Source organism: Scyliorhinus torazame, chromosome 11 (assembly GCF_047496885.1).
Source record: "Scyliorhinus torazame isolate Kashiwa2021f chromosome 11, sScyTor2.1, whole genome shotgun sequence".
Classification (NCBI taxonomy): Eukaryota; Metazoa; Chordata; class Chondrichthyes; order Carcharhiniformes; family Scyliorhinidae; genus Scyliorhinus; species Scyliorhinus torazame.
This window is the reverse complement of record NC_092717.1, coordinates 71,775,640-71,919,818: the sequence shown is the minus strand read 5'-3', so window position 1 is coordinate 71,919,818 and position 144,179 is coordinate 71,775,640. Positions and strand designations below refer to the sequence as shown.

The following is a 144,179-nucleotide window of genomic DNA, read 5'->3' as shown; positions in this document are numbered from 1 at the left end:
CACTGACCATCCCAATCACTGTCCCTCCCAATCACTGATCCTCCCAATCACTGACTTTCCCAATCACTGACCATCCCAATCGCTGTCCCACCATTCAGTGACCCTCCCAATCACTGACCCTCCCAATCGCTGTCCCTCCCAATCACTGACCCTCCCAATCACTGACCCTCCAATCACTGACCCTCCCAATCACTGACCTTCCCAATCACTGACTTTCCCAATCACTGACCATCCCAATCACTGACCATCGTAATCACTGACCATCCCAATCACTGACCCTCCCAATCACAGGCCCCCCCAATCGCTGACCCTCCCAATCACTGACCCTCCCTATCACTGACCCTCCCAATCACTGACTTTACCAAGCACTGACCATACCAAACGCTGTCCCACCCAATAACTGACCCTCCCAATCACTGACCCACCAAATGACAGACCCTCCCAATCGCTGACCCTCCAAATCACTGCCCCTTCCAATCACTGACCTTGCCAATCACTGACTTTCCCAATCACTGACCTTCCCAATCACTGACTTTCCTAATCACTGACCATCCTAATCACTGACCATCCCAATCACTGACCATCCCAATCACTGACCCTCCCAATAACAGACCCTCCCAAATGCTGACCCTCACAATCACTGCCCCTCCCAATCACTAATTCTCCCAATCACTGACCCTCCCAATCACTGACCTTCCCGATCACTGACCTTCCCAATCACTGACCTTCCCACTCCCTGACCCTCCCAATCATTCACCTTCCCAATCACTGGCTTTCCCAATCACTGACCATCCGATTCACTGTCCCTCCCAATCACTGACTTTCCCAATCACTGACCTTCCCAATCACTGACTCTCCCGGTCACTGTCCCTCCCAATCACTGACTTTCCCAATCACCAGCCCTCCCATTCACTGACCTTCCTAATCACTGACTCTCCCAATCACTGACCCTTCCAATCACTGACATTCCCAATCACAGACTTTCCCAATCACGGACTTTCCCAATCACTGACCCTTCCAATCACTGGCCCTCCCAATCACTGACCCTCCCAATCACTGACCCTTCCAATCACTGACCCATCCAATCACTGACTTTCCCAATCACTGACCTTCCCAATCACTGACTCTCCCGATCACTGTCCCTCCCAATCACTGACTTTCCCAATCACCAACCCTCCCAATCACTGACCTTCCCAATCACTGACTTTCCCAATCACTGACCTTCCCAATCACTGACTCTCCCAATCACTGACTTTCCCAATCACTGACCTTCCCAATCACTGACTCTCCTGATCACTGTCCCTCCCACTCACTGACTTTTCCAACCACTGACTCTCCCAATCACTGACCCTCCCAATCGCTGACTTTCCCAATCACTGACCATCCCAATCGCTGACCCACCATTCACTGACTCTCCCAAACACCGACCCTCCCAATCGCTGTCCCCCCCAATAACTGACCCTCCCAATCACTGACCCTCCCAATCACAGACCTTCCCAATCGCTGACCCTCCCAATCACTGCTCCTCCCAATCGCTGTCCCACCCAATTACTGACCCTCCCAAACACTGACCCTCCCATCACAGACCCTGCCAATCACTGCTCCTCCCAATCGCTGACCCACCCAAACACTGACCCTGCCAATCACTGACATTCCCAATCACTGACCATCCCAATCACTGACCCCCCCATCCTCCCGATCACTGGCACAGCCCCCATTCTCCTGATTACTGACACCCCCATCCTCCCGACCACCGACCCCCTCCTTCCTCCTGATTACTGATCCCCCCAATGCTCCCCTATCACTGACCCCCCCAAACCTCCTAATCTCATCCCCCCATCCTCCAGATCACTGACCCCCACCCCTCACCCTCCCAATCACTGACCTTCCCAATCACTGACTCTCCCAATCTCTGACCTTCCCAATCACTATCCCAATCACTGACTCTCCCAATTACTGACCCTCCCAATCGCTGACCTACCTAATCCCTGACCCTCCCGATTTTAGACCCACCTCATCACTTATGCCCCCAATCACTGACTCTCCGCATCTCTGACACTCCCGGTCACACCCTCCCGCTCACTGACCCTCCTTGACCTCTGACTGCCCTATCTTCCCAATTGCTTCTCTGCAGCATTACCATTCATCGAGGGGAGCCCTTTCCCAGTTTGGTGCACCGTATCAAAGGACATCATCATGCCCCTGGCGTTCCATGCCACTTGCTGCAAGGCACTCCATTTGGACATTTGCCAAGCAAAAAGGCAAGATGCTCAAGAGACCTTGATGTTCAGCATGTTTCCGTCTCTCCTGCATCATTCCTGACTCCCCATTAATATCAAAGCATTGGTTTCAGTTCTCCTGCCTGTCAGTTAAGCTGCTAGTGCCTGATTTCTACTCTGTTCCAACCAGCCAGCTCAGTTAATTTTGGAAGGTCTAATGCAGGTAGGGAATATGCATTTTGGAAGGTCTATTGCAGGTAGGGAATATGCATTTTGGAAGGTCTAATGCAGGTCGGAAATATGCATTTTGGAAGGTCTAATACAGGTAGGGAATATGCATTTTGGAAGGTCTAATGTAGGTAGGGAATATGAATTTTGGAAGGTCTAATGCAGGTAGGAAATATGCATTTTGGAAGGTCTAATGCAGGTAGGAAATATGCATTTTGGAAGGTCTAATACAGGTAGGGAATATGCATTTTGGAAGGTCTAATGCAGGTAGGGAATATACAGTGAATGGTAGTGTAGCCACCTGGGTTGGCCACTTCCCGACTTAAAATGCAGATCCGCAAAGAATGCAGGGAAATTCAGCCAAGCCAGGAAAAACTGGCAAGTGCAAAGTCTCCTGTGTATTAGAACTTGCAGAAACCCAGACAGCGCTGGAACTCACAGCCATCCGCATACTAATGAGCGATCCCCGGGAACAATTGAAACATGAAAGGTGAATAAGGCCAAGCCAGACTCCTCGGCGCCAGCAGGAGCCAAGACAAAGGAAGGCCAACGGACACTCAGGGACCACCCAGCGATCAGGGAACGGCTCCAGTATTGGAGAAATCGATCTAAGTGATCGGAACGTAGTCCAATCACTTGGAACCAGATACGGGGTCCGCCCCGAACGGCGCGAAGCCCCTGGGGACTATAAAATAGAGTCCCCAAGTTCAATTCGGTCTTCTTGGCAGGGTCACTCAGCAGCATGAAACAACTCTTGATAGTGACCTGCCTAGATGCCGCAGAAACCAAGTAAGTCTCCAGTCAACACACACTACGAGATAGGCGCTCCTAACTACCAGTCCATATCAGCTTTGAATCCTGCAGACTTCGAATCGAAGGAAAGGCCATTTGTCCCCTGACCTGGTGGGCCAGTCCCAAAGCTAAGTATAGGCCTTTTAGTGATAGAGATAGTCTAGTTAGTAGAGTTTTATGCATGAGTAGTGATTGACTGTGTATAATAAATGTGTTTTGATTTGAATCTTACTAATTGGTGTGTCGAGTTATTGATCAGTTCTTGAACTTGAACCTCGTGGCGGTATCATAAAGATACCTGGCGACTCGAGAGCAAAGGTTATAGAAACAGAGCAAATTAAGTAAAGACGCAACGAGCAACAAATTAAGAGCCAACCAAAGTTAGCAACATTTACTGGCGACATCCTGACGGGACCCGACTTAGAAGTGGCCTAACCACTCCGGGAGAACCCACAATTTGAATTGAGAATCCAATTGGGAACAGAATAACCACAAGTGTTCAAGCAGTTCTGGTCAATCCTCATAATTCGGAAGCATGTTAATGCATGCGTAACCAACAGGGCTATAAGGTAAAACTGATAGATTTGTGTTGCGATAAACTGTCGGGAGTTTGTATTCCGGAAAATAGCGAACGCCGTACCCGTGTTTACAGCACCGCCTTAGTACCCCTCGTTCCAAATTTTTAAAGAAAGCATTCAGAAATGAGAAATTGGCAATGAAGGCAATGGAACGCCTTATGAACCCCCAGGAATTCGAGGTCACAGTGACCAGCAGCAGAGTAGGACAGTGTCCTGTTTGGGAAGAAGAGATCAGAAAACATCTCAAAGGGAAAGGATGGCCCCTTTGGAGTGAATTCTGTGATAATGAGGAAACAGGACCCGGGAGTATAGGACATACTTGGTGGGAGAACCTGTCAGAGATCCATAAGAAAAGCTTAGGGAAAGCTCGCAAGCTGATGGCAATCATGTCCTGTTTGGCACAATTGCAAGGCACAGAGGAGGTCGTTCGGAATCTCCGCAAAGAGATAGAAGAGAGACATCAAATGAGCAAGGTCGATGTCAGTGAGATCGAGAGGGAGAATATAGATTTAAGAAGGAAGTTGGCAGCAAAGGACGGAGAGGTGGATGATGCCAAGAGTGCACACCAGTCTTGTCTAGCGCATCTGAGCAGCTTCCAAACTCAATACGGTAAGGCCTATCAGGACACGCAACGTGCAGTCCTGGAAAGAGAAGAGACAGAGAAACAGGTAGAGGCATTGCAAAGGCAGTGCAGCGATCTAAAGGCAGCATTAAGAGCACTCCATGCTGCCACCACGGAGCACAGACAAAGCTCATTAGATCATGCGAAATGCAGCAAGCAGATTGCGGAACTGCAGTCTTTGCTTTCAGTGCAAAATGGGTTTCAGAGCACCTTTAGATGAGGAAGACGAAATTTAAAAAACCGCGCAGAGATATGTACAGGGAACATGTGTGCAAGGAAAGCCCCAAAAGAGAAAAGCACCCCAACCCCCCACAAAGCAGATAGATCAGGCACCCATGAATCCAGTAACTACCCACCGCACAGTCACATCGGAAGGAGATGTGGAATTCCTTTACACCACCCCCTTAACCGTGACCCAATTACAGGACACGTGCGAAAAGATTCTCCCCGTTCCTCCCCACCTCAGACCCCCACCACTTCTTTGCTAGAGTGAAGCAGCAGGCGACCATGTACGGCCTGGATGAGCGTGAGCAAGTGAAGCTCACAGTTTTGTGCATAGACCCTCCGGTTGTAGCAGCCCTTCCCGACCCACAGAATGTAGGAGGAGGCATCCTTGCAGAGCTGCACACGGCGATCCTAGATGCGATCGGCTATAACAGAGGTGACCCAGTAGAAGGCCTGAATAAGTGCAGGCAGAAGACAACCGAACACCCCACAGCGTTTGCTGGACGCCTGTGGATTCATTTTACAGCCGTTTTTGGCAACTTAGACCGTGCCCATTTGTCCCCAGACAACATGGCCAAATGGACCCGTACCCTTATCTCCCATGCCACAGAGGCAGGCCAAAAAGTTTGTACCAATTATGACCCCTCGGAAGAAGCGCACAACGAAAAATGGGTTTTAAAAAGGTTGTCCCACCCCTGGGAGCAATCTGTCCAAAACAAACCCGCAATTAGGAAACCCGATGAACAGCAGGCAGAGGCGGATATCCAAGCAGTTAAAACGCACCAGAACCGCGCATGGGTGAACGAAGGCATGAACAGCCCCCCACAGAAACCACAGGATTGTTGCAACTGTGGACAATTAGGTCACTTTGCACGAGAGTGCAATGCCCCACGAAAGCCACAGAGAACCCAGCAGGCAGCCACTCTAAATAGTAACATGACAAAGCCAATACATAGTGTAAGCACCTTTTCAGACCAGACAGACCTGAACGGAACAGAGGGTGGTGGCTGATGGGAAATGTTCAGAATGGAGTTCAGTTACAAGTGGCGTACCACAAGGATCTGTTCTGGGGCCGTTGCTGTTTGTCATTTTTATCAATGACCTAGAGGAAGGCGGAGAAGGGTGGGTGAGTAAATTTGCAGACGACACTAAAGTCGATGGTGTTGTCGACAGTGTGGAAGGATGTAGCAGGTTACAGAGGGACATAGATAAGCTGCAGAGCTGGGCTGAGAGGTGGCAAATGGAGTTTAATGTAGAGAAGTGTGAGGTGATTCACTTTGGAAGGAATAACAGGAATGCGGAATATTTGGCTAATGGTAAAGTTCTTGGAAGTGTGGATGAGCAGAGGGATCTAGGTGTCCAGGTACATAGATCCCTGAAAGTTGCCACCCAGGTTGATAGGGTTGTGAAGAAGGCCTATGGAGTGTTGGCCTTTATTGGTAGAGGGATTGAGTTCCGGAGTCAGGAGGTGATGTTGCAGATGTACAAAACTCTGGTACGGCCGCATTTGGAGTATTGCGTACAGTTCTGGTCACCGCATTATAGGAAGGACGTGAAGGCTTTGGAGTGGGTGCAGAGGAGATTTAATAGGATGTTGCCTGGTATGGAGGGAAAATCTTATGAGGAAAGGCTGATGGACTTGAGGTTGTTTTCGTTGGAGAGAAGAAGGTTAAGAGGAGACTTAATAGAGGCATACAAAATGATCAGGGGGTTAGATAGGGTGGACAGTGAGAGCCTTCACCCGCGGATGGAAGTGGCTGGCACGAGGGGACATAGCTTTAAACTGAGGGGTAATAGATATAGGACAGAGGTCAGAGGTAGGTTCTTTACGCAAAGAGTGGTGAGGCCGTGGAATGCCCTACCTGCAACAGTAGTGAACTCTCCAACATTGAGGGCATTTAAAAGTTTATTGGATAAGCATATGGATGATAATGGCATAGTGTAGGTTAGATGGCTTTTGTTTCAGTGCAACATCGTGGGCCGAAAGGCCTGTACTGCGCTGTATCATTCTATGTTCTATGTTCTATGACTGTAGGAGTATGAATGGTGTAGGAGGGAGGGCTTCAGGTATTTGGATAATTGGAGCGCATTCTGGGGAAGGTGGGACCTGTACAAGCAGGACGGGTTGCATCTTAACCAGAGGGGCACCAATATCCTGGGAGGGAGGTTTTCTAGTACTCTTCGGGAGGGTTTAAACTAATTTGGCTGGGGAATGGGAACCGGATTTGTAGTCCAGCAACTAAGGTAGCCGATATTCAGGACGCCAAAGCGTGTAATGAGGCAGTGGGGAAGGGAACACTGACAAAGGAGAGTACTTGCAGGCACGGAAAGGGGTTGAAGTGTGTATACTTCAACACAAGAAGCATCAGGAATAAGGTGGGTGAACCTAAGGCATGGATCGGTACTTGGGACTACGATGTGGTGGCCATCACGGAAACTTGGATAGAAGAGGGGTAGAAATGGTTGTTGGAGGTCCCTGGTTATAGATGTTTCAATAAGATTAGGGAGGGTGGTAAAAGAGGTGGCGGGGTGGCATTATTAATTAGAGATAGTATAACAGCTGCAGAAAGGCAGTTCGAGGAGTATCAGCCTACTGAGGTAGTATGGGTTGAAGTCAGAAATAGGAAAGGAGCAGTCACCTTGTTAGGAGTTTTCTATAGGCCCCCCAATAGTAGCAGAGATGTGGAGGAACAGATTGGGAAACAGATTTTGGAAAGGTGCAGAAGTCATAGGGTAGTAGTCATGGGCGACTTTAACTTCCCAAATATTGAGTGGAAACTCTTTAGATCAAATAGTTTGGATGGGATGGTGTTTGTGCAGTGTGTCCAGGAAGCTTTTCTAACGCAGTATGTAGATTGTCCGACCAGAGGAGGGGCAATATTGGATTTAGTACTGGGTAATGAGCCAGGGCAAGTGATAGATTTGTTAGTGGGGGAGCATTTTGGAGATAGTGACCACAATTCTGTGACTTTCACTTTAGTAATGGAAAGGGATAGGTACGTGCAACAGGGCAAGGTTTACAATTGGGGGAAGGGTAAATACGATGTTGTCAGACACGAATTGAAGTGCATAAGTTGGGAACATAGGCTGGCAGGGAAGGGCACAAGTGAAATGTGGAACTTGTTCAAGGAACAGGTGCTACGTGTCCTTGATATGTATGTCCCTGTCAGGCAGGGAAGAGATGGTCGAGTGAGGGAACCATGGTTGACAAGAGAGGTTGATTGTCTTGTTAAGAGGAAAAAGGTGACTTATGTAAGGCTGAGGAAACAAGGTTCAGACAGGGCATTGGAGGGATACAAGATAGCCAGGAGGGAACTGAAGAAAGGGATTAGGAGAGCTAAGAGAGGGCATGAACAATCTTTGGCGGGTAGGATCAAGGAAAACCCCAAGGCCTTTTACACATATGTGAGAAATATGAGAATGACTAGAGCGAGGGTAGGTCCGATCAAGGACAGTAGCGGGAGATTGTGTATTGAGTCTGAAGAGATAGGAGAGGTCTTGAACGAGTACTTTTCTTCTGTATTTACAAATGAGAGGGGCGATATTGTTGGAGAGGACAGTGTGAAACAGATTGGTAAGCTCGAGGAAATACTTGTTAGGAAGGAAGATGTGTTCGGCATTTTGAAAAACTTGAGGATAGATAAGTCCCCCGGGCCTGACGGGATATATCCAAGGATTCTATGGGAAGCAAGAGATGAAATTGCAGAGCCGTTGGCAATGATCTTTTCGTCCTCACTGTCAACAGGGGTGGTACCAGGGGATTGGAGAGTGGCGAATGTCGTGCCCCTGTTCAAAAAAGGGACTAGGGATAACCCTGGGAATTACAGGCCAGTTAGTCTTACTTCAGTGGTAGGCAAAGTAATGGAAAGGGTACTGAAGGATAGGATTTCTGAGCATCTGGAAAGACACTGCTTGATTAGGGATAGTCAGCACGGATTTGTGAGGGGTAGGTCTTGCCTTACAAATCTTATTGAATTCTTTGAGGAGGTGACCAAGCATGTGGATGAAGGTAAAGCAGTGGATGTAGTGTACATGGATTTTAGTAAGGCATTTGATAAAGTTCCCCATGGTAGGCTTATGCAGAAAGTAAGGAGGCATGGGATAGTGGGAAATTTGGCCAGTTGGATAACGAACTGGCTAACCGATAGAAGTCAGAGAGTGGTGGTGGATGGCAAATATTCAGCCTGGATCCCAGTTACCAGTGGCGTACCGCAGGGATCAGTTCTGGGTCCTCTGCTGTTTGTGATTTTCATTAATGACTTGGATGAGGGAGTTGAAGGGTGGGTCAGTAAATTTGCAGACGATACGAAGATTGGTGGAGTTGTGGATAGTAAGGAGGGCTGTTGTCGGCTGCAAAGAGACATAGATAGGATGCAGAGCTGGGCTGAGAAGTGGCAGATGGAGTTTAACCCTGAAAAGTGTGAGGTTGTCCATTTTGGAAGGACAAATATGAATGCGGAATACAGGGTTAACGGTAGAGTTCTTGGCAATGTGGAGGAGCAGAGAGATCTTGGGGTCTATGTTCATACATCTTTGAAAGTTGCCACTCAAGTGGATGGAGCTGTGAAGAAGGCCTATGGTGTGCTCGCGTTCATTAACAGAGGGATTGAATTTAAGAGCCGTGAGGTGATGATGCAGCTGTACAAAACTTTGGTAAGGCCACATTTGGAGTACTGTGTACAGTTCTGGTCGCCTAATTTTAGGAAGGATGTGGAAGCTTTGGAAAAGGTGCAAAGAAGATTTACCAGGATGTTGCCTGGAATGGAGAGTCGGTCTTACGAGGAAAGGTTGAGGGTGCTAGGCCTTTTCTCATTAGAACGGAGAAGGATGAGGGGCGACTTGATAGAGGTTTATAAGATGATCAGGGGAATAGATAGAGTAGACAGTCAGAGACTTTTTCCCCGGGTGGAACAAACCATTACAAGAGGACATAAATTTAAGGTGAAAGGTGGAAGATATACGAGGGATATCAGAGGTAGGTTCTTTACCCAGATAATAGTGGGGGCATGGAATGCACTGCCTGTGGAAGTAGTTGAGTCGGAAACATTAGGGACCTTCAAGCAGCTATTGGATAGGTACATGGATTACGGTAAAATGATATAGTGTAGATTTATTTGTTCTTAAGGGCAGCACGGTAGCATTGTGGATAGCACAATTGCTTCACAGCTCCAGGGTCCCAGGTTCGATTCCGGCTTGGGTCACTGTCTGTGCGGAGTCTGCACGTCCTCCCCGTGTCTGCGTGGGTTTCCACCGGGTGCTCCGGTTTCCTCCCACAATCCAAAGATGTGCGGGTTAGGTGAATTGGCCAATGATAAATTGCCCTTAATGTCCAAATTGCCCTTGGTGTTGGGTGGAGGTGTTGAGTTTGGGTAGGGTGCTCTTTCCAAGAGCCGGTGCAGAGAATGGCCTCCTTCTGCACTGTAAATTCAATGATAATCTATGATTAATCTAGGACAAAGGTTCGGCACAACATCGTGGGCCGAAGGGCCTGTTCTGTGCTGTATTTTCTATGTATTTTCTATGACTGACGTTGTTCGGGCTCCCCCAGTTGGGTCTGCTTTGGATATCCCTTTGGGATAGGTCCGGCCGACCAGTAATTGCAGCGGTAATACGGGGACCGCCCATCAAATTTCTCTGGGACACAGGAGGGTCCCGCACCACAATAAATTCCTCCACCATGTTCCAAAAAGACACGTGGCCCAATACAGCCACAATCACCCTCAGCGGCTTCACAGGCCACTCGCAACAGGGACACATCACAGCCCCTGTACCCATTCAAATTGGCAACATTACAACAAAACACCCCATAGTTTTGGTCGATCTGGACCACACAGCAGAACACATTTTGTGCATTGATTTCATGAACTCCCACAACCTTTCATTTGACCCAGTAAATCAATGTGTCTGGAAAATGACAAAGTCAGCAAGAGCCCCCGCAACGCTCACAGTAGGTGAGTATGCTAATAAGATTAGCGCAGTCAGCAATTTTTGGTTTGACCCGACCACGATTCGTGCAGAGAAATAGGTTAGGGCAGTTCTCCAAAAGAACAGGACCGCATTTGCAAGTCATAAACATGACTGCGACAGAATGGCTGGTTCGGTTCAAATAATAGGACTTGACCCTAGACCCCAGAAGCAATACGGATTTCCCCAAGAGGCAGAGTGAGAAATCTCAAAGGTTATTGACAGCTTATTAGAACAAGGCGTACTTAGATCAGTAGCCTCCACTAATAATGCCCCGATTTGGCCAGTGAGAAAGCCCGATGGATCATGGCGACTGACCATCGATTACCGGGAACTCAACAAAGTCACCCCCGCAGCAGCCCCCACGGTAGCCACAAGTCCCGAGACCATGCTCAAACAGGGACTCAACTCACAATATTTTAGTTTTGGACATCAGTAACGGATTCTGGTCCACTCCATTGGCAAAAGTGTGCCAGTATGAATTTGCCTTCACTTTTAAAGGTCAGCAGTACACATGGACATGCCTTCCACAAGGATTCCACAACTCCCCCTCCATTTTCCACCGACAGCTGGCAAATGGTTTATCGAACTTTTCTCGCCCCGAATGCCTGGTCCAGTATGTGGACGACCTATTACTGCAGACAGACACCAAGGCAGAGCACATCGAGCTTGTGGCCGAACTCCTGCAGCAGATTGGATGCAAAGTGAACCCCAAAAAGGCCCAACTTTTGGAAGACAAAGTGGTATATTTGGGAATGATTATCACGCATGGTAAACGTGAGATCAAGCATAAAATAATTGACTTGATTGTCAAATTGCCCCTTCCCCAGAATGTTTCAGCCCTCCGGTCGTTTTTAGGACTGGTTGGCTACTGCCGAAACCATATTGACGGTTTCGCCACCAAGGCAGCACCTCTCTGGGAACTCCTGGGAATGGCTTCCGCAGCACACGGATGCTGTAGATGTTTTAAAGCGCGCACTCATTGCAGCCCCCGCACTACAGGTTCCAGACCCGCTTTCCCCCTATGTTATAGAGATAGCTAGCACAGATCGCACCCTTTCAGCCGTGCTCCTCCAGGAACGGCACGAACAGTTAAGACCCGTGGCTTACGCCTCCAGAGTTTTAGATCCTGTGGAGCAGGGAAAGGCACTTGCTCGCAGTTTTCTGGGCAGTTCAATACTTCTCATACATCACCAGACTAAACCCCATCACAATCCTCACGGAGCACCCCCCCCCCACCCAACTTTTACTAGACGGACAACTTAAGGACGGTACAGTAAGCCAGATTAGAGCAGCCAGATGGACCCTTCTTTTGCAGGGATGGGACATCACTGTAAAAAGGACCAAGACCCAGCCGACAGCCTTCAGTACCCAGGCACCTCCCACGAATGTGAAATCATCTCACCGCACCACAACACAGGCACCTTTATCGCGAAAACACCCCCCAGAAAGATAGGTAGTTCACCCCAGAGCCCCCAGCACACAGACACGAGCGCACCTTTGAGAATATATGTGGATGGTTCTTCCACTGTATTAGACGGGAAGCGCATTACAGGATGCGGCATCTATGTTGAGGACGCACAGGGACGAGCCCTAGAAGAAATCTCCTTAAAACTACCAGGACACTTAGGCACGCAGACGGCAGAACTAGCAGCCATTACGTACATTGTTGATCACCCAGATTCCTTTAACAGCCCAGCAGACATATACTCGGACAGCCTCTATATCTGTAACAGCCTCACAGAATTCCTACCCCTGTGGAAAGCAAGAGGATTTGTTTCTGCAGTTGGAAAACCCTTCCCTTCAGCCCCATTGCTCCGGCACATTTTAGACAAAGCACAGGACAGGATATTTGGCATCGTTAAAGTTCGAAGTCACCACTGTTCCTCCCCACCTGGAAATGTAAAAGCCGACGCACTGGCTAAAACAGGTTCCAGGCATGGACATTTTTGGACACCCCCCGAAAGCGCCCCAGTGAATGCAGTTCAGGTCTCACAGACTAATATCGAGGATTTAATACAGGCCCAGAAGCAAGACAGTAATCTCAGGGAGATTTTAAAAGGAAGCTTTCCAGCCCCATACGAAAAGTTTAAAAATGCACTGACCACACATGATGGTGTGATCCTAAAAGACACCCTTTATGTGGTTCCAGAACAGGACAGGAATGAGCTTATTTGTTTGTTCCATGATAGTCATGGGCATCAGGGAATTGACCCCACTACAGTCCACCTCAGGCAACTCTGTTGGTGGTCGAATTTAAAGGATGACGTCACGCACTATGTTGAAAATTGCCTTATCTGTGCCCAAAACAATCCGGACAGATATGCAAAGAAAGCTCAGCTTAGCCTCACCCGAGCCGTTAATGGGCCCTGGACTAACCTCCAGATTGATTTTATAGGACCATTCCCCCCAGCAGGAATGGTCACAAGTATGTCTTAGTTGTGATAGACACATTTACGAAATGGGTAGAAGCATTCCCATCTAGAACTAACACGGCAAAGACTACCGCTAAGATTTTAAACCACCACATCTTTACAAGATGGGGACTTCCCCGCAGCATTGAATCCGACCAAGGTTCCCATTTTACGGGACGTGTCATGAAGAACGTCCTCACGATATTTGGCATTACCCAAAAATTCCACATCGCATACAACCCCCAGTCCAGTGGTATCGTGGAGCGAATGAATCGGACCCTAAAGGCAACCCTCAGAAAAATGGTCCAACAGAACACCACCACTTGGGATTCAGTCCTCCCTTTTGCACTAATGTTTTTACGTAACACTGTTTCGACATCCACAGGATACACCACACACACTCTCATGACCGGACGCCCCATGAAAGGCACAGAATTTTTATTAGGACTTGACTTGACCAGCCCCGAAGTGACGGCCCTCACACACGAGAACACAGTAAAACAATTAGTTGAAAATGTAAAAACGGCTCAGCTAGCAGCCGCAGTAAGATGAGGCACCAGGAAGAAACAGAGCAAGGCCTGTTTCGACAAGACAGTGCATGCGACTGAGTTTGAAGTAGGACAGCAGGTCATGCTCTCCATTTACAACCCCAGCACGTTCCTGTCACCAAAGTATTCTGGTCCGTACTCCGTTGCGGACAAAGTAAGCCCCTCCGTGTATAAAATTAAGTACCCCAACGGGAAGACCGCGTGGTTCCATATTAACCAGCTCAAGGCATATGGCTCGCAGTCTAACCCCACACACCACGTCATGCTCGACGCAGCAGACCACACCCTGCCCACAGCCAACGTATCCCCACCCTCCCCCAACACGTCCACCCCATCCATGGACTCAACCTCAACTCCACCCCCGAACTCTAGACTCCGCCCCGGAACGCCCACAGACAACAGCAGCAGCGACAGCGATTGTGACACAGGTATTAGCCACAGCACGCCTCCCTACTATCCCCATGCAACAGGCCCCACACCCAGCAAATCTGAACACGATTCGAGTGATCCCTTCCTGATCACATTCCTCAACTAACCTCACCAAAGACCACCGCCCTACAATGACGACCCCGACTCCGTCCCCACGGAATTAGACACCACTATTTGGCACCGTGACAATTCGTACAGGCTCGTCTGAAACGACGAGATGGACCCTAAGTCACACCATGCAGCTTTAGCAACCCTCATCCATTCATGAGTATGGCATCCGGGAGAAGAGGATGACATTGAGTCTGACTCCCAAAACGAGAACCCCTTTGCGACCCTGTTCGCAACTCATAACTGAGGTGTCCAGATGATGTTTTAAAAGGAACCGCTTGGGAGAAACGGTGTCCTTTTTGATGGAACCTGCAGCATGTTGTTCAATGTTTGTTCGTTAATGTTATCGTTAAGTGTTGTTTGTAAACTCGGAAGTTCCACGGCCACAAGCCATATTTGTCGGCAGAAACCTGTGAAAACTTGCAAGCACGCTTATCGGCAGAAACCGCTGAGAGCTTGCCAGACCCCCGTTCATAACTGCTCTTCTGGTTCGACGGTAGGGCCTTTACAGCAACCCCCTCACGATGACTACATTTTTGCCCGTTCTTGCCGGTTGCTCAGGCAGTGGAGAAACGGCATTGGTCTCCGCCCTGCCTGAGGACCCCCCTCTGGTCAACTACGCTCGGGTAGAGCACACACGGCATTGATCACCGTCCTACCCGGGGATTCCATCCAAATCTTACCCGCCGCGGCCCATACGCACCCCATTTTTGGATCATTATGTTCAGAATTCTTTTGTTTGGTTTTGGCAACCTATGGTTGCTTCCCTCTGCTATTTACATCCTCAAACACTAGGGTGGTAAATCACACAGGCTGTGAGACGGCTCGCAGTATGGCAGTATTTTCTTAGATGTCTAGTCCAAATTTTCGGTTTAAAAAAAAATGAGGGTGTCACACACGGTGACCAATTATAAAAGGAAATTGGCACTAAAAGACAGACATGCTAATGTACAAAGATATTAAACAAGATAGTAACAGAAACTATTCTTGATTTACAGAATTTTACAGAAGTTACGCGCGAATGCGAATCCCTTGACCCCAACCCCCCCCGGCAGTCAATGATTCACTTCCCCATAGCACCCAGAGCCCAGTGCCAAGTAACAACACACCATCATGGTGTGATACGTTTATAACATGGTACTCCCTTTCATACGTAATTGAATCCCTTCTAGTACTGGCGATATTCTGCAGCATCGTGCAGACAATCCGCATGAGGAAATGGCGAAGGAGAGCCTACCGCTCTCGCACCCCGGTATACAGGATAAGATCCCCTATTTTCGGTTATCACCAGGACCCCGAACCCCTTGATCTACAATAAAGAACATTCGTTCAGGCGTCATTTTGTGAATTAAGACAACTGAGAGAATGTAAACCTCTGTGCTTGACTGCCAAGCCAGAGAAACTTGTGTTGCTGCTATTTGTACATTTAAAGTGTTGTAGATTATTTTTGATTGTTTGAGTTTGGATAGTTTATTGAGGATAGTTAGAGGTACCGTTTTTTTATGTTGTAATGCATGTTCCTGTTGTGACATAGCGCCACTTAGAATTGTTCGTTAAACATTTTCATACATAGTTATGGTCAGTGTAGAGGCCATGGAAAGAGTGCTCGCTGGGTCAGGAAGTGAAGACAACGCAGTTATGTGATCCTTCACCCTTCGCGTTAGGGATCACAAGGAGGGTGTGTAGCCACCTGGGTTGGCCACTTCCCGACTTAAAATGGAGATCCGCAAAGAATGCAGGGAAATTCAGCCAAGCCAGGAAAAACTAGCAAGTGCAAAGTCTCCTGTGTATTAGAACTTGCAGAAACCCAGACAGCACTGAAACTCACAGCCATCTGCATATTAATGAGCGATCCCCGGGAACAATTGAAACATGAAAGGTGAATAAGGCCAAGCCAGACTCCTCGGCGCCAGCAGGAGCCAAGACAAAGGAAGGCCAACGGACACTCAGGGACCGCCCAGCGATCAGGGAACAGCTCCAGTATTGGAGAAATCGATCCAAGTGATCGGAACGTAGTCCAATCACTTGGAACCAGATACGGGGTCCGCCCCGAACGGCGGGAAGCCCCTGGGGACTATAGAGTCCCCAAGTTCAATTCGTCCTTCTTGGCAGGGTCACTCAGCAGCACAAAACAACCCTTGACAGTGACCTGCCTAGATGCCGCAGCAACCAAGTAAGTCTCCAGTCAACGCTCGCTACGAGATAGGCGCTCCTAGCTACCAGTCCATACCAGCTTTGAATCCTGCAGACTCAGAATCAAAGGAAAGGCCATTTGTTCCCCTGACCTGGTGGGCCAGTCCCAAAGCTCAGTATAGGCCTTTTAGTGATAGAGATAGTCTAGTAAGTAGAGTTTTATGCATGAGTAGTGATTGACTGTGTATAATAAATGTGTTCTGATTTGTATCTTACTAATTGGTGTGTCGAGTTATTGATCAGTACTTGAACTTGAACCTCGTGGCGATATCATAAAGATACCCGGCGACTCTAGAGCAAAGGTTCTAGAAACAGAGCAAATTAAGTAAAGACGCAACGAGCAACAAATTAAGAGCCTATTAAAGTTAGCAACAGTAGAACTCTCAAGAGTATTGGCAGTCGGAAAGATCTAGGTGTACAGGTCCACAGGTCATTGAAAAGGGCAACACAGGTGGAGAAGGTAGTCAAGAAGGCATACGGCATACTTGCCTTCATTGGCCGGGGCATTGAGTATAAGAATTGACAAGTCATGTTGCAGCTGTATAGAACCTTAGTTAGGCCACACTTGGAGTATAGTGTTCAATTCTGGTCGCCACACTACCAGAAGGATGTGGAGGCTTTAGAGAGGGTGCAGAAGAGATTTACCAGAATGTTGCCTGGTATGGAGGGCATTAGCTATGAGGAGCGGTTGAATAAACTTGGTTTGTTCTCACTGGAACGACAGAGGTTGAGGGGCGACCTGATAGAGGTCTACAAAGTTATGAGGGGCATCGGCAGAGTGGATAGTCAGAGGCTTTTTCCCAGGGTAGAGAGGTCAATTACTAGGGGGCATAGGTTTAAGGTGCGAGGGGCAAGGTTTAGAGGAGATGTACGAGGCAAGTATTTTACACAGAGGGTAGTGGGTGCCTGGGACCCGCTGCCGGAGGAGGTGGTGGAAGCAGGGACGATAGTGACATTTAAGGGGCATCTTGACAAATACATGAATAGGATGGGAATAGAGGAATACTGACCCAGGAAGGTGTAGAGGATTTTAGTTTAGACGGGCAGCATGGTCGGCACGGGCTTGGAGGGTCGAGGGGCCTGTTCTTGTGCTTTACGTTTCTTTGTTCTTTGTTCTTTGTTAACAGTGATTCAGCAAGTAGAGAAATTTCACTTGTCATCTGCCTGTTCACATACATTTATATATCATTTAAATTATTGGAGTCAGTAAGATGAACTTTATTTTTCATTTAATTGCTTTCTGAACAAAGGTTGGAATGCAAGCACAAGAGCCTGTGGATAGTTATCCCGAGTGTTTAGTATGGGAAGAGTGAGATTAGTTCTTTGCAGCTCTTGCGAGGAGCAACAAAGCAACAATTATGAAGAATATTTAGTACACAACTATCCAAAACTGCAAATAGGTGTAAAGAAAGCTGTGTTGAGCCAGGAGAGGAAGGATGACGGGGGTTGAGTGAAGGCTCGGACCACGAGATGGGTATTGTTGAGTAAGTATCTCAAGGTGTAGAGTGAGGGAGGAGCGGCAGAGCAATGAATGGAGAGATGGGGCAATGGGGACGAAGGCTGGATAACAACAGTGACTTAAAGGACATGGATGTACAGGAGATGGGGTAGGAAGAACCAATAAGTTTATCAGAGATTGTGTAGGCAAGATCACAAAGGATTTACTATGAGTATGCGAAAATGCAATGGGCTTACCTTATCAATCAATATGTCTAAAGTTTAATGATAGTGATCTTGCCATACTCTTATTTTGAATACCTTATGATTCTTGTCAATGAACCATCTCCTTCTCAGTTTATGGCAGCAGCTATTCATTTCTCTACAACCCAAATCCCTGCCAAACGGTTGGATGGGTTTTTTCATCAGTCTTTGTTTGCGCAAGTAGAAATATCAAAAGTTATTTAAAATGCCTGGTTCAGTATCTTCAAACTGAGCCAAAGATCAGTTGGCCAGCCTCTGTTAATTGGAATAATTAACCTCAGTCCAGTAAAGTGAAACTGGTGACATGAACAGACATTGCAAATTGTATGGTCCAATATTTCCAGTGTTTAAGGTTATGCTGCAAAGATCATCCAGCTTTCTTAAGGAAAGGAAGAAATTGTACAAAGCACTGAGAGATTGTTATAAGATCGATTGGGGAAAGTGATTTTTCAAATATGTTAAGAAACTCAAGAAGGAATACGATCCAACAAATGTAAAAAGCTGATATTGAAATGGACACAATGACATTGACAGAACATAGAACATACAGTGCAGAAGGAGACCATTCAGCCCATCGAGTCTGCACCGACCCACTTAAGCCCTCACTTCCACCCTATCCCCGTAACCCAATAACCCCTCCTAACCTTTTTGGACACTAAGGGCAATTTATCGTGGCCAATCCACCTAACCTGCATGTCTTTGGATTGTGGGAGGAAACCGGAGCACCCGGAGGAAACCCACGCAGACACGGGGAGTACGTGCAGACTCCGCACAGACAGTGACCCAGCGGGGAATCGAACCTCGGACTCTAGAGCTGTGAAGCCACAGTGCTAACCACTGTGCTCCCGTGCTGCCCTGACAGAGCTTTAGTTACTCTTGGTTGTACTCTGAAACTGGTCAACGTTTACCGTGAGCTCCAGAATCTACGAGTCTTTAAAAAATGAGAGGGAAACTTAAAACTGTGTTTCTCATAGTCATGCTCAACCAAACAGTTTAAGCTGGAAAGATAACCTGCAGCCTTTGCTTCGTAAAAATACATAAAATTCTAAGTGCCGAATAATAAAAGTAACTATTGCAGCCACAATATTGGGAAAGGGGAAGTGTGTAGAAAATCCCCTGTAAGCAATTATATGTGTCATATATTGTAAAAACAGTTTGGTTCCATGTCACCAATCCCACTTGACAGATGTTTAAAGTATAAATAGATCTTTATATTCATAATGACTCACCATAAACCTGTCAGAGTTCTATTTTTCATCAGATAAGAATGGGAATGTGCTAGATATAAGCAGCAGTTGAGTTAGCAATTGAGATAGGAAGGTTCCAGATGGGATCCTTCACAAGTGTACAATTTCTCACATCCAAAAATGCAAACAAAAGCCTTCCTTAAATCTGAGGCCTCTCTCACTTTCCCATCATGCCTTTGGCTGGAGACTGTTGGGGTGGCCAGATATCAGCCATGGATTGGAATTTCTGGGATGAGTGCTGGGAGACAAAGTTTGACCTACCCCAAACCTTCGCAGCCCTCCGGCAATGAGGCAGATGTCTGTCAGTTGGTGGATATGGAATCCACCTGCAGATTTAGACCAAAGTCTTGGAACATGAAAATTACCAAAGAGAAATTTCAGTTTTATTTTTGTTAAACCGTTTTATTTTGTAAGGCATGCCGCTTTGCAGAGAGGAGGCCATGGGGCAGTGGTAACAATTTTCTGAGGAGACTGGGCTATCCAGAATCTTCTCAAAATCGGGGGCGGGATTCTCTCAGCCCGGGGCCGGGCCAGAGAATCCCCGTGCCTGGCGGGAATCGCGCCACGCCGGCACGCGATTCTACGCGGCACCATTGGCGCCGGCGTGGTTGGCACGGCGCCAGTTGAGGGTCGTCTATGCGGCCGGTCCGCCGATTCTGGTCCCTGAATGAGCCGAGCGGCCGTCGTGAAAACGCCAAGTCCCAGCGGCACCGTCCAAACCTGCTCTCAGCCAGCGGGACATCAGCGTGGAAGGGTCGGAGGGCAGCCTGTTGGGGAGGGGGAGAGGGGGTCCGACCCCAGGGGGGACTCCGATATGGCCTGGCCCATGATCGGGGCCCACCAATCGGCGGGCCGGCCTCTCTGGCAGGGGGCCTCCTTTCCTACGCGACGGCCCCTGTAGTCCTGCGCCATGTTGCGTCGGGGCCGGCGCATTGAAGGAAGGCACTGCGCATGTGTGCGTTGGCGCCGGTGCCACTGCGCATGCGTGGATCCCGCAGCACACAGTTCAGGCCGGGACCAGCAGCTGGAGTGGTGTGAACCGCTCCAGTGCCGTGCTGGCCCCTTTTGCGAGCCAGAGTTAGTCGTCGAGTCGGCCCGTTCATGCCATCGTAAAATGCGACGGTGTTTACAACGGCGTGGACACTCTGCCGCGGGATTGGAGAATCCCGCCCCAGATACTTGGGCTGGACCCTTCAGACTCTCAACAATGGTGAGTGCCTTAGATGTACCCTTCGTGGAACAGGCCGCCACTAATGACAGTTAATGAAGTAATTCCTGTGATCTCACCAGTATTCGCAGAGTCAGGGCTAAAGGACTGAAGCAGGTGCAATTTGGCACTCTAGATGCCTCTCTCCTTGTGGATTTGTCTGCACACTGACATTGTAAATGTTGCCCATTCAGGACTGGTGTGATCTAGGGCAAGATTCTCTGGCATCCCCGCGGCATGTTTCTCGGCAGTAGGTAGCGGTCCACCATGGGCCAGCGACGGGATTAACTGGTCCCGCCGATGGGATTTCCCATTGAATTCACAGCGTCACCAACAGGATCGGAAGATCCCACCGGCATGAACAGCTGGAAGATTTCGTCCCTTAGTCTCTGTTTCACGTAAATACATTTATGACTAAAGATATTTTCCACGTTTATGTCCACTATATTAACAGCTGTACAATAAAAATTATTTCACTCCAGCTTTAAACTCAGCATTTATATTTATATTATAACATTATATTTATTATTTACATAATTGTGGAAGCAGAAAGTTTTTGTTAAATAAGCATAGATTTTTATAGTTTTCCTTAACTCCTGTGTCACATGGGAAAAGCAGCAAATGCGAAATCCCCAACACAGCTGCTGATGTGAGCTAACAGATGGCATGGTTATTTTGTGTGTTCAGAGGGCAGGAGGAAAGGAGGCCCACGACATATGTCACAGACAAGTGGGGGTTTAATTTAAACAGCTGTGATTCCTCCTCTCACCATCCTGTGGGAAACAGAAAAGGGATTTTAATTTCCCCCACGACATTCAGAATTTTACACGATAAGTTCAAATGCTAGTGCCAGACTGGATATTCATAGAATCATAGAATTCCTATAGTGCAGAAGGAGGCCATTCAGCCCATCGCCTCTGCATCGACCCTCTGAAAGAGCATCCTACCTCGGCCCACTCCCCCTAGGCTCACTTCCCCACCCTAACCCCATAACCTCAGCTAACCTGCACATCTTTGGACTGTGGGAGGAAACCGGAGCACCCGGAGGAAACCCACGCACACACGGGGGGAAGTGCAAACTCCACACAGACAGTCACCCAAGGTTGGAATTGAACCCGGGTCCCTGGCACTGTAAGGCTGTGCTAACCACTGTGCCATTGTGCCATCCATTTGTGTGAGATGACGCAAACAGATGTCGGGCATGCGTCCTGATGTAATTACGCCAATATTAGAATCGGAGAACAAGTGCAAGGGATGGAAGCCTGCCCGTCAACACTTAAAGGGCCCTTTGAGATCATTAATTTACCATCTGAAAGCAATATTACATTGCCCGTTTTTGTGGTCACTGCACAGGCAACACGTGAGGGAAATCAATATATTTTTCTTGAGTTCTCATCCGGGGGCAGGATAAAAGCTCCCTGGATCAAAGGCTCTGTCTCTTAAGGTTGAAGCCTATTACTGTGAAGTGTATTTGAGTTGTGAGGTTTCCATGTATTTACAGAAATACTTTATCGTTCCATCTTTTTTTGACAACTTCAGCAAAGTGTGCGCTTTGGTACATGACTCAGTGCCTTGTGCATTTCTGATCATCGGCATTGTATACTCAGTTGGTTCGACCCACTTTGAGGTGGATGAAAGGGTCAGGTGGGAGAGGAGGTCAGGTGACTGCAGGCAGCATCCAGCGAGTGACGTGTGGGAGGAGATGGGTGGGCACAGTGCCTACAGGGGCAGCAGGGCCATCAGGGAGTGAAAGACAGAAAGCTCCGCGGGAGGTGCCATTACTCCGCAGCCAGGGTGTACAGGCAGTGCTCCAACTACTTCAACATGCCCAAAGTGCAGTGTCAAAGGAGACTCCTCCTCACTTGAAACACTGTTACCACCATATACCAGATGATTGGGTTGGTGATCTCCTCCAACTGTGTGGGTGAACACCCTGTGCCAGGGCTCTGCAGGTCACAGTGGCCTTCGACCTCTAAGCCACTGGCTCTTTCCAGAGGTTGTCGGGGATCTGTGTGGTGTGTCGCAATCTGCTGCCCACTGCTGCATCACGCTTACCGTATCATGGACGATGACGTTCACTCATTACTGGATAGATGAGGTCAGTGACGTTGAGAGATCCAAAGGTTCTGCAGCAATTGCAGGTATCTCATGCATCCTGGCTGCCAGTGTCTGCACTCATGTGGCCTTTGTGAACTGTATAAACATCCAGATTATCTGCAACCTCAAGGCACAGACCGTGCACGTTTGTGGCCATTGACCCAGAGCTTGCGTGGCACTTACATCCTACCACACTCACAGTGCCAAGGTTGTTTGTGGCTCCTGCTTGTTTGGCTGGATGGCTCCTGGGAGACAAGAGCTATCCTCTGAAAAGGTGGCTCATTACCCAACTCCCACAACCGGGAACTGAGATTGAGGAGAGATTCAACAGGAGTTACGCCTCCACTAGGAGAGTGGGAGAGAGGGCCATTGGGCTGCTGAAGGTGCGTTTCAGATGCCTGGACTGATCAGTGGCTCTGGTGAATGGGGACCCACTGGAGGCTGAGGATCTACTGTTGGGTCTGATGAGGAGGCTGGGCAGACACAGGGTGAGGACAAGGAGACAGATTCAGGGAGGCAGGGACACCATGGAGGCCTTGACAATGCAAACCTTCAGCTAGGCTGACAGGGCAGTGATTCCAGCTTATGCTGTACAAGCTCTGTACAAGATATTTGTGCTGTGCAAATGCAGGACCCCAAATTCCAACTGCAACCTACGCAATAAAGTTCAAAGCCCCAGTGGACTTCCACACCTGAACGAATCATCACACATACTCAGGTCATTACAACAAAGTCAATATAAGAAACAGGAAACAGGCACAGCATTTTCTAGTAGTAATGATTACACTATCAAGAGAGTTTTGAAATAGGAATGACAATAACGTCATCTGTGAAAAGCGCCTGTTGTGCTTAAACCCATTCTGCTCCTAGAGCTGCCTCTTCATGAGAGTGAGAGTTGCCACTCTCTCAATGGAAGAGGCTGTGCGCTCGGAGTTCAGGGTTAACGCAGAACTCAAGCTCCACATAGACTTCTCCATGGCAGAGACCATGACACGCAGAACTTCTGGGATCACCGCCAGATCTCCCCACGCATCCCTCTGGACATCCAGCATCTGCCGCCAGATTGATGACACAGAGGCTTGTCTTCTGCCTCAGACTGAGGATGGTCTCTGACTACCAGCGCCCTGGGCATACCGTGCCCCTGCCAGCTCCTGATGCCATCATGCCTTGCCCTCCCCACTGTGCACTGCCATCAGAATCGCTGTACTTATCTCTGCACTGCTTTCTGGTTCAGAGGCAGGGTGTGACACAGGTCCGTCTGTCTGTGCGTCCCCCTCAGGAGTTAAAAGGGGCCTTGGGTCTCTGGAACCACTAGAGGATGTTGCATCTGAGGGAGGAATGCAATGTCAGTACATTCAATCATCATAATAGTCAATTTACGTGCTGGGTGGGCTGGTGAGACAGTGGAGAACTGCATAATGGTGCCATCGTAGTTGGAGGACCAGTGGGCACTCTTGCTTTGACAATTCCATTTCAGGTAACAGGGGCACACACTGTTTGCACTCTCCACCAGCCTCATATCTGTACGCTGCATTCTTACCTTCCTCTCCATCACTGATGGAGCGAGCTCTGCGATGCCATTCCAGCTCCAGGGTACCATCTCATAATGGGTGAGGTCTAGTAAGTTCGACTCCCCTCTGTCCATTCTTATACACTCGACAGAATGATGTCTCCCCGCCACATCCCCCACCCCTCACCTGAAAACCAGGTTGTGGGCCACATCAGTGTATCACACCTCACACTTCAATGCAGTCAGGCCTAGTGGACAAGCCCCCAGCCTGCCTGGTGCAGGCTACAGTGTCGGCTGACACACACACTTTTAAACCCCTGAGCATCACAAGGAATAGGCACACAACTACACATCTCCACACAGGAAGATTATTAAACCTTTTGTGGCACTGTATCCAGATGCGGTGCACCACGTTGTGCCTGCTGACTTGGGTGACCATCTCTGCCCAGGCCTTCTTTGTTAGAGGCGGTGGCCTCCTTTTGCTAACTCTTGGCACCAGAACGTCACGTTTGGCAATGACCTTGACCAGTATGCCTAGGGACTCGGCTGATAAACAGGGGGCAGAGTGCCCCCCAGACTTGCCTTCCCAACTTCTGTGCCCACCGGATGCTATGGCCATGACAGCACAACAAGACAGTTATTCGATTCCATCCTGACAACTCCATCAGCCTCCTCCACAACACCTGGCTGCCTTCAGGGAGCTGCCTCTGCATATTTTAAACAAGTAGCTCCCACCGTCACCTGGCCTGTCAGCCTAACAAGAAGACTCGGTTCAAGCTGGACAGGCTTTTACTGGCCACCCAGAGAGAAACTGCGTTTGCAACACAATGTCGCAGGGGGGCAGTTTCCACATTCACCCTGAGCCTGCCGACTGTGCTCACCCAGCAGCCGTGAAATTCAGGCCCATAAACCTTTCCCTTTTGGAATGATCCAAACCCTCTATTAATAACCTGACCGCAAACTCATGATAGGGTAAAATCAGAGGGCTAGTTTATATTCCACACACTCAAAACATAGAAAAAGGGTTTGCAATGCCCCACTGCCCCCCCCCCCCCCCCCTGCATTCATACAGTAAAAGAGGAATACAGGAATTCATAGAATTTGAAGTGCAGAAGGAGGCCATTCGGCCCATCGAGTCTGCACCGGCTCTTAGAAAGAGCAGCCTGCTTAATTCGCCCACATCCACCCTATCCAGTAACCCCACCCGACACTAAGGGCAATTTTGAACACTAAGGGCAATTTAGCATGGCCAATCCACCTGCACATCTTTGGACTGTGGGAGCAAAACAGAGCACCCGGAGGAAACCCACGCACACATGGGGAGAACATGCTGACTCCTCACAGACAGTGACCCAAGCTGGGAATCGAACCTGGGACCCTGGAGCTGTGAAGCAATTGTGCTAACCACTATTCTACCATGAAATGGGTACAGGACATTATTGTTTCAATCGAGTCCAGAGCCTAGAACCAAAAACCCAATGGTGTATTCCTTCAGAGAGGTTAGCACTCTGAAGCTAGTGCAGGGTAATGTCCTTTCCCAGTAGCCCTGACTTCCACAATGGGAGAAGCATGTAGAGATGGATCAATCTTGCAGTAGGCACTGGTACAGAAGTTCCGATGTTCCAGTAGAAACAATGGAGGTGCACCGGTAGTGGGACTGGAGGTTCCCACCAGCAACAATAGCTGGAAGATCTCAAATATCAGTTCTAACTTGGTTCTTATTTGTTTATCATTAATTACTTTAATAAGACATCTTATTATATTTAATGTACCAACACTACATACTTTATAGACTTATCTATCTCCTTTCATACCTCCCATCTTTGGCTTTGACTTTATAATGGGGGTGCTTCACCCCTGGGAGTCAGGCTGACTCTCTTCCCAGATATGGCTAGCCAGCTCTTCTTTGTCACTTTTCTATTTCCCTTTGCTGCATTTTTAAAATAAGGTTTTGCTGTTCACTCCTACCCCCCTTGACTACATGTTGTCTAGCCTCTGCCAAACTTTATGTAAATAGATCAGAACGGGAGGACAAAAATTAAGAACATGCAAATCACTTTATACAGCCCCTTCGCCCACATAATTGTTACAGTAAATGTAAAATAAAAGTTGAAAAATTAACCACATGTGGCCATAACTTTCATTAAGTGAACATTGACTTATAGGCCTTCCGATTTTGCAATTATCAGAATGTTACCCATTCCTCAGATGTGTGATCTCATGAAAAGTAAGCAAGACCATAACAATGTTCTGTTTGTAAATTAAAACATCTAAAAACGTGTACGTATGCAGACAATGGCCCCTTTTTGTGAGCGCCTAATGTCATAGAACTGTGATTAAAGTAGCAGGAAAGATATGGTAACATTTATTCACCTCAAATTGTTTTTACCACAGATAAACAGGTATATTTCCTGTTGGGCTTCAAACAAAAAAGTCCAAGCTAACCGAGATAATAGCCTGGTGTACAGCAAACAAAAGAGCATCTTTTGCAAGATATCCTTCTTGTTTTGCCCCTCCCCTGCTTCCAGTAAATAACGTTTGATCCCGTTTCCTCCCCTCATGCTCCCTTCCAGTCACCGCCATCGGTTATGAAGGTTAAAAGTGGACTAGCTGTTTCCTAAACGGGAAAAAAAAGAGATTTTGAGCTCCAACTATCTAACATTGCTCTCGTGCACCTTTTCACAGCCCCCTGTGCTTGGAAACATTGCTGTAGGCTTGGGAGCAAAATACATAATGGAGACACATGTCATAATGAAGAAACAGAAAAAAAATAGGCAAAGGAGTAACTATTTTAAAGAAGATAGAGAGAACTGTACAAATCGTTTAGTGCAGTGATTTTGATCAAACCGTATGTCTAACAACGCTTTCACTTGTTTGATGGTCACAAAACATTTTACAGACTGATTTCGACAAAAGAAACTTCAATATAATGGAATCAAATCCTGTAAGCAGAAACACTGGGTGGGCAATGTGATTCACTGACGCAATATTAAAAGCAACTCTGCAATAAACAAATGTCAACAATGAATAAACACTCTGTGAGGGATCTGGATAGGGTATCAGAGGCTTGGATAAGATCCTCCATTTTACTCTGTTGTTTGGAGAGGTAAGCAAATGTCTTGTGTTTGGTCAGAAATTTTAGTTTGTTTTTATTGTTGTAACGTAAGGATTAACTTTAGTTTGTAAGCAGAAAGTGTGCATTAAATAAACAGTGGCATGTGGCTCCTCAGTCTTTTGCTTCCATTTAATTTTTCAGAATAATATCTTCCTCAGATGTGTTGTTTAATGAAAAGGATGTTTCTGAAAAGACTGGAGCTGAACCGCAACATTTTCCTGTTTCACAAACGATAGCATCTAAAATTGCATATCTTCAGTTAATGATTCAGGTTATTTGCCCTGGGAGTTGTTCCTGGTAATCAGCTCAATAGTTTTATATCTATAGAATTATTTGTGAAACTTCCCTTTCATAGAACTGTGAATAATGTAAAAGGAAAGATGGATTAGTAAAGTACGTTTTAAAAGTAGAACCACGGTCATAAACAGCTACACATGCTGCTGGGCCTCAAAGGGGAAAATCCTGGCTAACCGAGAATTTAAATTATAATGAAGCCTTGTGGTCAGCTTACATCAAAACAAAGAGAAAGAATAATGACAAACTAAATGAAGTTAACAGAGACACAACCCACCCACAAAATCAATGAAAAGGGATCATTAGTGTTGATGAATTGTCAGGGATGGATTCTTGCCAAACCCAGAGTTTTTATAAATTTAGTTTCAATATAATTTAGATTTTAAAACTGCAATTTCCAGTAACATTGCGGTGTCCTGACCTGTCTAACCATTAGACAAATCGACATTTTATGCTGAGATGTCATCTGATGAATTTTAGGATTGAACAGGTTTAAAGGATGAAAAGAAAATCGAACAAGTAAATTATGTACAAGGAAACACGTAAAGAGAAACATTCAGCCTGTCAGAATTACGTTATTTGTCTTTTTGGAGGTGTAATTCTTTCTTTGTTAAATACAAAGGGAGAACATTTGTTGTGAGCCATTTTTGGGGGATGTATAACGAAGTGTGCGTGCCCTAACAGGAGGCCCAAGTCGCACATGCTGGCTTCAGGTCTCATTAAAATAATTTTTTCAAGCTGTCAATCTGGCTGATTTATTTCCCACTGCCTGTCTCAGCAGCAGCTTTTATTAGTCCTGGGAGGAAGGGGCTGAACAACAGGATGGAAGGCCACTTGTAGATCAGCAGTGACCATAGGCATGGGAGGAACTTTGTAGCTATCCTTGTTTTTTTTCTTATCATTTTGGTGATAGGTATTTGCTAGGCCGAATCCACTCCAGGAAGTCCAATTTGGCAAAGGGTTTTTGTCTTTATTCTTTCTTGGGATGTGGCCATCGCTGGTCACATCCCTAAATGCCCTTGAACAGAAGTGGCTTGATGGGCCATTTCGGAAGGCAGTTAAGAATCAACCACATAGGGCAGCATGGTAGCAGAGTGGTTAGCACAATTGCTTCACAGCTCCAGGGTCTCAGGTTCGATTCCTGGCTTGGGTCACTGTCTGTGCAGAGTCTCCCCGTTCTCTCCGTGTCTGCGTGGGTTTACTCCGGGGGCTCCGGTTTCCTTCCATCGTCCAAAGATGTGCACGTTAGGTGGATTGGCCATGATAAATTGCCCTTAGTGTTCAAAATTGGGATTACTGGGTTATGGGGATAGTGTGGAGGTGTGGGCTTGGGTAGGGTGCTCTTTCCAAGAGCTGGTGCAGACTTGAAGGACCGAATGACCTCCTTCTGCACTGTAAATTCTATGAAATCTATGAATCTATGAAACATTACTATGGGTACCGAGTCACATGTAGATCAGACTAGGTAAGGATGGCAGTTTTTCTTCTCACAAGAGCGGAGTGGTGGCACAGTGGTTAGCACTGCTGCCTCACAAGTCAGGGACCTGGTTTTGATTCCGGCCTTGGGTGACTGTCTGTGTGAAGTTCATATGTTCTCCCTGTGTCTGCGTGGCGTTCCTCCGGGTGTTTCGGTTTCCTCCCACAGTCCAAAGATGTGGAGGTAAGGTGGAATGGCCATTCTGAATTGCCCCTTAGTGTCCAAGGATGTGCAGGTTAGGTATGGTTGTGGGGATAGGGCAGGGGAGTGGCCCTAGGTAGCGTGCTCTATTAGAAGGTTGGTGCACACTCGATGGGCCGAATAGCCTCCTTCTGCACTCTCGGGGTTCTATGGTTCTATGAAGGGCATTAGTGATGGGATTTTACAACAATCAATTATCACCATTAAATCCATAGAACCATAGGATTCCTACAGAGCAGAAGGCGCCATTTGGCAATTAAGTCGCCACCGACCCTCCGAAAAAGCAACCTACCTAGGCCCACTCCCCCGCCCTATCAATGTAACCCCACCTAACTTGCACATCTTTGGACACCAAGGGACAATGTAGCATGGCCAATCCACCAAACTTGCACATCTTTGGACTATGGGAAGAAACCAGAGCACCTGGAGGAAACTCATGCAGATGCGGGGTGAATGACTAATGAAGTAATGATTACTTCATCATTACTGGGACTAGCTCTCAATTCCAGATTTTATTAATTAAATGTAAATTCCATCGCCTACCAAGGGGAATGCCAAGGTTTCCTTGGCATTAGCCTGGGAATCTGGATTGCTAGTTCAGAAAAATTACCACATCCCTAGTACTCCTCCACAGGTTTTTTTTTTGTTGATATGAAAGATCACCAATGCTTGATTTAGGCCGCTGATAGTGAAGCCTGTAAAGTCATCTGGACTGGACGCATTTCAGAAATCCGAGGATGGAAACATTTCAGGAGCAATTTGTTCACACGCCTGCTTTCCACCTACCAAACAGTTAAAGAAAAGTCAAATTTTTAATCCATATGATCTTAATTATCCTTGGTGAATGTTAGCTGTCTCTTGTTCAGTTTTGCTTCAAAGATATTGGGGGGTCGACAGAATGTGAATTTGAGGCCACAATCAGATCAACCATGATCTTATTGAATGACAGAACAGATTTGAAGGACCGAATGGCCGACTCCTGCTCCTAATTTGTTTGTTTGTATGTAAATGATTGGCCAGGAAGGTCGCTTTGTGGCATAATAGGGGGAATTCAACCAAAATATTTCTAAGGGTGCAATTCAGTGGCCTCGTTGTGCTCGAGCGAGAGGGCAACGACGCCAGTAAATAGTGAGAGAGGCCAAAACCAAGACCCACGCCGGGCACCAAACCGTTCGCGATGCAACTGGCCAGCTCCCGTAGGCGAGCCAGATTGGGATCCCGCCATAGTCGCCTCCCCAGCAAGTGGTCGCGTGGCACCAATTTGTACTCCTGGTGGATGAGCTGATGCGGGGACCCGAGGAGGTGAGTAGCCATCTTCGTTCACAGGCAAAGAGACGGGGGCTCTGGGCTAGCTGTCCCCGTGCTTGGAAGGGGGTGGGGGGGGCAAACGGGGGCAACCTAGGGGAGTCCAGGCTCAGGTGGTGTGGCCCACCATGGGGGTGGGGTATCAGAGCTGAGGGAGCGGATTTCTGCTGGGGGGGAAACCCCTGTGTGTACCCAATCCAGAGAGAATACTAGTCCCTTCCTGTTTACCCCACCAACATCCCTTAAATCCCACAGACTGCTGAGGCCTCTGACCTTGCGGATGAAGGCTATTGCTAATAGGATATTGGCAATTGTGGTTAAGTGAGCACTTCACATATCACAAGTGGATTTCCGTGGGTAGACGTGCCAGTTAGCATGTGGGTGTTATTGCCTAGCATCCGAATTAGACCATGATGCCGGGACACTGTGCCTGAACATTGCAGGAGGCAACCCCACTGATGCAGGAGCCAACATCCGAACACCCAGGGGCTGGGTCTCAGGCCCGGGACATGTCCATGGCCGGGGGGTGGATGATTGCAATGGGGATAGGACCAGCACCCACTCCAGGTAACATTATGTGCGGGTGTCAGGGGTTCAGGCTCTGGGGTCCGGTGAGTGGGAGCCCCGCTGCAGCCAGGTGTGCGTGGGCATGGCGTTCCCAATGCGGTGGGGGGGGGGGGAGGAATCAATGAGGGAATGGAGGGTCCCAGGATGAAAGACATTACTGTTTGTCAGTCTAACACCCTCTCCCAATTCCTTACAGATATTGATCGGTATGGACAATATTTTAGACCCTGTGGAACTTGCCCTTGTGATGCTGCTGGCAGGCCGGGCAGCCAGCCGCCAGAGATGGCGGTGGCAGCAGCAGCATCAACAGCCCCACCCCACACCCTGAAGATCCGGCTGCCCATCAGGCCAGGATGAGACCCAGAGTAGGAGGCCTGCAATGGCCCAGAGTGTACAGGCATCGCTGGTCATTCGAGCAGATGACAGGCAGCATGTGCTGCAGGAGGCTCCGCCTCAACAAGGGGATGGTCCGGCACTGTGCCATATCCTTGTTGACTTGGCATCACTAGGAGGAGGAGGACACCCGCTCCCGGTGGCCGTCAAGGTCACTGCAGCCCTGAACTTCTACACCTCAGGATCATTCCAGGGCTCGATGCTCTGTGTTGCATCTCTCAGGCCACAGCCCATAGGTGCATCTGACAGGTCACGGATGACCTATTTGCCTGGGCAGAAAATTATATAAACTTTGACACGGACCAAGCCCAACAAGATGCCTGGGCAGCAGGATAATCCACCATCGCCGGGATGTCCCAGGTCCAGGGGCTGATAGACTGCTCGCACATCGTCTTGTGCTCACCAGGCCAGCTGGGAGTGCCCTACATTAACAGGAAGGGGTTCCACTTCCTGAACATACAGCTTGTGTGTGACCAACACATAATGAGCATGCACGTGCGTGCATTACTCCCAGAGAGTGTCCACGATAGCTATGTCCTGGGGCAGTCAGACATCCACAGCCGCTTCGAGGTCCACCCCAAGAAGGGTGGTTGGCTCTTGGGGATAAGCGATGCCTGCTTAGGACTTGGCTAATGACGCCAGTATGGAGGCCAGTGACCGATGCAGAAATAGGGTACAAAGAGACCCATACGGCCACCCAGCCTGTCATTGAGCGGTGCATCAACAAAGAACAAAAAACAAAGCGACGTACAGCACAGGAACAGGCCCTTCGGCCCTCCAAGCCTGCGCCCACCATGTGCCTGTCTAAACTAAAATCTTCTACACTTCCGGGGTCTGTATCCCTCTATTCCCATCCTATTCATGTATTTGTCAAGACTCCTCTTAAATGTCACTATCGTCCCTGCTTCCACCACCTCCTCCGATAGCGAGTTCCAGGCACCCACTACCCCTGTGTAAAAAACGTGCCTCGTAGATCTCCTCTAAACCTTGCCGCTCGCACCTTAAACCTATGCCCCCTAGTAATTGACCCCTCTACCCTGGGAAAAAGTCTCTGACTATCCACTCTGTCTATGCCCCTCATAATTTTGTAGACCTCTATCAGGTCACCCCTCAACCTCCTTCGTTCCAGTGAGAACAAACCGAGTTTATTCAACCGCTCCTCATAGCTAATGCCCTCCATACCAGGGAACATCCCGGTAAATCTCTTCTGCACCCTCTCCAAAGCCTCCACATCCTTCTGATAGTGTGGCGACCAAAATTGAACACTATACTCCAAGTGTGGCCTAACTAATGTTCTATACAGCTGCAACATGACTTGCCAATTTTTATACTCAATGCCCCAGCCAATGAAGGCAAGCATGCCGTATGCCTTCTTGACTACCTTCTCCACCTGTGTTGCCACTTTCAGTGACCTGTGGACCTGTACACCTAGATCTCTCTGACTGTCAATACTCTTGAGGGTTCTACCATTTACTGTATATTCCCTACCTGTATTAGACCTCCAAAATGCATTACCTCACATTTGTCCGGATTAAACTCCATCTGCCATCTCTCCGCCCAAGTCTCCAGCCTGCTCAACATGCAGTTCTGATGCCACAACCACACTGGTGGTGCCCCGCAGTACACCAGAGGGTTGCACACTTTGTGGTGATCTGCTGTGTTCTCCACAACCTGACAGAGCAGAAAGACAATGTTCTGGAGGTGATGAAGGAGCAACAAGTGGATACTTCTGAGGAGGCGGACAAGGATGATGAGGGGACTGCTGGACCACAAAGTGCTGGAGGACGATCCTGGGGAGGAACTGGAGGACCAGCAGGAGGCTGGAGGACAGGCGGCAGCGGGGAGGATCTATCAAACCAGGGAGGCCCTTATCATTGCCAGTTTCATGTAGCACATGGCTTAGTCCATCATCGCTATCCTTCACCCCCCCCCCCCCCCCCCATTTTCCATCCTCTCACAGTCTGTGTTACATCAATCCAGGATGATGTTTCCAGTTATTATGGATGGTTAGAAAGAAATCTACACAAAGTCTTCTACCATGTCAAAGGCAGTTAAGTGCTCTCACTTCCTGTTTTCTCTGCAGAAAGTACTTAACAGCCTTTGATGTGGTCCAAAAGCTCGAAATTTTAACTAGATGTTTCTAAACTATGCGGTTAGTTGCACAGCAGTCTAACTGATATCATAGAGTCATAGAATTTACAGTGCAGTCGGACAGTCAGTCTATCGAGTCTGCACCGGCCCTTGCAAAGAGCACCAAACTTAAGCCCACAAATCCACTCCAATTCCATAACCCAGTAACCCCACCTAACCTTTTTGGACACTAAGAGCCAATTTAGCATGATCAATCCACCTAACCTGCACATCTTTGGACTGTGGGAGGAAACCAGAGCACACGGAGGAAACCCACACAGACACGGGGAGAACGTGCAGACTCCGCACAGGCAGTGACCCAAGCCGGGAATTGGAACTAGGACCCTGGAGCTGTGAAGCAACATTGCTAACCACTGTGTTACCGTGCCGCTGAAGCATTCAGGGAAATAAGATTAAACAATCCATACAGCTAGTTCTATGCAATCACCGTCTAGTAATTTCCCATTGATGTAAATTATGCCTTGCAGAACAAAGTTCTGAGGGGTTTAACCCAGCTGATGTGGTTTTCCTTTTCCAGGAATTTACAGGTGCTGCCTCCTCTGCTTGAGTCAACAGGTAGAGGGCACAGGTAAGTTTTAAAGCAGTGATTCTTTTTTCACTGTCTCTGCCTGGATTGTTCTCTAGCTTCCAAGCAGACGTTTCTGTCATGGGGGGCTTCCAGGCAGGGATCTCTCTTATGGAGTGTGTGTGGGGTGGGGGGGGGGGGGTCTGTTTGCGGGTTCTCTTATGGGTGGGGGTCTCTGGTGGGAGTCTCCGGTGGGGGCGGCTGGGTCACTGTGGGGAGCGGGGGGTGGGGGGGCGCGGAGTTGCATTGCAGGCGAGAGGCGCCCCAGCTGCCAGACCTCAACATCAGGCCGCCTGCTCAAAATGGCAACCCAAAAGCAGGATTCACGAGGGAATCCCTCGCAATTTCTGCCTTGCATAACTTTACATGGCAAGGGATTGTGAATTTCTCTGGATTCTCATTCCCAGTGTGAGTGCAAATGAGAGGCGATTCCTCGCTGGCAGGAGAATCTCCCAATCAGAGAATTCAGATCAAATACAGGTTCAGCAGTCTATTGCCATTCATCACTATGGTTGCAACATTAGTTCTCATGTTCAGGGATAAAAGGAACTCATGCCTGAAGACAAATATTTTACTTTCTATCTGTCAACAGAAAGAAATAAAACAAGGAGGGCAAACTTGCAAAGAAAAGTTAAAAGGTTGCTGACAGTCAACTTAGAATGGAACCTAAAATAAGCAAAGTACCTATCAGAACAATTAAAAATCAGGATGAAAATGATCTCCTGACAGTCACTGCTGTTTGTTCATTGCCGTACAGGGTGCAACTCTCCCCACGTTTGACCTGGTGAACCTCCCACTATTCCTGGAGAACAGTAAGTGAGCCCTGAAACGAGGTCCGGGACGGGCGCAAATGGAGCATGATGCTCCCGGTCCGCAGCACCTAACATGAGGGCCTGAACCAGCTGAGCATACTTAAATGAGCATTGAAGGGGCAGCACGGTAGCATTGTGGTTAGCACAATTGCTTCACAGCTCCAGGGTCCCAGGTTTGGCTTGGGTCACTGTCTGTGCGGAGTCTGCACATCCTCCCCGTGTGTGCGTGGGTTTCCTCCGGGTGCTCCGGTTTCCTCCCACAGTCCAAAGATGTGCAGGTTAGGTGGATTGGCCATGATAAATTGCCCTTAGTGTTCAAAATTGTCCTTAGTGTTGGGTGGGGTTATTGGGTTATGGGGATCGGGTGGAGGTGTTGACCTTGGGTAGGGTGCTCTTTCCAAGAGCCGGTGCAGTCTCGATGGGCCGAATGGCCTCCTTCTGCACTGTAAATTCTATGTTAAAATAGATAGCACAGTGGTTAGCACTGTTGCTTCACTGCGCTAGGGTCCCAGGTTCGATTCCCAGCTTGGATCACTGTCTGTGTGGAGTCTGCACGTTCTACTCGCGTCTGCGTGGGTTTCCTCCGGGTGTTCCGGTTTCCTCTCACAAAGCCCGAAAGACGTGCTGTTAGTTAATTTGGACATTCTGAATTCTCCCTCTGTGTACCCGAACAGGTGCCGGAATGTGACGACCAGGAGCTTTTCACAGTAACTTCATTGCAGTGTGGATGTGAGCCTACTTGTGACAATAAAGATTATTATTGTTATTATAAACATGCTCAGACTATTCAAAGCTGGAGCTTTCTGAATCCTGGGATTCTCCGTCCCTGCTGGCGCAGCCAGAGGCCGATGGGAATCACTACTGAGCTCCATAAATGGAGACCAAATGTGATGGCCATGTCAGGGAGCGCCGAGGGCATTGGAGCTCTCAGGTAGCTGGGGGCATGGCCTGGCACTGGCAGATTGACACTGCCTGGGTGCTAACGGGCCAGATTGCAACGAGGCACTGCAAGGCTGCCAAGGGGCACTGCCAAGGCATGGCCCTGAGAGGGGGCATGACCATGGAAGGGGGAAGAATTGGGTAAGTGGGGGTGCATGAAAGAGGGCCCTGAGAGGGGGAATTCTTAAATGGGGAGGGGCCTTACGGCAACCCCATTGCGGGCGCTGATAACATTGGGTGGGGAGATACTGGTAGCAGCGATGGTGGGCGCTGATGCCTGCGAATGGGGAAGAGGGGACTCTGCTGGTCAATAGGGGATACTGTAGGATTATGTGGAAGCTGGTCCATCCTTTAAAAAGATCGCTCCGATCTCTGAGGAGCTGGCCTGGTCGGCATCTTTAGGTCCTGAGGCGGCATGTGATGGTTACAATGGGAAGTCCCATTGGTGTCTATTCACTCGTGCTGCTGGTGTAGGTCGTTGATCTTACGGCACTGGAGGCCAGTCCTCCTGGTCACACTCCCCAACCTGACAGCTGCCGCCATCACAAACCAGGCAGCACAAGCTGCCTTGTGATAGACTCTTCGGGACATTCGGGGGAACTGGGCCTCCAGGGCATCCAGCAGCCTCGCAAAGTCAGCATCTCCCAATGTTGGGGCTAGCCCCCTCGGCGCCATTATTACAAGCTGGCTGATGTTGGCTGAGCAAGTCCAGCTTAAGTGCTGTTCAACCTTGTTAGCGGGGGGTTGATGAGCATGGTCCAGGCGAATCAACTGGCGAGCCTTCATTTGTGGCAAGAAGTCCGTGAAGCCTCGTGAAGTAGACCAATTAAGGTTGAATTGCGTTGCCGGCCCCGCTGGGCCGAGCACAGGGAAGCTCGTGGCAATTCCTGCTCGCTACCTCACTCAAAACTTTTTCTGGAGAATCGCGTCCTTAGAATTTTATTTAGCACTGGGGAGCTGAACTCAGAGATTGGGACGCCATTTTGAAAGGATGACCCAATCTCTAAGTGTGGGTCCCCCACACACCCCCACCCATGGGAAATGGCACCCTCCACACACACATGGGCACTGCCTCACACCCCCCCCCAAGTGAAGGTACACCGCTATGGGGTCCATGGGGGTCCTCCCTCTTCAGGCCCCCCCAAGCCACCTCACAGCACCCCCTCACTTCTGTGATCCCCACCAGTCAGCCCCTCCCAATATTCCAGAGGCCCCTACTTACCTGCCCTGCACTCCCCTACCCTTCAAATCCCCCCCCCATCCTCATTTCATGGGCATGACCCCCCCCCCTTGCCCCCTGACACTTGGCAGTGCCGCGCTGGCACTTGGGCACCCTTGCACTGACACCCTGACACCCAGGCAATTCTCATGCTGGCTTAGCAGTGGCATCCGGTTGGAGGGTCAGGGAACCACCCTGCACTTACCCTGACCACCCTGGGGGTCTCCAATGTTCCAGGAGATCCCTGGGTGTCGTTCCGCCTGGTCCACGTTTGTGTGGACCAGCACTGTTCGGCGCCCGGCTGCAACATCCCTGGGGAGGCCAGAGAATCAGCAGAGGGCGATGGATCCCGGGCAGGTAGGCCGTAAGTAGATTTAAGACCTACTTCTGCGTGTGCCATTTAGTCCCACCCCTTTGGGCGGTGGTCCGACTCCAACGTCTGAGGGAACTTTGGTGAATCCCGCGAGGTGCAGAGGCTGCCGGAAGGTCGGTTGGAGGCCTCTCCCGGGATTCTCCAGCCGCATTGTGCTCCCACTTGAGCACAACGTGGCAAGAGAATCACGCCCTCATTGTGGGCTAAACCGGTGAGAAACTCCCCAGGGTCCCTCCGCCCATCCCCCGCAAGAAATGAAAAATGAAAATCGCTTATTGTCAGAAGTAATCTTCAAATGAAGTTACTGTGAAAAGCCCCTAGTCGCCACATTCCGGCGCCTGTTCGGGGAGGCTGGTACGGGAATTGAACCATGCTGCTGGCCTGCCTTGGTCTGCTTTAAAAGCCAGCGATTTAGCCCTGTGCTAAACCAGCCCCTTTTACTAAACCAACCCCAGATCGCCACGGGCGAGACGAGGACAATGGAAAAGTCCATTGAACTTGGGCTGGATTCTCCGATCGCAGAGCAGGCGCAGCCAGGGAATCCCACCATAAGTGTCATTGAATAGTGGTGGGGAACCCACCAGCAGAAACTCCCTGAAAAACCTGCCACAAATGAACTTAGAAATTCTTCCAGAGAATCTTGCCCTTGGAATTTTTCCGGCACAGTGGCGCAGTGGTTAGCACTGCTGCCTCACACTCTGAGGACCCGGGTTCGATCCCGGCCGCAAGTCACTGTCCATGTGGCGTTTGCACATTCTCCCCGTGTCTGTGTGGGCCTCACACCCACAACCCAAAGATGTGCAGAGTAGGTGGAATGGCCACGATAAATTGCCCCTTAATTGGAAAAAAAGAATTGGGTACTCTAAATTTACATAAAATAAATATATTTTTTCAGCAACAGGGAGCTGAACTCACTGGTGAGACCGGTTTAACAGAGATCAGACTGATTTAATGCCGCGATCTCTAAGTGGATTCAAGAATTCCCCCCAGCCCCCCCCCCCCCCCCCCAACCCAAGGACAATATTACTTCCTGCACGCTTGTGCATTACCCCATACACCTCCTGGTGAGGACACCCCACTATGGAGCCGATGAGGGCCCCCCTTTTCCAGGCCTATCCACCTGCCTTTCGGGCCCCCCCTTTCAGGACCCTCACTCTTCACCCCCCCCCCTCCCCCAACATTCATGAGGCCCCTTCATACCTACCGTTAACATCCCCACCATTCATATCCCCCTCATCCCCCCTTTCATGGACATGGCCCCCTCTCAGGCCCTGGCCCTTGGCACCCTGCCACCTGGCCATCCCATGATTTGATGGCCAAGGAAGGTGCATTCATGCAGTCAAACAGGTCGAGTGTATCATCATGCAAATCCTTCTAAACATGCCAGTAGCTGACAATAAGAGCAGGAGAGAATCCTGGTCAGCCATGCTTGATGTGGAGTGGCGTCCCTCAAGCTATAAGGCTCTGGCGACAGACTAGCGACCTGTCCTGGGAATTACAGCTATGGAAACAGACAAAAATCTGCCTTAGTGCCCCACTAGGTGCGGGAAAAGAACTGGAATTCTACAATGTAACATCTTTAGATACATTATCATCGGTGGATGTCAGGAAGACTCAGGGTGTCCTAAATATCCAGTGTTCTGAAGGGTATAAATGTGGAAATGGTATTGTACTACGTTAATTCCCTTTTGCATTCGCCTGTCCAATTGTGGTAATCAGGAGAAGGAGAGCAGACACTGGTGAAATCAAATTCAGCTTTTGCTAGTTCCCATTCACACTGAATACAATGCTTTAATAGTCCCCATTAATAGGAGTTATCTATCCTCCCTTTTTTGCACCCTTGTATTTAATATAACTGCCCTGAATTTCTTTCCTCTTTGGACTTCATCACACCAACCTTACAGTGTGAACATTAATTGCCACCACCAAATCATTTAGATTTATACATTACATCTATACTTTACAAAAATATTATAAATTATACACTGGTTTATTTCAACTTATTTTCATCTTTGAAATCCTCTAATATACACTTTTGTTCTATTTTTTAATTGCTAACATTCATGCTACTGTAACTCCTCAATGCATTACAATGATATATTGTCTATTATACCATCTGATCCTTCTGTTCCAAGCAAACAGCTTCCTGTAAGTAAGGTCACAGGAGATATATTGGGCTGGATTCTCCATCGGCGGGATCCTCCGTTTCGTCAGCAGTGCACCCACGCCCGTGGATTTACAATGGCGTGGGGGTGCCCACAATAGGAAACCCCATTGGGCAGCTGGTGGGACGGAGGATCCCGCTCCAGCGGGGGTGCACAGCACCGAAAAACGGGCACGGCGGGACAGAGAATCCCGTCGATTATAGATAATTGAAACATTAAACATTGCCCGGTTTGGACAGTAGTGGGAACTTGTGCATGGAGTCAGAAGAGATAGGAGAGGCGTTGAATGAATATTTTTCTTCAGTGTTCACCAAGGAGAGGGGCTATGTTTTTGAGGATGAGAATGTGATACAGGCGGGTAGGCTGGAGGAGGTAAATGTTCTGCGGGAAGATGTATTCGCAATTTTGAAAAACCTGAGGGTCGACAAGTCCCCTTAGCCAGATGGGATATATCCGAAGATTCTTTGGGAGGCAAGGGATGAGATTGCAGAGCCTTTGGCTTTGATCTTTGGGTCCTCACTGTCCACGGAGATAGTGCTAGAGGACTGGAGAGTGGCGAATGTTGTTCCTCTGTTCAAGAAAGGGAATAGGAATGACTCTGGTAATTATAGGCCGGTTAGTCTTACTTCGGTGGTCAGTAAGTTAATGGAAAAGGTCCTGAGGGATAGTACTAATGACCATTTGGAAAGATGCAGCTTAATCCGGGATAGTAAACACGGATTCGTGAAGAGTAAGTCTTGCCTCACAAATTTGATTGAATTCTTTGAGGAGGTAACTAAGTATGTAGATGAAGGTAGAGCAGTTGATGTCATATACATGGATTTCAGTAAGGCGTTTGATAAGGTTCCCCATCGTCGGCTCATGAAGAAAGTAGGAGGTGTGGGATAGAGGGAAATTTGGCCAATTGGATAAGTAACTGTCTATCACATAGAAGACAGAGGGTGGTGGTGGATGGAACATTTTCAGACTGGAGACCAGTTACCAGCGGTGTACCACAGGGATCAGTGCTGGGTCCTCAGCTATTTGTGATTTTTATAAATGACTTGGAGGAGAGGGCTGAAGGGTGGGTCAGTAAATTTGCTGATGACACCAAGATTGGTGGAGTAGTGGATGAGGTGGAGGGCTGTTGTAGGCTGCAAAGCTTAATAGAATGCAGAGCTGGGCCGAAAAATGGCAGATGGAGTTTAACCCTAATAAGTGCGAGGTGATTCATTTTGGTCGGAAAAATTTGAATGCGGATTACAGGGTCAACGGCAGGGTTCTGAGGAATGTGGAGGAACAGAGAGATCTTGGGGTTCATGTCCACAGATCTCTGAAGGTTGCCACTCAAGTGGATAGAGCCGTGAAAAAGGCCTATAGTGTGTTAACGTTTATTAGCAGGGGCTTGAGTTTAAGAGCCGTGGGGTTATGCTGCAACTGTACAGGACCCTGGTGAGACCACATTTGGGGTATTGTGTGCAGTTCTGGTCACCTCACTATAGGAGGGATAGGGAAGTATTGGAAAGGGTGCAAAGGACATTTACCAGGATGCTGCCTGGTTTGGAGGGTAGGTCTTATGAGGAAAGGTTGAGGGAGCTAGGGCATTTCTCTTTGGAGCAGAGGAGGATGAGAGGTGACTTAATAGAGGTTTATAAGATGATGCGGGTGATAGATAGAGTGGACGTTCAGATATATTCCCTCGGGTGGATGTAGCTGTTACAAGGGGGCATAACTATAAGGTTCGGGGTGGGAGATATAGGTGGGATGACGAGATAGGTTCTTTACTCAGAGAATGGTTAGGATGTGGAATAGACTGCCTGCTGTGATAGTGGAGTCGGACACTTTAGGAACTTTCATGCGGTTATTGGATAGGCACATGGAGCACACCAGAATGACAGGGAGTTGGATAGCTTGATCTTGGTTTCGGACAAAGCTCGGCACAACATCGAGGGCCGAAGGGCCTGTTCTGTGCTGTACTGTTCTATGTTCTATGTTCTATAACCTTGGATTTCTAATTGGAAAACATTTTGGAAGTCAGACGGACTTGAAACATTAAATTTGTTTTTCTATCCACAGATGCTGCAGACCTGCTGAGTTTATCCAGCATTTTCTGTTTTTATTTCCGATTTCCTGCATCTGCAGTATTTTGCTTTTATATCTGTGGGTGTTGTGTCAAGTCAACCTAACATAAATAAATGCATTTGAAAAGTATGGCTGTTAGGTGTGAAAAGAGTAGATATTGATTTTGAGTGATAGTGCAAAACAGGTAATGACAGATTGGCAGTAAATGTCTCCTGATTCCCATCGATTTCTGTGGAAATATAAACCAGGAGTGACATACGATGAGTTGGAAATGTTTATCATCCATTTTTCCCTCTCATTCAGGGGTAAAATCACCCAGATGCAGACATAATTAAACATTCTGAGTACAGCTGCATTTCATGTTTTTACAGGTTGAACAAATCTAGAGGAATGGAGGTGGAGCGGCTAAAGAAATTTTTGTTTTTGCTCATAGTTCTACAAGTACAGACTCTGTCCTTCAGTGCAACCCATCGTCCTGCCTCAGACATCTGTGCAACTCATATAATCTTGCCAGGTCCAAAAGGTACTGCAGATATATTTCAGTCAAACAATATTTAATGAAAACATTATTTGTTGTCATTGTAATGCATTTATTGAATTGATATCTCTGTGGTTATTAAGTCATTGCAATCCCACTCCACTATCACGCTATGAACTCCCCAACCTACCTTCAGCATCTGAAGCAAGATGTAACTCCTCACCCTTTTATTCAGCTTTAATTCACGGTAGGACGGCATCTGAAGAGATACATGTTAAAAATAAAAATGAGAATAATTAGTAGAATCCTGGAATGGTTACAGCACAGTGGGAGGTCATTTGGCTTGTTGTGCCATGCTAGATCTCTGCAATAGTAATTTAGTTAGTCTCACTCTCCTGCCCTTTTTCCTGGAGCCCTGCAATCTTTGCAAGTTCCCCACCGCTATTCAATGACACTTAGTCACTGGGCGGGATTCTCCGGCTGTGTTTGCCCGGCGACCAGAGAATCCTGCCCGAGATCAATGGAGTTTTCCATTATAGAACATAGAACAGTACAGCACAGTACAGGCCCTTCAGCCCACGATGTTGTGCCGACCATTTATCCTAATCTAAGATCAACCTAACCTACAGCCCTTCAATTTATTGCTGTCCATGTGCCTGTCTAAGAGTCGCTTAAATGTCACTAATGAGTCTGACTCCACCACCTCTGCTGGCAGTGCATTCCACACACCCACCACTCTCTGTGTAAAGAACCTATCTCTGACATTTCCCCCTATACCTTCCTCCAATCACCTTAAAACTATGTCCCCTCGTGACAGCCATTTCCGCCCTGGGGAAAAGTCTCTGGCTATCCACTTTATCCATGTCTCTCATCACCTTGTACACCTCTATCAAGTCACCTCTCTGCCTTCTTCGCTCCAGTGAGAAACGCCCTAGCTCCCTCAACCTTTCTTCATAAGACATGCCCTCCATTCCAGGCAGCATCCTGGTAAATCTCCTCTGTTCCCTCTCCAAAGCATCCACATCCTTCCTATAATGAGGCGACCAGAACTGGACACAATAGAACATAGAGCATAGAACGATACAGCGCAGTACAGGCACTTCGGCCCACGATGTTGCACCGAAACAAAAGCCATCTAACCTACACTATGCCATTATCATCCATATGTTTATCCAATAAACTTTTAAATGCCCTCAATGTTGGTGAGTTTACTACTGTAGCAGGTAGGGCATTCCACGGCCTCACTACTCTTTGCGTAAAGAACCTACCTCTGACCTCTGTCCTATATCTATTACGCCTCAGTTTAAAGCTATGTCCCCTCGTGCCAGCCATTTCCATCCGCGGGAGAAGGCTCTCACTGTCCACCCTATCTAACCCCCTGATCATTTTGTATGCCTCTATTAAGTCTCCTCTTAACCTTCTTCTCTCCTACGAAAACAACCTCAAGTCCATCAGCCTTTCCTCATAAGATTTTCCCTCCATACAAGGCAACATCCTGGTAAATCTCCTCTGCACCCGCTCCAAAGCCTCCACGTCCTTCCTATAATGCGGTGACCAGAACTGTACGCAATACTCCAAATGCGGTGTTCCAGAGTTCTGTACAGCTGCAACATGACCTCCTGACTCCGGAACTCAATCCCTCTACCAATAAAGGCCAACACTCCATAGTCCTTCTTCACAACCCTATCAACCTGGGTGGCAACTTTCAGGGATCTATGAACTTGGACACCTAGATCCCTCTGCTCATCCACACTTCCAAGAACTTTACCATTAGCCAAATATTCCGCATTCCTGTTATTCCTTCCAAAGTGAATCACCTCACACTTCTCTACATTAAACTCCATTTGCCACCTCTCAGCCCAGCTCTGCAGCTTATCTATATCCCTCTGTAACCTGCTACATCCTTCCACACTGTCGACAACACCACCGACTTTAGTATCGTCTGCAAATTTACTCACCCACCCTTCTGCGCCTTCCTCTAGGTCATTGATAAAAATTACAAACCGCAACGGCCCCAGAACAGATCCTTGTGGTACTCCACTTGTAACTGAACTCCATTCTGAACATTTCCCATCAACCACCACCCTCTGTCTTCTTTCAGCTAGCCAATTTCTGATCCACATCTCTAAATCACCCTCAATCCCCAGCCTCCGTATTTTCTGCAATAGCCTACCGTGGGGAACCTTATCAAACGCTTTGCTGAAATCCATATACACCACATCAACTGCTCTACCCTCGTCTACCTGTTCAGTCACCTTCTCAAAGAACTCAATAAGGTTTGTGAGGCATGACCTACCCTTCACAAAGCCATGCTGACTATCCCTGATCATATTATTCCTATCTAGATGATTATAAATCTTGTCTCTTATAATCCCCTCCAAGGCTTTACCCACTACAGACGTGAGGCTCACCGGTCTATAGTTGCCGGGGTTGTCTCTGCTCCCCTTTTTGAACAAAGGGACCACATTTGCTATCCTCCAGTCCTCTGGCACTATTCCTGTAGCCAATGATGACATAAAAATCAAAGCCAAAGGTCCAGCAATCTCTTCCCTGGCCTCCCAGAGAATCCTAGGATAAATCCCATCAGGACCCGGGGACTTATCTATTTTCAGCCTGTCCAGAATTGCCAACACCTCTTCCCTACGTACCTCAATGCCATCTATTCTATTAGCCTGGGTCTCAGCATTCTCCTCCACAACATTATCTTTTTCCTGAGTGAATACTGACGAAAAATATTCATTTAGTATCTCGCCTATCTCTTCAGACTCCACACACAACTTCCCATCCCTGTCCTTGACTGGTCCTACTCTTTCCCTCGTCATTCGCTTATTCCTGACATACCTATAGAAAGCTTTTGGGTTTTCCTTGATCCTACCTGCCAAATACTTCTCATGTCCCCTCCTTGCTCGTCTTAGCTCTCTCTTTAGATCCTTCCTCGCTACCTTGTAACTACCTTGTAACTGTCCATCGCTCCAACTGAAACTTCACACCTCATCTTCACATAGAGCACTAACAAATCTCCCCCCCAGGATATTTGTGCCCCTCAGGTTCAGGTGTAGACCATCCTGTCTGTAGAGGTCCCACCTTCCCCAGAAAGAGCCCCAGTTATCCAGAAATCTGAATCCCTCCCGCCTGCACCATCCCTGTAGCCACGTGTTTAATTGCTCTCTCTCCCTATTCCTCATCTCACTATCACGTGGCACGGGCAACAACCCAGAGATAACAACTGTTTGTTCTAGTTCTGAGCTTCCATCCTAGCTCCCTGAAAGCCTACCTGACATCCTTGTCCCCTTTCCTACCTATGTCGTTAGTGCCAATGTGGACCATGACTTGGGGCTGCTCCCCCTCCCCCCTAAGGACCCGGAAAACACGATCCGAGACATCACGTACCTTTGCACCTGGGAGGCAACATACCAAACGTGAGTCTCTCACGCTCCCACAAAATCTCCTATCTACGCCCCTGACTATCGAGTCCCCAATTACTAATGCTCTGCTCCTCTCCCCCCTTCCCTTCTGAGCAACAGGGACAGACTCCGTGCCAGAGGCCCGTACCCCATGGCTTACCCCTGGTAAGTCGTCCCCCCCACAAGTATCCAAAGCGGCATACTTGTTTCTCAGGGGAACGACCGCAGGGGATCCCTGCACTGACTGCTTCTTCCCAGTCCCTCTTACAGTTACCCATCTATCTCCAATCTTTGGTGTAACTAATTCCCTGAAGCTGCTATCTATGACCCCCTCTGCCTCCCGAATGATCCGAAGTTCTTCCAACTCCAGCTCCAGTTCCCTAACTCGGTCTTGGAGGAGCTGGAGATGGCAGCACTTCCTGCTGGTAAAATCAGCAGGGACACTAACGGCATCCCTCACCTCAAACATCCTGCAGGAGGAACATTGCACTCCCTTCCCTGCCATCCCTCTAACTTTCTACCAAGATCTGGCTATCAACTAAATTAAATTTTTTAAAAATAATAATAATAATAAAATATGGTACTTACCTCACACCAATGGGTTTTATTATTAGCCATGATGTGGAGATGCCGGCGTTGGACTGGGGTGAGCACACTTCACCTGAGGAAGGAGCAGCGCTCCGAAAGCTAGTGACATCGAAACAAACCTGTTTTATTATTAGGTTAGAGGAGGAGGGCGGGTGGGAGACACTACACGTGTAGTGTCTCGGGTTTCCTCTCCACCAGAATTTATTGGTGAGGGTCTTCCCAGAAGTCCACGGGTCGAACTTCCTGTACCCGCCTTAAACACAAATTTTTTTTTTTAAAACAGCAAAGAGGGACCGAAAATGGGACCAGGTAAGTGTTTACCGCTGAAATTGACTAGCCTGCTCCTGTGAAGGTCTCCCAGAAATCACTAACGCACCGCTCCCGCTGAAATCGACTGGCCTGCTCCTGCAAAGACAAGTGTTTTTAAAGGAGAGACTTACCTCCCAGAAATCACTTGCGCACTGCTCCTGCTGAAATTGACTAACCTGCTCCGCTCCCGCTGAAATCGACTGGCCTGCTCCTGCAAAGACAAGTGTTTTTAAAGGAGAGACTTACCTCCCACAAATCACTTGCGCACTGCTCCCGCTGAAATTGACTAACCTGCTCCGCTCCCGCTGAAATCGACAATATTCCAAGTGTGGTCTAACTAGGGTTTTATAAAGCTGCAGCAAACCTCGCGGCTCTTAAACTCAATCCCCGTTAATGAAAGCCAACACACCATACGCCTTCTTAACTACCCTATCAACCTGGGCGGCAACTTTGAGGGATCTATGTTCGTGGACCCCAAGTTCCCTCTGTTCCTCCAAGAATCCTGCCTTTAACCCTGTATTCAGCATTCAAATTCGACCTTCCAAAATGAATCACTTCACATTTATCCAGGTTGAACTCCATCTGCCACTTCTCAGCCCAGCTCTGCATCCTGTCAATGTCCTGCTGTAACCTGCAACAACCCTCAACACTATCTACAACTCCCCCAACCTTTGTGTCATCGGCAAACTTACTAACCCACCTTTCCACTTCCTCATCCAAGTCATTTATAAAAACAATAAAGAGCAGAGGTCCCAGAACAGAACCTTGCTGTTCAACGACCTCCAGGCAGAATACTTTCCACCCACTACCACTCGCTGTCTTTCGGCCAGACAATTTTGTATCCAGACAACCAAATTTCCCAGTATTCCATGCCCCCTAACTTTCTGAATGAGCCTACCATGGGGAACCTTACCAAATGCATTGTCGGCACCTTGCCCGTGGCGTTCTTGCGGCCCGCGGGACGGGAGAATCCATCCCACTTTTTTGGGCTCTTGGTAGTTTCTCATCGGTTTAGCCCACACTTGTAATTTTGTTTAGCACTGGGGAGCTGAACTCAGAGGTTGGGCCGCCATTTTGAAAGGGTGCCCCAATCTCTAAGTGAGCTTGTGTGTCCCCCACACCCCCACCCATGGGCGATGTCACCCCCCGCCCACATGGGCGCTACCCCACATTCTCCAAGTGAGGACACCCCCCTATGGGGTTCCCCCTCTTCAGGCCCCTCCAGCACCCTTACAGCATCTCCTTCCTTCCAGGACCCCCACCCATCACGCACCCAACCTCCCGGAGCTTACTCCACGTAACGTACCTACCCTGCACACGTCCCCGCGGCGTTGTGAACTCACCCCATCAGGGAGGGAGCATCGGGAGAGGGCCTTCAGGTGAAACCTGCGTAAAACAGGCACCGCCCCTGATTCTATCATAAAGAGGGATTCTCCGCCCAATCGCCGATTACAAAATCGGCATCGGGAAACGGAGAATCTTGTAACTGCTCTCATGTAAAGCTGTGATTCTCTGTGCGTATTTCAGCACTCTAGCTGCTGGTTCTGACTGGCACTCTGAGAAAAATCCAAATTTTGCACCTTCAGTCTCTCCCTTTTGGGTGTGTAACCGTTAGGTTACGTTAGCCAGTTAATCTGCGTCCAATGGTTCTATCATTGCTCCGGGGTTCCTACCCAAACAAACACTACGGGTCATGGCATCACCTGAACCTCTCCCCAGGTATGAAGCTTCCTAATGTCCGACACTCCTGTTTTTCTGGTGGTGTGCAACCACCAAGATTAGAGGCTGGGACCTATTACATTAATATTGTGTCCTCTCTGTCCCAGCAGCCATTGTTGTTCCTCTAACATTATTTGAGTTTGATGTTTAAGGGCTTTCCTCTTACATGTGCGACATGCTGTAATTCCCCGTGCTAATGCTAACACTAGCTGCACTATGACGATTTCATGAAAGATTATTCTTATCCAAGAGTATATATCTACATTCAGCTCCCAGTCCCACACTTGTTTCCATCATGTCCGGCCCTTAACCGTTCTTCTGTACATACTACAAAGATGTCAGGTCTCAATCAACGTCTCTGACACACTCCATGATACCTTAAAGCAGTGTGAGGAATCGAGTGGGCCCAATTCCCCTGCCTTCCTGACAGTCTGAGCAAGATTAGAACATAGAACATAGAACAATACAGCGCAGTACAGGCCCTTCGGCCCACGATGTTGCACCGAAACAAAAGCCATCTAACCTACACTATGCCATTATCATCCATATGTTTATCCAATAAACTTTTAAATGCCCTCAATGTTGGCGAGTTCACTACTGTAGCAGGTAGGGCATTCCACGGCCTCACTACTCTTTGCGTAAAGAACCTACCTCTGACCTCTGTCCTATATCTATTACCCCTCAGTTTAAAGTTATGTCCCCTCGTGCCAGCCATATCCATCCGCGGGAGAAGGCTCTCACTGTCCACCCTATCCAACCCCCTGATCATTTTGTATGCCTCTATTAAGTCTCCTCTTAACCTTCTTCTCTCCAACGAAAACAACCTCAAGTCCGTCAGCCTTTCCTCATAAGATTTTCCCTCCATACCAGGCAACATCCTGGTAAATCTCCTCTGCACCCGCTCCAAAGCCTCCACGTCCTTCCTATAATGCGGTGACCAGAACTGTACGCAATACTCCAAATGCGGCCGGACCAGAGTTCTGTACAGCTGCAACATGACCTCCCGACTCCGGAACTCAATCCCTCTACCAATAAAGGCCAACACTCCATAGGCCTTCTTCACAACCCTATCAACCTGGGTGGCAACTTTCAGGGATCTATGTACATGGACACCTAGATCCCTCTGCTCAGCCACACTTTCAAGAACTTTACCATTAGCCAAATATTCCGCATTCCTGTTATTCCTTCCAAAGTGAATCACCTCACACTTCTCTACATTAAACTCCATTTGCCACCTCTCAGCCCAGCTCTGCAGCTTATCTATATCCCTCTGTAACCTGCTACATCCTTCCACACTATCGACAACACCACCGACTTTAGTATCGTCTGCAAATTTACTCACCCACCCTTCTGCGCCTTCCTCTAGGTCATTGATAAAAATGACAAACAGCAACGGCCCCAGAACAGATCCTTGTGGTACTCCACTTGTGACTGTACTCCATTCTGAACATTTCCCATCAACCACCACCCTCTGTCTTCTTTCAGCTAGCCAATTTCTGATCCACATCTCTAAATCACCCTCAATCCCCAGCCTACGTATTTTTTGCAATAGCCTACCGTGGGGAACCTTATCAAACGCTTTGCTGAAATCCATATACACCACATCAACTGCTCTACCCTCGTCTACCTGTTCAGTCACCTTCTCAAAGAACTCAATAAGGTTTGTGAGGCATGACCTACCCTTCACAAAGCCATGCTGACTATCCCTGATTAGACAAGACGTGTGGTCGGTGATGGAATAATATTACATGTTACAAACAGAATTTTAAAAAATGAATCCAATACCCATACCAAGGGTGAGATTCTCCATTTCCATCACCTACCGTAAGTCATAGAACATAGAACATAGAAAGATGCAGCACAGAACAGGCCCTTCGACCCACGATGTTGTGCCGAACCTTTGTCCTAGATTAATCATAGATTATCATAGAATTTACAGTGCAGAAGGAGGCCACTCGGCCCATCGAGTCTGCACCGGCTCCCGGAAAGAGCACCCAACCCAAGGTCAACACCACCACCCAACACTAAGGGCAATTTTGGACACTAAGGGCAATTTATCATGTCATGTCTGTTTAATGGGGATTAATGTGTTCAGGTTAAGAAACTGCATGTAATCTGTTGATGTTAGAGCAGAAGTAAAAGTTTAAATATTTTTTCCCCCTTCATTGTAATAAAGTTTGTTTCTAAAATAACTGTGCCCTATTTCTTACATTGACACTCCTGGAAAGAATTGTTCTTTCCACAATGTATTAAAACTTGAAAAAGTTATGGCATGTGGTCCAGTCTCTTAGCCACTTGAGAGCTGACCAGGTGCCCATAACATCTCATTGACAATTGGCAGGAAGATAGAATCCCGCCGCCAAACTGAACGCGAGCGGCCGGGAAACACAAGATATGAACCGGGAGCAACGATTGCTGGCAAGAATCATGACTTCAGGGTATTTTTTTAGAAAAATGTGGGAATTTTAATGCAGATACAAATGTATACATGTGAGAACAAGATAGTCTGAATGGTAGTTAGGTAGATTGGAATTTGGAATATTGCAAGTGATTATGGCTAATCCTAAATTGGATTTATCTTGGGTCAGGAACTTGTTACAAAGTTTAAAGATTTAACAATTTTGTCCCTACAAAAGGGAAATTCTGAAATTGGATACCGCTAATTCGAACATGAGCTTCTAAAAGCAAGGGAGAAATTAAAGCTTGACATTTTAAACAATTGGATGGGCAATTTAAAATACTGGCAGAAGAGAATGGAATCAAATCTGAGGAAGTGGAAAAGATAACATGAGAATTTGACATGAATCAGCCTCTATTTATTTTTAAATTTATTTATATTGGACATTAAAACATTTGAAGTTATGTTTGGATTCATTAACCCATTTTGCCCTGAACAAAATGGATCATTTGTGTCTTTTCCTTACAGGTAACTGCCAAATCGGAGGGGGGGGGGGGGGTGATGGGGAAATCCCCATGAGACGTGGGCGGTGGCCAAGCATGGACCACCCATTGCCGCGGGCTGCAAGGAAGCCATCTTGCCGCACAACCCATTGACTACCCACCTTACCCCCTGTAGAGTGACACCAGCCATATGGATGTCCCTTCACCCGCACCTCTGCACCCCACCCTCCTCTGTACCCCCTACCACCCAACTTTCTGCCACCTGCCGGCGGGGCATCAGGCAGCCAGCCCAGGGCAACGTCCACAGTGGCCCCAACAGGGGGGGTGCTGGGCAGGGGCCATGTAGTCTGTCGCTGGCAAGGGCAGCAGCAACCAATGGTACCACTGGCAGCAGGGACTGGCAGCAGGGACAGGTGCCAGGGACAGAGGCCCCCATGGTGCCGGACACTGATGGGACCAGGTTTGCGGAGACGGGGTGGGGGAAGAGCCCTCAGTGCCAACCGGTGGACCTGGTTGGGAATGGGGTGCAAACCATGCTAACATGTCGGCCTTTCACCCTCTGCACACAATGGATATTGGAATTCTTCCAGCAATGGTGGTCTTCCTCCTAGCTGCCACAGGGGGATGCACTGAGTATGTACGAGTTGCTGCTGCTCGTGGAGGGGAACGCTGCAGTAGCGGAGCCTGCCCCAGAGGTACAGGATGCAGCTGATGAGGAAGGGGAGTCGGCTAACCTATGGGTTGAAGAGGAGGTGCAAAGGAGGCGCCGCATGATGCCTTGTGTGCACTGGCTGCGCATGACATTCAAAGATCTGCCGGACCGGGCATGCCATTGAAGACTCTGGCTGAGCAGGGAGCAAGTGCAACATATCTGCCAGATTATGGCACACCTGGCACCATGGGGGAATGAGGGAGGACACCTGCTCCCGGTGGCCGTATGGTGAAGGTCGCCATGAACCTTTACGCACTGATCCTTCCAGGCGCTGAGTGGGGACCTGCCCGGGATCTCACAGAGCTCGGTGCACAAGTGTATCCATGCCATCACGGAGGCCCTACATGCCCAGTCAGAACATTACATCCATTACAATGTGGACCGAGCCCACCAGAATGCCCAGGCAGTGGGGTTCACCGTCATCGAAGGGATGCCCCGGGTCCAGGGGCTGATTGACAGAATGCATGTCCCCCTATGAGCGCCTGCAGATGACAGGCCGCTCTACACCAACCAAAAGGGGTTCCACTCGATGAACGTGCAGCTGCACCCAATACCTGGGCAGTTTGCATGACGCCTTCATCCTGGCAGTTGTCGCACAGTATTCCCCCTTCCCCTTGTATCCTGAGTGGGTTTGATGGTTTACTTTGTGGGTAATTTCTAGCATGCCGCCATCTGTTCGGTTGCATCCGCATTCATCCAAATCCCCCGTTCTGACTGTGCGGGTCAAATCGTGAGGCCTCCTTTCTTCCTACACCCAGTCAGTGATGCTCCGTCTCTGCATCTGTTCTTGTGTATGGCATGCATGTCTATGGGGTAATACCGGTGGGAGTCATTGTCTCGGATTAATCCAATGTTTTCCACTTGGTACTGAGGGTATGATTCAGTGTCTGCAGTGACTGAGGGGATTTCCAATACCATACTCATTACACCTGTTTGTTTGTGGCACATTCCTGAATTACCGGCACAGCCTGGTCATTTCCTTCAATGTTCTGGTGTCAATGAAGCCCAGGTTCTTGTGCATTCCCCACAACCGGGTAATGTTAATCCAGTTCAGTGCCTCCCCCCTTAGTATTTGGGCCAGATTGTGTTTTAGTTACCCAACCATCCCCTGGCCTTTGTAGGTACTGTCCTCTTGCCGTTCCTCGTTTCTATTAAGTGATTGGGAGTCGTGGCATGGGTCTCTGTAACATGTATATTTTCCAACAGGGATGCCACACTCTTGCATCCTCGGGCCCCCGTCATTTCATGGCCTCTCTCTGCTCTCAAGAGCAGCTGTCCCCAATTTCTAACCTTTGAGTTTAGTTACATAGAACATACAATGCAAAAGGAGGTCATTCGGCCCATCGAGCCTGCACCGACCCACTTTAAGCCCTCACTTCCATCCTACCCCCGTAATCCAATCACCCCTCCTAATTTTTTTGGACACTAAGGGCAATTTCGCATTTTAGCAGGGGGTGGGATGCGTGTCCGTGCCCCTGGCCAGTCCCTCCCTCATCAGTGAACCTGGAGGCAGTCAGAGCGGCCTGTGCGCATTGGCCCTGACGTACACATCGTCCAGCCTCCTGTGCCTGCCCGGGCCCCATGATCTGCCCATCCTCGGCTCCCCCGCATCCTCCTCATCGGACAAGGACGGGTGCTCATCCTCCTCCTCCAGCATGTCGCACCTCTGCTGCGCAATGTTGTGGAGGATACAGCAGGCCGCCACCATGCAGGCGACCCTCTCAATGTCATACTGGAGGGCCCCTCCCAGAGCGGTCCAGGCATCTGAACTGCAGCTTCAGGATGCTGAAGCACCGCTCGACCACAATCCTGGTCGCAGCATGGGCGTCGTTGTAGCAGATCTCCACGTCGGTCGATGGCCACTTAATAGGCGTCATTAGTCACAACCGCAGTGGATAACCCCTGTCGCCCAGGAGCCAAGCCCCCAGACGTGGTGGCGTCTTGAATATGTCAGGAATCGTCAAATGTGCCAGGATGAAGGCGTCATGCAAACTGCCCGGGTATTGGGTTCATCGAGTGGAACCCCTTTTGGTTGGTGTAGAGCGGCCTGTCATCTGCAGGCGCTCATAGGGGGACATGCATTCTGTCAATCAGTCCCTGGACCCGGGGCATCCCTTCGATGTCGGTGAACCCCACTGCCCGGGCATTCTGGTTGGCTCGGTCCACATTGTAATGGATGTATTGTTCTGACTGGGCATGTAGGGCCTCCGTGATGGCGTGAATACACTTGTGCACCGAGCTCTGTGAGATTCCGGGCAGGTCCCCACTGCGCCTGGAAGGATCAGTGCGTAAAGGTTCAGGGCGACCTTCACCATACGGCCACCGGGAGCAGGTGTCCTCCCTCATTCCCCCATGGTGCCAGGTGTGCCATAATCTGGCAGATATGTTGCACTTGCTCCCTGCTCAGCCAGAGTCTTCAATGGCATGCCCGGTCCGGCAGATCTTTGAATGTCATGCGCAGCCAGTGCACACAAGGCATCATGCGGCGCCTCCTTTGCACCTCCTCTTCAACCCGTAGGTTAGCCGACTCCACTTCCTCATCAGCTGCATCCTGTACCTCTGGGGCAGGCTCCACTGCTGCAGCGTTCCCCTCCACGAGCAGCAGCAACTCGTACATACTCAGTGCATCCCCCTGTGGCAGCTAGGAAGAAGACCACCATTGCTGGAAGAATTCCAATATCCATTGTGTGCAGAGGGTGAAAGGCCGACATGTTAGCATGGTTTGCACCCCATTCCCAACCAGGTCCACCGGTTGGCACTGAGGGCTCTTCCCCCACCCCGTCTCCGCAAACCTGGTCCCATCAGTGTCCGGCACCATGGGGGCCTCTGTCCCTGGCACCTGTCCCTGCTGCCAGTCCCTGCTGCCAGGGGTACCATTGGTTGCTGCTGCCCTTGCCAGCGACAGACTACGTGGCCCCTGCCCGGCGCCCCCCCTGTTGGGGCCACTGTGGACGTTGCCCTGGGCTGGCTGCCTGATGCCCCGCCGGCAGGTGGCAGAAAGTTGGGTGGTAGGGGGTACAGAGGAGGGTGGGGTGCAGAGGTGCGGGTGAAGGGACATCCATATGGCTGGTGTCACTCTACAGGGGGTAAGGTGGGTAGTCAATGGGTTGTGCGGCAAGATGGCTACCTTGCAGCCCGCGGCAATGGGTGGTCCATGCTTGGCCACCGCCCACGTCTCATGGGGATTTCCCCATCACCCCCCCCCCACCCCCGCCAGGCGCCTTTTCTTGTCCTACCTCCTCTCTCTCCCTTATCAGCCACGTTGCTGGTATCACGATTTTGCAGTTACCTGTAAGGAAAAGACACAAATGATCCATTTTGTTCAGGGCAAAATGGGTTAATGAATCCAAACATAACTTCAAATGTTTTAATGTCCAATATAAATAAATTTAAAAATAAATAGAGGCTGATTCATGTCAAATTCTCATGTTATCTTTTCCACTTCCTCAGATTTTATTTCATTCTCTTCTGCCAGTATTTTAAATTGCCCATCCAATTGTTTAAAATGTCAAGCTTTAATTTCTCCCTTGCTTTTAGAAGCTCATGTTCGAATTAGCGGTATCCAATTTCAGAATTTCCCTTTTGTAGGGACAAAATTGTTAAATCTTTAAACTTTGTAACAAGTTCCTGACCCAAGATAAATCCAATTTAGGATTAGCCATAATCACTTGCAATATTCCAAATTCCAATCTACCTAACTACCATTCAGACTATCTTGTTCTCACATGTATACATTTGTATCTGCATTAAAATTCCCACATTTTTCTAAAAAAATACCCTGAAGTCATGATTCTTGTCAGCAATCGTTGCTCCCGGTTCATATCTTGTGTTTCCCGGCCGCTCGCGTTCAGTTTGGCGGCGGGATTCTATTTTCCTGCCAATTGTCAATGAGATGTTATGGGCACCTGGTCAGCTCTCAAGTGGCTAGGAGACTGGACCACATGCCATAACTTTTTCAAGTTTTAATACATTGCGGAAAGAACGATTCTTTCCAGGAGTGATAATGTAAGAAATAGGGCACAGTTATTTTAGAAACAAACTTTATTACAATGAAGGGGGAAAAAATATTTAAACTTTTACTTCTGCTCTAACATCAACAGGTTACATTCAGTTTCTTAACCTGAACACATTAATCCCCATTAAACATCACTTTAAATAACCATGCCGCTCTCATGCCGCTTACACAGACAGACCAAGGCAATACTTGCATTTACTATTTAAAAATAAATTTAGAGTATCCAATTCAGTTTTCCAATTAAGGGGCAATTTAGCGTGGCCAAGCTGCCTACCCTGCACATCATTGGGTTGTGGGGGCAAAATCCACACAAACACAGAGAGAATATGCAAACTCCACACAGACAGTGGCCCAGGGCTGGGAACGAACCTGGGACCTCGGCACCATGAGGCAGCAATACTAACCATGCTGCCCTCAGTACTTGTTTTTACAAAGCACTTTTACTTCTGTTAGGGACATTTGTTCAGAACCATTTTTCCAAATGCGTCAGTGGCAACTTTCATGACTTCTCAGGTCGATTTCCACAGCCTTCGCCCTGTTCAGAACAGCATTCTTTCTCACTCTCTCTCGCTCCTAAAACAAAGGTTCTCTCGTTTCCAAGACTTGAAACTATCATCGTTATTTTGGCTGATTGCCCACTCCCGTTTATGCAAAAGAACAGAGCTAGGCCATTTATCTGCAACCTACCTTCCATTGATGGACAAATAGGTCATGAGACTCTGTGATGGGCTAATGGCTTGCAAAACAAGGTTGTCCTGAATAACAATGGATCTCAGGTGGATCATCCTGGCTCAACCGGGGCATCCTGTGTATTCCCACTAATGAGGTTAAGTTTGAATGGGACAAGGCATCTCAGGTTGTGGGCATAACCCTCTGACTCCGCTGCCAGCAGTCTTGTCCCTCCATCTGATTAAATCTAAATTGCCTGCTACATTTTGGAACCCATTTCTGGACCCAAGTTCCTAATGTTGCTAACTTTGCCTTAGTTCAATTGCTCTGCTTTATTACCTTTGCTCTCGAGTCGCCAGGTATCTTTATGATACCGCCACGAGGTTCAAGTCCGAGTAATGATCAATAACCCAATACACCGATTAGTAAGATTTAAATCAAAGCACATTTATTATATACAGTAATCGCTACTCATGCACAAATTCTACGTCTAAGCTACTTCTACAACTAACAGGCCTACACTTAACTTTGGACTGGCACACCAGGTCAGGGAAACAAATGGCCTTTCGTTCGGGTTCTGAGCCTGCGGGATTCGAAGTTGGTACAGATTGGTAGCTAGGAGCGCCTATCTCGTAGCGAGCGTTGAATTAAGACTTACGATTTCGATCTTCACTGCTCCGGTCACGGTCACTGTTGGTTCGTTGTTGCTGGGTTTCCCGGGCAGGAAAAAGAGCGTGAAGAGTGCGAAGAGGTGGAGAAGAAGAGAGCGATTTGAACTTGGGGCTCAATTCTTATAGTCCCCAGGGGCTTCCCGCCTTTCGGGGCGGACCCTGTACCTGGTCCCAAGTGATTGGACTTTGTCCCAATCGCTTGGTTCGATTTTCTCCAATGCTGGAGCGGTTCCCTGATCGATGGACGGTCTTGAGGTGCTCGTTCACCTCCTTTTGTGTAGGTTTCTGCTGGCGCCCAAGAGTCTGGTTTTGCTTTGTGTGTCTAAATGTTGCTTATTATTCCCGGGGATTGCTCATTAGTATGCAGATGGCTGTTGTTTTGTTATGCTGATGGTTGCTGGTATCGATCTTGTCTGGCCTTTCCAGAGGTAAATACACAGCCAACCTGCAGCTGCTGGTTTTTGTCTTGTTGGCTGACTTTCACATCAGCCTTTGCCGTTCGCCATTTTGAATCGGGAGTTGGCCATTTTAAGTGGCTACAGTAATATCTCCCAATCATGACAGATTTCCCATTGTGACCATCCCATGCCGCCACGTAACCCGCTGTCGGGGGTGCGCCACCAGTGGGAAAATTGAATCGCCACGACTGGAGAATTCCAGCCATTAATTACGTCTTCCTTTTAGATCACCATTTTCATTGTGAAATTTACTTGAATTCAAAACTAGTAAAAGTTACTACTTTATAAATAACAATTTCAGGAGAAATTTAAAACACACTCAGTCACACAAATTATTTTATCACACAAATTCTCTCCTTTTGTAAGTCTCCATCTTACAAAAGGGCAGCACGGTAGCATTGTGGATAGCACAATTGCTTCACAGCTCCAGGGTCCCAGGTTCGCTTCCGGCTTGGGTCACTGTCTGTGCGGAGTCTGCACATCCTCCCCGTGTGTGCGTGGGTTTCCTCCGGGTGCTCCGGTTTCCTCTCACAGTCCAAAGATGTGCCGGTTAGGTGGATTGGCCATGCTAAATTGCCCTTAGTGTCCAAAAAAGGTTAGGTGGGGTTACTGGGTTATGGGAATGGGGATGCGTGGGCTGAAGTGGGGTGCTCTTTCCAAGGGCCGGTGCAGACTCGATGGGCCAGATGGCCTCCTTCTGCTCTGTAAATACTATGACTTGTACCACATTTTCGACTTTCACACATTGTTTAACAAAAGCACTCTTTACCCTGAGCACTTTGTAGTCCAGAAAAGGCAATGTAAATGAAATGGTACAAGGGCTACAGGGCAGAAATATTTATAAGTAAACAAGTCTCCTTGGCTTTATTAATAGAAGCATTGGGTACAATTAAGGCAAGGAAAATATGCTAAACCTTTATAAATACTTGTTAGGCTTCAGTTGGGGGAATGTAGCCAATTCTGGACACCGGGCTGGATTCTCTGATCGCCAATGCCAAAATCGCATTCAGTGATCGACTGTAGAATTCACATTTACCTCAAAATTGGGGGCGGTGATGTTCCACCCCCTCAAAAACAGCATACGTGGGGAGTACGGCACATGCCGTATGGATGGCCTCAGGACGTCACCCGAGGCCCTCCCCTGATGCTCCACCCCCGATGGGCCGAATCCCCGACAGCGTCGCTCGCATGTGCTTACACCGTCCAGGGTCTTTGCGTTGCGGCTGCGGACTTGGTCCAATGCTGCCGCAGTCGGGGGAAGCCGTTCCGCTGGCAGGGGGGGGGATTGGGCGGGGGCTGAGGGGGGTGTGGTCCTGGGGTGGTGAGGCTAGTTACAGGGGAGCAGCTTTTGGCAGGCAGGGTCCGCACTATGTCATATAGTCCAGTGCTATGTTGCACGGCACGGCCGCCACAGGCCACCATGTGCATGCGTGGCCACTCACCCACCCATTCTCCGGCTGTATCCGCAGGTAAAACCGGGGGCTTCACGCTGAGTGGCTGCTACCCCCCCCCACCGAGCGGAGGATCGGTGCGAGGGCGGTGCCGACTTTCTGGTCGTAAGACCAGACGGATCCTGCAGACATAGCCTTAGGATCGGGGAATCCAGCCCTATGTAACAGAAATCTCTCTTCCTTTGTTGGGATTCCAGTAACTTTCCTCTTCTTTCTCCCTCAAGCTTTGATATACTTCCTAACATGTGGGGCTGGAATCTCCGATCCTGCAGCAATCGGAGAATCCAACGCTTAAACTTTATTAGTGTTACAGGTAGGTTTACATTAACACCGCAATGAAGTAACTGTGAAAATCCCCTAGTCGCCACATTCCGGCACCTGTTCGGGTATACTGAAGGAGAATTCAGAATATCCAATTCACCTAACAAGCACGTCTTAGGGGCAGCATGGTGGCGTAGTGGTAGCACTGCGGCCTCGCGGCGCCGAGGTCCCAGGTTCGATCCCGGCTCTGGGTCACTGTCCGTGTGGAGTTTGCACATTCTCCCCGTGTTTGTGTGGGTTTCGCCCCCACAATCCAAAAGATGTGCAAGCTGGGTGGATTGGCCACGCTAAATTGCCCCTGATTTGGAAAAACATTAATTGGGTGCTCTAAATTTATATTTTAAAAAACAAGCACGTACTTCGGGACTTGTGGTAGGAAACCAGAGCATCTGGAGGAAACTTACGCAGACACAGGGAGAACGTGCAGACACCGCACAAACAGTGACCCAAGCCGGGAATCGAACATGGGTCCCTGGCGCTATCAAACAGCAATGCTAACCACTGTGCTACCGTGCACATAGGGAGGCGAGTGAAACTGTGCTCATTCTCCTTTAAAATGTAAGAATTTATTCTGTGCTCCAACTAATTACAATGGGTTGTTTTATGTTTTGCCACACAATTATTCCATAGTTCTCATGGTTGAGAGAGACCAGGAGCAGAATCTTACCAGAATTTGGCAAGGTGTCAGGCTCAGACTGAAAACTGCCGTGTAACTCTCCAGTTGGGAGGCAGCACGGTGGCACAGTGGGTTAGCCCTGCTGTCTCATGGCGCCGAGGTCCCAGATTCGATCCCGGCTCTGGGTCACTGTCTCTATGGTGTTTGCACATTCTCCCCATGTTTGCATGGGTTTCGCCCCCACAACCCAAAGATGTGCAGGGTAGGTAGATTGGCCACGCTAATAAATTGCCCCTTAATTGGAAAAAAAATGAATTGGGTACTCTAAATTTTAAAAAAATAAATAAAAATAAAACTCTCCAGATGCACAGGCCAATTTTCTCTCCAAATGCTGAGCCTCTCAGAGAAAATAGAGAGTAGGCGTGATTATGCTGTCACTCTGGCCAGTCAGCACTCATGGAGTCAGCAACCGGCATCACAGAGACCGGGACGCCATCTTTAAAGGGTGTCCTGATCATCACTGCAGACTAAAAGCCTCGATGCCCCATAATGGAGGTATCAGCAGCTCTCCCCACCTCTCAACCAGCTCCCCCCCTCTCCCCCCACCCACCGACAATCCTCACTGGCATTCCAACCCCCCGTCCCACCCCCAAATATCATCACTGGCATTTCACCCCCCCCCCAATCAATGTCCGTTCTCCGCCCCCCCCCACCACACATAAATGCAACCCGCTTTGATCGCCAACTAAGGTGTGCCCGACAATGCCCCCTGTCACAGGTTGATACTACCAGGTTGGCACTGTACCAACCTGGCAGTGGCAACCTGGTAGCGCCAACCTGTGCTGGGCATGCATGTTCCTCTACATCCTGGGGACTATACTTACCTCTGCACTTCCGGATGCATCCCCTCAACTGCTTCTCGTCTGACCAAACCTGCTGTAAACTCGCCAACCTGCCATCATGTCTGCGAGGTATGAATATTTAGTGAGGAAGCAATCACTATTAAAATGAGGTTCACACACTGGTGACAATGGGAGTGATGGGTGGGGAAAACCAGGAAACGTAATCTCTCCGACGAGAATCGCGTTTCCCGATTCTCGCTGGATATTCCCCCCACGCCGCTGATCCCGCACAGGGCCAGTGCGGGCTCAGAATTGACCCCCAGGTTTTTAAAAGTGAAAACCAGGATACATTGAAAAGCCTTCTGGAGGGTAGGGCTTTGTGAAGAATGACATGCTGGGCGGCCATTGTCTGGAGTTTGGGGGAGGGCCTGTTGATGGTGGGAGATTATAGTCCCTCGGACTATGTTGAGCCACAGTTCACAACCTTTGTCATGGGCAGAATTTTATGGTTGCTGAGGCACGATCAATTTGGCTAAATGACGAAAGTTGAATCCAAACTGAGGCTTTATTGGTATCAGATGTGTGGCCTCCCACAGCAGCTGGCAAAATGGCTGTGAGCTGGAGGACATGCATAATTATACCCCGCCTCCTGGGCGGAGCCAGCAGGCAGGGGCCACAGGCAAACCTGTAGTGCAGGTTCTACTGTACAACCTCTAATATAAGTACAACAGTGGTTTACCACACTCACCCCGTGTTAAAATTGAGTCCGGCGAGGGTGGTGAATAACTATATACAATCATGATTTTAACATTTACAGAGCAAAACAAATGTCTCTTGGCGTCCGATGGACCGGTCAGAGGTTCAGCCAGTCCGGGGCCCTGATGGTCCTTTGAGAGCGACGAAGTGGTGACGGCGATGTTGGTCCTGACCTGGTTGAAGGTGACTCCGGGAGCGTGCCGAAATCCTCTTCATCGATGGGCGTGGGCAGGGGGAGATCGGACGGTCCTGGGGGAGGTGGTGTTGCGAGCGACGGGGGAGGGGAGGGCAGCGTCGGGGGCGTCAGGGGTGGTGTGGGGGTGGAACCTGCTGGTGCCAGGTCCCTGAGGGAGACAGTATCCTGGCGGCCATCGGCGAACGCCACGTAGGCGTACTGGGGGCTTGCGTGGAGCAAGTGTACCCTCTCCACCAACGGGTCCACCTTGTGGAGTCGCACATGTTTACGGAGAAGCATGGTTCCCGGAGCTGTGAGCCAAGTCAGGAGCGACACCCTGGATGTGGACTTCCTGGGGAAGGCAAAAAGACGTTCATGCGGTGTATTGTTAGTGGCACTGCGGAGTAACGAGCAAATGGAATGTAGTGCAGCAGGGAGGACCTATTGCCAGCAGGCGACCGGGAGATTTCTGGACCATAGAGCCAGCTGGATGGCCCTCCATACCATCCCATTCTCCCTTTCTACCTGTCCATTTCCCCAGGGGTTGTAGCTTGTCGTTCTGCTGGAGGTGATACCCCTGCTGAGCAGGAACTGACGCAACTATCACTCATGAATGAGGACCCCCGTCACTGTGGATGTAGGCGGGGAAACCGAACAGAGTGAAGATCGAATTGAGGGCTTTAATGACGGTGGCAGACGTCATGTCGGGGCAAGGGATGGCGAAGGGGAACCGGGAGTAGACATCAATCACACTGAGGAAATATGTGTGACGATTGGTGGAGGGAAGGGGGCCTTTGAAGTCCATGCTGAGGCGTTCAAAGGGGCAGGAGGCATTCACCAGACCCGCACGGTCTGGCCAGTAAAAGTGTTGCTTGCACTCTGCACAGACCTGGCAGTCCCTGGCGATTGTCCTTACTTCCTCGACGGAGTAGGGCAAATTTTGTGCCTTAATGAAGCGGTACAACCGTGTGACCCCGGCTGTCGTGCAGTGTCCGGAGTCGGTCTACCTGTGTGCTGGCACATGTACCTCGGGATAGGGCGTCTGGGGGCTCGTTCAGTTTGCCAGGGCGATACTTAATCTCGTAATTATAGGTGGAGAGCTCAATTCTCCACCGCAAGATTTTATCATTTTTGATCTTGCCCCGCTGTGTGTTGAACATAAAGGCTACCGACCGTTGGTCAGTGAGGAGAGTGAATCTCCTGCCGGCCAGGTAATGCCTCCAATGCCGAACAGCTTCAACGATAGCTTGGGCCTCTTTTTCGACGGATGAGTGCCGAATTTCTGAGGCATGAAGGGTGGGAAAAGAATGCCACGGGCCTGCCTGCCTGATTGAGGGTGGCAGCAAGGTCGACGTCTGATGCGTCGTTTTCTACTTGGAAGGGCACCGTTTCATCTACAGCTTGCATTGTCACCGTGGCAATATCAGCTCTGATCCGGGCAAAGGCCTGTTGGGCCTCGGCCATCAGGGGAAACTGGGTGGACTGTATTAGTGGGCGGCCTTGTCCGCATAGTTTGGGACCCACTGCGCGTAATATGAAAAGAACGTCAGGCAGCGTTGAGGGCCTTGGGGCAGTGGGGTGCGGGAGCTCCATGAGGGGGCGCATGCAGTCGGGATCGGGCCCCAGAACTCCGTTCTGGACCACATAGCCGAGGATGGCTAAGCGGTTCGTGCTGAACACACACTTCTCCTTGTTGTAAGTGAAGTTTAGGAGAGTAGCGGTGCGGAGAAATTTAGCAAGGTTGGCGTTGTGGTCCTGCTGATCATGGCCGCAGATGGTGACATTGTCTAGGTGCAGAAACGTGGCCCGCAAACCGCACCGGTCGACCATTCGGTCCATCTCCCTTTGGAAGACCGAGACCCCGTTAGTGACATTGAAGGGGTCCCTAAGGAAGTGATATAGACGGCTGTCTGCCTCGAAGGCGGTGTATGGACGTTTCGATTTATGGATGGGGAGCTGGTGGTAGGCGGATTTCAGGTCCACCGTTGAGAAGACCCGGTACTGTGCAATCTGGTTAACCACGTCAAATATGCGTGGGAGGGGGTACACGTCGAGCTGCGTGTACCTGTTGAAGGTCTGGCTGTAGTCCACGACCATTCTGTTTTTCTCCCCAGATTTAACCACTACCACTTGAGCTCTCCAGGGGCTGTTGCTGGCCTCGATGATGCCTTCCCGAAGCAACCGCTGGACTTCGGACCTGATGAAGGTCTTATCCTGGGTGCTGTACCGTCTGCTCCTGGTGGCGACGGGTTTGCAATCTGGAGTTAGATTAGCAAAGAGGGAAGGTGGGTCGACCTTTAGGGTCGCGAGACCGCACACAGTAAGGGGTGGTAAGAGTCCGCCGAATTTAAGGGTTAGGCTCTGGAGGTTGCACTGGAAATCCAGGTCGAGGATAAATTCTGCGCAGAGGTTAGGGAGAACGTAGAGGTGGAAGCCGTGGAATTCTACGCCCTGGACCGTGAGCGTGACCGTACAGTACCCCCGGATCGCTACGCAATGGGATCCGGAGGCCAGGGAGGTTTTTTGATTGGCGGGGTGTATCGTGAGGGAGCAGCGCCTTACCGTATCCGGGTGTATAAAGCTCTCGGTGCTCCCAGAGTCCAGCAGGCAAGAGGTCACATGGACGTCGACTTTCACGCTGGTGGGTGCGTTGGTCAGGTTATGCGGGCTAGACTGGTCGAGTGACATGACCTTGGTTGGTCGGCAGGTAATGGGGCGGCCATTGAGTTCCGATCTTGGAACGCTGGTGGTGTCCATATGCTGAGGGGTAGGCAAGATTGCGGCGCCCGGAGATCTTGGGGGTTACAAAATGACGGCGCCCATGGAGCGCACGTTGCGGGGGTGGAGCAAGATGGCGGCGCCCTGAAACGCACGCGTTGCACCGAGGGGAAGATGGCGGCGCCCACTGATCGCACATGGTCTGGAGGGGAGGAGAAGATTGTCCATGACTGGGGGGGTGGGGCCGATCGTGGCCACTGGGCGGGCCTGGCACACCGCGATGAAGTGACCCTTCTTCCCGCAGGCAGCGCGGGCCAGGCAGCGTTGGCGGGGGTGCTTTTGCTGGCCGCAAAAGTAGCATCGGGGCCCCCCGGGTTTGCTGGCTGGCGTGTAGCGCAGGCATATTGGGTGGGCAGTGCCCCCGCTGGGGCAGCTGCCTGTGAGGTCCATGAAGCGTAGGAGGGGTGGGCCGCGCGGCTGGGGGCGTAGGACTGGACGTTGCGCAGGGCGACCGTCCTGGAGAGCGCTAGCATTTTAGTCTCTGCGAGGTTGCGCGTGGCCCCTTCTAGGAGCCGCTGACGTATGATGTCTGACCCAATTCTGGTCACAAAGGCGTCCCTCATAAGAAGGTCTGAGTGTTCCTTAGCTGTAACGTCCTGGCAGTCACAGTCCCGGATTAATGGGATTAGGGCCCTCCAGAAGTCTTCTATGGACTCACCCGGTAGTTAAGAACGAGTTGCGAGCGTGGGCCTGGCGAAGTGCGTCTTCTGCTCATAATTGAATCGAGTCATGGCTTCGGCGTAGTTTGGCGCATCCTGGATCAGCGGGAAGACTTTGGAGCTGAGCCTGGAATATAAGATCTGAATCTTCTGAGTCTCTGGAACAGGGGTCGGCGCTGCATTGGTATACGCTTCAAAGCAAGCGAGCCAATGCTGGAAGTCCTTTCTGGCGTTGCTTGAGTGCGGATCCAGCTGCAGGCGATCTGGTTTAATACGGAGGTCCATCCTTCAAAACTGATACCAATAAATTGAGGCACGATCAATTTGACTTAAAGACGAAAGTTGAATCCAAACTGAGGCTTTATTGGTATCAGGGGCGGGATTCTCCGCAATCGGCGCGATGTCTGCCAACCGGCGCCAAAAACGGCGCAAATCAGTCCGGCATCGTGCCACCCCAAAGGTGTGGAATTCTCCGCACCTTGAGGGGCCGAGCCCTCACCTTGAGGGGCTAGGCCCGCGCCAGCTGGCGGGAAAGGCCTTTGGTGCCCCGCCAGCTGGCGCGGAAATGACTTTGCCGGGCGGTGCATGCGCGGGAGCGACAGCGGCCGCTCACGGCATCCCCGCGCATGCGCAGTGGAGGGGGTCTCTTCCGCCTTCGCTACGGTCTCCACTATGGCGGAAAAGAGTGCCCCCACGGCACAGGCCCACCCGCGGATCGGTGGGTCCCGATCGCGGGCCAGGCCACCGTGGGGGCACCCCCTGGGGCTAGATCGCCCCAGGACCCCGGAGCCCACCCGCGCCGCCTTGTCCCGCCGGTAAGGTAGGTGGTTTAATCCATGGCGGCAGGACAGGCATTCCAGCAGCGGGACTTCGGCCCATCACAGGCCGGAGAATCGCCGGGGGGGGCCCGCCAACCGGCGTGGCACGATTCCCACCCCTGCCGAATATCCGGTGCCAGCGCCGGCGATTCTCCGACCCGGCGGGGGTCGGAGAATCCCGCCCCAGATGTGTGGCCTCCCACAGCAGCTGGTGAAATGGCTGCGAGCTGGAGGACACGCATATTTATACCCCGCCTCCTGGGCGGAGCCAGCAGGCAGGGGCCACAGGCGAACCTGTAGTGCAGGTTCTACCGTACAACCTCTAATATAAGTACAACAGTGATATCAGTTCCCCGCTGATATCTTTGCAGAGAAGCCATTAAAATTCCTTCGGTCCTGTAGATGTCCAGCTCGCCTCCGATCTGTTAAGGGCCATTTCCCACCTGGTCTCAATTTTTTAAGCTGGTGGTAAAGATTTAGGTGCAGGAGGAAGATCACACTGCTTGAGCCTCAGGCAGAATTGGGGTCCCTCCCTCAAGAGATCTATTTCTGAGCACCACCCCACACCCCACAAAGTCTGCCCCTGACCTCTTCATCAAGATCTCCACCCGCCAGGATGGAGGCACTGCCAGGGTGCCCAGGTGGCAGTGTCAAGGTGCCCAGGTGTCAGGGATCGGAGCTGACTGCGATTGGCATAAGTTGTCTCAATGAGGGGCTGTTTCTGTTTGGGCATGAATTGCCCCTGCATCAATGCTGTGTTCAGGTTCCCTGTCATATCCTGCTCTGAGGGGACTTGAGATTCTGCCAGCAGCGGATCGTGTTAGCTCAGCTGCTGAAGAGATTTTCTGTAATTCTGCAGTTATTTTAGCATTTCAACATAACAAAACTCACCAGATCAAACCTTCACTAACATTATAACTGGCCACTAAATGTTTTCCAGTGTACTCTGGTCTGAACTTCAGACACACCAACCAAATTAGATCTTTTATAGCAAACGATTGTGGCCTTTCTAGATCTCTAGATATTCCAAAGTGACAGCCAGTGAAGTACTTTGTGAAAGTGTAATTCGGAAATGCAGCATCTAATATATACATAGCACCTTCCACAAACATCCGATTTAGTGATTTAAAAATTTTTTAAATGGCTAACAACAGGAAGAAATGTGGAGCAGGGTTTTTGTTATTCTTTCATGGGATGTGCGCATCATTGGCTAGGCCAGCACTTTCTGCTCATCTCCAATTACCCTCGAGAAGATTGAATGAGCTGCCATCTTGAACCCTGGTGTAGATGCACTCACAGTGCTGTTAGGGAAGGAGTTCCAGGATTTTGACCCAATGACAGTGAAGAAACAGCGACATCGTTCCAAGTCAGGGTGGTGAGTGACTTGGTGGGGTACTTGCAGGTGGTGGTGTCCCATGTGTCTGCTGCTCTTGTCTTTCTAGGTGGTAGAGGTCACATGTTTGGATGGTAACGTCATAAGAGTTCTGGGTGCGTTTTAACAGCCACATTGCGGCTGGCAATGGCCGGATAGATCGCGAGAGAGACCCACATTGGGAACCAAGCTGGCCGCTGAGCGGTTTTCAATCTAACCAGCCCGCTCATGCTGGCAGGATCGGGATCCTGCCCAGGCATGGCCTGAAGCTAATTAAGGTTAACTAAGAGCAATCTCCATCCATTAGCAAGATGGAAATCTGATCTAACTGACTCCTCAGTGAGAGGCAGGCGGGCACCATTTAATTCTGGTCCACACTATGTGGACCAGGCATCACTGCACCTGGGGGACTCCCTGACCTTCTGAGACCCCTGGGTGGTCAGGGACAATGCAGGGTGGCACCCTGGTACTCCCTCTGCCACTTGGGCACCTTGGCACTGCCAGGCTGGAACTTGGCATAGCCACCCGGGCACTGCCACAGTGCCCAGGTAGCACTGCCATGCTGGCAGAGGCACTGCCATGGTGACATTGCCTTGGTGCCCAGGTGCAAGGGTGGCACTGCCAAGGGCCAGGGCATGAGCTGGGCCATACCCATGAAAGGATAGACGAGGAGGGCTATGACGGGTAGGTGGGTGAAGGCATTATGAAAGGGCCTCCGGAAGGTTGGGGGCTTGAAGACCGGGGTCCTGAAAGGGGGAAAGGGGAATGGTCTGAAAGGAGTCATGGGAAGGCCTGAAAAAGACAGGCCTCAGCGACTTCAGAGCGGGGTATCCTCACTCAGGGTGCCCATATATGTGGGAGGTGACATTACCCTTGGGTGTGGAGTATGGGGGACCCTCAAGCTCACTTAGAGAGCTTTCAAAACGGTGGTCCGATCTCTGAGGAGCTGGCCTGACCAGCGAGTTCAGCTTCCAAGTGATGAAAATAATTCCTAGTGTGGGCTAGCCCAGAGATGGACTCCCCAGGGTGCACAAAAGTGTAGTTAGATAGTTGTGGGGAACTCGCTGACAGAGTCAGGGAGAAACTCCCAGCCAAACACCCCTGGAATGACACTTAGAAATCGTGCCCCTTATGTGAGTTGCTGCAGTGCATTTTGTAGACAGGGCACACTGCTGCCATTGTGTTGGTGGAGGAGGAAATGAATATAGAAGGTGAAGCCAGGTGGTCATTAGTGGGCTGATTTGCATTATTAATGCTGAAAGTACTGGCAAATTCAATATACTCATGGCATTGAGTCAAGGACAAAGTGAGAGAAGCCATGCATTTGAATGAACTTTGGGAATAATCAGCTGTCTGGAATTTTTATCTTCTGAACAAGGAAACATTCACTTTACAGGAATTCCCCCTGTCGTGATTTAAACAATAGCATCAAGACATTAATAAAATTACTCTACGTCCTTTTTTCTTACGAGGGAGTTTATTGCTTTTCCAAGTAAAATGCTTTGTTGCTTTGGAATGTGCAATAACCCCGCAGCCTCCTTAACACTCCAAATCCAGAAAGTTAAAAAAAATCAGTTTTAAACAATTTGAACTCAAGCTTGAATTAATTGAACTTCATTTGAACTAATGAGAATTTGCAATCCTAATAAATAAATGCTCATGTATTGGTTAGACTTTTCCACATTTCCAAATGTTGTCACGCTCAGTACAGCCATGGCAATATTGTACATTATGGGCTGTAAGATCATATCTTGTGAAAATTCATTACCACAGGCAATAGTTGAGTACAAAACATTGTACGGTTTCAAAAGCAGTTACATGTAGCATTTAGGGCGAAGGGGATCAAAGGATATGAGGGAAAGTGGGATTAGGCTCTTGAATTGGATGATCAGCCATGATCGTAATGAATGGCGGAGCAGGCTCGAAGGGCCGAATGGCCTCCTCCTGCTCTTATTTTTTATATGTTTCTATGTTTCTAAAATGGTCACAAACTCGGTTAAGCTAGCTGTAACGTAACATAGACATTTAAACTGTGGACAGTAATCAATCCTGGGGCCAATATATAATTAAACATCGAGCCAAAGAAGGGAACTTTGCAGCCACCTGTGAAGTTCAAACATTTCATTGTGCAGATGAACCAGCGTTTTGAGGAATTTGAGGTTGGATTCTCCGTTTTTGGGACTAAGTCCCCACGCCATCGTAAAAACTGTGGCCTTTCACGACAGAAAAAGTGTCATGAAAAGGCCGCAGGGGGTTAGCAGTAACCCTTCGGGAAGCTCGCAACTTTTGCTGCAGATCCGGGTCCCGGCACTTCCAGGTCAGAGGCCGCGCATGCGCACGGCGGCGGCCTCCAGCGGCCGTGCCGTCTTCCATGGCGGACTCAGACTGAGGAGCTGGATATCCCAAATAGTGCCCTCGATCGGCCGCGCGCCTGACCCTGACTGCGCGCCCAAAAATATCCCGACCCCGTATAAGGCCCCCCCTGCCCTCCGATCGGCCCGCCTCCGACCATGGCGGCTGCTAGTGTCTCGACAGACAGGACCACACCGTCGGAACTTTGGTCGATTGGGGGCGGAGAATGGCGGAGCGGGCCTCCAGCAATGGCCGCAGGTAGGGGATACGTGGCATGGTGTACTCCCCGGGTATGGCATTTTTCGGGGCCCGGAGAATCAGGCAACCGGCGCCGGTCCCGATTCCGTGTGCTGAAATGGATTCTCTGCCCTGGGGTCAGCCGCGATTTCGGTGTCGGGCTGCGGAGAATCCAGCCCATGAAATCTCAAAGACTAATTGGCCTCACAAGTGCTTTGTTGAACAAAGGACACAATTTGAAATCTAACTGAGGCAGAGATATGAGTGAATGACCATTGTCAACTGCTTTTATATCATGGTGGCAGGGGCTCCAGAAATGTTAACCCAGCAATCATGTGACAGAAACTAATTTTCAGGCACCACAGGCAACCTGAGCAAAGCCTATCCGTGAGAGGAACATCTGCAACAGCTGTAACACCACGGCTGGAAGTTGTCTATCATGCAGCCAAAGTGTGGTACTTGTTTCAGCTTCCAGGTCCACCGAACCAATCTCCAATATTTGTCTACAAGAGGCTTCACAGTTTCATGAGAATCCTTTAAAGACCTTCACTCCAAGAGGTCTACAAGATTATGAGGGGCATGGATAGAGTGGATGAACAGGCACTCTTTCCCAGGGTGGAGGGGTCAGTCATCAGGGGGCATAGGTTTAAGGTCCATGGGGCAATGTTTAGAGGAGATGTGCAAGGCAGGTTTTTTACGCAGAGGGTGGTGAGTGCCTGGAACGCATTGCCAGAGGAGGTTGTGGAAGCAGATACAGTAATGGCGTTCAAAAGGCATCTTGCCAAACACATGGATAGGATGGAAATAGAGCGATATGGCACAAGGAAGTGCTGAGGGTTTTGGCCAAGGGTGGCATCATGAACAGTACAGACTTGGAGGGGCAAAAGGCCTGTTCCTGTGCTATATTGTTCTTTGTTCTTTGTTCTTAAAGTAACAACTCCACCAGGAAGACACTAGGCATGCATCGATATAAAGTCCCAGTTATAATTCCATTTTTATGATTACAGCTTTAACTTCATCTGTGTCTGATCTTTGTGTCTGTCTTACTGTGAGTGAAATGAATGATTGAGACGTCGGGTTTAGATGTCCAGGGCAAGTGCGTGATAATAAATGACCTTCTTTATTTTTAAAAAATCATCTGAAAGCCTGCTCCTGAAATTTATTTTAAATAAAGAAAAATAATTTCTGAGAGTAAGGACGTACACATGACTTACATACAAATATCCTGATTGAAGACTGGAAGAGGCCACACTATTCTTCTCCATAACAGTGTACTATCCAGAAATAATGGCCACAATTCTGGGTAGCATCACTGATGCCAATGGTATGGACACTGGTTTAATGCATGTTTCATTAACTTATTGGTCTGTGTATTAGCACTGAATGCCAGCTGTTCAAAAAAGGCAGGAGAGAACAAAGATGGAACTACAGACCAGTCAGCAGGACATCAGTCATTGGGAAAGTGCTGGAATCTATTATTAAAGAAGCCTTATTAACAATTCACTTCAAAAAATATAGTATTATCAGACAAAGTCAACACAGTTTATGAATTATGTTTGAGAAACCTATGAGCTTTTTGAGGCTGTAACTAGAAGGGTAGATAATGGAGTCCCAGTAGATGTAGTACTCTTGGGTTTCCAAAAGGAAAAATGGCACATAAAAGTCCAATATGTAAGACAAAGTCTTACAATTGGAGGTATTATATTAACAAGGCTGAGGGATTCATTGACTAGAACAAAGAGTAGGGACAGACAGGGCATTATTTTAAGTTCGCAGTCTGTCACTAATCCATATCTAGAGAATCCCTACAGTGCAGAAGGAGGCCATTCAGCTCATCGAGTCTGCACTGACACTCCGAACAAGTTTCCTACCTAGGCCCACTTCCCTGCCCTATCCCCACCTAACCTGCACATCTTTGGACTGTGGTAGGAAACCGGAGCACCTGGAGAAAACCCATGCAAAGATTGGGAGAAAGTGCAAACACCACACAGACAGTCACCCAAGGCTGGAATTGATTTTATTTATTTATTTATTTATTATCAGGTGTACCAAGGTACAGTGAAAATTATTGTTCTGCTTACAGTCCAGACAGATCGCTCCATACATGAAAACATAGAACATACTACAACTAGCGGATATAGAAGATGTAGGAAGAGGATCTCTAGGGAAGAGATCGCCGAGAGTCAACAAGCTCCGGCGCCATTTTGGAAAAAATAATTTTTTAATCCTGTTGTTGTTTTTCCCTTTTCTGGACTTAATCCTGCATCACCACCATTGGATCTCCTTTCTCTTGTTTCGCCTCCTCTGCTCCTCCAGCCACTGTATTGTACATCTCCATGTGTTTTCTCCCTGTTTCTGGCTCCTCCGCTGCCGCTCCTCCGGCCTCCGGGCTCAGCCTGCTGCTGCTGAGGCCGGGCTGCTGAAGCTGGGCCACTCCTGTGATCAGTGAAGATGTTACAGGAGGTCTCACTGCCTCTGGCTGCTGTGTCTCACGTCCTTCCATCGAGTCCGGGCCTTGTTGTGCCAACCATACCCCTCCCCGACTGGACTGTCTCCCCGCCAGCGTCAATACCAGCAGCCCTGCCATCATGGGCCTACTGTTGTCCCATCCCCGATCTTGGCAAGAGCGTCCGCCACGAATCCCGGTCTTTCGGAGCCGTTTCTTTTACATCCTCACTCGCTGTCCAGAATACCTGCATCGCCGGCTTGGATTCATCAGACTCTTGCTGTCTCCAGCCATTCCTCTGCTCCATTGGCTGGGTTTCCAGCCCCGCTCCGGCTAATGGTTCAGTCTGTCACCCTGGGGTCCTTGGTGTGGTGAGGCAGCAGTTCTAACTAAGTGAATGGGCTCGGGTCTAGCAGATGGAATACAATGTTGACAGATGTGAGGTTATCCATTTTGGTCGGAATAACAGCAAAAGGGATTATTATTTAAATGATAAAATATTCAAACATGCTGCTGTGCAGAGGGACCTGGGTGTGCTAGTGCATGAGTCGCAAAAAGTTGGTTTACAGGTGCAACAAATGATTAAGAAGCCAAATGGAGTTTTGGCCTTCATTGCTAGAGGGATGGAGTTTAAGACTAGGGAGGTTATGCTGCAATTGTATAAGGTGTTAGTGAGGCCACACCTGGAGTATTGTGTTCAGTTTTGATCTCCTTACCTGAGAAAGGATGTAGTGGTGCTGGAGGGTGTGCAGAGGAGATTCACTAGGTTAATCCCAGAATTGAGGGGGTTGGATTACGAGGAAAGGTTGAGTAGACTGGGACTGTACTCATTTGAATTTAGAAGGATGAGGGGGGATCTTATAGAAACTTATAAAATTATGAAGCGAATAGATAGGATAGATGCGGGCAGGTTGTTTCCACTGGCAGGTGAAAGCAGAACTAAGGGGCATAGCCTCAAAATAAGGGGAAGTAGATTTAGGACTGCTCTTAGGAGGAACTTCTTCACCCAAAGGGTTGTGAATCTATGGAATTCCCTGCCCAGTGAGGCTCCTTCATTAAATGTTTTTAAGATAAAGGTAGATAGTTTTTTGAAGAATAAAGGGATTAAGGGTTATGGTGCTCCGGTGGGAAAGTTAGAGCTGAGTCCACAAAAGATCAGCCATGACCTCATTGAATGGCGGAGCAGGCTCGAGGGGCCAGATGGCCGACTCCTGCTCCTAGCTCTTATGTTCTTAATCACTGTGCCACCGTGCCGCCCAAAGTGCTGGGGCCTCAGTTATTTACAATCTATTTCTGCCTCAGTCAAAGAGCCTAAGAGTAATGTTTCTAAGTTAGTGGGGAATGCAAACAGGGCTTTGGTGAGCCTACTCCTGGAATACTGTGTGCAGGTGTGGTCTCCACATTTAAGAAAGGATACACTTGCAGTGGAGGTGTTACAAGTGAAGGTTCGCCAGATTAATCCCTGGGATGAGAAGATTGTCCAATGATGAGAAGGTGAGTAAATTGGTTCTGCATTCTCTGGAGTTTAGAAGGATGAGGGGTGATCTCATTGAAGCCTTCTAACTTCGACAGGGTCAGCACTGAGAGGCTATTTCCCCGGCTGAGGAATCTAGAACAATGGGTTTGATGATAAGGCCCGGCGTTTAGGACTGAGATAAAGAGAATGTCTTATTCAAAGGGTTGTGAGTCTTTGCAATTTATTCCCCAAGAGAGTTTTGGATAGTGAGTCCATTTAAGGTTGAGATGTATAGGTTTTTGGGATCAAGGGACAATGGGAATGGGTGGAATGTGGAGTTGAAGCCAAATATACCAGCCATGATCATATTGAATGGTGGAGCGAGTTTGGTGGGTCATGTGGTCTCCTTCGGCTCCTATTTCTCATGTTTTTACATTCTTTTCCTTTCTTCCAGTCCTTCCGAAATGTCAAATACCCCTGAATATTCATTTCTAGCCTTAGCCACTTTCATAGAATCCCTGCAGAAGGAGGCCATTCGGCCCATCGAGTCTGCACCAGCCCTTGGAAAGAGCACCCATTTTAGCCCACGCCCCCACCCGATCCCACAACCCAGTACCGCCACCCAATCTTTTGGACACTAAGGGGCAATTTATCATGGCCAATCCACCTAACTTGCACTTCTTTGGACTGTGGGAGGAAACCGGAACACCCGGAGGAAACCCACGCAGACACGGGGAGAAAGTTCAAACTCCACACAGGTAGTCACCCGAAGCCGTAATTGAACCCAGGTCCCTGAAGCTATGAGACAGCATTGCTAACCACTGTGCCACCATTCTGGCCACTTTGCATCATCTCTAATGGCCATCATGTACCCATTTATACCCATTTATTTTCAAGTCATCCATCTTATTATGAATGCTTTGTGCAATTAGATAAAGTGACTTTAATAAACAAAACATGCATCTGATGATTAATTTCTGTTTTCAAAGGTGAACAGGGTGAAACGGGAGACTCCGGAGAAGCAGGAAAAACAGGAAAACTAGGTCCACCTGGATCAAAAGGTATGGTGCATGGTGAACACCATCTGATGGGATACTTGTAGTTACTAAAATGTGCTGGTCAAAAGCCACATGCTGATAATATTGTTGAACAGTAATGATCACAGGCAGGTTTTGATGCTTTCGATGCATTTCACAATAACAGGTGATGAGCTGTCAACATAGGAGAGCACAGTTAACATTCATGATATATCCTACAAAGCTATAGTGTGGAGTAACCGTCTCCCCAGAACTTCTTTCAACACAGCTAGGCTACCCTTCCTTTTGTACCTGACCATTTCAATTAACGTGGGTTTTCAGTGTCTGGTGACTCATGGGCCTGGTTGTTGAAGGCTTCCTTAAACTTGGGGAACGTTCCAGATACATTGATCAGAATTTTATTGTCCCGTCGTGGTGGGGGCAGGGCCCGAAAATGCAGAGAGCTGTGCAAATGTGCATTGACTAGGGCAGCGTGCTGGCACAGTGGTTAGCTCTGCTGCCTCACTGCGGCAGGGATACGGGTTCCATTCTCAGGAACCTCGCTTTCCCCGCTACACACAATTCACCCTTCAGACTTTCTTCACTGTACCCAAAACTCATTACATTCATTTTCTTGCACTCTGCCTCTCTTCTTTTTATATTCGAGAATCTTTTCTGCTGGTTTCCCTCCTCCACTCTTGGCATCAGTTGATTTCTTTACGTTCAGGTTCAATCTGGGCATCATTTTCAGTGTATTCTTTCCCTTACTGTGACTCTCAGTCAGTCACTGTCTTCCCTATACCCACTGTCAATCTCCCTCCCATTCTCAGGATTCTCTCTCTCTCTCCTCGCTCTCTCTCTTTCTCCCTGATTCCTACTTCTTTGGTCTCTCTTTTTGCTTTGCTACTACCCATGTATTTGTCCTGTCGGCTGGTTTCGCTCAGTTGGTTGGACAGCTGGTTTGTGATGCAGAGCAAGGCCAGCAGCGCGGGTTCAATTACGAGGTTATTGCTGAAGTTATTGATGAAGGCCCTGCCTTCTCTGCCTTGCCCCTTGCCTGAGGTGTGGCAATCCTCAGGCTAAATCACCACCAGTCAGCTCTACCCTTCAAAAGACCGTTACTATTCATACTATTGCTCTGTCTGCACTTTTCCATGTATTCATTCTCCTTCCTGAAATTTAGGGCTGAATTCTCTCCCAGGTTATGCTGAGCACTGATTATATATGAAATGAATGATCCCTCCATCCAACAGATTAGAATCACCTTCTATGTACTGATACGCAATCAATATACACAAGTCGAAGGTACTTAGTAACTGAGGTTTTAATACTCTAAGAACTGATCCCCAGCAGCTTCGGGAGAGAATGTGAAGGCTGCTGGGACGGCGCCGTCTCTTATACTCCACCTTCAGGGCGGAGCTACTTCGCACAGCCAATGGTGGACTCCAAAGTCTCAACCAATGGCGTCGGGCTCTCAGGTACCGCAATACCTGGTACTACCACATTGACTCCCTGTTAAGAAGGAGTCCGGGGGGGGTGTTGGCCAGTGAAAAAACGTTTTGCCCTTCACATGCTAGGACCAGGTATTGAGGCACCGTACAGCCGAGGATTGAATAACAGTGTTCATTTAAAGTTAGTGTCCGAGACAGGATGAAGCAATAAGGTGCTCGGGCAGCCTGGTTGTCCTCTTGGAGCGTCGGAGCTTTTGTGGTGATCCTGGTGTGGGTCCTGGTGGATGCGACTCCGTGAGCATAGTTACGGTCTCGTCGGCAGTTTCGTCACCCCTGGGCGGCGCTGTTGGGGCAAGCGGTTGACGTGGGGGGGAAAAACCCTGTAGGGGACGCCGATGAGTGGCCGGGCCAAGGCAGGAGTGGCGGGAGTACTGAGCACTCCCACTGCTGCGGGGGCGGTGGGGGTGGGGGTAATGGGTCAGGAGCGCGTGGGGTTCCGGCGGGCGGCAGGTCCCGAAGGGAGACCGTGTCTTGCCTGCCATCGGGGAACGCCACGTAGGCGTACTGTGGGTTTGTGTGCAGCAGATGGACCCTTTCGACCAACGGGTCCGACTTGTGCACCCGCACATGCCTCCGAAGCAGAATGGGTCCGGGTGTTGCTAGCCAGGTTGGGAGCGACGTGCCGGAGGAGGACTTCCTAGGGAAGACAAGAAGACGTTCGTGAGGTGTCTGATTCGTTGTGGTACAGAGCAGTGAACGGATGGCATGAAGGGCCACTGGAGGACTTCTTGCCAGCGGGAGTCTGGGAGGTTCCTGGACCGAAGGGCCAGTAGGACGGTCTTCCAGACCGTTCCGTTCTCCCTCTCTACCTGCCCGTTTCCCCGGGAGTTGTAACTGGTCGTCCTGCTCGAGGCGATGCCTTTGCTGAGCAGGAATTGACGCAGTTCGTCGCTCATAAAGGAGGACCCCCTGTAGCACCGTCAATATGACGCGAGGCAAGTTGAGGTAATGTCAATTGAAGGCTTTATTAAGCAGAACTTTATCCCCAGCAGCGTGGTTACAGAATGCAGCTGCTGAGGGAAATGGAGGGAAAAACTGGGTTCTTATACCGGCATTTCTGGGTGGAGTCCAGTAGGTGGCTGATCCTATCAGGACCTGACATCCCTCCACCAATAGCCTGTCGGCACGTGGTGTACCGTATTACCCCTAATACATACCACCACATTCACCCCTTGTTGAAAAGAAAACCTGGCTGGATGGTGGTTCGCATGGTGGTAGGGGTTTACAGAGTCGGTACTGTGCCGTAACTTTGAAAAAACACAAAATTATCGCTTCAACTGGGCCAACGGGCCAAACAGGGTCGGCATGATGCCATAACTATAACAAGACACAATAACTGAAAACGTTGAGAGTTAAAGTGATTCGATGAGCCGGATGGGCGCCCTGGTCGTCCTTTCCGATCGTCTCGGGCGTGGTGGTGATGGCGCTGGCTCGAGTCCCGTCGACTCTGGTAGCGTAGCGCTGTCCCCTGTGCCCTTACTCCTGGGCCGGTCTGAGAGGAGAACCGAACCCCCCGGGAAGGGGGTGGCTGCGGGATGAACCGGCGGGAGTGAGGAGGTGGTGATTGGCATTGGGGGGGTGTGGGTAGCTCCGGCGAGCGCCAGATCTCGCAGGGAGACCGTGTCCTGTCGGCCATCGGGGTACTCCACATAGGCGTATTGCGGGTTGGCGTGAAGGAGATGCACCCGTTCCACCAATGGATCTGACTTGTGCGCCCGCACATGTTTCCGGAGCAGAATGGGTCCCGGAGCTGCTAGCCAGGTCGGAAGTGGCGTTCCAGAGGAGGACTTCCTAGGAAAGAGGAGGAGGCACTCGTGAGGCGTTTGAGTCGTGGTGGTGCACAGCAGGGACCGGATAGAGTGAAGGGCATCCGGGAGGACTTCCTGCCAGCGGGAAATTGGGAGGCTCCTAGACCGGAGGGCCAGCAGGACGGCCTTCCAGACCGTTCCATTCTCCCTTTCTACCTGCCCGTTCCCCCGGGGGTTGTAACTGGTCGTCCTGCTCGTGGCTATGCCCCTGCTGAGCAGGAATTGACGCAGTTCGTCACTCATAAAGGAGGACCCCCTGTCGCTATGGATATAGTCGGGGAAACCGAAGTGTAAAAATGGTACTGAGGGCTTTAATGACCGTGGACGCTGTCATGTCGGGGCAGGGGATGGCGAAAGGGAAACGGGAGTATTCGTCAACAACGTTCAGGAAGTATGCGTTGCGATCGGTGGAGGGGAGGGGGCCTTTGAAATCCAAACTGAGGCGTTCAAAGGGTCGAGAGGCCTTAACCAGGTGCGCTCTATCTGGCCTGAAAAAGTACGGTTTGCACTCAGCGCAGAACTGGCAGTTTCTGGTGACTGTTCAGACGTCCTCGACGGAGGAAGGGAGGTTGCGGGCCTTAAGGAAGTGGTAGAAACGAGTGACCCCCGGGTGGCAGAGGTCCTCGTGGAGGGCTTGTAGACGGTCCACTTGTACATTGGCACAAGTGCCGCGAGATAGGGCATCGGACGGCTCGTTCAGCTTTCCTGGACGATACAAGATCTCATAATTGAAGGTGGAGAGTTCGATCCTCCACCGCAAGATCTTGTAATTCTTGATCTTGCCCCGCTGTGCATTATCGAACATGAAGGCAACCGACCGTTGGTCAGTGAGGAGAGTCAATCTCCTAATGGCCAGGTAATGCCTCCAGTGTCGCACAGCTTCCACTATTGCTTCTGCCTCCTTTTCCACTGAGGAGTGGCGGATTTCTGAAGCGTGGAGGGTTCGGGAGAAGAAGGCCACGGGTCTGCCTGCTTGGTTGAGGGTGGCCGCCAGAGCTACATCCGATGCATCGCTCTCGACCTGGAAGGGGAGGGACTCGTCGATGGCGTGCATCGTGGCCTTTGCGATATCCGCTTTGATGCGGCTAAAGGCCTGGCATGCCTCTGTCGTCAGGGGAAAAGTAGTGGACTGGATTAGTGCACGGGCCTTGTCTGTGTACTGGGGGACCCACTGGGCGTAATAAGAAAAGAAGCCCAGGCAACGTTTCAGGGCTTTGGCACAGTTGGGGAGAGGGAACTCCATGAGGGGGAGCATGCGTTCAGGGTCGGGGCCTATCACTCCATTACGCACTACGTAGCCCAGGATGGCTAGATGATCGGTGCGGAACACGCATTTTTCTTTGTTGTAAGTGAGGTTCAGGGCGTGAGCGGTCTGGAGGAACTTTTGGAGATTGGCGTCGTGGTCCTGCTGGTCGTGGCCGCAGATGGTGACGTTGCCGAGATACGGGAACGTGGCCCGTAAACCGTGCTGGTCAACCATTCGGTCCATCTCTCGTTGGAAGACCGAGACTCCGTTTGTGACGCCGAATGGAACCCTTAAAAAGTGATATAACCGCCCGTCTGCTTCGAAGGCAGTATAGTTGCGGTCACCGGGACGGATGGCGAGCTGGTGGTAGGCGGACTTGAGGTCCACGGTGGAAAATACCTTGTACTCTGCAATCCGATTGACCATGTCGGATATGCGGGGGAGAGGGTACGCATCTAGCTGAGTGTACCTGTTGATGGTCTGACTATAGTCGATGACCATCCTCTGTTTCTCCCCGGTCTTAACAACTACCACCTGGGCTCTCCAGGGACTGTTGCTAGCCTGGACGATGCCTTCCTTCAGCAGCCTCTGGACTTCGGACCAGATAAATGCTCGGTCCTGGGCGCTGTACCGTCTGCTCCTTGTGGCGACGGGTTTGCAATCCGGGGTGAGGTTCGCAAACAAGGAAGGCGGTTCAACCTTGAGGTCGTGAGGCCGCAGACAGTCAGTGGGGGTATAGGGCCGCCAAATTTAAATGTTAAACTCTGGAGGTTGCATTGGAAGTCCAACCCTAGGAGTGTGGGCGCACAGAGATGGGGGAGGACATACAGCCGGTAATTTCAGAACTCCCTCTCCTGCACCGTTAGGTTAGCAATGCAGAACCCCGTGATCTGAACGGAGTGGGATCCCGCCGCCAGGAAAATTTTGTGGGTGCTTGGCCGAATTACGAGGGAACAGCGCCTTACCGTGTCCGGATGAATGAAGCTCTCCGTGCTCCCAGAGTCGATAAGACACGGCGTCTCGTAGCCATTCACTAGGACTGTAGTGGTTGCAGTCTGGAGCGTCCGGGGTCGCGACTGGTCGAGGGTCGTCGAAGCCAGACGTGGTTGTTGAAGTTGAGCATCGTAATCAGGCAGTATGTGGCCGTCTGTGTCGGGGTCCTTCAGCCAAGATGGCGACGTCCACGGATCGAGCGCGGTCGGGGGTGGACAAAATGGCGGCGCCCATCTCTCCCTCGTGGCGTCCGGGGTCCAAAATGGCGGCGTCCGTTGGTCACACGTGGATCGCTGGGGGGGCTGGGTCTGTGGTCCCGTTTCTTCCCCGGAGATAGCGGCGACCCCGCGGGACTTGCACACCATCGCGTAGTGGCCCTTCTTCCCGATGCTTTTGCATTTAGCTGCGCGGGCCGGGCAGCGCTGCCGAGGGTGTTTCGGCTGGCCGCAAAAATAGCAGCGGGGCCCCCCCGGTTGGTCTGGTGTTTTGGCCGTGCAGGTTTGCGGGGGTGGGGGGGGTGTCGGAGAGTCGGCTGCAGCAGGGGTCCACGGAGCCCAAGGGGCTGTAGTGCGTTCGGGGGCGTAGGCACGGGCGTTACGCGAGGCCACATCGAGGGATGCTGCCAGGGCCCGAGCTTCTGTAAGTCCCAGAGATTCTTTCTCCAGAAGCCTCTGGCGGATCTGGGAAGAGGCCAAACCTGCCACATACGCATCGCGGACCAGGAGCTCTGTGTGTTCACTCGCTGTTACCGCCGGGCAGTTGCAGTTTCGACCCAGGATCTGCAGGGCGTTATAAAACTCGTCCAGCAATTCCCCCAGAAATTGCCGTCGTGTGGCGAGCTGGTAGTGAGCAAAAACCTGGTTGACGGGCCGGATGTAGATATCCTTCAGCGCGGCGAATGCACCGGTGAAACCGTCCTTGTCCTCGATAAGGGAGTAGACGTCAGGACTCACCCTGGAATAGAGGACCTGCATCTTTTGTTCATCAGTCGGTGTGCCGTTCGGAGGTAGCCCTCAAAGCAAGCCAGCCAGTGCTTGAAGATAGAGGCCGAGTTAGCTGCTTGGGGTGCGATGCGCAGGCACTCCGGGGTGATTCGGAGCCCTATGTTCCCACGTCGTTTTCTTCAATTTAAATTCTGCTTAATAAATTGTAGCACCGTCAATATGACGCGAGGCAGGTTGAGGTAATGTCAATTGAAGGCTTTATAAAGCAGAACTTTATCCCCAGCAGCTGCTGAGGGAAATGGAGGGAAAAACTGGGTTCTTATACCGGCATTTCTGGGTGGAGTCCAGTAGGTGGCAGATCCTATCAGGACCTGGCATCCCTCCACCAGTAGCCTGTCGACACGTGGTGTACCGTATTACCCCTAATACATACCACCACACCCCCTATCACTGTGTATGTACGCGGGGAAACTGAACAGTGTAAAGACACCCTGGAGGGCCTTGATGATCGTGGATGCCGTTATGTCGGGACAGCGAATGGCGAATGGAAACCGAGAGTAGTCGTCAATCACGTTCAGGAAGTACGTGTTGCGGTCGGTGGAGGGGAGGGGGCCTTTAAAATCCACGCTGAGGCGTTCAAAGGGGCGGGAGGCCTTCACCAGGCGCACACGGTCTGGCCGGTAGAAGTGCGGTTTATACTCCGTGCAGACCTGGCAGTCTCTGGTGATTGCCCTGACTTCCTCGATGGAGTAGGACAGCTGCGGGCCTTAGTGAAGTGATAAAGGCGGGTGACCCCTGGGTGACAGAGATCGTCGTGCAGGGTCCGGAGTCGGTCCACATGTGCGCTGGCACATATACCTCGGGACAGGGCATCGAGGGCTCGTTGAACTTACCAGGGCGATACAAAATCTCGTAATTAAAGGTGGAGAGTGTGGTGATATACATCACTGTAAGTACACAAAGGGTTAATGTACATACACTACACCTAGCTAGACACTAGAGGGAGCACCAGAGACATGACACACAGACAGTCAACCAATAGGTCAGTAAGATGGGACATGACCAATGGGCATTCAAGATACACACAGAGGTGACACTGCCACAGGAGAGTATTGCACCAACCCATATAAATGGACACATCACACATGCTCAGTCTCTTTCCAGTGGAGACACTCAGTGAGTACAGATACAGGGTTGATTGAACATCACACCCACCACGTGGATTGTAGCAGACTGGCCCGTCAGTCTGAGTAGCTATAGCAGGATTAACAGGAGAGTCGAATCCAAGTAGGAGAATCGTTAACAGTAATAAATGTGTTAAAGCTATCTCCACGTCTGAACCTTCCTTTGTCAGAGTGCACATCAAGGCAGCAGATCATGCTACGTCAAGAGCATAACAAAACATGGTACCCAGGAGTGACTGTTAAATCTATATAGCTCAACTCAGCAAACAGTGACAACCAGCAACAAAAGCCAGGCAAGATGATGTTCGAGATTCCAGTTCCACAGCAGCTCAGGTACCAAGGCAATCTCAGTGAAAACTGGCATTGGTTCCGGCAGAGATTCGAGATCTACCTGGTAGCGTGCGACCTAGATGGCGTGGCGGATGCAGAAAAAATAAAGCTTCTACTTACCATCACGGGTCCAGAAGGAGCTGAAATTTTCCAGACCTTCAAATACTCAAAGGGGCAAAACAAGAGCGACTTCCAGGCAGTCCTGGACAAATTCCAAGAATTCTGCAAGGAAAATACAAGGAACAACGGTAAAAGACCTGACCATGAGGCGAAGGTAAGGTGTCCAGTGCAGAAAACGGCAGTTTTGATTTGCAGCCATCTTGGAAAAGGTGCTGCACACGCGCAGTTGCGCGAAGAGCGCACAGAATGGGAAGGTCCGTTTGCGCATGCGAGAGAAGCCGCGCATGCGCAATTAGGGGTTGGTTTAGCACAGGGCTAAATCGCTGGTTTTTAAAGCAGACCAAGGCAGGCCAGCAGCGCGGTTCAATTCCCGTACCGGCCTCCCCCAACAGGCGCCGGAATGTGGCGACTAGGGGCTTTTCACAGTAACTTCATTTGAAGCCTACTTGTGACAATAAGCGATTTTCATTTTCATTTCATTTCAATTGCAAAAAAGGCCCCAAGTAAAGGCACAGTGATATGCGCATGCGGAATCGCTTCCTACACACTACGTCACACGCTTCATGACGTCAGAGGCCCTGGACCACGCCCACTTAAAGGGGAAATATCCCAAAACAAGAAACTAATTTTTTAAAGCCTCAAAACCAGATTCTTTCACCTGGAACGACAGAACAATGCCTGAAATTCGACCCGTAGCTGAAAGTAACCACCGCAGATCCCTGCAACAAGCAGGTAGCACCGCCCAAAGAGATGATACAGTCCTTGAAAACTATGAATCAAACCTTGAATTTGTCTTTGGACATCGCAAGCACAATGCCAGCTTCGACACAAAACGTGATGATATGGTCCTAGAAGACTACGACTCAGACGATGATTTCATCATTGGAGATGGCGACCCCAGTACCAAATCCGAACGAGATGTGTCTTACAGTGAAGAATCCGACACAGACGCAGATGTGTTCTTTGGATTTGAAGATCTTCAGCCCAGCATATACGACATCCCGACTTGTGAGTGCACGATTATGCTGCGGCCTGACACCAAGAGACAGAGAGCGGTACAAGCCCTCAGAGAGCGGCCTGCTGCCACACAGAGAGTGGCCCACGCACCGCAAAGGGTCCCAGCCTCCACACAGAAAGCGATGAAAGACTCCACAGCGAGACAACTGCACGTCTCCACACAAGAAGTGACTCCAGTGACACAAGCCTCCACAGCGAGCTCGTGGACAGACTGCACGTTAGAAGCACTGCAAGACTCCACAGCGCAGTCCTTGCATGAACAAGATGTGACTCCAGTGACACAAGCCTCCACAGCGAGCTCGTGGACAGCCTCCACGATAGAAGCAATGCAAGACTCCAAAGTGCAGTCCTTGCATGAACAAGACCATGAGGGTCTCGCAACCACCTCTGAGCAACCAGCAGCAGACAATGCAAGTCTGCCACGCTCAAGTGAACAACAGAAAGACTATGACAGTCTGCCATGCTCAAATGTACAGTAAGCAGACTATGACAGTCTACCACGCTCCAGTGAACAAGAAGAAGACTCTGACAGTCTACCCAGCTCAAGTGAACGACAAGAAGACACTGAGGCTCTACCCACTGTATGTGTGACAAGTGACGACGGCATCCCACTTCCCATACCAGATGTGCAACGTGACAGACCTCAGCTAGAATGTACAGAGACACTCGACAATCACAGTGAGACTACTGGTTGTGGTGTTGGGCGTTCTGACACACAGATGAGCCAACACAGTTGTATTTGGTACAACGCTGTTTTATTCAAACTTACTATCTACAGTTTTGTCTTGATACTCTGCACGTGGGGACTCCCTGTCTGTGATGTTAAAACAGGTCTTGTCCTTGTCCCCAGATCTACTGGCCACCAGGTGTCGTGTTTGTCCTTTTATACTGTCCCTGTCCTTGTCTGTGATTGGTTGTGGTGTTGTGTGTTCTGATTTGTCTGTTGGTGTGTCTATCATGATGTGTGTGTTTGAATATCATGACACTGGTGACTCCGGTGACACCACGTTACTTCAAACTTCATTCGCTCGAGCCTCTCCGCAAGCAAATGCATTCCTGAATGTTTTGACTCCAGGCCGGGAGCATCACGAAACTTCAGAAGATTCAAGTGAACCTGAAATGACTCCGGATGGGGAGCATCAAGAAGCCAAAACTGACTCAGGTGAAACAGACCAGACTCCAGACGGGGAGCATCGACAAACCAAAACTGACTCAGGTGAAACAGACCAGACAAAACAGACCAGACTCCAGACGAGGAAAATCGACAAGCCAAAGCTGATTCCAGTAAGCTAGACATGACTCCAGACGGGGAGCGCCACAAACTCAGTGACGGCACGCTCAAGGAAACAGCAGATGCCACAAAGCACGCTAACACGAGGAACTGTGTGAAGGACTCGTATTATCCACAGAGTGTGGTCCTTGAGCGCAGCAAACACGACAACAAAACCAACCAACACAACAATAACATCAAATACAATAACAAGAAACGTACCAGAGCCAACAACGTCGACAACAAGCACAACAAAAACAACACCAATGGAACTACGACTGGTACGACATGATACAACTCTGCAAATGCGGGACACTGTTACTGCTCAGCTCAGTACAATGACATACCATGGCAGGACGATGCATCTTACCAATTCACGTTTGCTGCACTACCAACAGGCTTTCAGGACAGATGCTATCAAGAATTGCTACCATAAGCATCGAAAAAAAAAGAAACAGGCTCCAAGTCAGTCAATGAAGTGATTTGAACACTTGAACACCTCCTGATGACCAAACACCAGGACACTGATGGCATTCACAAGGGAATTACAACGTCACTATTGACACTTCTATACCAGACCATATAAATTCATGAACTTTGGACTCATAACTTTTATTTTGTATTGTTTTATCCTCAACGTCATCACAACTATTATTTGGTCTTGTATATTATTGTACAGTCATCGCTGTTATCATAACTTGTACATAGCATCACTCATCTACCTAGTTTGTTCAATTTTCTTTAACACTGTACAGAAAATATGTAACACGAAAAAAGGGGGTATGTGGTGATATGCATCACTGTAAGTACACAAAGGGTTAATGTACATACACTACACCTAGCTAGACACTACAGGGAGCACCAGAGACATGACGCACAGTCAGTCAACCAATAGGTCAGTAAGATGGGACATGACCAATGGGCATTCACGATACACACAGAGGTGACACTGCCACAGGAGGGCATTGTACCAACCCATATAAATGGACACATCACACATGCTCAGTCTCTTTCCAGTGGAGACTCTCAGTGAGTACAGACACAGGGTTGATTATGCATCACACCCACCACGTGGATTGTAGCAGACTGGTTCGTCAGTCTGAGTAGCTATAGAAGGATTAACAGTGGAGTCGAATCCAAGTAGGAGAATCGTTAACATTAATGAATGTGTTAAAGCTATCTCCAAGTCTGAACCTTCCCTTGTCAGAGTGCACATCAAGGAAGCAGCTTATGCTACGTCAAGAGCATAACAAAACAGAGAGCTTGATCCTCCACCACAAGATCATATTGTTTTTGATCTTGCCCCGCTGTGTGTTGTTAAACATGAAGTCCATCGACCGTTGGTCTGTGAGGAAAGTGAATCTCCTGCCGGCCAGGCAATGCCTCCAGTGCCGCACAGCTTCAACGATAGCTTGGGCCTCCTTTTCGACGGAGGAGTGCCGAATTTCGGAGGCATGGAGGGTGCGGGAAAAGAATGCCAGGAGCCTGCCTGCCTGGTTGAGGGTGGCGGCCAGAGCAACGTCTGATGCATCGCTCTCAACTTGGAAGGGGAGCATCTCGTCGACCGCGTGCATCGCACCTTGGCGATGTCAGCCTTGATACGTTTGAAGGCCTGGTGAGCCTCGGCGGTCAGTGGGAAACTGGTGGAGTGGATGAGTGGGCGGGCCTTGTCCGCATAGTTAGGGACCTACTGGGCGTAGTACGAAAAGAACCCCAGGCATCGTTTGAGGGCATTGGGGCAGTGGGGAAGGGGGAGATCCATGAGGGGGCGCATGCGATCGGGGTCAGGCCCTAGAACTCCATTCTGAACCACATAGCCAAGGATGGCTAATCGGTTCATGCTGAACACACACTTCTCCTTGTTGTAGGTTAGGTTGAGGAGTTTGGCGGTGTGGAGAAATTTGGAAAGGTTAGCGTCGTGGTCCTGCTGGTTGTGGCCGCAGATGGTGACGTTATCCAGGTACGGGAAAGTGGCCTGCAGTCCGTACCGGTCAACCATTTGGTCCATCTCCCGTTGGAAGACCGAGACCCCGTTAGTGACGCCGAAGGGAACCCTAAGGAAATGGTAAAGGCGGCTCACCACAAAGACTGAATCTGTAGACTGAACTTTTGTACATTTTGTGACTTCATCGATTTAACCTCTGTAAATATTGTTTTGTTTGCCATGTATCTGCACTATCGACACCTTCCTATGTATATACGTTCAATTAGACACCTTTTATATATAGTCAGGCATATATACGCATGCACACCTTAGTATTTATTTATCTAAAAAAATAATGATGTGGAGATGCCGGCGTTGGACTGGGGTGAGCACAGTACGAAGTCTTACAACACCAGGTTAAAGTCCAACAGGTTTGTTTCGATGTCACTAGCTTTCGGAGCGCTGCTCCTTCCTCAGGTGAACGCAGAGGTCTGTTCCAGAAACACATTGTGGTGATACACCACTGTACCTCCCTACCATTGTACATAGTATATAATAGTTGTGCGTAACGTGGCCCTGTAATACTGTGTATTGTACTGTAACTCTGCAGAGGTTCGGTCACTGGTAGGTAACCCGACCTGGCCACGGAGAGCTCCGCCTTAGCCACTCCCCCGGGAGTCAGTATAAGAACCTCTTCTGGGACAGCCCCCATTCTTTCTGGGGTCGTCTGTGTCGGGTAAGCCTCCCTTGTAGTATATTAAAGCCTGAGTTAAAGTCTCACATGTCTTTGTGGTTCTTGACGCTTAGCGCATCAATTTAATATACTACAGTTATAATGGAGGCTGCTCTGAAACCCGACAAGCTCTCGCTCGACCCCCACGCTCCACGCGCGGATCACCTTTTCAACTGCTGGCTCCGGTGTTTCGAGGCCTACCTGGAAGCATCCTCCGCCTTCGCCAAAACGGACGCCGACCGACTCAATCTCCTGTGCTCACGGCTCGACTACGGGCTTTTCGACCTCATCACGGGAACAACGACCTACGCCGATGCCATCGTGAAGCTCAAAAGCCGGTATGCACGAACTGTTAATTCTATTTACGCCCGCCACCGCCTCGCCTCCCGGCACCAGCAGCCGGGTGAACCCCTATCCGTGTTTGTTCGGGACCTCCGTGCCCTCGCGCTCACCTGCAACGCGCCAGCAGTCTCCGCTGAGCAGAACACTGAGGCCCTGGAGCTTGATGCCTTTGTAGCTGGCATCGCTTCCGTCCCGATTCGCCAACTCCTTCTGACACAAACTACACTGACTCTGGACACGGCAGTCACTATGGCAGAGGCCCAACAGGCAGCCTATGACAATAATGCGTCCTACACGCCTGCACAAACTTCCTATGCTCCTGTCCACGCCCCCTACGTGGCCGCTACCTCCCAGCAACAACCCCTGCAAGTCAGGGCCCACCCAGCCACTCCAGCAGTAAAAATGCCTGGGCCCCAGTGTTATTTTTGTGGCCAGGCAAAACACCCCAGGAAACGCTGCCCTGCTAGAGATGCTACCTGTTCAGCCTGTGGCAAGAAAGGCCACTTTGCAAACGTCTGCCGCTCCACTGCTGCCTCGGGGTCCAACGCCGCGGTCTGCTACTCCGGGGTGCCGCCGTCCTCCGTTCCCGGCTCGCTGTTCAACATGTGCGACGCAAGGGCGCCGCCATCTTTGATCATCCCCGGCCCGGCTCACTTCACTCCCGGTTCGCCGATCGTCACTTCCGGTTCGCCGATCTTCGCTTCCGGTCCGTTGCCGATCGTCACTTCCGGTCCGTCGCCGATCGTCGCTTCCGGGTCCGCCCCGCCACCGAATTGCGTCACTTCCGGTCCACCGCCGATCGTCACTTCCGGTCCTGCGCACTGGACCGAAATGCTGCAAACAAAGGAGATGCAGCCACCAACAGCAACCTGGCCTCCAGCAGCAGCCTACGACGCCTGGGCGCTGCCACCTTCTCTCACAGGCTGCTCCTCGGATCCGGAACCCTTCTCCAACAGCTCCACCATCGCATCCATCGTCCTCGACCAGGACCGACCGCATCAGCTCGCCAGATCCACCATGGAGGTTCAGGTAAATTGTTTCACTGTTACCTGCCTCTTCGACAGCGGCAGCACGGAGAGCTTCCTCCACCCGGACACCGTGCGCCACTGCTCCCTCAAGGTACTACCCACGCGCAGGCATATTTTCATGGCCTCCAACTCCCAGTCGGCCGAGGTTTCGGGCTACTGCGTCGTCACCCTCTCAGTGAACGGTGTGGTGTTCCAGGATTTCAAATTCATGGTCCTCCCTCACCTCTGCGCCCCCGCGCTCCTCGGCCTGGACTTCCAATGCCACCTGCGCAGCCTCACCTTGCATTTTAACGGCCCCCTCCCCCCCCTCTCGGTCTCCAACCCCCAGTTCTTCCCTGATTCCTCCCCGGATCCCACCTGTAGTCTCTCCACGCTCAGGATCCCCCCCCCTTCACTGTTTGCTAATCTCACCCCCGACTGCAAGCCCGTGGCTACTAAAAGTCGGCGTTACAGTTTCGGGGACCGCCAATTCATTCGAGCGGAGATTAAGCGCCTTCTCTCGGAAAATATCATTGCTCCCAGCACCAGCCCCTGGCGAGCCCAAGTGGTGGTAGTCAAGTCTGGCGAGAAACACCGCATGGTCATTGACTACAGTCAGACCATCAACCGGTACACGCTGCTTGATGCGTATCCCCTGCCCCGCATATCTGACATGGTCAACCAGATTGCACAGTACCGGGTGTTCTCCACCATAGACTTGAAATCCGCCTACCACCAGCTCCCTATCCGCCCGGAGGACCGTAACTTCACGGCCTTCGAGGCGGACGGCCGCCTCTACCACTTCCTTAGGGTACCCTTTGGCGTCACCAATGGAGTCTCGGTCTTCCAACGGCAGATGGACCAAATGGTGGACCAGAACAGACTGCGGGCTACCTTCCCGTATCTGGACAACGTCACCATCTGCGGCCACAACCAGCAGGACCATGACGTCAACCTCACGAAATTCCTCCAAACTGCCAAACGCCTCAACCTCACGTACAACGAGGCAAAATGTGTTTTCGGCACCACCCGCCTCGCCATACTCGGCTACGTGGTGGAGAACGGTGTCCTCGGCCCCGATCCCGACCGTCTGCGCCCCCTTCTCGAACTCCCCATTCCCACCTGCCCCAAAGAACTGAGGCGATGCCTCGGACTCTTTGCCTACTATGCCCAGTGGGTGCCCGAGTACGCTGACAAGGCCCGACCCCTCCTCCGTTCCCCCTCATTCCCCCTCCCGCCCGAGGCCTGCCAGGCCTTCCACCTCCTAAAAACTACTATCGCCAGAGCCGCCATGCATGCGGTAGACGAGTCTGCACCATTCCAAGTCGAGAGCGATGCCTCCGACTTTGCCCTGGGTGCCACCCTCAACCAGGCGGGCAGGCCCATCGCCTTCTTTTCCCGCACACTCCAAGGCCCCGAGATCAGCCACTCCTCTGTTGAGAAGGAGGCACAAGCCATAGTGGAAGCCGTCCGGCACTGGAGGCACTACCTGGCCGGAAAACCATTTACCCTCGTTACTGACCAACGATCAGTTGCGTTCATGTTCGACAACAAACAACGAGGTAAAATCAAAAATGATAAGATATTACGGTGGAGGATCGAACTCTCCACCTACAATTATACTATCTTATACCGACCAGGTAAGCTCAATGATCCTCCTGATGCCCTGTCCCGTAGTACTTGTGCCAACGCACAGGATGACCGGCTGCGGGCACTACATAATGACCTCTGTCACCCGGGCGTCAGGCGGCTCTACCACTACATCAAGGGCCACAACCTACTCTTCTCAGTCGAGGAGGTCAAGGCCATGACTAGGGACTGCCAAGTCTGTGCGGAGTGCAAGCCGCAATTCTACAAGCCAGACAAGGCGCACCTAATCAAGGCCACCCGCCCCTTTGAACGTCTCAGCATTGACTTCAAAGGGCCCCTCCCCACCCACAACCGCAACACGTACTTCCTCAACGTCATCGACGAGTACTCGCGGTTCCCCTTCGCCATTCCCTGCCCCGACACGACCTCCGCCACCGTCATCAAAGCGTTGCACGACCTCTTCATGCTGTTCGGTTATCCCAATTACGTTCACAGTGACCGGGGCTCCTCCTTCATGAGCGAGGAGCTGCGTCGGTACCTGCTCGCCAGGGGCGTTGCCTCGAGCAGGACGACCAGCTACAACCCCCGGGGGAACGGACAGGTGGAGAGGGAGAACGCGACTGTTTGGAAGGCCGTGCTGCTAGCCCTCAAGTCCAAAGGCCTACCAGTCTCCCGTTGGCAGGAGGCCCTCCCGTCCGCACTCCACTCCATCCGGTCTCTTTTGTGTACTGCAACGAATGCTACCCCTCATGAGCGGATGTTTCTCTTCTCCAGGAGATCGGCATCCGTGACATCGCTTCCATCCTGGCTCCTGTCCCCGGGAGACGTCCTGCTCCGCAAGCACGTGCGGACCTCTAAGGCGGAACCACTGGTGGAGAGAGTCCGTCTCCTCCACGCCAACCCACAGTACGCGTACATAGCGTACCCCGACGGGCGTGAGGAGACCGTCTCCATCAAGGACCTGGCCCCCTCTGGGGCCCCTGCCGCCCCTGCCCCGCAGCCTCCACCCCACTCCCTCTCTGCTCCCGTCGATCCCTCGGCCTGTTACTACTCCGTGCCAGCCGCTGTCATCCCGCAGTTTCGCCTCGAGCCAGCCGAAGCGGTGGGGGAAGTCATGCCGCCTCGCGAACCAGCACCACCGACCGCACAGATACCGCCGGACACTACCTCAGCGCCGCAGCTCCGACGTTCAAAGAGATCGACCAAACCCATCGTTCGTCTCGACCTTTGACGACACGGAACCTCCTGATGGACTCTGTTCACTGTTCTGAATTTTCACACCGGACTTCCTTCTAAACAAGGGGTGAATGTGGTGATACACCACTGTACCTCCCTACCATTGTACATAGTATATAATAGTTGTGTGTAACGTGGCCCTGTAATACTGTGTATTGTACTGTAACTCTGCAGAGGTTCGGTCACTGGTAGGTAACCCGACCTGGCCACGGAGAGCTCCGCCTTAGCCACTCCCCCGGGAGTCAGTATAAGAACCTCTTCTGGGACAGCCCCCATTCTTTCTGGGGTCGTCTGTGTCGGGTAAGCCTCCCTTGTAGTATATTAAAGCCTGAGTTAAAGTCTCACATGTCTTTGTGGTTCTTGACGCTTAGCGCATCACACATATATAGACAAATTCAAAGATGCCAAACAATGCTAGGAATGCGAGCATTAGCAGGTGATTAAATCTTTACAGATCCAGAGATGGGGTAACCCCAGGTTAAAGAGGTGTGAATTGTCTCAAGCCAGGACAGTTGGTAGGATTTTGCAGGCCAGATGGTGGGGGATGAATGTAATGCGACATGAATCCCAGGTCCCGGTTGAGGCCGCACTCATGTGTGCGGAACTTGGCTATAAGTTTCTGCTCGGCGATTCTGCGTTGTCGCGCAACAATCACCAGGCAGGAATGTTCCCTTCCAGTCGGGGAACACTTCAGCAGTCAAGGGCATTCAGCCTCTGACCTCCGGGTAAGCGTTCTCCAAGGCGGCCTTCAGGACCCGCGACAACGCAGAATCGCCGAGCAGAAACTTATAGCCAAGTTCCGCACACATGAGTGCGGCCTCAACCGGGACCTGGGATTCATGTCGCATTACATTCATCCCCCACCATCTGGCCTGCAAAATCCTACCAACTGTCCTGGCTTGATACAATTTACACCTCTTTAACCTGGGGTTACCCCATCTCTGGATCTGTAAAGATTTAATCACCTGCTAATGCTCGCATTCCTAGCATTGTCTGGCATCTTTGAATTTGTCTATATATGTGTTTCTGGAACAGACCTCTGCATTCACCTGAGGAAGGAGCAGCGCTCCGAAAGCTAGTGACATCGAAACAAACCTGTTGGACTTTAACCTGGTGTTGTAAGACTTCGTACTGTGCTCACCCCAGTCCAACGCCGGCATCTCCACATCATGGCTACCATCGACACCGCAAACTGCCGGCTCAAAGTGGAGAGGATCTCCAGGAAGATAGCGCATATAGACACTGACATTAAGTTTCTACAAAGATGCAAGAAAGCAGACAAGATCCCGAAAGGGCTACAGATCACAAACCCACTCAAGTCGACCTACAATACAGACTTCGCTGAGAGACTCTGCCGTCGCACCTCTCTCACACTCCTCAACCACCTCGTCCGCCAGCTCTACAGCAAACGACGCAACCTGGAAACCAAGATAGAGGCCATATTCTCAACTTGCGCTCAGGATGCAGCAGACCAGCTGCGGGACACCGCCAAACAGATGAGACAACAATACTATGCCACCTATATGCACACCAAGAACAGAAAGCTTGAGAAACTTGGCATCACCACCAGCAGCAACCAAGCCGGTGTCACAGTAGAAAACAATACAGGGAAATCTATTGTCAACTTGTCAGACTACACCCTTCAACCAGACGAAATCGAAGTCCTCAGCAGAGGGCTCAATTTCTGCACCACCACCAAAATGGACCCCATCAGTCTCGCGGCAGACACTGAGGAATTCATCAGGTGAATGAGGCTCCGGGAATTCTTCCACAGACCCCAAGAGGCCAACAGCGAACCCAAGCAGACTACCAATGAACCGGAACAGCAGACCGAGAGATCTGCGGTGCGGCAACCGAAGAGGAAAGAGTCGAATTGGACCCCTCCGGAAGGCTGCTGCCTTAGACTCGACATGTATGCTCAAGCCGTCAGGAGTCGTGTCAATGCCAGATTCATCAGTCACATTCACAAGACAGCCCCGAACGTCACCCAAGCACAACGCAATGCCATCCGCGCTCTCAAGACCAACCGCAGCATCGTCATCAAACCAGCAGACAAAGGGGGGGTACTGTCGTACTGAACAGAACGGACTACTGCAAAGAAGTATACCGACAACTGAACAACCAAGAACACTACAGACAGTTACCCGCAGATCCGACCAAGGAACACATCCGCCAACTTAACAGACTGATCAAGACCTTGGATCCAGATCTTCAGAGTACCCTACGTGCTCTCACCCCACGTACTCCCCGCATTGGAGATCTCTACTGCCTCCCGAAAATACATAAGGCCAACACACCAGGCCGCCCTATCGTTTCAGGCAATGGGACCCTGTGTGAGAACCTCTCTGGCTACATCGAGGGCATCTTGAAACCCATCGTACAAGGTACACCCAGCTTCTGTCGCGACACGACGGACTTCCTACAGAAACTCAGCACCCATGGACCAGTTGAACCAGGAACATTCCTCGTCACAATGGACGTCTCGGCACTCTACACCAGCATCCCCCATGACGACGGCATTTCTGCAACAGCCTCAGTACTCAACACCGACAACTGCCAATCTCCAGACGCAATTCTGCAACTCATCCGCTTCATTCTGGATCACAACGTCTTCACCTTCGACAACAAGTTCTTCATCCAGACGCACGGAACAGCCATGGGGACCAAATTCGCACCCCAATACGCCAACATCTTCATGCACAAGTTTGAACAGGACCTACTCACCGCACAGGACTTTCAACCGACGTTATACACCAGATACATCGATGACATTTTTTTCCTTTGGACCCACGGCGAAGAATCACTGGAACGACTACACGATGACATTAATAAGTTCCATCCAACCATCAGACTCACCATGGACTACTCTCCAAAATCAGTTGCATTCTTGGACACACTCGTCTCCATCAAGGACGGTCACCTCAGCACGTCGCTTTACCGCAAACCCACGGATAACCTCATGATGCTTCACTTCTCCAGCTTCCACCCTAAACACATTAAAGAAGCCATCCCCTATGGACAAGCGCTCCGTATACACAGGATCTGCTCAGATGAGGAGGAGCGTAACAGACATCTACAGACGTTGAAAGATGCCCTCGTACGAACGGGATATGGCACTCGACTCATCAATCGACAGTTCCAACGCGCCACAGCGAAAAACCGGACCGACCTCCTCAGAAGACAAATATGGGACACAACCGACAGAATACCCTTCGTCGTCCAGTACTTCCCCGGAGCGGAGAAACTACGTCATCTTCTTCACAGCCTTCAACACGTCATTGATGACGATGAACATCTTGCCAAGGTCATCCCCACACCCCCACTACTTGCCTTCAAACAACCGCGCAACCTCAAACGAATCATTGTTTGCAGCAAACTACCCAGTCTTCAGAACAGTGACCACGACACCACACAACCCTGTCATGGCAATCTCTGCAAGACGTGCCAGGTCATTGACATGGATACCACTATTACACGTGAGAACACCACCCACCAGGTACGCGGTACATACTCGTGCGACTCGGCCAACGTTGTCTACCTCATACGCTGCAGGAAAGGATGTCCCGAAGCGTGGTACATTGGCGAGACCATGCAGACGCTGCGACAACGAATGAACGGACATCGCGCAACAATCACCAGGCAGGAATGTTCCCTTCCAGTCGGGGAACACTTCAGCAGTCAAGGGCATTCAGCCTCTGATCTCCAGGTAAGCGTTCTCCAAGGCGGCCTTCAGGACCCGCGACAACGCAGAATCGCCTAGCAGAAACTTATAGCCAAATTCCGCACACATGAGTGCGGCCTCAACCGGGACCTGGGATTCATGTCGCATTACATTCATCCCCCACCATCTGGCCTGCAAAATCCTACCCACTGTCCTGGCTTGATACAATTTACACCTCTTTAACCTGGGGTTACCCCATCTCTGGATCTGTAAAGATTTAATCACCTGCTAATGCTCGCATTCCTAGCATTGTTTGGCATCTTTGAATTTGTCTATATATGTGTTTCTGGAACAGACCTCTGCATTCACCTGAGGAAGGAGCAGCGCTCCGAAAGCTAGTGACATCGAAACAAACCTGTTGGACTTTAACCTGGTGTTGTAAGACTTCGTACTAAAAAAATAAGGGGGGGAAATGTCATAATATCCACTCATGTATATAATGAGATGCAACAGGCAGTGATTGCCACACAGGATGACCAGTAAGCACACAACACAGTGCAGCCAATCACCAGACAGGACACTACCACTATAAAGCCAGAGGGCACTAGGTTTCCCGTTCTCTCTGGACCCAGCCACTGAGACAGTCAGAGTCCACGAGCTAGTACAGTGCAAACACCATGCGGTTGCTAGTAAGTCTGGTCAGGCTACTACAAGGTCTCCAGTCAGTTCAGTATAGTGTCGACCCACAGCTGAATATGTATATCAGTTCTATCGTTGAATAAAACAGTGTTGGATCTTCTCCAGTGTTAGACGTCTGTTTCTAGCTTCCCTGCATCGAGTGCAGTCCACATCGAACCTACCAGCCTAACACATCAGACAGGTGGTGCCTGGCGTAGATCTTGTTGGTCTGCTGAGCGTAGTTCTCCTTCAGTAGCGCCATGGCCTCTGCGTAGGTAGGCGCGCACTGGATGAGGGGGAAGACATCGGAGCTCAGCCACGTGTACAGAATTTGGAGCTTCTTTGCTTCTGGGATTGGTTCTGTCGCAGATCCGATGTATGCTTCAAAGCAAGCTAGCCAATGTGCAAAGTCCTTTTTTATCATTATCTGCTTGAGGATGCAGCTGCAGGCGATCTGGCTTGATGAGGAGATCCATCTTTGTAAAATCTCTGTGTAATAAATTGATGCACTGTCTTCATCAACGGTCTGCTCAGAAGCAAAGGTATCTCACTTGAAATAACATCCGTGCTAATGAAATGATTCACTCCGGCAATATTGCAAGGGATCACCACTCTTTTCAGCGACTTCAGAGTATTATCATCCCTAAACCTGAAACTTGTGGAACTTTCAAATTCCTTAACCTTGTTACGATTTTCAGCATTCAAAGAATCCAGGTAACATTTTAACCAGTCAATTCCGCACACAGATGTGCAGCCACTATCCAATACAGCACAGTTGAAGGATTCTGCAACCAACACCCTCATTACCGGCGTAAAACAGCTTGTTAATAGGACAATGCCTTCTTTCTGGTCACTATCTTTTTCCTCTTCTGACTCTTCCATGTCATGTGTTGCTTCAAACACTATTATAACGTGTTGGACAGTTGAAAGCATAATGGTATTGAGAGTCACATCGAAAACATCGATTTATCATGCCCCGTGCATTTCTGGGGTTCATCTTCCTATTGTAGGTTCTAACTGGGTTTCTGTCTTCATAATTTCCGGGTCCTGATCTCCTTCCATAGTCTTGGAACCTGTTTGTAGCCCTACGATTTCACCATACTGTTAGTCGTGTATCTTCCATATTCTGCTTTATTGCAGACTGATCTATTTGGGTCATCAGAGCCATCGGAATCAAACGTTTCCCCAGAAACCTTTTTAAAGCTTCTGTCATCTGATCGAATAAGGTATACTTATCCACAAACTGAACTCCTGTCAAAACCAGGAGCCTATCCATGTTGCTCACTCTAGCACAGTCAAGTAATTTAAAGGCCAACACAGACTGTGGAAATTCCAGGCTGTGTTTCTGCAGCCTTTTATATAGTCTGCCAAATTCCATTATATAGGGCGAGATTCTCCACTCCCGCGCCGGTTGGGAGAATCGCCTGGGCCGCCAAGATTTCCTGGGACATCGGTCCGACGCCCTCCCGTGATTCTCCCAAGCGCCGGGAACGGCCCGGTCGAGTTCCGCGGGCCGCAGGTCGGAGAATCGCCGGAGACCCCCAAAATGGTGATTCTCCTTCACCCCCGCTATTCTCAGACCCGGATGGGCCGAGCGGCCAGGCCAAAATGGCGGGTTCCCCCCGGCGCCGTCCACACCTGGCCTGCGGGGGGGGCGAGGGGGGATTCTGCACCGGGGGGTACCTCAAATGTGGGGTAGCCCGCGATCGGTGCCCACCGATCGTTGGGCCGTCCTCTCTGAAGGAGGACCTCCTTCCTTCCGCGGCCCCACAAGATCCGTCCGCCATCTTCTTGCGGGGCGGACTTAGAGAGGACGGCAACCACGCTTGCGCGGGTTGGCGCCGGAAATTAGCTTAAGCCATACCCGTGTTTGCATCACTGCTTTATTCCCCCCCTGTTCCAAATTTACGGTAGAAACCCAGAGATTACAGTAAAAATGGCAATGAAGGCAATGGAACGCCTTATGCACCCCAGGAATTCGAGGTCGCAGCGACCAATAGAGCAGAGCAGTGTCCCATATGGGAAGAGGAAATTCGGAAGTATCTAAAAGGGAAAGGATGGCTCCTTTGGAACGAATTTTGCACAAATGAGGAAACAGGTCCCGGAGGTATAGGACAGATTTGGTGGGATAACCTGACCGAGATTCATAAGAAGAGTTTAGGAAAAGTTTGCAAGCCGATGGCAATCGTGTCCTTTCTAGGACTGGTTGGCTACTGCAGGAACCACATAGACAGTTTTGCCACAAAGGCAGCCACTCTTTCCGAGCTCCTAAAAAAGCAAGACCCATGGAAATGGCTTCCACAGCACACGGATGCCGTGGATGCATTAAAACGTACCCTGAGCACAACTCCCGCTTTACAGGTACCAGACGCACTCGCCCCATACGCAATAGAGGTAGCAACCACCGATCGAACCCTTTCGGCCGTGCTCCTTCAGGAAAGACACGATCGTTTGGGCCCCGTAGCATACACCTCACGAGTTCTCGATCCGGTAGAGCAAGGATTTTCTGCCTGCGAAAGGCACGTACTCGCAGTTTTTTGGGCTGTTCAGTACTTTGCGTACATAACAGGACTCAACTCCGTTACCATTTTAACAGAACACACCCCAACCCAACTTCTACTAGACGGTAGACTAAAGGACGGCACAGTCAGCCAAATTCGGGCAGCACGATGGACCCTACTCCTACAAGGATGGGACTTACAGTTAAAAGGACTAAGACACACGTTTCTAGCAGACAATTTACAGTTCGCAGGCACCCCACAGGAGTGTGAGATCATTACCACCAATCACAATACAGGCCCCTTTGTACCCAAATCAGCTCCCCCGAAACCAGGTACTACACCCCAGAGACCCCAGCCCACAGACAGCTCTTAGGATTTATGTGGATGGCTCCTCCAGTATTAAATGGCAAACGAATCACTGGTTGTGGTATCTATGTAGAGGACGCGCAGGGACGCGCGTTAGAAGAAATCTCACTGAAATTGCTTGGACACCTACGTTCGCAGGCAGCCGAATTAGCAGCCGTAGCCAACATTGTACAGTTCCCCGACTCGTTCCCGACCCCAGCCGACATATACTCCGACAGTCTATATGTCTGCAATAGCTTAACTGAATTCCTACCCCTGTGGGAATCTAGAGGTTTTATTTCCGCAGACGGAAAACTCCTACCCTCAGCCCCATTACTCCAGCATATCCTCAAGTCAGCTACAGGCCGCAAATACGGTATCGTTAAAGTTCGCAGCCACCATCGTTCTTCCCCCCCGGTAACGTTAAGGCAGACGCCCTAGCTAAAGCAGGTTCCAGACATGGTCACTCTAGGAATCCCCCCGAGAGTGCCCCAGTACACACGGTCCAGGTCTCACAGACCAATATTCAAGATTTAGCACAAGCCCAGAAGGAAGACGAAAAGCTCAGGGAAGTTTTTAAAGGTAACTTTCCTGCCCCCTATGATAAGTACAGAAACACTTTAACAGCAAACGACAGCATAATTTTAAAAGACGGTATTTATGTGGTCCCCGCCAAGATAGAAACCAGATTATCTGCCAATTCCATGACAACCATGGACATCAAGGGATAGATGCAACCCTAGCCCACCTCAGACCTCTCTGCTGGTGGCCCGATTTAAAATCCAATGTGACTCATTACATTGAAAACTGTTTGATTTGCGCCCAGAACAATCCAGACAGGCATGCGAGGAAAGGCCAACTCAGTCACACCCACCCTGTTAATGGCCCCTGGACGAATTTACAGATAGATTATACCCTACCCCCCTGCAAAAATGGTTTTAAGTATGTGTTGGTAGTAATCAACACCTTCACGAAATGGGTGGAAGCTTTTCCATCTAGAACTAACACGGCTAAAATGACAGCCAGGATCCTAACGCAGCACATCTTCACAAGATGAGGCCTTCCCCATAGTATCGAGTCAGACCAAGGCTCACATTTCACAGGACGGGTCAAGAAAAATGTCCTCACAATTTTCGGCATACGACAAAAATTCCATATTGCCTATCATCCCCAATCAAGCGGAATAGTAGAATGTATGAATCGAACCCTCAAAGCAACCCTTAGGAAAAAGGTGCAACAGCACAATACAACATGGGACACAGTCCTCCCATTTGCACTCATGTTCATTAGGAACATGGTATCGACCTCAACAGGATACACCCCTTTACATATCAGTGTCAATTATTGGATACTTAACATAAGTGAGACAACTAATTGGAATGCCTCTTAACCCATTACTCAACAGCTGTGACCTTCAGGGTGACAGACAGTGGGTGCCCTTGAGTCCATGTGATGCCAATTCTTACATAGCCTGGCAAAGATGAGTGACCATTTCCATGTCATCCAGCGTCTACTCCTGCGCTGGTTCTCACTCATCTGCAGGGAACCCATCCACCATCTGTAAATTCTGGCCCGGTATTGTTGCCCCTGAGTGGCCACTCCCTGTGGTCCAGCCTTCGGCAGCTGAGCAGGACCTGCCGCCCTTTCCTCCTCAGGATTTTGTTCCTGCCTCTGGGAAGCTGCACGTTACCGCTGGCATCGTCTCTGCTGCCCCATGGTTAGAAGGATTACTGCCAACTCTACAGGCTCCATGATCTTATCTGCGCAATAACTGCGCAGATAAGAACGCAGGAAGAAACAGAGTGAGTGACCAGTGAGGCGCCCTGCCTATGCCTGACCCTTTGTCCATGTCCAGAGGCATCCTAGCAACGGTCAGTGACTGTTGTGCTCACCTTCTCACTGAGCTCCACTCCCTTACAATCTCCCACACCACTGGCCAAGATCCCACATGAGCCTCTCAACTCAGCATGACACATGGCTGTCTATGGCTGTACTCTCATTGGACCTCAGGTCTCCCGAAGGGTGAAATCATGTGGCTCATGGGTTAACTAAACGTCCTGGTGGGAGGGGGTGGGGAGAGTGTGCGGTGAAGAGCTGTGAGGACATCGCTGCAACACCACATGTTGGAGCTGGGAGGTCTGTTGTGATCTTAAACTTTTGGCCCTTATCTTGGTACCTCTGCTCGCACTCTCAGCGAATGCTGCAGGAAAGCCTTGGAATTCAGGGAATGGGGGAGCTCATCGCAGAATCAGTGAACTCATGCGTGTCAATCAGTGGGACCAGCATACATCACAACTAAGTAACTGGGCATAATTGGCTCATCCATCAAGGCTAAGGAATGTTAAAAGACAAGTTGGTTTAATTTGTCCCTCAGTTATGTCGTTTATTTTAATTGGTTCTTTGACATATCCAAAATAAACCTCCTGATGCAGGCCTGGGTGAGCTGATTGCTGTCAAGTCTTCATATTAAACTTAACAGGATCAGATTACATCCCTGGCAGCCCGCCTCCCCCCTCCTCCCCCACCCCAAAAGTTGTGACTCTAAAACCCTTGTATTCTGGACACCCACCCACCCAACCAAGCTGCCCAAGCTTCTTGGCGCAGTGCGAGGGCCCCATGTAGCACAGTGGTTGTCACTGTTGCCTCACTGCCACCAGGGGCCCGGGTTAAATTCCCGGCTTTGGTCACTGTCTGTGCGGAGTCTGCACATTTTCCCCATGTCTGCGTGGGTTTCCTCCGGGTTCCTCCCACAAGTCCCGAAAGACGTGCTTGCAGGTAAATTGGACATTCTGAATTATCCCTCTGTGTACCCTAACAGGTGCGGCGACTAGGGCCTTTTCACAGTAACTTCATTGCAGTGTTAATGTAAGCCTACTTTTGACACTAATAAAGATTATTATTAAGGTTATTATTATGTGGCAGCACAGGTTGCAGCCTCTGGGTGGGTGAGATTTGTTAGAGGCTAATTTGACCTTCAGTGAAAATGTCCTTCCCTGCTGCCCCCCACCCCCCACTCCCACATTATGGGGATAGGCCACAACCCCTTTCAAAGTTATGCCAATGACGGCCTCCACAAGGTTACCTCCCATACCCACCCCTAACTACCAACACGGCCTTCGCCCCTGTGCTGTCCCGGTGGCTGTATCACCCCCTTCAAGCAAAACCGCATTCGGCATTCACTTGCAGGCCTCAGCTCCAACCCTCCCCCACCCCCCATCCCCATCTTTCCCACTGCCTCCCCCACCAGATATAAAAATCTCTTTCCAGCAAAATCGCCACCATTGGAGTTTGCTGTTCCTCGAATCAGAGATTGTTTCTCTCCTACATTTGCTGCCTAGAGTGAGCCCATCAGCAGCAAGCGCGGGAATGCCGATGATTGGAGGAGCAGCCCTTTGCAGAATCTTCCACTCCCAACTTCCCTGTCTGACCGGCATTTTGAAAACTGGCTCCGGAGACCACCTAGAATGGCTGACGCATTTCGATATATATTAATAATTGGCAAGGTCCAAATTACCATAGGCCTAGTGTACCACAATATCTCATCATTTGTTGGATTTTACTCTCTAAAAGTATAACAAAATGATGTTCACTGTTTTGAATCACATCACAGCCAAGTTAATTTTACAGTCTGAAGTCAGTGTATCATTTTGATTATCTGGGCTATTCCTCTGGTCTATTGTGCCACTATTCGTTCATGGGATTTGGGAGTCGCAGGCTGTCCCAGCATTTATTGACATCCCTGATTGCCCTTGAGGGGGCAGTTAACTGTCAACCACGTTGCTGTAGGTCTGGAGTCACATGTAGGCCAGACCAGGTAGGGACTGCAGATTTCCTTCCCTAAAGGGCATTAATGAACCAGATTATGACAATCGACAGTGATTTCATAGTCATCATTAGAATTTTATTTCCAGACTTTTATTGAATTCAAATTTCACCATCTGCAATGGTAGGATTTGAACCTGGATTCCGTGAGCATTATTCTGGGTCTCTGGTTTACTAGTGACATTACCACAATGCCACCACCTCCCCATACTTCTGCTTTAGTTTTGGAGAAGCAATGACAAGTTGCCATCTATTGTCTCCCTCCATCTATTATTTTTTAAAATAATATTTTATTAAAGATTTCAAATTTTTGAAAATAAATTCAGTGTACCCAATTCATCTTTTTCCAATTAAGGGGCAATTTAGCCTGCACATCTTTGGGTTGTGGGGATGAAAACCACACAAACACGGGGAGAATGTGCAAACTCCACACGGGCAGTGACCGGGAGCTGGGATCGAACCTGGGACCTCGGCGCTATGAGGCAGCAGTGCTAACCACTGCACCATCATGCTGCCCCTGTTTAACTAATATTGCACATGCACATTTCTCTGTATTGCTTTACAGTTATTTTACTCCCTGAGATGAGGTAGTTGTGTTTTTTGATCCTTACTTTTCCAGTGACCGCATTTGGCAATTCTTTTTTAAAATAATATTTTATTAAAGATTTCAAAATTAACAAACACAATCTAAACTATAACACAGCTATGGAAATTGGTCAAACATGGTACAATTATCACATTCACATTGCAAGGAAACAGAGATATAGAAAAACACACAACAAAGGCTACATCCAAATCGTCAGCCCCATATCCCCCCTAATCCCACAAATAAACTCTACCTCCCCCCAACAACTGATGGTAATTAACTCTTTGAAGTTATGAGATAAATGGCTGCCACCTCAGGTAGAATCCCTCTACCAACCTCCTGACGCTGGACGTGACCTTTTCCAGGTATAAAAAGTACATAAGGTCACCCAACCAGGCGGAGGCATGGGTCACAGCGGACGCTCCCCATCCCAGCAGAGTTCTAATGCTCTACTCTCCTCGATTATTGCAGCTCCAGCTGAGAGTCAGTGTTGGTTAATGGCAATGAGACCTGATCGTTATGTTGCTCTCTTTCAGTGGCTATAAATATGGCGATTAATAAGGTCGCCTTTCTTAAACTTAATTATGAATATTTTCTCAGAGTCGCCAGATATCTCTTGATACCGCCACAAGGTTCAACCGAATACCGATCAAAGAGCCAATACATCAGTTAGTTAGTTCAAAGTCAATGATACTTTATTTACACACAGTATGATTTACTCATGCACAATAACATTCAGGCTAATCTATGTCTATCACTAACACCTATACTTAACTTCGGGTGCCCACTTAGGTCAGAGGAACAATGGCCGTTGTTCGGATCTGAGGCTGTTGGGTTCGAAGAGGTAACAGGAGTACAGCTAAGGTCGTCTGTCTGGTAGCGAGCTTTGAACTTGAACTTGCTTGCTTCTGGTGGTGCAGGTGGAAGGGTCTCTCCAGTTGAGAGCCGAATCCAAGAGAGGGAACACATGGCGAGGGTTCCTTCTTATACTTGGGGGGCTTCACGTGCTTTTAGGCGGGCCTTAAACTTGGTCCCAATTAATTGGGCAGCTTCTTGATCACTGCCATCGATCTGAGTCAATAAAGGGGTGGGTGCCTTGATGGCTGGGCGTGTCCTAAGTGGCCATTGGCCTTGCTTTGTTTGTGTCTTCTTGCTAAGGTAGTGGCGCCGGAATGTCTGGGATGGTATCGGCTACCTGAGCATTAGTTCTTTGTTTATTGGAGATGGGCCATCAATATGCAAATCGGCCCAGAGTTTCGTTTCCGTCTGCAGTCTGTCTTCTAAATATACATTCAGGCTCTGTGCCTGCTTGTTTACTTTGCATTGTCCATTTTTCCCTGTATGCTCTGCGAGTGTCCATTTTATATGCTGAAAGTGGCCATCCCAGATGGCCACAGTTATAATCTCTTGGGTCTCGAACCGTGGTACGGGATGGTTTTCTCTCAGCTTCAGCCCCTGCACACACAATATCCACCTGGATTCAAAATCCGAGAATGAATCATCGCTCTTGAGGCTGCTACAGGTTCATGCTCTGTTCATGTAAAGGGTAAATACAGGCAATTGCATTTATGGAGTTTGAATTACAATGGATAGATTACTTTAATCTAACTAACTTATTATTATCATTATCAGTGGGAAACATCCATCAATGGACCAGGTCACCTATATTTGCTACCAATGCAAAATGAAATCAGAAAGGGGACAAACAGGTGGTCAGTCCAGTCCTATCATTCTTGCATCATGCCAGTCAGTTTAGAATTACACTCCTGGACTTTGCCATGTTTAAGTAAAAGCATTTCTCACTCTCACTCACATCTCCATCAGATCCAAACTGCAGTCTTTGTTGAGTACCTTAAACTTTATATTATGGACACATAACTTGCCAATGACCATTTTGATGATATTGACTATACTCAAGTACATTGTATGCCTTTTAAAGATGGAAAAAGTCGACTGTGAAAACCTTAGCAATTTAACTTGGCATTCTGAATTCTGATAGTAGAGTAACATTTTACTCCACAGAAAACTCTGGCATAAGCTGAAATGGAAGAGATGTTTTAACCCAAGGCCAAGGACATTTGTTGTAAATCAAAATAATTATGTTCATTCTTATTGCCTACTAACAAATAAAATAAGTTCCTATTTAATTGGTCACATAAATTACAGAGTGAATAACCACTTTCAATGGCTTTATTGCAATGCCATATCTAATGTGAGGTTTTAATTTTATTCAGGATTGTTTGGTGAACCAGGTCAGAATGGAGAAGTTGGACGAAGGGGTAAAATCGGCCCAGTTGGCTCAAAGGGTAAGCCTAAAGTTTGGACAGTGTAACGACTTTGAAGTCGAAGTGTTTAGAGATAACTACCGCATTTCCTTTCTCGTGCAGCTATTTTTGTCATGGAACATTATTGAAGAAGAACAAAAATAATTGGAAAATAAATATCTCAGTTTACACCAGCACGTACAGGAATAAACATTCTATTGCAAATGTTTAGGTAATAGATTCACATTCTTCCAGATAAGGAATGAGATATGAATTAATTCCATGTCATGCAAAAACGAGTTTGTCTATTTTGTGATATAAAAACATTTACTTGCAACACAAACTTTGCTGAATAGTCTGTCATCTGCATTAAATGTGGTGTATTTATTTTGTGCAGCAATGACTGAAGGGGAGGTGTCAACGTAGTTCCAGTAATGGTGGCAACAGTATTTAATTTAACCTTAGGTTGGAGCACATGTGCCACATTTCATAACTTTTAAATATATATATTTGGATCCTAGGTAATCTGACTGGAAATGGTTAGTTTTACACGTAAATAAAAATAGTTCAAAATTATTCCTCTGCCTCAGGGTGAAAATGGCTTTTGGGAATTCTATGATTTTATGATTTGTATGCATCCTCCCTCTTGTGTTGATTCTGCACCAGTGCATGTGTAAAAGGAAGCAGGGGGTGGATTCCTGAGGTCTTATAGGTCTTTAAAGCACGATTATCCCACTAATGGGGGGATTGTATTCAGAACGTCCCTGGAGACTGGACCAAAATATTTTAGGCCAGAGAAATATTGGTGGCACCACATCCCTGGTGGTAATTATGTGCAGTAAGTGAGATGGGGAGCAAAGTATAAAGTGGGATAGGAATGTAAGGGTTAAGCCTCACAACCCACTTTCCTCTTCTCCTTGAGGTTCTCTCTCCCAAAATTGTAAGGTTGGCGGTGGAGTAACAGAGGAAATTCAGCCCCTTGTCTGTGAGGTAAAATTGTGCGAATACCGCCAAGTACAATCAATAAATCATGATGTGGAGATGCCACCGTTGGACTGGGGTGAGCACAGTAAGAAGTCTTACAACACCAGGTTAAAGTCCAACAGGTTTGTTTCGAATCACTAGCTTTCGGAGCACTGCTCACCTGAGGAAGGAGCAGTCCTCCAAAAGCTAGTGATTCAAAACAAACCTGTTGGACTTTAACCTGGTTAAGACTTCTTACTTTAATCAATAAATCAGTAGCAGAGGGTCCAGAAAACGTTGCACATTGCTATAATATTGATATGTCAATAAAATTAACTTTAGAGATGGGATATTTATTGGAATTCATGTACCATCCCAACAAACTGGCAAATTGTAATTCAAGGAATATGTAAATCTTACAAATATACGGTACAAAATGCTTACAATTCTCATATGATAACAAATCTTTGCAGTGTAAAACATTAAGGTATCCTAACTGGCTAGAATTAATAGTTATAATTTATGAAAAAGTAGCTTTCAGCATTTTATACTGGCCCCACAGTTCCTAAAATTGATTAAAATCACATCATTATAAATTACTTTTGACTTCCCACCATGTTGGTGGAATCTTACCACCTTTGAAATCAAATTTTAATTGGGGGCCAACTACAGGTCCATACCCCAATGGTACCTGAACAACATAGCCATCTCCCTGGAGATGGACAATTAAGATGCCAGCTCAGGGATCACCATACAATTAATGTGGACCAGGAAACAGGGAGGCCCAATGGGAGGGCTCACAGTGATGTCTGACTGGCAGCCCCACCAGAAGAGGTGGGCCCTGCTGAGGCAGGTAGGAGACTGCGAGGATACCATCCACCGTCGCTGAGATACCAGCAGCTCCTTATTCCTGTACCAATTGGTCCCTTAATTAGTCTAATTGGCTACCTGCCACTATGGGATGGGTCACCACATTCTCTTTGACCCTACCTCCAGCAAGATCGCTCAGAGGCCGGAAATTGTCAGATATCTGATCCGAGGATGCTTATCTGTCAGGATTTCCCCACCCTCCATACTCTGAGGGTGATAAGTTTCTGACCATTATATTCCAAAGTACTCAATCACAAACTGATCCATGGTCCCATTGACTGACATGGTCCATTTCCAGAAGTCGGTGATCCTTTGGTGATTTTTGTTTCTGGTGATATAGCTTCAGTATCTTGAGTGACTGTATCCGGCATTCCATTTGAGACTTGCTCCTAAATATTATCAAAGGTGCAATTCAAACCTGAAGCACGCCAGATAGTAACTTTGAGCAATTTATATTAATGAAAAAATAGGCATAAATAAACTTCATAGAACAACAATATACTTCATAGAATCATAAAATCCCTACAGTGCAGAAGGAGGCCATTCAGCCCATCAAGTCTTCACCAACCCTCTGAAAGAGCATCTTGCCAGGCCCATCCACGCAATCCCATCTAACGTTTGGACACTTAAGGGGTAATTTAGCATGGCCAATCCATCTAACCCACACATCCCACAAAATTGTGGATAATATTACCCAGGTGATAGGGTGATAATGCCACAATTTGACCAACATATAGAAGCATCAGAGAATCCTCACAGTGCAGAAGGAAGCCAATTAGCCCATCGAGTACACACCAACCCTCCGAAAGAACACCTCGTCTTGGTCCTCGTTCCCACCCTATCCTGTCACCAGTATCCCCACCTAACCTTTTGGACAATAAGGGACAATTTAACATGATCAATCCACCTAACCTGTGGGAGGAACCCGGAGGACCTGGAGGAAACCCACCCATCGCCATTCCTATTTTTGTTTGTATGTTAACACATCTTGCAATTGTGTGCAAATCACATTGTAATGTATCACTGTGCCGTGTGCAGCGGCATCAACGTGACGAAAAGGATGCATTGGCTGTTCTCCCTCCAAAACCCAAAACAGAGGTCATTTTCTTTTCATCTTTAAATAACATGTTGTGCCACTGGTAATATCTAGTTCTCTAACTATGATATAAGATTCTAACTCATTATGGATTATAATTTAGGTGACAAAGGGAATAAAGGTTATCCAGGAGCTCCCGGATTGAAAGGTGAATCAGGTATTGTTTCCGATTTCTAAAATAAATGGGTAAATTGTCATGATAACTGCTTTTTGCATGACCTTTAAAATCAGATATAAATGCAAATATTAATGCTTTTAATAAGATGGGTCAGGAACATTGCTTCAAACTTAACTGTGAAAGCATAAAAGACGCAGGTTCAAACGAGTGATCGCCACACTACCAGAAGGATGTGGAGGCTTTGGAGAGGGTGCAGAGGAGGTTTTCCAGGATGTTGCCTGTTCTGGAGGGTGTTAGTGATGCGGAGAGGCTGAATAGACTCAGATTGTTTTCATTAGAACAATGAAGGTTGAGACCTGATAGAGGTCTACAAAATTATGAGGGGCATGGATAGAGTGGATGGGCAGGTACTCTTTGCCAGGGTGGAGGGGTCAGTCATCAGGGGGCATAGGTTATGGTCCGTGGGGCAAAGTTCAGAGGAGATCTTTTTACACAGAGGGTGGTGAGTGCCTAGAGCACGTTGCCAGGAAAGGTTGTGGAAGCAAATACATTAACAGCGTTCAAAAGGCATCTCGACAAGTACATGGATAGGATGGGTATAGAGGGATGCGGCACTCGGAAGTACTGAGGGTTTTGGCCAAGGGTGGTATCATGACCAGTACAAGTTTGGCGGGCTGAAGGGTCTGTTCCTGTGCTGTATTGTTCTTTGTTCTTTGTCCTTTGTTCTTGAGTGAAAGGCAAATGTAAAACTGACATCAGGAAGGTCTTCACAAAAAAATTGAGCATTACATAGAATGGAATTCAGGAAGAAGGCAAAATCCAAGAATCATTAAACAAAAGTCAGTAGTTTAAGTTCTTTGTGGGTGAGTCAACTCATAAAGTTCAATTGACCTTCTTCAACTGTGTCCTGCTTATGATTTACTTGACTTTGTAACATGTCAATGCAATTTGTGTAAGAGAGACACTGTGGAGGCTTTGGAGGCCGTTTTGGGAGGGGGGGGGGGGGGGGGGGAATTTGGAACGCAGCTTGTCAGTTTAACTCTTCAACTTCTTCCTGCCTCCAAGCACATTTCCTGGATGTGGGCTCCCAGCAGCATCGGCTACCAGCACAGGTAGCCAATGGAAACACTTGAAAGGGTCATTAAGCCCTATGTTTTGATAGTATTACATTTTTTGGATTGGCCACGTGGCTCCTATTATGTCTGCTCCCTGGCAGGTGAGAAGAGGCTACTTGACGGAAGGAGGACAGGGCCTTATAACTTGTAAGGCTGTTAAAGAACCCATCGGTTGCAATGGGCAGACACACCATTGAGTTCTGAAATAGCAGAGATGGATGTCTCTGATGATTTTTGCATGTAACATCACAGCCACAGAATAGATGCTAATGATGCAGCATTACCTCCTTACCAATCCATCAGTCTGGCCTTCACCGGTCTCACAATGGGGTGGAGTTATTATTATTATTATAGTAAGATATGATTGCCCTTCCACCTCTGGAATCTGTGTGCTTCCCCTAATTGGACACAGAACGCGAAGGTGGCCTATGGCTTGGCCGCTTCCCGTAAGATATATCGGGGGAGGAGCCAGTGTCGAGGTTGCGGACACCTTTGGAAAATTCAACCCAAAGTCTTCACTTTTAATTTTGACCAGTTTTATTTCAAGAATAATTTTGAGGTCCATGTCATGTATCTCAACCAGTAGATTAGTGCCTTGTGGTAACTGGCCATCAACAATATTTCAATTCTTACATGGGTGTTGAAATCGTTCCAACATCTATTTCTAGTAGTCCTGCTAATGTATTAATACAAAATTTCTCTGTGTTAATTTTATTCTGATATTTAGACAGAGAACTCTTTTGAACTTCTGTCCTTAATCGTTATCAAACAAAGATATGCTTATTCTGGATAAGACAACATCACTCCCAATGTGTGTTCTGATCAATTAATAGGCAGCTTCTGTGACTGTGGAAGATACCGGAAAATTGTAGGACAAATGGATATAAACATTGCTCGTTTGAACAACACAATGAGCTTTGTAAAGAATGGTAGGTCATTTTAGTTTTAAGTTGTATTGATACAGTTGCTCACTGAATAGGCATGCTGATATGTGTTTTTGAACATGACTAAGAGAAGCAATTCTCCGACCCCCCACCGGGTCGGAGAATTCTCCGCCACCGGAGATTCGGCGGGGGCTGGAATCGCGCCGCACCGGTCGGCGGGAATCCCCCGGCGATTCTCCAGTCTGCGATGGGCCGGAAGTCCTGCCGCTGTCAACCCACACCAGCCGGCGTGGATTAAACTACTTTTGGGACGGCGGGACACGGCGGCGCGGGTGGGCTCCGGGGTCCTGGGGGGGGGGGGGGCGATCTGGCCCCGGGGGGTGCCCCCACGGTGGCCTGGCCCGCGATCGGGGCCCACCGATCCGCGGGCGGGCCTGTGCCGTGGGGGCACTCTTTTCCTTCCGCCTTCGCCATGGTCTCCACCATGGCGGAGGCGGAAGACACCCCCTCCACTGCGCATGCGCGGGGATGCCGTGAGCGGCCACTGACGCTCCCGTGCAAGCGCCGCCCGGCAAAGTCAGTTTCGTGCCAGCTGGTGCGGAGACTTCCGCACCTTTGGGGCGGCGCGATGCCGGACTGATTAGCGCCGTTTTTGGCGCCGGTCAGCGGACATCGCGCCGATATCGGAGAATCCCGCCCATGATTCTTGTTTTGAGCAAAAGGTATACTTAGTATCAGGTGATACACTAAAGCCTTTCATGTCCAGAAATCTATTGTCCGGAAACACCAGTTATCCAGAATTACTTTCAGTAAACCTAAGCAACTCATCATCTGGTGGTCAGTAAATTTGCTGATGACACCAAGATTGGTGGAGTAGTGGATGAGGTGGAGGGCTGTTGTAGGCTGCAAAGAGACATTGATAGGATGCAGAGCTGGGCCGAAAAATGGCAGATGGAGTTTAACCCTGATAAGTACGAGGTGATTCATTTTGGTAGGAAAAATTTGAATGCGGATTACAGGGTCAACGGCAGGTTTCTGAAGAATGTGGAGGAGCAGAGAGATCTTGGGGTTCATGTCCACAGATCTCTAAAGGTTGCCACTCAAGTGGACAGAGCTGTGAAAAAGGCCTATAGTGTGTTAGCGTTTATTAACAGGGGGCTTGAGTTAAGAGCCGTGGGGTTATGCTGAAACTGTACAGGACCCTGGTGAGACCACATTTGGAGTATTGCGTGCAGTGCTGGTCACCTCACTACAGGAAGGATGTGGAAGCATTGGAAAGGGTGCAAAGGACATTTACCAGGATGCTGCCTGGTTTGGAGGATAGGTCTCATGAGGAAAGGTTGAAGAAGCTAGAGCTCCTTCTTTGGAGCGGAGGAGGATGAGAGGGGACTTAATAAAGGTTTATAAGATGATGAGGGGGATAGATAGAGTGGGCATTCAGAGACTATTTCCTCGGGTGGATGTAGCTGTTACAAGGGGGATAACTATAAGGTCCAGGGTGGGAGATATAGGAGGGATTTCCAAGGTAGGTTCTTTACTCAGAGAGTGGTTAGGGGGTGGAATGGACTGCCTGCTGTGATAGTGGAGTCGGACACTTTAGGAACATTCAAGCGGTTATTGGATAGGCACATAGAGCACACCAGAATGACAGGGAGTGGGATAGCTTGATCTAGGTTTCGGACAAGGCTCGGCACAACATCGATGGCCGAAGGGCCTGTTCTGTGCTGTACTGTTCTATGTTCTATGTTCATCTCAGTAAATTCGCGGATGACACCAAGGTTGGTGGAGTGGCAGATAGTGTTGAGGATTGTCGGAAGATACAGCAGGACAGAGATAGGTTGGAGACTTGGGCAGAGAAATAGCAAATGGAGTTTAGTCCAGACAAATATGAGTTAATGAACTTTGGTTGGCCTAACATGAAGGAGAAATGTACCGTAAATGGCAAAACTCTTCGGAATATGGAAAGTCAGAGCGATCTGGGCTTGCATGTCCACAGATCTTTGAAAGTAGCAACACAAGTGGACAAGGTAGTCAAGAAAGCATACGGAGTGCTTGTCTTCATTGGACGGGGCATCGAGTATAAAAACTAAGAAGTCATGCTGCAGTTGCATAGAAACGTGGTAAGGCTGCACTTGGAATATTGCGCACAATTCTGGTCACCACACTACGGGAAGGGTGTGGAGGCTTTGGAGAGGGTGCAGAGGAGGTTTACCAGGATGTTGCCTGGTCTGGAGGGTGTTAGCTATGCAGAGAGCCTGAATAGACTTGGACTGTTTTCATTAGAACAACAGAGGTTGAGGGGTGCCCTGATAGAGGTCTACAAAATTATGAGGGGCATGGATAAAGTGGATGGGCAGGCACTCTTTGCCTGGGTGGCGGGGTCAGTCACCAGGGGGCATAGGTTTAAGGTCCGTGGGGCAATGTTTAGAGGAGATGTGTGTCGTGGTAAGCATAGTGAGATAACACGGGCTACAACTGGATGCAGCTATAACTGAAATCTACTCCAGGCCTTGAAGTTAGTTCAATTTGATTTATTGAACCTGTCACACAGAACAAAGAAATAAGAACAAAGAAATGTACAGCACAGGAACAGGCCCTTCGGCCCTCCAAGCCCGTGCCGACCATGCTGCCCGACTAAACTACAATCTTCTACACTTCCTGGGTCCGTATCCCTCTATTCCCATCCTAATCATGTATTTGTCAAGATGCCCCTTAAATGTCACTATCGTCCCTGCTTCCACCACCTCCTCCGGTAGCGAGTTCCAGGCACGCACTACCCTCTGCGTAAAAAACTTGCCTCGTACATCTACTCTAAACCTTGCCCCTCTCACCTTAAACCTATGCCCCCTAGTAATTGACCCCTCTACCCTGGGGAAAAGCCTCTGACTATCCACTCTGTCTATGCCCCTCATAATTTTGTAGACCTCTATCAGGTCTCCCCTCAACCTCCTTCGTTCCAGTGAGAACAAACCGAGTTTATTCAACCGCTCCTCATAGCTAATGCCCTCCATACCAGGCAACATTCTGGTAAATCTCTTCTGCACCCTCTCTAAAGCCTCCACATCCTTCTGGTAGTGTGGCGACCAGAATTGAACACTATACTCCAAGTGTGGCCTAACTAAGGTTCTATACAGCTGCAACATGACTTGCCAATTCTTATACTCAATGCCCCGGCCAATGAAGGCAAGCATGCCGTATGCCTTCTTGACTACCTTCTCCACCTGTGTTGCCCCTTTCAATGACCTGTGGACCTGAACTCCTAGATCTCTTTGGCTTTCAATACTCTTGAGGGTTCTACCATTCACTGTATATTCCTTACCTGCATTAGACCTTCCAAAATGCATTACCTCACATTTGTCCGGATTAAACTCCATCTGCCATCTCTCCACCCAAGTCTCCAAACAATCTAAATCCTGCTGTATCCTCCGACAGTCCTCATCGCTATCCGCAATTCCACCAACCTTTGTGTCGTCTGCAAACTTACCAATCAGACCAGTTACATTTTCCTCCAAATCATTTATATATACTACAAAGAGCAAAGGTCCCAGCACTGATCCCTGTGGAACACCACTGGTCACAGCCCTCCAATTAGAAAAGCATCCTTCCATTGCTACTCTCTGCCTTCTATGGCCTAGCCAGTTCTGTATCCACCTTGCCAGCTCACCCCTGATCCCGTGTGACTTCACCTTTTGTACTAGTCTACCATGAGGGACCTTGTCAAAGGCCTTACTGAAGTCCATATAGACAACATCCACTGCCCTACCTGCATCAATCATCTTAGTGACCTCCTCGAAAAACTCTATCAAGTTAGTGAGACACGACCTTCCCTTCACAAAACCGTGCTGCCTCTCACTAATACGTCCATTTGCTTCCAAATGGGAGTAGATCTGTCTCGAAGAATTCTCTCCAGTAATTTCCCTACCACTGAAGTAAGGCTCACCGGCCTGTAGTTCCCGGGATTATCCTTGCTACCCTTCTTAAACAGAGGAACAACATTGGCTATTCTCCAGTCCTCCGGGACATCCCCTGAAGACAGCGAGGATCCAAAGATTTCTGTCAAGGCCTCAGCAATTTCCTCTCCAGCCTCCTTCAGTATTCTGGGGTAGATCCCATCAGGCCCTGGGGACTTATCTACCTAAATATTTTTTAAGACACCCAACACCTCGTCTGTTTGGATCTCAATGTGACCCAGGCTATCTACACACCCTTCTCCAGACTCAACATCTACCAATTTCTTCTCTTTGGTGAATACTGATGCAAAGTATTCATTTAGTACCTCACCCATTTCCTCTGGCTCCACACATAGATTCCCTTGCCTATCCTTCAGTGGGCCAACCCTTTCCCTGGCTACCCTCTTGCTTTTTATGTACGTGTAAAAAGCCTTGGGATTTTCCTTAACCCTATTTGCCAATGACTTTTCGTGACCCCTTCTAGCCCTCCTGACTCCTTGCTTAAGTTCCTTCCTACTTTCCTTATATTCCACGCAGGCTTCATCTGTTCCCAGCCTTTTCGCCCTGACAAATGCCTCCTTTTTCTTTTTGACGAGGCCTACTCTCTCGTCATCCAAAGTTCCCGAAAATTGCTGTATTTATCCTTCTTCCTCACAGGAACATGCCGGTCCTGAATTCCTTTCAACTGCTACTTGAAAGCCTCCCACATGTCAGATGTTGATTTGCCCTCAAACATCCGCCCCCAATCTATGTTCTTCAGTTCCCGCCTAATATTGTTATGATTAGCCTTCCCCCAATTTAGCACATTCATCCGAGGACCACTCTTATCCTTGTCCACCAGTACGTTAAAACTTACTGAATTGTGGTCACTGTTACCGAAATGCTCCCCTACTGAAACATCTACCACCTGGCCGGGCTCATTCCCCAATACCAGGTCCAGTACCGCCCCTTCCCTAGTTGGACTGTCTACATATTGTTTTAAGAAGCCCTCCTGGATGCTCCTTACAAACTCCGCCCCGTCTAAGCTCCTGGCACTAAGTGAGTCCCAGTCAATATTGGGGAAGTTGAAGTCTCCCATCACCACAACCCTGTTGTTTTTACTCTTTTCCAAAATCTAGGTACCTATCTGCTCCTTTATCTCCCGCTGGCTGTTGGGAGGCCTGTAGTAAACCCCCAACATTGTGACTGCACCCTTCTTATTCCTGATCTCTACCCATATAGCCTCACTGCCCTCTGAGGTGTCCTCCCGCAGTACAGCTGTGATATTCTCCCTAACCAGTAGCGCAACTCCGCCTCCCCTTTTACATCCCCCTCTATCCCGCCTGAAACATCTAAATCCTGGAACGTTTAGCTGCCAATCCTGCCCTTCCCTCAACCAGGTCTCTGTAATGGCAACAACATCATAGTTCCAAGTACTAATGCAAGCTCTAAGTTCATCTGCCTTACCCGTAATACTTCTTGCATTAAAACATATGCACGTCAGGCCACCAGACCCGCTGTGTTCAGCAACTTCTCCCTGTCTGCTCTGCCTCAGAGCCACACTGTCCCTATTCCCTAGTTCTCCCTCAATGCTCTCACCTTCTGACCTATTGCTCCCGTGCCCACCCCCCTGCCATACTAGTTTAAACCCTCCCGTGTGACACTAGCAAACTTCGCGGCCAGGATATTTATGCCTCTCCGGTGTAGATGCAACCCGTCCTTCTTATACAGGTCACACCTGCCCCGGAAGAGCTCCCAGTGGTCCAGATAACGGAAACCCTCCCTCCTACACCAGCTGTTTAGCCAGGTGTTTAGCTGCTCTATATTCCTATTTCTAGCCTCACTGGCACGTGGCACAGGGAGTAATCCCGAGATTACAACCCTCGAGGTCCTGTCTTTTAACTTTCTGCCTAGCTCCCTGAACTCCTGCTGCAGGACCTCATGCCCCTTCCCGCCTATGTCGTTAGTACCAATATGTACAATGACCTCTGCCTGTTTGCCCTCCCCCTTCAGGATGCCCTCTACCCGTTCGGAGACATCCTGGACCCTGGCACCAGGGAGGCAACAGGCCATCCTGGAGTCGCTTTCATGTCCACAGAAGCGCCTATCTGTGCCCCTGACTATAGAGTCCCCTATTACTATTACTCTTCTGCGCTTTGACCCTCCCTTCTGAACATCAGAGCCAGCCGTGGTGCCACTGCTCTGGCTGCTGTTTTCCCCTGATAGGCTATCCCCCCCGACAGTATCCAAAGGGGTATACCTGTTCGAGAGGGGGACAACCACAGGTGATTCCTGCACTGACTGCCTGCCCTTTCTGGTGGTCACCCATTTCTCTGCCTGCACCTTGGGTGTGACCACATTTACATAACTGCGATCTATGACGCTTTCCGCCACCTGCATGCTCCTAAGTGCATCCAATTGCTGCTCCAACCGAATCATGCGGTCTGTGAGGAGCTCCAGTTGGGTGCACTTTCTGCAGATGAAGCCATCCGGGACGCTGGAAGCCTCCCGGACCTGCCACATCTCACAGTCAGAGCACTGCACCCCTCTAACTGATATTGCGTCAATTAATTTAAAAAAATTTGTTTTTTAATATTTTTTTTGAATTTCAAAGTTACTGTTAACTATCTGTTTCCTAGCACTAGATTTCTAATAGAAATGCAAAAGCTAAATATAGTACTCTCCGATCTCTGGCTTAGATATCCCTCTAAATTATAATTAAGTAATTATGTTTAATTAGTTGATTAGTAAATTAGTTTAATTAATTGTGGTTTACCAAGGAAGTGGGTGGTTTACCAAGGAAGTGGAATCTCTTGTGAAGAGGAAGAAGGAGGCCTATGTGAAGATGAGGTGTGAAGTTTCAGTTGGGGCGATGGATAGTTACAAGGTAGCGAGGAAGGATCTAAAGAGAGAGCTAAGACGAGCAAGGAGGGGACATGAGAAGTATTTGGCAGGAAGGATCAAGGAAAACCCAAAAGCTTTCTATAGGTATGTCTGGAATAAGCGAATGACTAGGGAAAGAGTAGGACCAGTCAAGGACAGGGATGGGAAATTGTGTGTGGAGTCTGAAGAGATAGGCGAGATACTAAATGAATATTTTTCGTCAGTATTCACTCAGGAAAAAGATAATGTTGTGGAGGAGAATGCTGAGCCCCAGGCTAATAGAATAGATGGCATTGAGGTACGTAGGGAAGAGGTGTTGGCAATTCTGGACAGGCTGAAAATAGATAAGTCCTCCCGGGACCTGATGGGATTTATCCTAGGATTCTCTGGGAGGCCAAGGAAGAGATTGCTGGACCTTTGGCTTTGATTTTTATGTCATCATTGGCTACAGGAATAGTGCCAGAGGACTGGAGGACAGCAAATGTGGTCCCTTTGTTCAAAAAGGGGAGCAGAGACAACCCCGGCAACTATAGACCGGTGAGCCTCACGTCTGTAGTGGGTAAAGTCTTGGAGGGGATTATAAGAGACAAGATTTATAATCATCTAGATAGGAATAATATGATCAGGGATAGTCAGCATGGCTTTGTGAAGGGTAGGTCATGCCTCACAAACCTTATTGAGTTCTTTGAGAAGGTGACTGAACAGGTAGATGAGGGTAGAGCAGTTGATGTGGTGTATATGGATTTCAGCAAAGCGTTTGATAAGGTTCCCCACGGTAGGCTATTGCAGAAAATACGGAGGCTGGGATTGAGGGTGATTTAGAGATGTGGATCAGAAATTGGCTAGCTGAAAGAAGACAGGTGGTTGATGGGAAATGTTCAGAATGGAGTTCAGAATGGAGTACAGTCACAAGTGGAGTACCACAAGGATCTGTTCTGGGGCCGTTGCTGTTTGTCATTTTTATCAATGACCTAGAGGAAGGCGCAGAAGGGTGGGTGAGTAAATTTGCAGACGATACTAAAGTCGGTGGTGTTGTCGATAGTGTGGAAGGATGTAGCAGGTTACAGAGGGATATAGATAAGCTGCAGAGCTGGGCTGAGAGGTGGCAAATGGAGTTTAATGTAGAGAAGTGTGAGGTGATTCACTTTGGAAGGAATAACAGGAATGCGGAATATTTGGCTCATGGTAAAGTTCTTGAAAGTGTGGATGAGCAGAGGGATCTAGGTGTCCATGTACATAGATCCCTGAAAGTTGCCACCCAGGTTGATAGGGTTGTGAAGAAGGCCTGTGGAGTGTTGGCCTTTATTGGTAGAGGGATTGAGTTCCGGAGTCGGGAGGTCATGTTGCAGCTGTACAGAACTCTGGTACGGCCGCATTTGGAGTATTGCGTACAGTTCTGGTCACCGCATTATAGGAAGGACGTGGAGGCTTTGGAGCGGGTGCAGAGGAGATTTACCAGGATGTTGCCTGGTATGGAGGGAAAATCTTATGAGGAAAGGCTGATGGACTTGAGGTTGTTTTCGTTGGAGAGAAGAAGGTTAAGAGGTGACTTAATAGAGGCATACAAAATGATCAGGGGGTTGGATAGGGTGGACAGTGAGAGCCTTCTCCCGCGGATGGAAATGGCTGGCACGAGGGGACATAACTTTAAACTGAGGGGTAATAGATATAGGACAGAGGTCAGAGGTAGGTTCTTTACGCAAAGAGTAGTAAGGCCGTGGAATGCCCTACCTGCTACAGTAGTGAACTCGCCAACATTGAGGGCATTTAAAAGTTTATTGGATAAACATATGGATGATAATGGCATAGTGTAGGTTAGATGGCTTTTGTTTCGGTGCAACATCGTGGGCCGAAGGGTCTGTACTGCGCTGTATTGTTCTATGTTCTATGTTCTATGTTCTAGTTACCAATGCTTAATTTTTTTAATTTAGTGTAGATTCCCAACCAGCCACTCAGGCCACAGGTTTTCTGTGATGTCACTTCAGTTTCCCCCCGACACCCACAATTTGAAAAAGGTATAAAAGTAAAAATGAGTAAAAATCACTTACTTACCTTCTTACCCTCTGAGTGTCTTAGATGTTCTCAGGTTCTCTCCCTGACAGAGACTGCTCCTCCTTCTCCGAACGGCTCCCGAAACTAGGCCGTGATCTTTTAAAATCTCCGCTCCGACTCGCAGCACCCGCGCTTTTTAAATCTCCCGCGCTGTTTTCACTGTCCCGGCTCACTCAGCTCCCGCGCTGTTTTCAAAGTCCCGGCTCCCTCAGCTCCTGCGCTGTTTTCAGAGTTTTCACAGTTAGCTCAGTTCTCTGTGAGTTCGACTCTCTGCTAACCTAAGTGTGATTACTCTGTCTGACTGAACCAGACTAGCTCTTAGCCACGTGCTGTAGATGTTATGTGGTATATACACCTGACTCACTCTGTAGATGACCCCAGTGGAAAGAGGCGGAGTGTGAGTGCCTCGTGCCTTTTTTTGTGGGAAACCACCCCCAAGTGTTCTGCCTGCTGATTGGTTATGTCCTGCTCTCTGTGTTCATTAGCTGCCTGTCTGTATCTCATTATGTGCACGTCTGCATATCATGACATCTCCCCTTTTGAAATGTTTTTCTGTAGCATATGTGAAAGTATTTATATGTGTAGGCCGAAAAACTAACTTATTTACATACAATGGCAGACGGGAACAGATGTACATGTGAAAACAGCTGTCTAATGTGCGAAAACAGAACATAGCAAACAAAACAAATGTTCATAAGTCCCGTCTCTGGGGCTTGCGTCTGATCCTGGTCGACCGCCGGAGAGGTGATGGTGGGGACGACGGCGCCTTGATAGGCAGGATTGCAGCCAGACTGGTGGCCTCGTGGTTCGAGGTATCAGGAGGTGGCACAATAACAGATGGAAACAACGAAGAAAGTGGTTGCGGGCGGGCAACTGTGCGAAGTGCCCGTCTGTTTCGTCGCACAACAGAGCCATCAGCCATACGACAACATACGATCGAGGAGCAGCCTGTTGAACCACAACAGCTGGAGCTGACCAGCCGCCATCACGTAACTTGATCCGAACAGCATCCGCCGGGGATAGCAAAGGCAAATCGGTGGCATGAGCGTCATAGCCCTGCTTTTGCCGGTCCCTGAGTTTCTGCACCTTCTGCAGCACCGGGAGGTGATCCAGATCGCACAAGTGTATGGCTGGAAGAGTCGTCCGCAGGTCCCTGTTCATCAGGAGTTGAGCCGGTGACATGAGGGGTTGCCCTGTATGCAAGCAGCGCAGGGTTGACGTCAGAAGCAGAATCTGTGGCCTTGCAGATGAGCTGCTTCACTATGTGCACCCCTTTCGCAACCTTCCCGTTGGACTGCGAGTAATGTGGGCTGGAAATGACGTGATGAAACTGATACATCTGGGCAAATCCTGACCACTCTTGGCTGCTGAAGCATGGACCGTTGTCACTCATGACAGTGAGTGGGATACCATGCTGGGAGAACGTCTCCTTACAGGCCTTGATGACGGTCTTGGATGTGAGGTGCGATAGCTTCACGACTTCTGGGTAGTTGGAAAAATAATCAATGATTAACCCATAATCACGACCATTGGCGGAAAGAGGTCGATGCCCACCTTGGACCACGGGGAGGTCACGATTTTGTGCTGCTGAAGCGTCTCCTTACTCTGTGCTGGCTGGAAGCGCTGACAGGTCAGACAGTTGAGGACCATATTTGAGATGTCCTGACTAATCCCAGGCCAGTAGACAGCTTGCCTGGCTCTGCGCCTGCACTTCTTGACACCCAGACGTCCCTCGTGGATTTGCCAGAGCACCAAGCTCTGTAGACTGAGGCAAGGCTTCCGCAATAATGAGCTCCTTGCCAGGCGTGTACACGAGTTCAAAGTCGTACCTTCTGAGTTTGAGGAGGATGCGCTGCAGCCGGGGCGTCATGTTGTTCAGGTCCTTGTGGATAATGTGGACCAGAGGCCTGTGGTCCGTCTCGACAGTGAACGTCGGCAGGCCGTAGACATAATCGTGGAACTTGAGAATTCCAGTGAGAAGGCCCAGGCATTCCTTTTCAATTTGGGCGTACCGTTGCTCGGTGGGTGTCATCGCCTGTGATGCGTAGACAACCGGTGCCCAGGATGAAGTGTCATCGCGCTGGAGCAACACCGCGCCAATGCCGACCTGGCTGGCATCTGTCGAGATTTTTGTTTCCCTGTCAGGGTCAAAAAATGCCAATACAGGTGCAGTGGTGAGCTTGGCTTTCAGCTCCAACCACTCTGCTTGATGAGCTGTCTGCCACTCAAAGGCAGTAGACTTTTTCACCAGGTGTCTGAGGGCCGTGGTGTGCGAGGCAAGGTTTGGGATAAACTTGCCCAAAAAGATTACCCTGCCTAGGAAGCGCAGCACCGCCTTCTTGTCTTCAGGAATCTTCATGGCTTCGATGGCCTTAACCTTGTCTGTCTCCGGGTGCACACCCTGCTGAGATATCTGGTCACCTAAGAACTTAAGTGTCGACATGCCAAAGCAACACTTGGCCCTGTTCAGCGTGAGGCCATTGGCATTGACACGGCGGAATACCTACTGGAGATGAGAGATGTGCTCCTCAGGGGTTGTGGACCATATGATAATGTCGTCCACATTCACACGAACCCCGTCAATGCCCTCCATCATCTGCTCCATGATTCTGTGGAAGATCTCCGAGGCCGGGACAATGCCGAACGGCATACGATTATAGCAGTACCTGTCAAACGGTGTGTTGAAGGTGCAGAGCCTTCTGCTGGACTCATCCAGCTGGATTTGCCAGAATCCATGTGATGCATCTAACTTTGTGAAAAACCGGGCATGTGCCATCTCACTTGAGAGTTCCTCCCGCTTTGGGATGGGATAGTGTTCTCGCATTATATTCTGGTTGAGATCCTTGGGATCAATGCAGATGCGCAGCTCCTCCGAAGGCTTTTTTACACATACCATTGAGCTGACCCAGTCAATCGGTTCTGTAACTTTGGAGATGATGCCCTGGTCCTGAAGCTCCTTTAGCTGCGCCTTCAGGCGCTCCTTCAGTGGAGCTGGGACCCGGCGTGGTGCGTAGACCACAGGCGTGGCATCAGGCCATAGCAGGATCTTGTACCGATATGGCAAAGTGCCCATGCTTGAAAATGTTTTAGCACTGATTTATGTTTCAGGCGAATAGATATATTTAGGCAAGGATTTTCCGAGCCCGTGCCGGTTCGGAGAATCGTCGGGCTTCCACGGTGGCCAGTCCCGCGATCGTGGGCAACCGATCGGCGGGCGCGTTAACTCTGGGGGGGGGGCCTATGTTCCTCCGCGCCAGGCCCCTGTAGGGCACCGCCATGTTGCCCGTGGGCCGGCGCGGTGATGGGTGTGGCACGCATGCATGGACCCGTGCTGGCCGTGGCAGGCCAGCTTTCGGTGCCGGAGCAGCGCACAGCACTCCGGCGCCGTTCCAGCCCCCGAGGATGGGGAGAATAACCGGGCCTGGTGGCCAGTTTTGACGCCGACGTCAACACTTGGCCGGGATTTCGGAGAATCCCGGCCATACTGTTTTCCAGTTCTTGCACTTGTGGGTAGGCATTCTAACATCGTTCTATAATCCAGAAAATTCCTTCTTCAAAAATGACTTGGCCCCACGTATTCCAGACAAGAGAGGTTATGCTGTACTTGCCAATGTTTTCTAGTCTATGTTTGTAATCTAGCTCATTTGGCTGAACAGCTGGTTTGTGATGCAGAACAAAACCAGCAATGGGGGTTCAATTCCTGCGCCGGCTGAGGTTGTTCATGAAGGCTGTGCCTTCTCAACCCTTCCCCCCAGCCTAGGTGTGCTGATCCTCTGGTTAAATCACCACCAGTCAGCTCTCCCCCTCAAAGGGGAAAGCAGCCTGTGGTCATCTGGAGCTATGGCAACTTTACTTGCTTCATAGACCGTAGAATTCCCAATGAATTTCTCTATAAATCACACAGATTTATATATTAGAATTAATCTTGATTGTGCATCTGAAAATGTGACGGAAACAACCGCAATAGTAACTTTCAAAACAGGAATTTGATCGGGCGGCACGGTGGCGCAAGTGTCAGCACTGCTGCCGAGGACCCGGGTTCGATCCAGGCCCTGGGTCACTGTGCGTGTGGAGTTTGCACATTCTCCCAGTGTCTGCATGGGTCTCACCCCCACAACCCCTAGACGTGCAGGGTAGGTGAATTGACCACGCAAAATGCTCCTTTATATAGAAAAAAAGGAATTTGATGGAAACCTGAAAAGGAAAACAAATTTTGGGGCTATGGTGAAAGAACAGGTAGTGGGAAGAATCCAATAAGTCTTTCAAAGAGGTATTGTCAGACACATCTTGCCAATATTGCCACTTTCTATGCAGTACAATACTTTTGACCTCAATCGTTTAAGGTGTCAGTTTGATCATCAGTTCTGGCAATCGCGTACAGACAAGTTAAACATGGAGATACAAAGCTGCCATCTAAAGTACTCTGGAAACATTTGGAAAATGCGGCATACTTACCACCCCATGAAAATTGCCTTTGAAATATCTGGAAGAGGATGAAGATGTAGTACCAATATGATGGATATTGGGCGGCACGGTAGCACTGTTGCATCACGGCTCCAGGCTCTCAGGTTCGATTCTGGCTTGGGTCACTGTCAGTGCGGAGTCTGCACTTGAGTGCTTGGGTTATGAACCAGGGTCATTAACCACGTCATTGGTTGGTTGTAGTGATCCAAATGCACATGGCATAGTGGACTGCTGCAGAGTGATGGGATTATGACTGCTGCCACTGCTGCAAAATACATGAACCGGGCATTGACCAGTTGACCAGCATGGCATTGTGCGTATCGGCGGGCACCAGCTGCATGTTGAAGGAATGGAATCTTTTTGGCTGCGGTACATTTCAGAGTTGACATGCACTACCCATAATGTCAATAGCATCATGGGAAGCCTGCAATCTGAGGAAACAGTGTGCTCACTCCATCTGCTTTTCTAATGCCATGAGAGAATGATATGTATTTATAGGAATGGATCTCCTTAATGCAAAGTTTATGACAAACTGGGAGATGTTGCAAACATCACCTGCACCAGCCTGGAGGGAGCACAGTGTATAGAGGTTCATGGGTATAATTACCTTCACAGCTCCTGGCAATGCTGTGCTTGCCCTGCTTTGAGGGCTCGGACTTTTAATTACCCAGGGGCTGGAACATTGAAATTAAAGCGTGTGGATGGCACGCCAGTGTCCCGGTTCATGGCTTGCTAAGCTTCTTGAGAAATTTAATAACAAGTCGGGGAGGACCAGAAGGCAATTTTCAATTTGACATCACCAAGCTCAAACATTCTGCTGCATGTTTGTTCAATGCAGGCAGAAATTAAGGTTTTCTTTTCATGGGAGAAAAATTTTGGGAAATAGCGAATCTCGTTTCGAATTGGGTGCAGTACTTATTGATTGGCCATATCATTACCTTTTTTGCACAGTGAGGCTGCTGGCTCTCTGAGCTCTTGGCTCTTCTCTTATTCAAGGCCTCCTTATCCCAGCAGCTTGTGCTGCTCTGTGTCTCCTTTGCTCATGCTAACTGCATTCTGTAGTTGAAGCGTGATGCATGCTACTGCACCTATGTCTGACACCAAGTGGTTTCTGCACAATGATTAAAGTCAGCACCAGTCCTTTGGTATATGCCACACCATTTCTTGTTTACTTCTAGAACAGTCAAACGTAACAAGCACTGCAACAATTGCAGTAACAGCCCATATAAATCAATCAGCAACTGTCCTTAATGCAGTTTATGATCCCTTTAAATAGCAATGAAGGGGCGGATAGGGGGAGGCAGGTGCACAGTTGTCCTCCTTGCTGATAAATGCGTGTTCAGTTGTGCATTGTTAAGAGAAGGGATTAGCGATGTTCAACAAGTTGCTGCATAAAATCATTTATCCTCATCTTCCCTCTAGTTCATCTGCAAATTTGGCAATGTGCAGAATGTGGCAACCAAGCTGTCTTAAATAAAAATTAAAGTCGCCATAGTCCCAGACGCCCATAGGCGTCTTTGAGGAGGAAAGCTGACTGGTGGTGATTTAACCTGAGGGTCACCACATCTCAGGCGAGGGGTAAGGTTGATAAGGCAGGGCCTTCATGAATAACCTCATAAGTACCAGTCATTGGTTGGCAAACAAAATAAATTCTCTGCTTTACCTTCACAGTTATAGCAGGTATCAAAGAGACCGCAGAGAAATTCTACCTGATTGTGAAAGAAGGGAAGAACTACAATGCTGCTCTTGTGCACTGCAAAGATAGAGGAGGATCACTGGCAATGCCGAAGGATGAAGAAACAAACACACTGATTGCGGCCTATGTGAACAAGACTGGTTTGTCTCGAGTGTTCATCGGGGTGAATGACTTAGAAAAAGAAAGACAGTTCACGTACACTGACTCCACCCCTCTGCAGAATTACAGTCATTGGAGACCAGGAGAACCCAACAATGCATTTGGTGGTGAGGACTGTGTAGAAATGGTAAGTGACGGAGGTTGGAATGATGTGGAATGCCACCTCACCATGTACTTTGTCTGTGAATTTTTAAAAAAACTTTCATGATCTGAAACAAATCTCGTGTTTTACCAAAGATAACACTCACTTGTAGCTTATAATTTTTTAAAAAACTACTGTTTATAACTTTGTTTTTAACATACACTTAATTAGACCAACAAATTATATATGAACACATCAAACTATATACCAAGATATTCAATTTAAAAGGAGGATGTTGGGGCAAAACATCGATCAAGGATTTACATTTGCAATTTGGAATTTAGCTGTATTGAACAATAATTCTTATTTATTTTTGGTATGTTCTGCATTTTAATAAAGGATAATCCGAATATTTCTTCTGTGGTGATCCATGTGATTTTATCTTGTACATTATTTCTCAGAATAGCTCCAGGGCTTTTGGCACTACTGTCTCTTTTGTGATCTAACAGCAGATCCCCTAATGAAACTGGGTCCCTTACAGTCCATAGCTTCCTTATCCTCTGTTTTCACAAAGGTTATGTGTGCAAGGGGCTAAGAATTTCTCCATTCCTTACAGTCCTTAACGTAGACATCACAACACTACCAAATTCTCACCAGCATGACAGATATTATCACACATCTAGGACTTTACAGACTACTCTCTCTCTCTCTGGCATTAATTTTCAACTCCACTCTACCAGGTGGGAAAGGTGGGTGGAAGGGCTTAAAATTGGGCAAGTTGACTGCCTGGCTTAGCACAGTGGTTTAGCACAGTGGGCTAAACAGCTGTCTTGAAATGCAAGTCAAGGCCAGCAGCGCAGGTTCAATTCCCGTACCGGCCTCCCCGAACAGGCGCCGGAATGTGGCGACAAGGGGCTTTTCACGTAACTTCACTGAAGCCTACTTGTGACAATAAGTGATTATTATTATTACTTTTATTATCGGCCAACGGTTGCTCCGGCAGCATTTTCTCTTTGGTGACTTCCAAATCCTCGTCAGCCACCAAAATCTCCACGGAAACATCATAGGAAAGTTCACTGGTCAACTGGGCAGGCAGAAGCCCCAACCATTGGCTAACCTGATAATGTGAGGAGAATCCATCCTGGAATATTGGGGGAAACAAATTTGTCTTCAACTTGAGAATCAATCTCAAAGGATAGCAGAGCTGTCCTTATATGGTCAGCCGGGTTGATTTTAACTCAGCCCGCTGGTGGCTTTTTTCACTGTTTGGCAGAATTCTGACTTTTGAATCACAAAATTTTGCCTTTTTAATTTTTCTTCCAATGTAGCCAAACTTGCGAGGAGAGTTTCAGAAAGTCCAGAAAATATCCACCATTAACAATAACCCACCACGAGGGGAGCAGCTGCACAAGCTGATTATGGGGACTTTAGAAGGTGGGATGTGCTCCCATTGTCGCTGGCGGGAGGTTGCAGATGGTGAAGATGTCGGTTCTCCCGAGGTTTCGGTTCATTTTTCAGAGCCTTCCTATTTTTATCCCCAGGCTTTCCTGAAGAGGGTGAATGCGGTGATTTCTGGGTTTGTGTGGGCAGGTAAACCTCACGGGTGAAGAAGGTGCTGCTGGAGCAGGTCGAGAGGTGAGGATGGCCCTACCGAACTTTATAAATTATTATTGGGTGGCGAACATGGCAATGGTCAGGAAGTGGGTAGTGGGGAAAGGATCGGTGTGGGAGCAGATGGAGGCGGCCTCATGTAGGGGCACGAGATTAGGGGCATGGTTAACGGCCCCTCTGCCATTCTCACCAGCTCGGTACTCCACTAGCCCAGTAGTAGTGACTGCCCTGAGGTGTGGGAACAGTGGCGGAAGCATATGGGGGTGGAGGGAGCGCCAGTGTGGGCACCAATTTGTGGCAACCACCGGTTTGCACCAGGGGGGCTAGATTGGGGATTCCGGGGTGGCAGCAGGCTGGGATCAAACAGTTCGGGGATTTGTTTATAGCTGGGGGCTTTCCGTGTTTGGAGGAATTGGAGGAGTTCGAGCTACCTGATGGGAATCGGTTCTGCTACCTACAGGTGAGGGACTTTTGCAGAGGCAGGTTTTTAACCTTTCCGCACCTGCTGCCCCATGGGGTACAGGACAAGATAGTGTCAAAAACGGGAGTGGGGAGGGGAAGGTATCGGAAATTTATAAAGAGTTCATGGATTGGGACGGAGCCCCGAAAGGGGAAGTGAAGCCAAGTGAAGTAGGAGGAAGAACTGGGCAGGGAGTTGGAGGGCGGGTTATGGGAGGATGCCCTGAGGTGACTCAACGCGTCCTCGTCATGTGCCAGGCTTAGTCTGATACAACTTAAGGTGGTCCACAGGGCACATATGACTGTAGCCCAGATGAGCAGGTTCTTTGAAGGGGTGGAAGATAGGTGTGGGCGGTGTGCGGGTGGGCCCGCAACCCATGTCCACATGTTTTGGGCTTGTCCGAGGCTTAGGGGATTTTGGCAAGGATTTGCCAATGTCATGTCAAAGGTATTGAAGGTAAGGATGGTTCCCAGTCCAGAGGTAGCGGTTTTGGTGTGTCGGAAGACCCGAGAGTCCAGGAGGCGGGAGAGGCCAATGTTGTGGCCTTTGCCTCCCTGGTAACCGGGAGATGGATCTTGTTGATATGGAGGGACTCGGATCCCCCGAAATCGGAGGTATGGGTTAGTGACATGGCCGGGTTTCTCTGGCTCGAGAAGATCAGGTATGCCCTGAAAGGATCGATGCTAGGATTTGCCCGGAGGTGGCAGCCGTTTATCGACTTCTTTGGGAACAATTCCCAGACCTGCCCACTCCACTCAGCCCAGACCTGCCCACTGCCACTCAGCCCAGACCTGCTCACTGCCACTCAGCCCAGACCTGCCCACTGCCACTCAGCCCAGACCTGCCCACTGCCACTCAGCCCAGACCTCCCCACTGCCACTCAGCCCAGACCTCCCCAATGCCACTCAGCCCAGACCTCCCCAATGCCACTTAGCTCAGACCTGCCCACTGCCACTCAGCCCAGACCTGCCCACTGCCACTCAGCCCAGACCTCCCCACTGCCACTCAGCCCAGACCTCCCCAATGCCACTCAGCTCAGGCCTGCCCACTGCCACTCAGCCCAGACGTCCCCAATGCCACTCAGCTCAGACCTGCCCACTGCCACTCAGCCCAGACCTCCCCAATGCCACTCAGCACTGACCTGCCCACTGCCACTCAGCCCAGACCTGCCTGCTGCCACTCAGCCCCACACCCGGACCTGCCTGCTCACCGTGTTTGCAGCTTGAACTGCTTCACTGCTATGGTGATGGTTACAGGCTGTTGGATCCTCATACGGCAGCTCCAGGCTATCAGAGGGGCTGGCATGACTGTCAAGTTGCCCACCTGCTGCTTCAAGTGCAAACACAGCTGTATGGGCTGCACCTAGTTCCTGGCGATAGCAACAGCTGCTTCAGGATACACATGGGTAAGTAAGATTAAATACTAACAGCAGGCTTCAGGGTGAAGGTTTTTCCCTCAGGGTGCATCATGAGATGGGAAGACAAGCGACTGCTTGCTGCAGATCATCAATGTCCCTTTTCCCTTACAGCTAGCTGGCGATGAGAGTGGAGGTCAGAGATGTAATGTTCTTGTCGGATGGGCTGATTTATATTACAAGAACACTTGTAGCTAAAGCTATGAACTATTTATTAACATTAACTGTGGGTCAACTACATACAAAACAACAGATGAATAACAGTATGAACATGCACAAGCAACCTCTCTCCCAGCTCCCTGGTCAGTCTGAGGTTACCCGACTCTAACATTCACTTATATACTAATGGAACTCCTATTGGTCAGTCAGTGAATTACAATACAACCATGATATCGCGACAAAAGAGAGTGAGGGAGACACCCAGACTGAATCTGTTGAATCTTTTCTTCTTTTATATAAGATCCTTTGCCAATCAATCTTTTTAGAAAAATCAAAAGTGTAAGCCACTGTCAAATCAAAGAGCCCTGGTGAATTTTATTTCAGCTTATTTTTCCCTTATCACTGAAACACTCTTTTCATTCCTGTCAAATGTAAATTATTATTTTATTCCCCTGTGTTTTGTACAATCAAACTGCAGTTTTGTGTGCACATATATAATAAAGTGCGTGCATATGTATCTCTCTAGGGTTGTAATCTCGGGATTACTCCTTGTGCCACGTGCCAGTGAGGCTAGAAACAGGAAGATAGAGCAGCTAAACACGTGGCTAAACAGCTGGTGTAGGAGGGAGGGTTTCTGTTATCTGGACCACTGGGAGCTCTTCCGGGGCAGGTGTGGCCTGTATATGAAGGACGGGTTGCATCTAAACTGGAGAGGCATAAATATCCTGGCCGCGAGGTTTGCTAGTGTCACACGGGAGGGTTTAAACTAGTATGGCAGGGGGGTGGGGCACGGGAGCAATAGGTCAGAAGGTGAGAGCATTGAGGGAGAACTAGAGAATAGGGACAGTATGGCTCTGAGGTAGAGCAGACAGGGTGAAGTTGCTGAACACAGCGGGTCTGGTGGCCTGAAGTGCATATGTTTTAATGCAAGAAGTATTACGGGTAAGGCAGATGAACTTAGAGCTTGGATTAGTACTTGGAACGATGATGTTGTTGCCATTACAGAGACCTGGTTGAGGGAAGGGCAGGATTGGCAGCTAAACGTTCCAGGATTTAGATGTTTCAGGCGGGATAGAGGGGGATGTAAAAGGGGTGGCGGAGTTGCGCTACTGGTTAGGGAGGATATCACAGCTGTACTACGGGAGGACACCTCAGAGGGCAGTGAGGCTATATGGGTAGAGATCAGGAATAAGAAGGGTGCAGTCACAATGTTGGGGGTTTACTACAGGCCTCCCAACAGCCAGTGGGAGATAGAGGAGCAGATAGGTAGACAGATTTTGGAAAAGAGTAAAAACAACAGGGTTGTGGTGATGGGAGACTTCAACTTCCCCAATATTGACTGGGACTCACTTAGTGCCAGGGGCTTAGACAGGGCAGAGTTTGTAAGGAGCATCCTTACTTATTCTTAAAACAATATGTAGACAGTCCAACTAGGGAAGGGGTGGTACTGGACCTGGTATTGGGGAATGAGCCCGGCCAGGTGGTAGAGGTTTCTGTAGGGGAGCATTTCGGGAACAGTGACCACAATTCAGTAAGTTTTAAAGTGCTGGTGGACAAGGATAAGAATGGTCCTAGGATGAATGTGCTAAATTGGGGGAAGGTTAATTATAACAATATTAGGCGGGAACTGAAGAACCTAGATTGGGGGCGGATGTTTGAGGGTAAATCAACATCTGACATGTGGGAGGCTTTCAAGTGTCAGTTGAAAGGAATTCAGGACCGGCATGTTCCTGTGAGGAAGAAGGATAAATACAGCAATTTTCGGGAACCGTGGATAACGAGAGATATTGTAGGCCTCGTCAAAAAGAAAAAGGAGGCATTTGTCAGGGCGAAAAGGCTGGGAACAGACGAAGCTTATGTGGAATATAAGGAAAGTAGGAAGGAACTTAAGCAAGGAGTCAGGAGGGCTAGAAGGGGTCACGTAAAGTTATTGGCAAATAGAGTTAAGGAAAATCCCAAGGCTTTTTACACGTACATAAAAAGCAAGAGGGTAGCCAGGGAAAGGGTTGGCCCACTGAAGGATAGGCAAGGGAATCTATGTGTGGAGCCAGAGGAAATGGGCGAGGTACTAAATGAATACTTTGCATCAGTATTCACCAAAGAGAAGGAATTGGTAGATGTTGAGTCTGGAGAAGGGTGTGTAGATAGCCTGGGTCACATTGAGATCCAAAAAGACGAGGTGTTGGGCGCCTTGAAAAATATTAAGGTAGATAAGTCCCCAGGGCCTGATGGGATCTACCGCAGAATACTGAAGGAGGCTAGAGAGGAAATTGCTGAGGCCTTGACAGATTCTTTGGATCCTCACTGTCTTCAGGTGATGTCCCAGAGGACTGCAGAATAGCCAATGTTGTTCCTCTGTTTAAGAAGGGTAGCAAGGATAATCCCGGGAACTACAGGCCGGTGAGCCTGACTTCAGTGGTAGGGAAATTACTGGAGAGAATTCTTCGAGACAGGATCTACTCCCATTTGGAAGTAAATGGACGTATTAGTGAGAGGCAGCATGGTTTTGTGAAGGGAAGGTCGTGTCTCACTAACTTGATAGAGTTTTTCGAGGAGGTCACTAAGATGATTGATGCAGATAGGGCAGTGGATGTTGTCTATATGGACTTCAGTAAGGCCTTTGACAAGGTCCCTCATGGTAGACTAGTACAAAAGGTGAAGTCACACGGGATCAGGGGTGAGCTGGCAAGGTGGATACAGAACTGGCTAGGTCATAGAAGGCAGAGAGTAGCAATGGAAGGATGCTTTTCTAACTGGAGGGCTGGGACCAGTGGTGTTCCGCTGGGATCAGTGCTGGGACCTTTGCTGTTTGTAGTAAATATAAGTGATTTGGAGGAAAATGTAACTGGTCTGATTAGTAAGTTTGCAGATGACACAAAGGTTGGTGGAATTGCGGATAGCGATGAGGACTGTCAGAGGATACAGCAGGATTTAGATTGTTTGGAGACTTGGGCGGAGAGATGGCAGATGGAGCTTAATCCGGACAAATGTGAGGTAATGCATTTTGGAAGGTCTAATGCAGGTAGGGAATATATAGTGAATGGTAGAACCCTCAAGAGTATTGAAAATCAGAGAGATCTAGGTGTACAGGTCCACAGGTCACTGAAAGGGGCAACACAAGTGGAGAAGGTAGACAAGAAGGCATACGGCATGCTTGCCTTCATTGGCCGGGACATTGAGTATAAAAATTGGCAAGTCATGTTGCAGCTGTATAGAACATTAGTTAGGCCACACTTGGAGTATAGTGTTCAATTCTGGTCGCCACACTACCAGAAGAATGTGGAGGCTTTAGAGAGGGTGCAGAAGAGATTTACCAGAATGTTGCCTGGTATGAAGGGCATTAGCTGTGAGGAGCGGTTGAATAAACTCGGTTTGTTCTCAATGGAACGAAGGAGGTTGAGGGGCGACCTGATAGAGGTCTACAAAATTATGAGGGTCATAGACAGAGTGGATAGTCAGTGACTTTTCCCCAGGGTAGAGGGGTCAATTACTAGGAGGTATAGGTTTAAGTTGCGAGGGGTAAGGTTTAGAGTAGATGTACGAGACAAGTTTTTGACACAGAGGGTAGTCACTACCGGAGGAGGTGGTGGAAGCAGGGACGATAGTGACATTTAAGGGGCATCTTGACAAATACATGAATAGGATGGGAATAGAGGGATACGAATCCAGGAAGTGTAGAAGATTGTAGTTTAGTCAGGCAGCATGGTCGGCACGGGCTTGGAGGGCCGAAGGGCCTGTTCCTGTGCTGTACTTTTCTTTGTTCTTTGTTCTAAAAGCAAAATATTTTACACAAAACGTTTCCCCATGAGAATTTTAATACTTCGCTTGATTTGTGACTGCACAAGTCTGGGTGCAATCAGACCTAAGTGCTACTGTACATGGAGTGCACCATTCTAATTCCAGTGTGCAGTTAAACATGCATGGCAGAGAATTATATTTTGTTACGTAACAATTTTTGGGGCAGGAAAGTGGCAAATTAAATTTAATCCATAGATATAGGAGGTACACATCATAAATTGCAGGATTCGGTGGCACAGTGGTGCAATGGTTAGCACTGCTGCCTCGCGGTGGTGAGTGTTGTGGTATGTACTCTGGGATAACACAGGCTGCAACTCGATGCAGCTTTGACCAAAAGATACTCCAGACGTTGAAGTAAGTTCAATGTGATTTATTGAACCATTAGTACAGTTCTCTATGAGTTCAACTCTCCTGCTAAATGAAAAATGAATGAAAATCGTTTATTGTCACAAGTAGGCTTCAAATGAAGTTACTATGAAAAGCCCCTAGTCGCCATATTCCAGCGCCTGTTCGGGGAGGCTGATACGGGAATTGAACCGTGCTGCTGGCCTGCCTTGGTCTGCTTTCAAAGCCAGCGATTTAGCCCTGTGCTAAACAGCCCCTACTGTTTTGCTATAGTAACTCAGTCTAACTAACCAGTCTGCTCTAAGCCACATGGTGGGTGTGATGCTTCTGATCTGCCCCTGTCCTACTCTCTGAGTGTCGCCTGTGGAAAGAGACAGAGCATGTGTGCCCTGCCCTTATATATGGGTTGTGCAATGCCCTCTTGTGGTAGTGTCACCTTTGAGTGTCTTGACTGCCCATTGGTCGTGTCCAGTTCTATGTGTTCATTAGCTGTATGTCTGCATGTCATGATGTCTCTGGTGCTCCCTCTAGTGTTTACTTAGTCGTAGTGTATTTACATTAACCCCTTGTGTAATTACAGTGATGCATATCACCACAGTGAGGACCCAGGTTCGATCGCGCCCTTGGGTCATTGTCCGTGCGGGGTTTGCACATTCTTCCCATGTCTGCATGGGTCTCACCCCCACAACCCAAAGATGTGCAGGGTAGGTGGATTGGCCACGCTAAATTGTGGCCACACTAAATTGTCCCTTAATTTGAAAAAACGTATTAGGCCCTTTAAATTTTTTTTTTTTTAAATAAATGGCAGGATCTTTTTTAAATGCCGGGAAATTAAAGGGACACTCGAGTTTAAATCTATAACTCTCTGAAGATAGCAGGACACGTCGACAAGGTGGTCAAGAAGGCATGTGTTTTTTTTAATACATTTTTCGTGCCCAATTCTTTTTTTTCTCTCCAATTAAGGGGTAATTTAGCATGGCCAGTCCACCTACCTGCGCATCTTTGGATTGGGGGGGTGAGACCCATGCAGACACGGGGAGAATGTGCAATCTCCACACGGATAGTGACCCAGGGCCGGAATCAAACCTGGGTCCTCGGCGCCGTGAGGCAGCAGCGCTAACCGCTGCGCCGCCGTGCCATCCACAAAGGCACATGTTGATATCGACCTTTGAGTGGCATGATGGATTTTATACCCAAGGCCTGCTAAAACGTCACCGCTGAAAGATTGATGGATAAGTTTGAAGAATCAGGTTTGGTGGTTCGTACGGATTTCATCCTGTTTGACTAACTGCACTGAATGCTGAGATTTTGTACAAATGCAGTGGTCCATGGTCTTGATGGTAATAGAAGGTAAACAAAGAGAAAACTACTGTTTTAACCACCAAGGCTCCTAATTCCACACATTTGAAGTGGTAGATTGCATTTCACTACAGATCAGAAAGAGGGCAAAAATCACACAATTCCTCATCACAAATAAATTTTAGACCTTTTTGTCTCTGGCCACTCTCATTCCTGGCCCTAAAATCGGAAGTCCAACAGAATGATGAAAATTAATGTCCAATGACATGCTTACCATTCTTAAAGGGACCACTCGATACTACTCACAGAACACCCAAGGAATATCAATTTATTTTTGGTGGGGCATAGAGAAGCTAAATCATTATAGTTGTTGACAGCACCTGACAAGAGTGTACAATATATGAGCACAGAGGCAGTTGTCGCCTGTTATCCTGTTATAGCAAAAATCTTCTAAGTTGATAGTGTGACATGAGGTTTGTGCAATATTTACCTAGTTTTGTATTTTATTCAGGTGCTGTAATCCTTGCACTTACAAAGAGGGAGTACATTTTAAGTACCCTTCACTTAGGGTGTAGAGAAGATGACACAGCAGGGTGTGGGCGTGGATGGTTTGGTATGGAGGTGGTTGAGATGGCCATGTAAGGCCTCATAATGGGTGAGGAAATCCCCCAGTTAGATCTATCAGTGTTGTGTTTTTCTTTTGTATTTTTGTGATTTAGGGATTATGGAATCATAGATTATCATAGAATTTACAGTGCAGAAGGAGGCCATTCAGCCCATCGAGTCTGTACCGGCTCTTGGAAAGAGCACCCTACCCAAGGTCAACACCGCCACCCCATCCCCACAACCCAGTAACCCCACCCAACACTAAGGGCAATTTTGGACACTAAGGGCAATTTATCATGGCCAATCCACCTAACCTGCACATCTTTGGACTGTGGGAGGAAACCGGAGCATCCGGAGGAAACCCACGCACACACGGGGAGGATGTGCAGACTCCGCACAGACAGTGACCCAAGCCAGAATCGAACCTGGGACCCTGGAGCTGTGAAGCAATTGTGCTATCCACAAGGCTACCGTGCTGCCCCTGCTTTTCTTGCTTTTCTCCTATGAAGGTAGATCATGCATCACAGGAGGACTGGCTTCTTTATGATTCTTCTTTATGGTTGGCACAGTGGTTTAGCACAGTGGGCTAAACTGCTGGCTTGTAAAGCAGAACAAGGCCAGCAGCGCAGGTTCAATTCCGGTACTGGCCTCTCCAAACAGGCGCCTCTCCTCCAGAATGTCCTGTACCCGCTCTGAGACATCCTTGACCCTAGCACCAGGGAGGCAACATACCATCCTGGAGTCTCGTTTGCGGCCACAGAAACGCCTGTCTATTCCACTTTTAATTGAGTCCCCTACAACTATTGCACGGTCACACTTATTACCCCTCCCCTCTGCGGCAGAATCAACCGTGGTGCCACGAGTTTGGCTGTTGCTGTTTTCCCCTGAGAGGCCATTCCCCTCAACAGTATCCAAAATGGTATATCTGTTCTGCAGGGGAATGGCCAGAGGAGATTCTTGCACTACCTGCCTAGCTCTCTTGCTCTGTCTGGTGGTCACCCATTCCCTTCCTGTCTGCAGAGCCTGAGCCTGTGGTATGACCACCTCTCTGTACTTGCTGTCCACGATGCTCTCCAGCCTGCGGATGCTCCACAGTGTCTCCAGCTGCTGCTCCAGCTCTGAAACTCAAGCTTCCAGGAGCTGTAGCTGGAGACACTTCTTGAGGGGGGGGGGTTCCTTATCATGTCGAAGGGGGGAGGATCATACCACAGCCGAGATGCCCAGTTGGTGGGTGTCATGACCATTCTTCTACTCCTAGTTCGTGGGGTTTCCTTGGTGGAGGATGATGTAAATCTTCTAGTGTTGACGAGGTTGGAGTGGTCCTCTAATATGGTTAGAGAGCAGCGAGAATGCTTGTGTAGCGAGGCTTGGCATTTTGTGGGTATCAGTGGTTTACTGGTCCCTGTATACAAGAGTGTACAATGCCAAACCATGTCTATTGAGGACGGTATTTTCTATTGCTCCCCTGCGCTTGGAATGTTCCCTGTTTACCTGGATATCTTGGGATGCTGGTATCTTGTCATCCTGAGATCCTCTGCTCTTGGTAGGTTCTTCTTATCCTGTCATTGTCAGTGTGATGGAAGAAGCCGACCACAATGAGTACAATCTGAGCCAACTAAAGAGCACGGAGAGAAAAGGTGAGACTTCAATAAAATGAGCGGAGAGTGGTGAGGTTTCAGTAAAGAGCGCAGAGAGAGAGGGGAGACTTCATTAAAGTGTACGGAGAGAGAGGCAAGACTTCAATAAAGAGCAGTGAGAGAGAGGCGAAACTTCATTAAAGAGCACGTAGACAGTCTCTAGGGAGAAGTTTCAGAGGGCGGAGTGGTGAGTACAAAGTAACTTACCTCGGGTGAGTATCGGAGATTCCGCTGAAGCTGAAAAAAACTGAAAAGGTGATGTCTCAGTAAAGCTGTGACCTAATTGGCTGGTAGTGAAACTGCACTAAATTTGAAAAAAGGTTGAAAAACTAATTAATTAACTAAGTAGGGGGTAACTAAACTGGAGGGCGAAGATTTGTATATTTATCATTTAATATTTATAGTAGAAATCTAGCGATAGAAACCATATGGTAATTGTAACTTAATTTGATAAGTATTTATTATTAATTAATTAATTAGTGCCAGAAATGTCTAGCCTTGCCTGGGTTGTGTCCTTTGACAACAAATACAGCAGCCTTGCTGCTGGCACTTGTAATCCTCCAGGGAGGTTTTCCTGAGAAATCCCCAGGGCCAGATGGTATCTCTCCCAGATTACTGAGGGAGGCAAGCGATGAAATGACTGGGCCTCTGACAGAAATCTTTGTGTCCTCATTCCCACAGGTGGGATCCCAGAGGATTGGAGGATAGCCAATGATGTACGATTATTTAAGAAGGGTTGCAGGGATAATCCGGGTAATTATAGACTAGTGAGCTTGACGTCAGTGATAGTGAAATTGTTGGAAAAGATTCTTAGAGATAGGATCTATGCACATTTGGAAGTGAATGGTCTTATTAGTGATAGACAGCTTGGTTTTGTACGAGGGAGGTCATACCTCACTAATTTAATTGAATGTTTTGAGGAGGTGACAAAAATGATTGACGAGGGAAGGGCTGTGGATGTTGTTGACATGGACTTTAGTAAAGCATTTAATAAGGTCCATCATGGCAGGCTGGTGCAAAAGATAAGATCACATAGGGTCAGGGGTGAACTAGCTGGATGGATCCAGAACTGGCTTGGCCATAGAAGACAGAAGGTAGCAGTGGAAGGGTGTTTTTCCGAATGGAGGTCTGTAACTAGTGGTGTTCCGCAGGCATCAGTTCTGGGGCCTCTGCTCTTTGTAATATATATAAATGACTTGGAAGAAAATGTAGCGGGTCTGATTAGCAAGTTTATAATAATAATCTTTTATTGTCACAAGTATGAAGTTACTGTGAAAAGCCCCTACTCGCCACATTCCGGTGCCTGATTGGGTAAGCTGGTACAGGAATTGAACCCGCGCTGCTGGCCTTGTTCTGCATCACTAACCAACTGTCTAACTCACCGAACTAAACCAGCCCTCATGATACCAAGATTGCAGGAATTGCAGATAGTGATGAAGATTGTCAGAGAATACAACAGGATATAGATGGGCTCCAAAATTGGGCAGAGAAATGGCAGATGGAATTTAACCTGGACAAATGCGAGGTGATACATTTGGGCCGATCCAATTCAGATGGGAGCTATAAAAGGAATGGCAGAACAATCAGGAGCATAGCGACACAGAGAGGTCTGGGCGTGCAGGTACACAGATCCTTAAAAGTGGCAGCACAGGTGGAAATGGTGGTAAACAAAGCATATCGCATGCTTGCCTACATTTAAAAAAATTAATTTAGAGTACCCAATTTTTTTTTATTCAATTAAGGAGCAATTTAGCATGGCCAATCCACCTAACTTGCACATCTTTGGGTTGTGGGGGTGAAACCCACACAGACATGGGGAGAATGTGCAAACTCCACATGGACAGTGACCCAGGGCCAGGATTCGATCCCGGGTCCTCAACGCCGTAGTCCCAGTGCTAACCACTTGCCGCATCCCATCCATGCTTGCCTTCATAGTGTAAAAGCTCAAAAATTATGTTACAATTATATAGAACGTTGGTTAGGCCACATTTGGAATACTGTGTCCAATTCTGGTCACCACACTACCAGAAGGACGTGGAGGCTTTGGAGAGAGTACAGAAAAGGTTTACCAGGATGTTGCCTGGTATGGAGGGTATTAGCTATGAGGAGAGATTTAATAAACTGGGATTGTTCTCCCTAGAAAGAAGGAGGCTGAGGGGCGACCTGATAGACGTTTATAAAATTATTAGGGGTATAGGTAGGGTGAACAGTTGGAGGCTTTTTTTCCAGGGCAGAAATGACAATTACAAGGGGGCACAAATTCAAGGTGAGGGTGGATAGGTTCAGTGGAGATGTGCAGGGGAAGTTTTTTACACAGAGGGTGGTGGTGGTCTGGAATGCATTGCCAAGTGAGGAGGTTGAGGCAGATACATCAGCGACCTTTAAGACGTATCTGGCTAGGCACATGAACAGACGGGGTATAGAAGGATACAGGTGATTGGCACAGGCTTGGAGGGCCGAAGGGCCTGTTCCTGTGCTGTACTGTTCTTTGTTCTTTGTTGATACTTCTAAGGTTATCCAGCTGTCTTTTGAGAGGGCAGAATGTCCTGGCTGAATGTTGAGTTGGTTGTGGGGAGGCACATTGGAAACTTCGCTGGGAATGCTGGCTTCCCTGTATGAGGGGCCACCCTCATGTACCTCAGTTTGAGAACATTACTGTCCATCATCCCTTGGAGTTCCTGAGCCCCTTTCCCGGCGCTCTCCAAGGATCGTGATAATTCTATAGCTATTTTGAGGTCGAGGGTGGGTTATGTCAACAACCTTTTTTGTATCATGACATTATTGATCACACACACTAGCCCGCTCACCACGGGATCTCATATTTTACAAGACCCATGATGAGATCAATCAGCGATCCCCTGTGGGCATCATGAGGCTTCTCACAGTCCCCAAATTTCTTATGATTCCAGAGGGGATACCCCTAAATGGTTATGTCCCCGGGTGAGGAAGGATGAACTAGCTCTCTGTCTGTATTCAACTCCCTCGGTTGGTCACAACAAGGTTAATTTAAAAAGGATTCCTTCCCTTGTGGATACCTTTTCCTACGCATAATGTATTTATGCTTTAAAAGCGGACAATTTAGACAATTTAACTAGGCTTTCTTAAGTTAAAGAAAGCTTGCATTTATTAGTTACCAAGACACTAGAAGAAAATAATAAAATACATCATACACACGCACACACAGATTAGAAATGAGAAGTTAATCCAAAAATAAAAGTTTTAAAATAATATACGAGTCAGTCTTTGACTTGTCCGTGAGGAATAGATGGTAAAGTTGTGTGATTTTGAGAGTGCTGACTTCGGCATTGAGCAGTTGGTTTGGAGGTCCTTAGTTCTGCAGTTCAGCTGAAAGGAGCTGTCCAGCTTGCTGTTCACTGTGGTGTTGCTGACATGATTTGCTGCCAGCAATCAGAGAGAGAGCAAGACTTTGCTTGCATGCAGCAGGGGTACCTAGTCAATGTTCTTGAATACACGAGGCAATGGAGCCAATGGAGACTAGCACAGAGAGATGGGAGTTGCAGTTGGTTTTAAAATCATTGTCTTATGTATTCCCGGAAGGGGTAATCAGAAACATGTTTGGGATATAACTCACAGGTTGGCAGTAGTTTCTTCTAAGATGGTAATCATCTTCCATTATTTCCATAGGGGATTGGACTTTGATTTATGCTATGCCTCTTCCTTTGAAATGTCTCTGTCTGAAAAAGGGTGGAGATATTCTGTTGTCTCTCTCAGGACTGAGTATAGGTATTTCACATAGGTACTCCAGCACTGAACCAGCACTATCACCAGTGACCATATTTTAAGGATCCTCTTGTAACTCCTTGTGTAAGCCTTATTTCCTTTTTAATCCCTGTCTTACTTGCTGTTTTTTGCTGGCTGTTTTTGCTGGCTGCTATTTTTGAAACTACGGCCTTTTGGTTTTGAACTGAAACTCCCCTACTGCAAGCTGCCATTTGAAACAACTCAGGCACACCCCTCCGTGCAGTGTGCTCTGTGGCATAGCTCGTGATGTCATTTTGATGGACTTGGCTAGCAACCAATCCCCTCTCCTTAAATCTTGGGACAACTTTTAATCTCAATTGGGATTGGTAGAGCCTTTCAGAAAATTTTGTAACAGAATGCAGATTCCACTTTGGCTTTCAGTTTTTGTTCTGAGCAGGAGCTGAGCAGGAGCCAGTTGCTATCTCCCAAAAAGGCTGGAGCCTCTTTCCTCTCTGGCCCCTCGGCTGGAGTGAGCAGATTTGTATATTCCTTTTAGCAGTACTATAAACGTTTAATTCCTGATTTAAATGCTGCAAGAATTCTCTATCCAGCTAGTTGTGTACAGACCCACCAACAGTAGTTGTGAGCTTGGAAATTGCACCAAACAGGAAATTAGAGGTGCGTGCAGTAAAGGTACAGCAGTTATTATGGGTGACTTCAATCTGCATATTGATTGGCCTAATCAAACTGGTAGCAATGCAATGGAGGAGAATTTCCTGGATGTATAAGAGATGTTTTTTTTCAACCAATATGTTGAGGAATCAACTAGAGTGCAGGCCACCCTAGACTGGGTATTGTGCAATGAGAGAGGATTAATTAGCAACATTGTTTTCACCAGCCTTTAGAGAAGAGTGCTCCTAATATGGTAGAATGCTTCATTAAGATGGAGAGTGACACAGTTAAGCCTGAGACTCGGGTCCCAAACTTAAAGAAAGCTAACTTTGATGGTATGAGATGTGCATTGGCTAAGATAAGCTGGTAAAGGATACTTAACAGATTGACGGTGGATATGCAATGACAGACATTTAAAGAAAATATGGCTGAACCTCAACAATTGTACATCACTGTCTGATGCAAGAGTAAGATGGGGAAGGTGGCTCAACCATGGCTGACAAGGGAATCAGGGTTAGTGTTAAAGCCAAAGAGGGGACATACAAATTGGCCAGAAAAAGCTGCAAGCCTGAGGACTGAGAGAAATTTAAAATTCAGCAGAGGAGGACAAAGGGTTCAATTCAGCAGGGAAAATAGAATACGAGAGTAAGCTTGCAGAGAACATAAAAACTGACTGGCAAAGCTTCTATAGATATGTGAAGAGAAAAAGATTGCTGAAAACAAATGTTAAAGTTAGAATCAGGTGAATTCAAAACGGACAAAAAAGAGATGGCACACCAATTGAACAAATACTTTGGATCTGTCTTCATTAAGGAGGACACAAATAGCCTTCCGGAAATACTAGGGGACAGAGGGTCTAGCATGAAGGAGGAACTGAAGGAAATCCTAATTAGTCAGGAAATTGTATTGGGGAAATTGTTTTTTTAAAATTTAGAATATCCAATTCCTTTCCAATGAAGAGGCAATTTAGTGTGGTCAATCGACCTACCCTGCACATCTTTGGGTTGGTGGGGTGGGACACACACAGGCATGGGGAGAATGTGAAAACTCCACAGGGACAGTGACCTGGGGCCGGGATTGAAACTGGGCCCTCGGCGCCTTGAGGCAGCAGTGCTAACCATTGTGCCACCTCAGTATTGGGGAAATTGATGGGATTAAAACCTGATAAGTCCCCAGGGCCTGATGCTCTGCATCCCAGAGTACTTAAGGAAGTGGCCCTAGAAATAGTGGGAGCATTGGAGTTCATTTTCCAGCATTATATAGGCTCTGGAAGAGTTCCAATGGATTGGAGGGTAGCTAATGTAATCCCACATTTTTTAAAAAGAAGTGAGAGAGAAAATGGGGAATTATAGAGTGGTTAGCCTGACATCGGTGGTTGGGAACATGCTGGAGTCAATTATTAAGGATGAAATAACTGAGCATTTGGAAAGTGGATACAGGATCGGTCCAAGTGAGCATGGATTCACTGAAGGGAAATCATGCTTGACAAATCTTCTGGAATACTTTGAGGATGTGACCAGTAGAGTGGACAAGGGTGAACCAGTGGATGTTGTGTATCTGGACTTTCAAAAGGCTTTTGACAAGGTCCCACACCAGAAATTAGTGAGCAAAATTAAAGCTCATGGTTATTCATTTTGGTAGGAATAACAGCAAAAGGGATTATTATTTAAATGATAAAATATTAAAACATGCTGCTGTGCAGAGAGACCTGGGTGTGCTAGTGCATGAGTCGCAAAAAGTTGGTTTACAGGTGCAACAGGTGATTAAGAAGGCAAATGGAATTTTGTCCTTCATTGCTAGAGGGATGGAGTTTAAGACTAGGGAGGTCATGCTGCAATTGTATAAGGTGTTAGTGAGGCCACACCTGGAGTATTGTGTTCAGTTTTGGTCTCCTGACCTGAGAAAGGATGTACTGGCGCTGGAGGGTGTGCAGAGGAGATTCACTAGGTTAATCCCAGAGCTGAAGGGGTTGGATTACGAGGAGAGGTTAAGTAGACTGTGACTGTACTCATTAGAATTTAGAAGGATGAGGGGGGATCTTATAGAAACATATAAAATTATGAAGGGAATAGATAGGGTAGATGCGGGTAGGTTGTTTCCACTGGCGAGTGAAAG

At 48.8% G+C, this 144,179-nt stretch overlaps 1 protein-coding gene across 1 annotated transcript; it reads left to right on the top strand.

Annotated features, from left to right (window-relative positions):
- The first annotated feature begins 27,134 nt into the window (after window positions 1-27,134).
- On the top strand, window positions 27,135-126,765 carry LOC140385340 (collectin-10-like). The gene is made up of 7 exons (XM_072467403.1): window positions 27,135-27,188; window positions 42,091-42,242; window positions 74,912-74,983; window positions 106,021-106,092; window positions 109,083-109,136; window positions 111,046-111,141; window positions 126,096-126,765. Exons 2-7 carry the CDS (start codon window positions 42,110-42,112, stop codon window positions 126,485-126,487), a joined length of 819 nt encoding a protein of 272 aa, XP_072323504.1. The 5' UTR covers window positions 27,135-27,188; window positions 42,091-42,109; the 3' UTR covers window positions 126,488-126,765.
- Window positions 126,766-144,179: the final 17,414 nt, after the last annotated feature.

Bases quoted from the DNA above. Each gene is read 5' to 3' on its own strand.
- LOC140385340 (XM_072467403.1), top strand. From the start codon at position 42,110: ATGGAGGTGGAGCGGCTAAAGAAATTTTTGTTTTTGCTCATAGTTCTA. The intron at 42,243-74,911 runs GTACTGCAGATA...CTGTTTTCAAAG, and splicing joins AATCTTGCCAGGTCCAAAAG to GTGAACAGGGTGAAACGGGA. The intron at 74,984-106,020 runs GTATGGTGCATG...AATTTTATTCAG, and splicing joins AGGTCCACCTGGATCAAAAG to GATTGTTTGGTGAACCAGGT.